This window comes from Sander vitreus, chromosome 8 (assembly GCF_031162955.1).
Source record: "Sander vitreus isolate 19-12246 chromosome 8, sanVit1, whole genome shotgun sequence".
Classification (NCBI taxonomy): domain Eukaryota; kingdom Metazoa; phylum Chordata; class Actinopteri; order Perciformes; family Percidae; genus Sander; species Sander vitreus.
Window position 1 is genome coordinate 23582644 of NC_135862.1, and position 144179 is coordinate 23726822.

Below are 144179 nucleotides of genomic sequence, written 5' to 3' on the forward strand. Positions count from 1 at the left end.
GATCGTCTTCTTAACCTGCCATGCTTTATAATGTAAAATTTCTAATTATAAGACATGACATGAAGAACCCTCTATTAGAGTAATCATTACAATAAGCAAACGTGGCATAACTGATGAATATAAGATATATATACATATATAGAATATAAGGTAGTAGCTTTAACTGGCATTTCTTACCCGTCCCACTGTATACTCTTTCTATGCTACTGATGATGCCAGGCTGATTTTAAGCTCCCGGCTAAATATAGACCAACAATAAAGCTAAATTAAATACATTACTTCTGTACTACAGTGCAACGAAAAAACATTGAAAGTCATAATGATAGCATCACATTTGCATGTGAGGCAGCTCTTGCATAGTTGGCCTGTTTGTACATGATAATAATGTCCTTTATGCTCCCTCAGAGCACTCTGTGGTGGAGTCCTGCAGCCAGGTGCAGAAATCCCTTCACCTACCCAAGGGAGAGTCTGTCCCAAATTTTGAGGAGAAGCTGCGCCCCATCACGGCCCAAGAGGGTGAGGTGAACTGCACCTTGAAATTTCAAGGAATGCCCTTAACGTCCCCTAATATCTCTCTTCACATCGCATTTATAAACAACTGTGGGCCCTCGAGACAATGAGAGAGCTACAAGGCTAATTTTAGATCCTTACCCACAGTTTGCCTAGAAACTCCAGATGACACAAGCTAAACTCCACTGGGAAGTAAAAGTTTGCTGCTATTTGTAAACTTTAGACAACCATTTGCCTTTTTGGATAAAGGTACTGTAAATACACTCTACCTCACAAAGCTAAAAGACAGTGATAGAGTTTGTATGATGCTCATGACCGCCATGGTAAACAAAAACAACCTTTGCTTCTTCTGCTGAATACTAGTGCCTGTTCTGCATAAACTGAAGGTGTCTGAGCCCTACTCACCCAGGCTCTACCTATGAATTATAGATCAAGAGGCCTCAATAGTCACAATATGCAGAACGCTGCGGAGTAGCCATAGCATTAGCATTCATGTGCTGACCTTAAACTCACTGGTCTCAAAGGTGAAACAGGAAAAGGCCACATAGGGGCAGTTGATATCATGTATACTAAACATTCATTCTTATTGCTCCAATTAGAATTGATTTTATGTTTGTTAAAAATAATTAACGGTAGTGAGTCTGCAGCTCAGTATTCCAAATCAGATAACATGCATTAACCTGATCTGTCTGATCTGTCTTTCATAGGTGACAATGCTGTGTTTAAGGCCAAGGTGACGGGGAATCCCCAGCCTAGTGTTAACTGGGAACGAGCCAGCGGGTGCCCACTGTCTGATGCCACTAAATCTTTCTATGACAACATAAATAATCAGCACATACTCAAGGTCCGTCACTATAACTAGCTCACAGCATCTCACTGACAGTTAAAGACAACAATTATTAAAGACAACAATAGTCCTATACAAAATGTAGGGTTTGTGTTGATTCAGATCTATATCCAACTCTGATAGAGTCTCTTTCATTTTATGTGATATATATCAAAAGGTTGAACCGTTTTGTTTTTCTTCCATTGTGTCGTTTAATATAACTGCACAATGACTAGTATCAAACAAATATTTTAGAAATTGAGTGTTTGTATTATTTCAGTCATGTGACACCATAAATAGTATGTAGCTTTGCATGTATCAATACACTCAATTTTTATGACAAATCCATCACATCTACCCAAAGATACCATTCATTTTTCTAAAATGAGTGTGTGATTGGAGTAACAATATGATCAAGCATTTCTCCTCCACATGCATTTAAATCTGAATGCATTCACCAAGATACAGTATAGTCAAAACGCATTGCTTTAAAAGGTGAATGTGAACAAAACAGACTGTGACAGCGGCTCTGTCCAGCCTGTCATTAAGCCAAAGGGCTCTGCCGTTGTGATTCTGTCAACTCAGACGGTACACCATGCATCATCAGGAAAAGTAGATAGAAAGAAAAAAAACTCTCTCTGATCCTTTTATCTATAACTACTCTGGAGTGGATTTAGCACTTTCTCTGTACCAGCCGGGAAGCTTAAGTGAAGCTTAAATAGCTATTATAAAGCAATTAACTTGTGGGTGCTGACATATGCATCTCCCCTTGCCATCTGTTTCTCTGGTGAGGGATGACTGTTAAGTTACGACGCTAAATGTTTACTGGGTATTCCCAGCATGGCACTGCCTCCTCCAGCTCCACATAAGTACTGCAGTGGGATTTAATGTGCCTGGACGATGACAGTATGACAGTTTTAGATTAAGTCATTTTCATTAATGATATGTAACTTGTAAATACCTCCACTTCAGATCAAAAACCTCACCCTGGAGGATGCTGATGTCTACAAGTGCATTGCCTCCAACAAGCACGGAGAAAGCACCTACTCTATATCCCTCACTGTTACAGAGAGTGAGTCGAGCCATTTCATATAATACGTTGGGTGAACCTTTCTTAATCCTGATTATTGTTATTATATTATTTAGGAGCTTTCTGCAAAGTTTACGTGCTGTTTTTGTACTCAGGTAAAGAAAGTCTGTCTTTGTTTGCAGATCCAGCGTTGGACTTCAAAAAGATGCTGAAGAAACGGTAGGAACAGAAGCCTGTTGCCTAATACTTGCCCTGACACTCCTAAAACCTGTCATGGTGTGATGGAGCTTTCTCTGATCCACCCCCAGATCCTTTTTGTTGTTGTTGCATGCATCCAGAAATACATACACGATGAGATCTAAAGAGCTGCAATGCGTATCAGTGTTGCCGCAGGGGCAGAGGAAGATGATTTTGAGCTGTCATCGCACACATGCATACTGTCAGACATATTTTTAGACATACTTACATATACACACACACAAGGCTGGCATAAACTTTTGTGTGTGCATGTAAACACACATGCACAATTGTTTCCTCCTTGTGCAGCAGTGTGGAGAAGAGAGAGGAGAAGAGGCCACCTACAGAGGAGGAGATGCTAAAGATCCTTGCTGGAGCTGACAAGAAGGACTACGAGAGGATCTGCGCCGAGCACGGCTTCACCGACTTCAGAGGCATCCTCAAGAAGCTGAAGGAGATGAAGAAGCAAGTGGAGGTGGAGGTGGGCCTGTCATACAGAGAGCTTGTTCACGTACCACAGAATCACATAAGAAAGAAAAGGTTTGTGATGTGATATGAAAAACAGCTTAAAATAGAGCAGAATGGAAAATGGAGGGGAAAAGTGTAATGTCACACAGCACAGCCATGGCAACAAAGGTATTTCACATAGCAACACTCAAGTCAAATAATGTGAAGATTGGGGATGGGTTATGTATAAATAAGTGTTTGATCATTTGATATTTTTCCAGATGGTGCGTGTGCTGAAGCCCCTGGAGGACATTACTGCCACAGCTGACACCAGCATCGTCTTTGACACCATCCTGGAACTGAAAGATCCAAACATCAGGATGCAGTGGTTTCTGGTAAAAAAAAACAAAAAACGATGTGTCTGCTTGTTGTGTTTCAAAGTCTGGGTGTTTCCGTTACAAAAAAACACTCCCTAGTTCTCCCCTTGTCTAGGCATTTTGTTTATGATTCAGGGCGCAGAGCTGCTGCGTGTCCAGTACTCTCATGGGAAATACGAAGTGAAACAGATGGGAACCAAGCACATGCTGTGCATTTCTAGCGTGAGCCTCAGTGACACGGGCACCTACACTCTGCAGGTTGGAGACAAGAGACTGTCAGCCAGGCTTACCGTCAGAGGCAAGTGCAAAATGAGACTGAAGTCCTTCCCACTGCTCATAATTCAGAGAGACAATGGCATCATTGACTGCATAACCTACTCTTAGTGTCACATTCTCTTTTTATTCACTTGTTTAACAGATAGTGACAAGTTTTATGTGAGCATAACTGCCTTATGTGCATGCTTTCTCCCATCGCTCATTCAATCTACAAGACAGACAGCGATGGTTTTCTCAGTTTGGGGCTTTTTTAGTCGTCTCATATTTCATATTTCGTCTCAACACCCACATTTCAAAGCGCCAGACATGTTTTGTAGCTTAGAGATCCTATTATTTGGCATGGAATCCTTTTCAGTGAGATGTTTATAGGATTTGGTTTATACACTTAAAATCATATATTTAGAACGCCTTTTTCTCTCCTTCAGATGAACCTCTGAAATTCCTGTCTGACTTCAAGCCCAAGAAAGTGACAGAGCGCCAGACCGCCACGTTTGAGATCCGTCTCTCTAAGAAGACAGATGCACCACTCATCTGGAAGGTTTGTCTGTGACTCAACAAGACACACCAAAAGACTTAAATACACTTTTACATAAACATTTAATACCCCATCTAGGATTAGATTTAAGAATTTGCTCTTGAGGAACATTTCTAGGACTTTTTGGCTTCTGGGTAATGAAAAGAACACACAAAACAATGTTCTAGGCAAATGGTGGACACACAAGGAATATGGAAATTGTTTTCCCAGAAGTGTTTGTATTTTGGCAGGTAAAAGGAAAGGAAGTAAAAAGAGATGAAAAGTTCGACGTATCCCTGTCTGAGGATGGTCTGACCTACACCTTGAAGATTAAGGATGTGAAAGTCAGTGACACTGGAGACTACACCATCAACATCGGAGACCTTACTGCCACCGTGCCACTTTTCATTGAACGTACGGATAACAGTATTTTATAGGCTCCTCCCTCATAAAATTGTTATGCTTTGTTATGTTTTGTTTTTTCCCAAAAGGGCTGTATCTTCCTGTTTTTAGTGAAGCTAGCATTTCTAAGGAAACAAACTTCTCCCTTCAGACTCAGTGGATATGAGCAAGTACTGCCTTCTCCCCCCCCCCCTGAGATTAGAGCCTTCGTTCCCTCATAGGCTATGCTAAACAACATCATCTTCCCTCTATCATCCAAATGAAGACGTATGGGCAGCATAATAAATCCTTGCTCCTAGTGCTGAGTTGAAAGTAATCCAACCAAATCCCTCCTCACAACATGCTCATTTATTACGGCTGTGTCTAACAAGATGCTTACTTGCCCAAGGTGCAAGCTGGGGCATGTAAATGTCTTAACAAGGACATGTGGCTGTCCTCTGGGGTTGCAGGAACAGAAGCATAGTAATTTAGGATGTGTTAATTACTCAACATTATTATGCATATACTCTATATTTCTTGTTCTTTAACTATGAGTTTATAAGGAAGGTCTGCTGTATGTGTTGGGACTGAATATAAAGAACAAACCTAACAAGTGGGTACAAAATTCAATTTCCTTCACCTATAATCCTATCTTCATTTTTGAATGTGACTGAAGTCATTCTGCATGTGTTTATAGTACAGACATCGCCAAAAAGGTTAAGGTGAAGCATGCTAGTAAAGGCCAAATAAACCCTCAAAGTGACTCTCTTCCTTTTATGCCTCGTCTATTTCACTTTTCTCAAGGGATTCCCATCAAGTTTACCAGCCACTTCAAGAACGTCCGTGTGCAGGAGAGAGGCAAGGCTCACCTGGAGTGTGAGATGAGCTCCAAGGACGTGCACATTCGCTGGCTGAAAGACGGGTGTGATATCACAGCGAGTCGTCGCTACATCTTCATGCGCGAGGGAAAGAGAGCAGAGGTTATCATCGAGGACTGCGAGCTGACAGACGAGGGAGAGTACTCCGTCATCTGCACCCAGGACAATGACGCTAACGAATATGTCACTTCTGCCAATCTGACTGTGGATGGTAATGATTTCTGTCCATCTGGAGTTTGTTCCAATATTGGAACGTTACTAAGTAACACATAAGACCCTAAATAAGCAGTTTTTCTTTGTGTGTTGTCAGAGCGTTTTGCCTCAGTGAAGAGTAGTATGTCAGATGCTCAGTGTCCTACAGGCTCCCCTGCAGAGCTGTGCGTTGTTCTTGATGATGAGAAGGTCGACGGAGTGTGGCTGAAAGATGGAGTGGAGGTAAGCGATAATACGAGAGGTAAGAGATAATACGAGATAGGGTTGGAGTTGGGGCTAGGCAATATATCAATATTATATATCGATATCGTTATATTGGACTAGATATGTCTTAGATTTTGGATATGGTAATATGACATAACATTTGTCTTCTACTGTTTTTTTTAAAGCTACATTACAGTAAAGTGATTTCATTTTCTGAACTTACCAGACTATTCAAGCTATTCTTTGCCTTTACCCACTTAATCATTATATCCACCTTACTGATGATTAGTTATCATGAATCTCATTGTGTAAATATTTTGTGAAAGCACCAATAGTCAACACTACAATATCGTCACAATATCGATATCGAGGTATTTGGTCAAACATATTGTGATATTTGATTTTCTTCATATCGCCCAGCCCTAGTTGGAGTCCTAATGTTAGTCCTCAAATGCACCCTGTCAATTAATGTGCCAAATCTTTGGTTCTTCCACTCTCATACATTAATGTCATGCAAACACTTGGCAGTAGTGTAGCTCTAGTTATGGCAATGTTGTTCTGTCAGTACACCCCTTAGGTCCAGACTGAAATATCTCAACAGCTATTCGATAGGTTGCCATGAAATTTGGTACAGATGTCCATGGTGCCCAGAGGATGAATCGTAATGACATTGTTAGGGTGCTAACATAACATACAGCCTCACAGAGCTGCCAGCATGAGTGTAGATTCTTGATCGTGTTAAAGTGATACACAACCTTAATACCATAGTCAAACAGCTTTTGAAACCTTTGATATCGTCACCATTTTGATCAAGTCATTTGCGACATTTGAAAGTTTTATCAGTTAAGTTCTATAACCCACACCCGCTTCTGTTTTGGATCATTTATGTTTCATTAAAACATAATATACGTGTTACATTTGACAGGTTTCGGAGCTGAGGGGGGTTCAGGTGGTCAAACAGGGAGCCGTTCACAAGCTGATCTTCTCTGGTGTGACTGATACTCATGAGGGCAAGTACACCTTCAGAGCCAAGGGGGCTGAGAGCGAGGCTGTACTCACTATTGCAGGTGTGCTTATATTTGAGTATGTATTCACAGGTGGGACAGAGACTCACTGGAACAAGTTCCTGCCACTGTCATGGAGACAAACACTGTGTGTTTAAACAGTCCCTCCAGAAAAACGCGATTATGCAATCGCATAATTCAATGCATAATCAGCCAAAGTCTGCATATTTATGCGGGGGCTGCATTTTTTCAAATACGGCGCACTTTCGCCGCATAAATTGCCGATTTCCGCGCAAAATATGCAGGGCTTGCATGATTTCATAATCCCCGCATTTTCGTTGCAAAAAAGTCACATATATCTTAGCAGAAAGTTGAAAAATGTTGCATTTACTTCACACAAGAGCAGCCATTTTCCCCTGTTGCCATGGGAACGTTATGAAGTGATGTAATTACGCGACGTGAACGTCGAAAAGCTGCAAACCCCGCGATGAAGCCATGATGAAACCGCAGTTTTTGCAAGTTCCCGCAATTTCATCGCATAAAATTGCATAAATATCCCGCATATTCCATCGCATTTATTTGGCAGTTGAATTCAAATATCAACAATATTTGGGCAGCATCGCCTACTGCACCTTTAATGCTACCAAATTGAAACTAATTAAAACCATAATGAAATTGAAATAAAAACACCCATCAAAATAACATCCCAATCTAGACTAACCCTTTTTCCCAGACCCTCCAGAAATGGATTCCTCTGTGCTGGACTTGTTGGGGGCCCGACCTGTGACTGTGAAGGCAGGCCAGACAGCTACCATTAAGATCCCCTTCAAAGGCAAACCGCCTCCAAAGATCACCTGGTACAAAGACGGCGTGGAGGTCATGGAGGATGAGAGGAACAAGGTGGAGAGGACAGCTGACGGCACCTCGCTGGTGCTCAGCAGGTGGGTGACCAGAGAGGGGCGTCATCCACTCAGATATTTTATGATGTTTTCAAAAGGTCACACACAAATATACATGCTGTAGATACACATTTCCTCTCAATTTGCCTGTTTCTAGATGTGTGCGAGAAGACAGTGGGGCAATTATGCTGCGTCTGAAGAGTGACTGTGGCACTGCTGTTGCCAACCTGCACCTCAATGTGATTGGTGGGTGGCATATTTGGCAACGAAGGTTTTGTTTTAACGCAGATTTGAAATACTTAACGCATGTTTCGCCACAATCTTCCCCCCAGACCATCCTAAGCCTCCACAAGGGAAAGTAGAATTCCTCGAGCTATCAGGAAAGATTGTCAAAATGAAGTGGAAGGCTCCACGGGACAATGGGGGTAAGCAAGTGACCAGCTTTGTGATTGAACGTCGCGCGGCAGGTAAGAAGTCGTGGACCAGGGTTGGTGAAGTAGACAGCAGTACCATCATCTTCAGCGATGACAAAGTGGAGGAGGGCCAGGCGTACCAGTATCGCATCAGGGCTGTCAACGCGGAGGGAATGAGCGACCCTCTCGAGACAGAGGAGGTGCGCGCTGGAGAGCCCGTGGGTGAGCGCTAGTTTTATATATCAATGCCATCGCCAAAATCATCTCTCAAAACATCGGGGTTAGAGAGAAGTGTCACCGTCATTGTTCTCATCAATATTAACAGCCATTCAAATGATCATGTCATCACTTCTCCTGTTTAAATGCCCCTACCCAGAGCCTCCAGGAACAGCGTCCCAGCCCCAGGTGTCTAACATAACCAAGGACTCCATGACAGTGAGCTGGACACCTCCAGCCCACGACGGGGGAGCTCCAGTTCTGGGCTACGTCCTGGAGAGGAGGAAGAAGGGGAGTAACATGTGGTTACAGGTCAACAAGGAGCTGCTCACAGGTCAGACTATCAAGCTATCTTGTTTCGTTGCCAGATCTAGATGCTATAGATTTGACATAGTCTTTTACTTACACATTTTTAGTACAGACATTCCTGAGTAAGGATACAATGTTTAACATGTATCAAATCAAGTAGTCGTTACTATACATTAAACCTGTATGGTTTTCATGTTTCTGTATTATTGACAGTATTAACATCCTCTGTTTTTGGTTGCATTTCATGTATTAAACTTGCATCTGTATTATTGTTTTTTTTAGATACAAAAGTCATGGTGGAAGGGCTGGTGGATGATGTGGAGTATGAGTTCAGAGTCACCAGTGTAAACAGGGCTGGAGCAGGCAGTGCCAGCACCATTTCTAATGCTGTCCTGGCCAAAGACCCAACAAGTGAGTCCTTCTCTGCCTCCTTCATTTCCCTTTCTGTATCTATATTATCTGGACTATCTAACGTCTATAAAACGCTGCCTTTTTTTCTCTTAAAGGAGCTCCTGGTCTGGTGAGGAACCTGTGTGTGTCTGATTCCACAAACTCCTCCATTTCTCTGAGGTGGACTCCTCCAGAGCAGGGAGACGAGCCCTCGGGTTACATCCTAGAGGTTCGCCCTGAAGATGCTAAAGAGTGGACGAAGGCCACCAAGATCCCCATCGCTGTTACTGCCTTCAATGTTGGAGGACTTCAAGAGCAGAGGAAGTACCACTTCCGTATCCGGGCTGTCAATGAAGGAGGTGTGGGGGAGCCAATTGAGCTATTGGAGGGTGTACCGGCCATGCCTCCACCTGGTATTATGACCGACTGCATTCTCTTGTTGTCTCCTTTTATTTTTCTCTACTCTTTTTTTCTTTCCTTTTGCAAGTTTTGTATTTTTTCCCCATACAGTGGCACCTAGGTTTGATCTCCAGGGGAAGCTGAAGAACCAGATGGTGGTCCGAGCTGGATCGGCACTTTGCATTCACCTCAGCTTCACTGTAAGACTCCCTCTGGAACTCACCAATCTGTCCATGTTAAAATCACAAGTCGGGCACCCGGATAGCACAGTTGGTAGAGCGGGCGCCTATATATAGAGGTTTAGTCCTCGACGCAGCGGGCTGGGGTTCGACTCCGAACTGCAGCTCTTTGCTGCATGTCATCCCCCCTCTCTCTCCCCTTTCATGTCTTCTGCTGTTCTATCAAAATTAAGGCTGAAAATGCCCAAAAAATAATCTTAACAAAAAAGAAGAAGATCACAAGTCAAAACTCACATTTTTTGGAGCTGCTTTTAATGTTTGATTATTGTGTGTATTTTAGTGTGTACATTTTCGTAGTACGTGTATTTCCTTTTAAAACCTGCAAAGTGTCTTTGAGTGTTGCAAAAAAAGCGCTATGTAAATAAATTGCATTAATATTGATGATCTACTCAGAATTTAGCAATGTTCCTTTGAGCCACCGGACTAGCATGTTCCACATAAGTCCTATCAAATTAATTCTTACTCTTCAATCCTTCCCTTCTTCACCCTTACAGGCTTCACCTACCCCAGTGGTAACCTGGTTCAAGGATGACATCATCACTGCAGGACGGGAAGTCATCACCAAGAGCCAGAATCACTCCCAGTTCCTCATTTCCACTTCTCAGCGATCTGACTCTGGCATCTACCGTGTACACCTGAAGAACGACAATGGAGAGGCTCACTATGATGTCACTGTCAGGGTTACGGGTAAGTGACCAAGCCTCCATTATATGTGCATCTAGTCTTTAATTGTAAGGTCTTTTTTTAAACATTTATCAACAATAATTGTCTCAAAATGTAGTCTCTCAAAGTATATATCAGGGGTTACATTTCCAAAGCAGCAGGAAACTCCCAGAGTGATATTTCAAATCATTTAGGTATTGGTTTGGGCTTAAATCAAATATTTCTCCTCCTCATCAACCTCCTTCTGTACTTACCGCCATCCCTCAGACTTTCCTCGACCCCCGAAGAACCTCGGCTTGGAAGAGGAGGTTCCGAGCACGGTGACCCTGCAGTGGGATCACACCCCAGACCTGGCTGACGACGACGAGGGAGCACATTACATCATCCTCAAACGGGACACCAGCACTGCCTCCTGGTTCACTGTGGCCGAGCGTGTCTTCAGCAACAAGTACACCGTCACGGGACTGCTTCCAGGGAGAAAGTACTACTTCCGAGTCATTGCACACAACTCTATCGGAGACAGTGATCCTTTGGACTCGAAAGAACCTCTCATCATGGCCAAGGAGAAAGGTGAGAAGGGAAGACATTTGATTTCAGCAATATACTATTTGTGTTATACAAATACGATCAGCATGTTGAATTAATACTAAGTTGCTTGTGTTTGTTTCTGTATGTGCATATTTATGTGTTTGTGCATCTGTGTCTTAGAGTGCATCAGAAGCCTTCGTTTGAAGGAATATGCCTCAAAGCCTCGTCAGGTGAAACCGACGTTCCTGCTGCCACTGAAGGACCACGCTGTTCGCAGAGGCCATGACTGCACCATGAGCTGTGCCTATCAGGGCATGCCAACACCACAGGTATGAAGTACATGGCTACTGATGTCAGTGTGGTGTATCTACCTGAAACATTTCTGCTTTAATAATTGGAATATTTGTGTGTACCTTCTTTGCTGTTAATATCATTCCCAGGCCCCTTAAAATAATAATAATATTGGCAATTCCCCTGAATAGGCCTGCTGGTATAAGGGGGAATCAAAGATCTCTGACTCCCCTCGGTTTTGGCATAGCACAGCCAACGGAGTGTGCACACTGGTCATCCCCACCTGTGGAGCTAAAGATAGCGGAGAATACACATTGGTGCTGGAGAACCCTCTGGGGACGGCCAAGTGCTCCTGCAACTTGGTGATATTCGGTAGGTTTTCGGAGGGAGAGTGAGAGGGAGAGGGAGAGGGAGAGGAGTGGATGGATGCTTTAATACCCCAACTAATTTGTATTTCCCTTTGCCTGATTAATTATTTATATCTCTGTATGTGATGTCTTGCAGATAAGGATGACAATAGTCTGTTGGAGAGCCTGACCAAGCAGGCAAACAAAGAGAAGCTGATTTTGTAAGAAGTCTGCTTCAACCGTCGCCATGACAGATGCACTTTGATTGGCCACTGCCCTTATGCTGCATGTATTACCACCACTTACAATGCTTTTAGCAGTGGTTAGAGATTTAGGACATTGGAAATCTATAAAGCAGATTTTGGATTGACTTGAATGTTTTGACTTTTATCTATTTGTTTTGGTGCCATCTTCTAACTTGCCTTTAGTCAATTTCCCAGGCTCTGGGAATGCAACACATGGCCACTAGATGTCAGACTTGCTCCCTTCCTTGTGTAGGCATTCTTCTCCAATAGCTGATTAATGTTTGGGGTGTTGGAGGCATTCTTACTCATTAGTCAGCTCGCTCATCCAGAGAGATTTCCTTTCTCACAAATGCTTTTCTCTCTATATAAGAGATTTTACTTTTATCTTTTCTCCAGGGTTTCCAGTTTTTGCCCAAATATACTTGTTTTACAAGGCCTGCGGTAGCAGGATACATGCCATGTCAACCAAGTGGAATGGATGGAATGTGTGTCTGTGCATAAACATAATTTAATATATAACAGTGCGCTGTGCATCATATCCACACAGCCATTTTGCAACCAGAGTTCACACTGCCAATTATACAACTAGCCAAAATCCTACTTCCCTTCGAGGTGTCCTGGTAGCTTAGTTTGTCAATCTGCATAAGATGCAGAGCCCTGGGTTTAAATGCAGTCTACAACTCCACTATGGATGACTGAAATACAAACACACAAAACATTTTTTTTTACCTCCCATTACTTGGACAGTGTCTCATTCTTTTGTATTGTCTCTGTCTAGCACATTATTGGATTTCAAACAATGAGGGTGAGGTGCTGATTCCCATCTTTGCAACTGTTATCATCCACATCAGATGGGCTGTGTAGCAGCTGTAGTCCTTTTTTATAAATACCAGTAGTTTCCCAATTTAATGTGACAGAAAGTAACTGGACAAGATAACATAAACTATATAATATTTAATATTTTCTTGCAAATCCTGAAGTCTATGACAGGAGACATGGCCTGCATTTGCACTTCTAGCTTGTTTTGGGGACTTTTTGCATTCAGTCTGATCCTCAGCAAGTGAAACACGTGCTTAATTTGATTATGATCAACTTGGCATTTCAAGTGTTGGTCATTAAAACTATAGTGCGTAGTTTCTGTCGCCCCCCATGAGGAATTCTAAGTAATGACAACAAGACTGTCTACATGATACAAGCCTTCCGTGATCTCGCACGCTCCCCAACTCCTCCTCCACGCAGTTGCTAGTAGCCAAGGATTTCACGCAGGATTAAAAAAACATGATGGGCTCTTCAGAAGAGGTAATTATCTTCACTTGAGATTCTGCGCGCAAAAGTTCGCCGGACGACACAATCTTTTGAACATAGCCATACTAAGAACTACAGAGAGAGTTGTGTGGAGCTGATAGTCTCAATTAGCTTTGTAGCAACTCATTTGGCAATGGCTTGAATGTAACGGACGTTCATTAATATCAAAAAGTTACACACAAAAGCTTTAAAGAACTCATTGGTTGCCTTGTCTATATGTTGAGGATCACTGTCCTGCTGCATTGTCCTACGACTTGGGCACTACATGTTAAATGGCAAAGTCAAGTGTGACACTGTTCGTCCAATATGGTTTAAATAGAGATTTTATTTGAACCTTTGAAGCTAGAGTGCCCAGTTCCATGTGATTGTTAATTTCAAATTCAATGTGTAGAAACAAAACAAAAAGTGTCTTTATACTTTCCCACTGCAGTGTGTGTTGGCTTCCCTCAGGTTGAAGAGGCCTGCCGTTGCCTCTGAGTGGTCTGCTGCTCCTTGAGACAGTGATTGTGGTCCCGTAAGGAGCTGGTAAATAGACAGAGAGAGGTTAAGACCCCTCTCCATCCTGACGTCACTGTTCTGGCTCACACAAACTTCATTTCTATACAGCCACCAGGGCACTGCCAATGTCAGGTTGCCAGGTTCAAATCAATTAAGCACCAAGAGGCACTAAACAGACGTCAGTGGTACCTTCCGCCTCCCCACTGCTCAGCTGCAGCACAATAAGGGGGAAGTAGTTTGAGGTCAATCTAGGTATTTGACAGACACTAAAAGCTTCTGCACACAAAGGGAACTAAATGCACTTCAGATCGTTTTCCCTGACGTTTTTATCATGCTGCATTTATATGACTAAAACTAATAGATACATAATGAAAAACTATTTTCCAATACATAACTTGAATGAGGCAATATTGTACAGCAGTAAGATAGTTATAGTGTTTTTCACATAGAACACAGAAGACTGGAGTTCTTTCATGGTGTGCGTGTGTGCTTACAAAAGGAAAAAGCAGACAGACCGAGAGAAGGCAAGAGAAAGGATATGGTAGCAGTCTGAATGAGTTTCCACAAAGCACATTTTCCACCTCGGCCAGACAAAAGAGTGCAGCAGTTACTAGAACAGAGCTCTCTGTTGTCCTCCAGTCCTTTCTGCCTTAATGGCACTTTAGCCAACAGCTTCTGTAGAAACACAAAACACTGGGCACTGGGTTATAAATATCAGCTGACATTTTGAATGTGGTACCTAGTATTTTAGGAAACAAACAAAAAAGATCAAAGGATGAAATGTTGAAGTTGCATTGTAATTGCATTTATTTTTCCAATAGATATTCACATTCATAGCAGTTTCACTACAGCAAAGAAACTATTTCATCTCTACCGTCATGAAAGAAAGAAATCACAAAGTGAAAATCGAGAAGGACAAGGTAAAGTGTATCATAGAATAATAAAAATTAAAGAAGAAAATGTGTACATTAAATTAAGTCAAATGATGCATTCTAATGGGCCTTTTAAAAAAAAAAAAAAAAAAACTAACGTTACTTGTGGAAAACAAATCCAGCTCTTTCCACAGTGACAGGCAAACAACATTTGGGGTTGCTTTAAAGATGTATACATAAAAGGTGTGTAACACTTCAAGAGCAAGTAATGCCTTTTAAAGAAAAATGCTGATGCTCTCATGCGTCGATCTTGTGCTCAAACCGTCAACATCAAAACAGTAGCTTCTGTTGTATCTCATAAAAACAGAAACGCAAAGAGTTGAAGGAAAGCATATACATATAGGAGCATATACTTTAAAGAATACAATACACAACAATCCTTTTGTTTTTAACACTATAGCTACTGGTGCTGGAGGACTGTCAGTCGTAGTTCCAAAAATACCTGGGTGTGTAGTGTGCACTTTTCCCATCGCTGTAGATGTGTAGATGACATGGAGGATTCATCTCCACCTACTTGTCATGCGTGAGGAAAGACACACAAACTTTACAGCTATGTTTTGAATGTAACCGTGCTGCGTGACAATGGGCACAGCACATTAACGGCAACAGGTTTCATATCAAACATCACACGATCAATAGCAAAAAAGAAAGCGAGAGAAAACTTGCAATCAAGGAAAAGTGCCAACTTATTCAGATGACCGAGTGAAACCGCGGGCCCTCTCTACTACTACAATAGCTACTGGTTCTGGCTGATTACTCATAGCGCAGGCCGAACCACACTGGCCTCCCACAGCTCTCTCAGGTCCCTTTTGTCTGCACGCACAAAGCTCAGAACAACAGGGCAGTTGACAAGCTGAGGTGAAGCGATACGCCTGCTGGCCTGCCATCTGTGGGGACAGGATGGCAGCTAGCTAATGCACCGGATGGAAAGGGAGTCTTCCCCTGTGTGTCATATTTCACCTCCTCGCCTCATTTACAGCTACAGTATAGCTTAACAATAACCTCCTTCCTAAGTGGAGGGCCAGATGCTCTCCTGCACCAACGACGTGACCCCTGCCTACTGCAAAACAAAAGGTTGGTTGATACATGAGAGGTCCAATGCTAACAAGTTCCACTCGATACAACTATTCTATTATTCTTTCAGCTTTGGTTATCTGCGCCCAAGGCAAGTCAAAATAGAAACGATGGAGGAGATACAGTGTGAGTATTTAAAACTAAATCATCCAGACAAGCATAATAACTGGCAACTTACTGACACAATATGGTATTTGAGTTTTAGCTTTACAGGCTGCCACTCAGTTATCACTCTCAGAAAAGCAACTTCGCTTTCCAAAGTCATGGAGGTTATCCAAAGTGTGGATTGGCCGACAAAAATAATCTCAGAAATACTTCAACGTAAAGCTTCTGGCATGTTTCCAGTAGGAACAAAATGTGTTAAGAGTACAAAGACGGCAGTGCTTATATAAATTGCCCACATAGTAAGGATGAGTAAGACGGCTTGAATCAGTCTCCTCATTTCCCTGGTGGTCTTACTTCAGACTGCATACTAGATAGTCAATCATGTTAACCAGCATCTCTGCTTGTACTCCACTAAACCCTGATTTAAGACAGCATAAAGCAGACAAATGCATGTCTGCTAGCAAGCCTCTGTGGATGTCTTTCCGCACAAAGGCTTATATGAATTGTTGACAGAACAAGTTCTGCTGCTGAGCTGGATGTTGCAGCAATGCTGGGAGGAGTAATTAAAACACCAAACAGAAGACAGGTTGTCACACAGACAGACTGAAACACTTCTGACTGACAAAGCAGAAATATCGTGCTGACGGGCATGCTGACGGGGCAAAAGGGGAAAGAGGAACCATCCGGCAATGCAGCGTCAGGATTAGACGCTTGTGCTGAGTTTCTTTCCTGGTCAAATTAAGACTGTGTGCTGCTGTTGATGTTTAAGAAACGTGAAGAAAAGTGTCAACACCATGGTCTGCCTGCAGATCTGTCATGATGGCTGATGTGATGCATAAACATCTTTTGATATGCGTATGTTTTCCTGTGCGTACTGTATGTGGGTGTGTTACCAACCGCTCCATGGGTCTGTTTCTTTCCTATGCCCGTTTGTTTGATATACAGCACAATATATCACATTAAATAGAATGTGGACTGAACCATCAAGTAGCAAAAGCTGTGCTAAAGCAAAAGCTTTGCTATTTTTTGTTTCCAGGATACAAACTGCTAGGGGTATTACTCATAATGCCAGTGGTGTATAGGGCATAGTCAAGAGGAGGCTTGTCCACCAACAGACTTACTATTAAGGTCAAATTAGTCTATATCCTTCGCGTTCCACTTCCGGGATTGCTCCGGTGCCGCAGTAAAAATTGCGCCGGATGCATGTATTTTCCGTGTCTTTACGCTTTCTTTGTGTTGGAATTTTAAATTCGCCGTATTAATGAGGCCATTAAATCAGAGCACGTTTTCCTCCCATCCCCGAATGCCAAGTGGAGTAGCCAGACCCTCCTTCAGCGTGCTTTGGAGGAGAGTCTGGGGCAAAGCGAGACTACTGTAAGGTCAAATTAAACCTAAAGAATAGATATACTCCAGTTTGATTATACTGTTTCCCATCAAATACTACTTTAAAGTCATTCTTAACTGACAACACATTCGGGGGATGCTATAAAACACATACAGAGGTTGAGTTGGTTCTGACTTGTCACAGGTACACACTCGTTACTCAACGGCCAAGACAAGGACAATACACACACTCTCACACATGAGCACACACTCAAAACATGCATGTATGTAGACCTCTAAAGAAAAGTTTTACAGTACACTTCTTCAATATTCAGTGAGACACTTCATCCTAGCATTAAACCGTTTGCAGTGGGTGAAACAAATGAAAGGTAAGAGGGGGAAATATGTCATAGATGAAAGGCAAAATATCAGCTGACCTGTCTGGGATTTGCAGCGGTGGATTTTGCGGGATTAAAGCTGATAAAAATGTCCTGTGACAAAGAATTATTAGGAATAATGGGGAAACTGTTCCCTCACATGACAAGTCAGTTCCCTCATCTCCCTTTTATTCAGTCAGACTGCTCCGGGGCATTGTGTATGTTTATGTGCATGTTTTTTGTATGTGTGGCGTTATGAGGGAGTGAATGCCTGATAATGCCGCGCACACGCGCACGCACGCACGCGCGCGCACACACACACACACACACACACACACACACACACACACACACACACACACACACACACACACACACACACACACACACACACACACACACACACAAAGATTCCTGCCAGTAACCAATTTTCAGGCCAGTGACAGCATGGGTCGGCTGATCTAGTCCAGCAATAAGACCCCCGTGGACTTTTCCTAATAACTAAATCGGCAGGGGCCGTAGGTGTCAGGTGTGTCTGTGAGCGTGTCACCATTTTCTGAAAAAGTGGCAGGCAAAAACCCTGTAAAACAGCAAGTTCAATGTACAGCATGTTAGAATGTGTACTGTGGTCTGCCGGGACGACAATGTTTACTGTGTTCTCTTTGTGACAGCAGGACAGTGTCAACAACATTTTAGCAGGAAGAACCAAGCTTCCACAAACAACCTCCACCTCTCAATTACTAAAACTATAATACACGGCGGTTGTGGCAGTCACGCAACTTAACCCCTGCTTGCCTTTTCACCCAGTTGCCTCACTTTTTGTCTTTGTCATTCTTTCTCTGTACATCTAGTTATTTAAAGACATCCTAATTCATTCACCTGAAGCGACTGGGCGTGGATTTGTTGAGGATGTTGTTGCAGTACACAAAGGCAGTGTGGTTGTTATAAATGAAATGTAAGGGGATAATAAAGCAGGTTTGGATATGCTCCTGACTTTAAAGAGGAACTTCCCCATGGTCTAAGACAGTCTAACATATTAGTAAACATGAACCATGAGTTGAAATGAGTGATGTCATCAAGCATAAAGTGTGGAACTGCTCCAAAAGCAATGAATTGGGAAAGACGGTATTCAGTAGATGACACTGAGCGCACCCAGGGGAATATTCTGAGAACACTACAATAGAATCAAGTTCATTTGGGTATAAAATTGAAAAACTTCTGTGGATCCACAAAATGCCCTCATTCTCTCAGTCTCCCATTCACTGTCTATGGAGCAGCTCCAGACTCTATACTCTGGTTTCTGGCTTTGAGAGAGAGTGTTCACAAATATGTTCACAAATATTGATTAAACTTTGTTAGGCCATGGAGATAACATACTGGAATTCTTAATTTAGGTGGTGTTCTCCTTTAACAATAGCACCCTTAAAGCTGCAGTAGGCAGAAAGCAAAACAAACGCCAACATTTTAAGCAGGGTGAGACCTCTTTGTGCAGCTCTCCCCTCTCTGTCTGCATGTGTAGAACAGCCAATAGGAAGGCTCTCCCCCTCTGAAATGACTTATGATTGGCTAAAGCCTCCCGTCACGGGCTAGATTTTCTAAAGCTTAAATACAGAGCCAAGCGGAGGCACAGAAGTCTTGTTAATCTCTCAGACCACTTGAATTACAATATGCTAAAAGGTTATTATGGAATTTTTGCCCAAACGATGTCAAAAATATACAGCCTACCACAGCTTTAACTCAGGAAAACACAGAGCAACAGAGAGTGAAAAGCTAATGGGAAAGACAAATCCCTTTTTAACAAGGTCTCAGGCAACAACAAAAAATGACAAAAATAAGATGTTAAAATTGTTATTGGACCACATAACGTAGATGTGTGGTGGGAGTCAGTGTGGTGACTGTGTGTGATGGGACTGTGTTAATCAAACACACATAAATGCACACACACACACACACACACACAATCGCTCTCCCACACATACTCCTCGAAGGTCCCCAGTGACGTTATCCCCTTTAAATTAAAACATAACAGTTAAAAGTAAAGTAATAGTCTTTCTATATATAGCAGGTTAATATTACTATGCTTGTCTCCATGGTAACTAGGTTGAGAGACAGCCGTTCTAGGATCGGAGGAGGCAGGTAGGACTGTTGTAAGAGAGGCTGAAGATAATACTGCCATATCTTCGTGGTAAGAAGACGAGTGTGAGACTACCATACTAGTGGGGTAGTAGGGTGATAGCCATGTGAACCAGTTGTCATGCTAACAACGGTGCGGTAGTGTCACACTGAGATGAGGGTTGAGGGCTGGGGATATGGCAGTGAGATGTGTCCATGATCACTCATGGCCGGAGGGGGGAAGGCCGTTGCCACCTTCCAACCCTCGCGGCCGTTCACTGCGGGCATTGCGGCACCTCACGTTCTCTTCCTGGCCACCTCCGCATCCTGACACTCAACGGCCGACAGCGCTATCAGCATCTGGGCGGCATAGTAGGTGGCCATGATGATGGCACGCGAATGGGGCACGGGGAAGCAGAACTTGTTGACGGCGATGGTCAAGTCAGAGACCATAAAGAGCACGGCACCCAGGCAGGAGCACAGCTTGGTCCAGGTCCACAGGTCGTTGGTCAGCTGCAGGCCTGCGATGGCCCTCCAGCCCATGAAGCCAATCAGAGCGATGTAGACGGCCACCAGGTAGGTGAAAGGGCCAGACAGGTAGGGGTATAGCAGCATGTAGCTCACAGAGGACACCGCAGTGATCACCAGGCCAGCAGACACGTTAACAGGCTTCATCCCAAAAGCAGATGAGTAGAGGATGTGGGTGATGGCAAACATCAGAAGGCCTGAAAGAAAGATCATTTATGTTCATTACAACTTGGTTATTACATGATGGTCAAAACTACAAAAATAAGGCCCAAATTGAAGGAAAAAAACAATGAGACTTGAGAATTGTAACAAAGCGACTCAGTGTGGGAGGTTTTCTCTTTACCGTGGACGAAGTAGCCCTGCTCCTGCCAGATGAGGAAGGCATCACCCAGAGCAGAAAAGATGAGGCCAGCCAAGATCTTGCGGGCATTGGAGTGAGCACCGAGGAAGCTGAACCCATGTGCTAGTAAAAACACCCAGAGGCAGAAGATGGGTAGACATTTGATAAGTGCGCTGAACCAGGATGGGCTTGAGGTGGGCAGCCACAGGACAAAGTATACACAGGTTGCCTTAAAGAATGGCACCAGCTTGGGTCCTTCACTCTTGACCTAAAAGCAGATTAAATATTTCCATTATTAATTTAGTCATAACTGGTTACACTTACATGAGGTGATTCTATTCAATGAGCAATGTGACACTGTTGTCATTCTGCCTCAAACTATATTTATGAAAGGGGCTCTCTGCCTTGAGATACATCACAGGAAGCAAAAACCTCAAAACAGTCAGCACCGAGTGTGTTTGAGGTACAGATAACAGTTAACATCTATGATTAAAAGAGGAAACATAAGTAGCAAACTGTAAGTACTTCTGCTTGTTTGGGAGAGTGGTTTGGACTGGAACAGTCTTCAGTCTTGCTTTGTGTGGTCACTAGTTTACATCACTGTCTCAGACATGCACGTGTTTTGTGGCTGAAGCGAAACAGCAAGTAGAAGAGGAAATGCAAAAGGCTCCACACTGTTCCCTTGACTCCCTGTAACCTTTTCTTCTCTTTTTTTTTGACTCTCTCCCCATCTTGTTTTTGTTTCTCCTCTTCTCCTCGTCTGCTTCACCTTCTTCTTCTTCGTATCTCATGTTCTAGAGAACTGTGCAGCATATTCAAGTCTCAATTTTGTCTTTCAAGCTGCGTTACCAGTCATATTTCTTTCTGTCCAAATACATGAGGCCCAACAGGGTCACAAAAATACAAAAAACAGGGCTAGAAAGAGGTTTCACAACACCTCTAGAATGACCACCCACCTATGGTTCTGAGAATTGCTCTCACTAAACGCACTACCCCCATTGAATCAAAATGAATGGAAAGACCTGCGCCTCTGCCCCAACGTCTAACGGCCGTGTGAATGAATGCAGACTTAGGGTTCACTAGAGCTAAGATCACCGGAGGAGAGATGGGAGGATACGAGTAAAGACAGAGAAAGGAGGACGGAGATGGGGTCAGGGAAAGGGTTGAAAAGACTGGGCTGCCTTTTGATGTCCCAAGTGACTAATTTCCAGTGGCCCTTTTGCAACCCTCTCCACAAACATTCTGTGGTAAAGTAAAATGATTCAAATAAGCAATGCTCCGATTGCAATATTCACAAAACAATAAGTAAGTAGGGCAGACAAGAAGAAGCAGGAGGAAACATGGGGAAGTGAAGCTTTAGGGGAGGGGGACAGTGTGCGGGTTGGCATTCATATGACAGTTGGATTTGGGATTGGACAAGTGAGTTGGGGGGGGGGAGGAGAAAACAGGGGGTCACTCTAGTTCATATGGTTTATGCAACCTGGAGGAGGAGAGGAAGTGGGAGGGCCTGATTGTACAACTGCTCCATAAAATAGCGGGCCAAATTACCGTACAGGATTCAGTTAAAAGGTTTGACCTCAAGCCTGCCCTGGTGTAGGTGATTTGATTAACACAGCTGAAAAACAATAAGGATTTAGGCTAACACACGAGTTCACACATGGTCACAAGCATGTTGAGACAAAAAACACAAGCTTGGTTGTTATCTAATGTGTTTTAAGCTTTATGTCCCGCATCATAGAGTGACCAAAACAGGATTACTTCATCTGTGAAATATTGCCAAGTTAATTCATATGTTCCTCTTCCGTCCTTCAATTCCGTACTCACAATCTCGCTTCCTCCTAAATAGAGTCCAGATCGGGCAGAATTTTTCTGATGTCCGACAGAACCGTGACCGAGCCCGGCCCGAGCCCGACAGGCATCAAGAGATTTATGTCCGAGCCCGACCCGAGCCCGACGCCGTTAAAATCTCATTTTTTTCTCATATTAATGACACATGTAGGCATACGTTTGTTTGTGTGGAAAGCTTTTATTAAGCAACTGTAGGCATTCGGAAATGTCAACAGATGAGCGCATCAGCGCACACGGGGCAACAAGCTCACGTTAATAAGCTGTTAAAATGTTCAATGTGTTAACCTTCACTGCTTGCTTTGTTTCCGACCGTGATCAGAAAACCAGAGGAGACTCGGTACCTCCAGGGCACTCAAGTTTTAGCTGAACTATGCTAGCTCTCTGCATCATTAAGCTCTGATTGAAGAGCATATTAAGCTCCAAAATGACTCAGGATTGGCCAAGAATGCAGACACCCTGTTGTTTTGTGTGCTTTCATGTTAACTCAGATGTTCCACTGTGGGGTTTGTTTTGGTACGTGTTCAGAGACAGAAACATTTCATTTTCAACTATGCTCCCAAAGTGTGGATAACCATTTCCAAATATATCAAGGATTTTAGTGAACAATTTAAAGTGACAGCTTACATCGTTATTAACTAGTGCTTTAACGTCTCAATTGTGTTTTAAGCCCCCAACGTCTCCTTCCAGGCAGCGCTGCCTGGAAGGAGACGTTGGGGGCTTAAAACACCGATAAACGCTTTAACGTGCTATGTTTCACCATCTCTGTACCAGTAATTAGTTTGTCTTTTCATCGAGATTTTTGGTGTGTACTTGTTTATATTTCCATGGCTTCTTTCTGACACTGTGTGTTTCATTTTCTAATTGGTCTTACACAACTTAGGGCAGTTTCAATCTTTTTCTTGTAAAGTTTGAGCTGTCTACCGAAGTGGCACAAAAAAAAAGGAATAACAGGTTTACCACCATCATAAGAGCCCAGAGTGTAATCTGACAAGGCTGAGATAAGTATCAAAATAAGCTGCTATAGTGGCTTTAGTTTTTGTTTTGTTTTTTACAAAAACAATTATATTTTGCTTTTTGCGTACATATACAATTGAGATATCATGTCTCGTCCAGAGGAATCTCCCCACTGAGGCAAAACTAAAGCTAGGTGTATAACGTGAACTAATGCACTCCTATTCTCTCCATTATTTACTTTCAATGGCCAAAAATGTGTGTGTGTGTATGTGTGCGTGCGTGTGTGCGCATGTGTGTGTCTGTCTATCCCATTACGGTCAAATGGGTGCCAAGCAGAGGAGATAAAACTGGCAGGACTCTCAGACTAGCCAATATTATAATGCCGTGTATCAGGCCCCTGGTGACTTCTTAAACAGGACACCCAAAAAAAACACAACATATTGCTGCTCAAAGGATATGTAGATCACTGTCTAATAGGAGATTTGGAGGGTGAATACAGATTTTAGGGAGGAAGGTGGGAGAAAGATACCCATAACCTTTGGTCCTATTCATGCTGCGTTTGAGCCATGCTTTGCCGTTTCCCTTTTCCACTGTTGTTAATGTTAACTTACTGTATCTAAACAAAAAGAAAATGACTGCAAGTAGGACAGAGACTAGATTAAAACAGCACTGAGTGCATGGGGCACACCTACGCCCCAAATCATACAAAAGCGGCTCTTTCAAATCTTCCAAGTAATGTTTATTTCATTGTATCATTAGCTGGAATGAAATCTCCAACAGTGTTGAACAGAATCTAAATTATGAATATTATTGTTTTTGTCAAATAATCACCTACCATCGCTGCTGTAATATCTGATGTAATTGTTCTTCTCTGATACACTGCATCACAGTCTTACATCAAGAAGGCCTCATTGCATGGTGAAATTCATAAACTGGTCTACAGTGGATATAATGGTTTTCATTCTCTCGGGCTCAGCCGAGTTCTCCTGTTCAGTGTCTTGTACCTGAATGAGATTGTCGGGGGTTTTGCGACACGGTATCGCCTCGGCTGTAACTTACTCCACTCACATTGATTGAGGCGTCAGTTTGCCTGCAGGGACACTTTTTTTTTTTTTAGCTTAATTTACCTTAACTGAACAGCTTCGGAGTCATTGGAATGGTTATATGACTTTTTTCGAGTTGAATGGTGGTCGTCTCGCTTCCCCCTAGTGCCTTTGAGCTGAAAAACCACCCTTGCAACTTTGGCCCGGCGAATTGTAACGAATTGCTTCACGGCACTGCACACATACGCCCATTCAGGAACCGGCTAACAAGGTGGCTATGCAGTTTTTCACACTATCGTCATGGCTGAGCCGGCAAAAAAGAAGCAGAAAGCTAGGGAAGCATTGTCGGAGGAACAGAGAAAGAGGAAACGGCAGACTGACCGAGCGAGGACTCAGACACAAGTAAACATAGGAGCTGCCAAATATCTATTCCGAAGCTGTAGGGGGAGCTCTATAGAGAAACCTGCCAGCAAAAAGCGAAAACTGCATAGCGCCCCTTTAAGGGGACATTAGCTACGGCTATGATCCCTGTGTGACAGTCAGCTGTCGCCAGCATATAATAACACAACATACTGCTTCATTTGGGAGGCAAATTAAATGGATCACTGCACTATCATCTTGCCATCTGAATGATCACATTAAAAATAAACGCTGTTTGCAGGAGAGCTGTAGCACATACTGACTGGCTGCTAACACCTGCCTCTGTCCTCTGTAAAGAATAATATAGTAAATGATTGGCTGCATTTGCATGGTCACTAACAAGCAGTAGTTATTTTTTTTGCTGGAATGGACAACACAATGGAATGACTGCCTTTTCCAAGGTACCAAACAAACAAACAATTTTCGAATTATTTCGAACTACAGAGATGCAGTGCTTCTTTCGCTGTGTTAAACTACAAATCAATGTACGTTTCAAGCTAACAAGACTGTAAATACATTTGACTACTCTATTTATCTGTGTCTTGTACGTTTCCACCTGCCCCTTGCTGCTGCAACATTGTGAATGTCCCCATTGTGGGATTAATAAAGGATTTAGAATCTTGAATCTCGAAAACAAATGATGCAGAACTGCTTGAAAAAAGCTGAATACCATATACTGCATTATGTGTGTGAAAAGAAAATCCAAAATTAGCAATGAATATCCTTACATGTTTACAAATGTTCACACTTTTGTACCCGATTGAATGCATTGAAGCATTGAATGCCATCCAGCCAGGGTGAACTTCTATTCAATTTTTTACGGGTCATTCTAGGTGATACGCTAGCCGAGTGTCTATGTAAACATATGAAAGGACCTGTAAAGTCTTGTGTACACAATTTGGCAGAGGGGACCTGTAACATAAGTATGATCCTGGCAGGCACAGCTGGCGTTTGAGTCATATGACAAGTTATTTCTATGTAGCATAACACAACAACACTGCTGTTGGAAGGATCCCTCTTACAGTTGCTTTAACTCCAAGGATAACTTGAGGTCAGTTGCAGATGAGCAGTACAGCACAGTACAAAATATACGCAGGTGTTCTTCCACACAAAGGAAAACTAAAAGTTGAACCATGTATCTTTTTAACATCACCTTTTTGCTGAACTATATTATGTTTTTTTAAAGTGAGTATAATACTTGGTGCAGTAAAAACATGTTACATGGTACAATAGTCACAACAAAATGTTATTTAGAAAAGCCAAAAAGCAAAGTGAAGTGACCTACAGCAGGTGCAAAGTCCACATTAGTTAAAGTGCTGGTCTTTGCTCTGAGTGGCTGACTCTAGATAATTTGTAAAGGACCCAAGTTGATAAATTCCCTTAAGAGCAGTCCACCAAAAGTCTGTTCACCAGTTGTCATGGAGTGTGGCAGTCTTTATAAAAACCTAGTTTTAAAATCAGAAATACAAAAATCCTAAATATAGCTGCTTTTTAGGTAGATGTACTAAGGCCAATTTAAAGCAACATGATGATGATTAATTGGCTTTAATGGTTGTTTCCTGATGATCAAAAAGTCAATGTCATTTGCTTGCCCACTTTTGTTCTTTCAAATTGGAGGGAGAAGATGTGTGTCCTACTATACACTGTCCAACAGTGTTTTCACTCAGCATGCCTCCCTTTCACTATAACACTGGGGCCGAGGCTTTATAAGCTTTATAGTTAAGCAACCCCAGAACTTGCACAGCATCATCATCATCATCATCTCTAAGACAACCAGTTTGTATGGCAAGCATTCCTCCACACGGACTCCTCTCACTGCAATCACACAGGCTACATGTCAGGGTTTACTACAGGCCAAGTTGGCCCCTGCAAATGGGGTAACATTTCATAGCAGCTCTGTCAAAGTAATAGGATGCTATGGCCGGTTAAATTATGCATGTAGCTGTCACTTTTTTTGTCAAAATGGCCAATTTCCTGCAGTGGCATTTGGGTCAATTATGTAGCAAATGGATAGGCAACACAATAGAGTATATGTAGGCTATATGCATAGCTACAGCAAAAGAGATGAGAAGAAAAGTAGCCAAAGCAGAGCAATGCTCGACGCATGCGTTACTAGAGGAAAGGGAAAGATAAAAAAAAAAAAAGACAAAAATAGGTCGTCACATGATAGGTTTTCGTTTTTGTCAGGGGCTGCTTTTGAAAAATGTGTGATACGTGTTTTTTTCTGTTCGTGTAATATCGAGACGGAAACGTGTCAAGGAAACGGCAACGTAAAGTAAGTGTAAAGTTCCTGCTTTACACTTTCAGAGGAACATTGTGAATAACGAGGCAATAAGTCGCTGACTAGCCTAAAACCTGGGTGTCCAAGGGCACCTGGCTGAACATTTTCTATTTAGCGAACATAACGTTACATTCTTATTTACTGCTAATTCTCACCTAATGAGCATGCACTGGCCTTCGAATACAAAGTATGACATGCTATGAATAATAACGCAAATAAAATAGTGAATAAGTAACTCGAGGCAGTCGATAATGAACATATACATTATTGATAGAAACATTAATAAGGATGGATCATTTTATCTTCAAGTGTTGTTACCATGTAGCTAAATTAGCTACCCCTACCGCTACTGTTTAGAGGGAAAAATACCAACGCTGGTTTGAAGCAGATACTCACTACTGTTACCGGAGAAACCATGTCTCCCTCGGTGGTGTCCGTGCCGGTGAGAAAGGTCTTTAATATCAAAATGTGGCTTGGGTCCTCCTGTTAAGTTGTACTGTATGAGGGATGCCGATTGTTTTGTCCTCGTTCTGGTGGGCGGTCCGACGTCCAGTAGGAGGCGAGAGACTAGCCGTTACGTGAGCAGGGCTTTCTCTGTTGACCAATAAGAGCAGATAGTGTTCGTAACGGGGGCGGGTCTAGACGTGAGGAGCGCCCGGATAGGAGGAGTCGACCTGCTGTTTACATATCGGAGCAGATGGCCTTTATTTACATCTTACAGAAATAGAGCTCGTTGGTAACATTTCTTTCGGGCTTATTATTGAGTGTGCACCAACAATCCTTTGTTAATTGGTCAGATTAGCCGTTAGAAATTAGGCAAAAATCTTCGTCACATTTCACATAAACGGAGACCATGAGTTATTAAGACATTCCTTAATTCTATTCCGATGTCTAAAAAATTGGCATGTATGAATATGTATTCTTTTTGATGTTATTTAGGACACCAAAAACGATTGTTTCTGTGCCTCCAAAACTGGGGGAATGGATCCATGTGTGGAAGAAACTGCCTTGAATTGGAAAGTAGCTTCTCAAATTCAGTAATATACATATATGTATATATTTTGATGTAGACTCTACTTTACTGGAGTAATTCATGTTAATCCAACTTTAGACTTCTACACATTTCAGTTATTTGAGTTTTTATTCCACTTCATTTATAAAATAAAGTTAAGGCACAGCTTATGAAATATAATACAATATTAATACCTACACAGGACATCAAGTAGGCTATTTAAAATTAGTATCGACCAGCTGCAATAAATTGCTCTATGGGTGCTTTGGTTATGTAAGCTATATGGTGTAGGTCTACATAACAACTTACTGAAAAAGGACATTCTGCATAATCATTGCTTTTATAGTCAAGTATGATATACTGTATTTGAAAATGTGTCTGCACCTTACTGTAAGTTTAATTTTGAATGCTACTTGTAAGTACTACAGTATGGTAGTGCTACGTACTTTTCCTTCAGTAAAAGGTCTAGGCTACAGGAAATACTTCCACCTCTGGAAACCATGTAGCTGTAACAGTTCTAGCGTATTGTTAGCCTAATTGCCTCAGACTAACATGTAAAATGTTGATTTGATGAAGAAGATCCTGTGGTCTAGGGCTAGGCGAAATGTGGAAATGCCAGTCACACAAAAAACCTGGAATACATTTTCATGTCATGGACCGGACTAGTGAAACTACAGTGAAGACGTGAAGTCACAAAAAGCCCTTAGCTAATTAGTTCCTAATCTGTCAGAGATATATCCTACATTCACCGATGAACACCAATCTTGGTAGGCTATATATTTGGTCTATATTTAAACTAAATATAGCCTACTTTTACACATGGTTTGCTAAACATTAGGCCTGTCATCTTTAATATTTCCGCCCTTCCTAACCCTGAGTAGCTGTCTCTCAAGATAGATCACCCTAACCCCTCTCTAGCCATTTTAGATAAGAGGGCAAATGGAGTGTCACCGTAGTAGGCCTACAATACGAGTATATTAGTCTACTCATCTTGCACATGCCTAAAAATAGGTTAAATGTAATATTAAAACTCCATTGAAGCCAGTTGGTAGCCTACGTAAGTATTATTGTTTAGGTCTATGCAAAAATCCACGTTTTGACACTGACAGACTGACTGAAATTATCGTGATTTCAATATCGACCGAAATAATCGTGATTATATTTTTTTCCATAATCGAGCAGCCCTACATCCCGTGACTTATCACACATTAAACGAGTAGGTTCCACTTATTAAACCAAATATGTATTTTCTAATAACATTGCATTACAGGGTAATATTGTGCTAAGCAAAACATTAAGACCGAAAACTTATCAAAGTTGATGCATTTACTGACTCTTTGTAATCTCGCAAAGACGAAAGCACACACAAGTGAGTCCAAAGGAGAACTCTTTGGACCCTTTAATTCTTCCAGAGACGTTTAGAACCACAGTTTAGAACCAGTTTTTGTCAGGTTCAGAAACTGAACAGCTTTTTAGTTGCAGGAAATATCTATCAGAGAGAAAGGACGTGGTGGAAGAAATGAAAAAATTAGGGCTAACATGAGCAGGAGTAAAGTGTGGTGGATGTATGGGCAGAAGATGATTGGTCAGCTTCTTCTTCTTCTTTGAGGTTTGTTGGCGGTTGGCAAACCACGATTTGTTGCATTACCGCCACCAACTGGTATGGAGTGTGGATTAGAATATTACTGTATATGAACAATATAAAAAAAAAAAAAAAAAACTATAATGATACAAATAAATAAATAACTACACTCATATCTTCTCTATCCTAGGGGTGACAGAGAGGAGGAGTATCGGAGTCTGGTGGGGGATTTTGCTCTCTGGTGTCGCACTAACTGCCTACAGCTCAACACCTCTAAGACGAAGGAGCTGGTCATTGACTTTGGGAGGTCCAGCCCAAGACCGCGACCGGTCCTGCTAGAGGGAGCTGAGGTGGAGGCTGTGCAATCAAACAAATACCTCGGCCTGTGGCTGGATAATAAACTGGACTGGACAAAACACACCAGCCACCTGTACAGAAAGACACAAAGCAGGTTGTACTTCCTGAGGAGACTGCTGTCTTTCAACATCTGCAGCAAACTGCTGTTGATGTTTTACCAGTCTGTGGTTACCAGCGTCCTCTTCTACACTGTGGTGTGCTGGGGGGGGCAGCATATCAAAGAAGGACTGGATAAACTGATCAGGCGTGCCGGCTCTGTGGTCGGCATGAAGCTGGACTCACTGGTGACGGTGGCAGAGAGGAGGACACTGGACAAACTGCTGGACATTACTGACAATGCCAGCCACCCCCTGCACACCGTCATCAGCAACCAGAGGAGCCTGTTCAGTGGAAGGCTGCTCCTTCCCAAGTGTAGGACCAACAGACTCAAGAACTCCTTTGTCCCTCATGCCATCATACTCTACAACTCCTCACTCGGGGGGAGGAGGAAATAGAATAAATAGGGTAAAGAGGACAGAACAGAACAGGAAGGAAGGGAAGGAGTGGTAGCCACTCACTCATCTACTCACATACATACCTGGACACTCTAACTGCTCTTAACTGCTAATTTATGCTAAATGTCATTTATTTATTAACTGTACAATAACACAATACCATACATAGTCCTATATATCTATATATTTATCTTTATTTATCTGTAGTTTATTGCTGTTTACTGTTTGTTTACTTTTTGTAAAAAATATTTAGCTACAAGTTTATTGTCATTGTTATTCTTATACTGTATTTTTTTTATACCTCTTTATTTAAAGAGTGTTTTGTATGCTGCTAAAATCTGCTGCTGGAAATCTAATTTTGAGTCATCCCAAAAGGATCAATAAAGAGAAGTCTAAGTCTAAGTCTATTAATGTGTCTAAGATAGGCTACTGAAATACTTGATAAAACTCAAGTTATTTTTTAGAATAGGCCTATCTATTAGATCACACTGTACTTTTATCTTTGTGAGGTTTTGAATCAAATGCCTAATTTCTTCCTCACATTTCTGACATTATAGCATATGCTCTATTGTTTCGTCTTGTCCACAGTAATCACATCTAGCCTACCTGTATGCTTACGTATTTTGAACAGTGTTCTGTTGAGTCCAATGTGTCCAAATCTAGTATTATTGTCTCTTCACACCTCATTTCTCCCAGTTTCCTTTGAACGACACCGTCCTGTCCCCTCTTCCTCCTAATGCTTATTTTCCAACGTTCCTTCAATCTCTGTTTAATACTGCTCTTAACTTCTGTTTTGCTGAGACAAACTGCAGAAATAATGCTCTCGATGATTTTGTATCCTCTGTCTGCTGTACTGCCAACAATATTAAATTGTGTCAACATCCGGATGATAAAGAATACTGGACACTGTAGGAGTTAACTCACTCCAGAAGATGGCAGAAGTGCACCATTTTGGGATGCAAGCTGCCGTTAAACCCCAAAGAAGAAGAAGATTGAGGAGAAGAAAAATCTTCTATCTTCCTCGCTTTCTCTAACGTTACAAATAGCCGGCTTAACATTATGGCTGAGTTTGTAGTTTTTCTTTCTCTCAATAGGCTTTAATCGTGCGGATATTTGAATGGATTTGGCCTTAGTTTGGTGTGTTATATCAGCACAAAAGTTCGTCTTTCCGGGCTTCTTGGTTGGCTAACGTTAGTAAACGTAAGGTTAGCTAACGCTAACTTCGCTAGCGTGTGTTACCGTAAGCTGATGAAGTGAAGTAGCGTTAATTGTTTGATATACATTTTTTCTTCCAACGGACTGTGTTTGATCAAGTTTATTCATTATAGCTATTTAATTGTCATTTCGTAACGCAAAATCCCGAACCAACTTAACGTTACATGGTTTGTTAGCTGAACGCTTAACGTTAGCTTTAGCACGGTAGCTTTAGCTAGCACTCCTGGTTGAGTCTTGCTTGCTTCATTTCAAACAGCCAGCGTGCATCACCTGCTGCCAAAATGATGGACTTTGACAATATATTGGACATCGCCTCGCAAAACCAAGGCCTCAGCAGTGTACAGGTAAGTTAAATACTGTCACTTACACTCAATTTACTCAGGTTAAGCAGTAAAATTGGATTTGTGGCCAATCTTGTGAGCACACAAGTGCCAGCTCATCCGTCAGAGAGGATGAGATAATGACGTTACCGACACTGCATGCTAGGCAGGCGTCTACATAGACCTGTGGGCCTGTCTTTTATTTTTTATATATATTTTATATTTGATATTTCCAATCAAAAGGCTTCTTTAGACCAACATATCTGATATATTATCTCCCTATTAACTAATACATTTAAGTAGACAACAAATAGTAAAGAGATCTGTGTAACTGCTTCAAATTCACTACATTTTCATGTATTATGTGTCCCTCTTTTTAGCAGAAGAGATACAGTTTACAAACTGGACCCCCCAAAAAGGACCCGCGGTCGAAAGGTGTAAGTTCTTCTGCTGTGCAGGCGCTTTTGAAGAAGCAAAAGACTGATAACAAAAAGAAAGGTAACTTTAAGTAAATAACAATTTGACAGTCATATACATACTGTACAGAATGCATTCTTTATTTATTATTTTGATATGTATCCCCTTTTTTTTTATCAGAAATTCTAATGAAGAAACAGAAGGAGGAACTACTAGCAAAGAGGGTTGAGTTGAAGTCGGACCGTAAAGCACGAGCCATGGCTTCCAGAACTAAGGACAATTTCAGAGGCTACAATGGCATCCCAGTGGTAGAGCTTCCTAAGAAGAGGAGATCGAAACATGAAATGCAGGAAGATAAATCGATGGAGGAAAGATTTAGGAATAACTCAATTGACCCAGAGGATGATGAGGATAACTATGAGTATGAACAGACAGATTCAGAGCCGGAGCAGGAACCAGAACCGCGGAGACCCGGGAAAACCACAGGTTCTTCTGGGAATAGTAGTAGTAGTAGCAACAGCAGCAGCAAGCCCTCATCTAAAAAAACCAGTGGGCCACCTAAGCCTGCTCCACCTCCCATGAACTTTGCAGAATTACTCAAATTAGCAGAAAAGAAGCAGTTTGAGCCAGTTGAGGTGAAAGCCAAGGTAGTGAAAAAAGATGAAAGGCTCAGAACAGCTGAAGAGATAAGGGAACTGGAAATGGAGCGCAAGGCTAGGAGGCTGGACAGAGATTTAAAGGCAGAGAAAGAGAGAGACGGCAAGTCTCAGTCTAGCACTACTTCAACAAAAAAAAACACTTTCGAGAAGGAGCAGAAGAACTGCAAACCACAAAAGAACTCTTTAGAAAAGCAGAGTCTTCCAAGTGGGTCAGGGAAGAAGTTGCATCCAACGCCGACTAGTGATAAAGGCCAGTCTTCTTCCAAACCCTCTTTTAGTGACAGAGAAAGAGAGAGACCCAAGATGTCTCACAGCGATAGAGACAGATCCAGGACAAGTTTGTCTAGCTCATCTGGTGCCATGAACAGTAAAGTTCCTTCGAAAGCCGCGTCTTCTCAGGTTTCAGCCAAACAAGGGGGCCTTAAGCCCTCGTCAAGTCATAAATCCAGCACCGCAAGTGACCTTATCCTCAAAAAAGAAAGCTCATCAAGAGCCTCAGGTGTTCCTGGGACCAGGGCTCCTGGAACAGCTGCAACAGGCCAACGATCTCAACATGGTAGCTCCCAACAGACCAGGCCCAGTCAGGGTAGCTCATTGAAGCAGGGACCTATAGTCGGCGGCCACAAGTCGGGAAAGGGAGAACAACTAAGGCCTGGAAATAACTCTGTTGTAAAACCAAGTGGTATTTCAGTGATGAGACCACCATCGGGCGGCCCTCCTAAGGCCGGAAGCCAACCTCAGTCAAGACCTGGAGGCACGCTCCAAGCTAGAGCAGGTGGTGTAGCACAGGCCAGGCCTGGTGGGAGTGGCCTACAGGGTCAGCCTCGAGGTGGTGGACCCCGACCTCCAGGGATTGGACCTGGTCGGCCTGGTAGTGGAGGACCAGTACTTGGACGACCAACTGGCAGCATGGGATCAGGACCTGGAAAACCCAAGTGCACTGTGGTGTCAGAGACCATTTCATCCAAGAATTTTGGTGGACCCAGACCAGGAGTTCCTCCTCGGCAAGGCGTGCCACCTAGACCAGGGATGCCACCTAGACCAGGGATGCCACCTAGACCAGGGATGCCACCTAGACCAGGGATGCCACAGAGACCTATGATGAACAGACCACCAGGTAAGAACCAGATAGAGTGTAATGTTGTGATATTACCAACCAACTGGCCTTGTTAATTGTTAACTTTGAGTACACATTTCAGTTGTAGAAACCATGTCAATTAACAGACATTAACAGTATTATTGCTGAAACTAAAATACCATTAAGGTTAACATAATAAGGATACAAACTAATAAAGACGAAGACTGACTTAGGCAAATGTGCTTTGCCAAATGGGTTCAAATCAAAGCAGTGCAGTAGGTGGGGTAAAAAAAGCCTTTTTGTAAGCCCCTTTCTACTCGCCTAAATTTAGTGTATGCTCTTAACCAGGGCAACATAAAAGAGAGCATTTAAGTTTGTCTTGCTCAAGCACGTTGTTGGGCACTGCAACTTTCTGTTTTAGGGAAATCACTTGATACCATCAGATAATATCACCTTCACTCTACATGCTTTCATAGCAACATATTTTCTATGGTCACTCGAGCAAAACAAAGAATTCTGAAAGTTTGTTTTATGTGAAATGTAATAACGGCAATAATATTGTGATATTAATTCCATTTTTACACATGACAAAACAAGAACAAGGTATGAAAATGTTTTCCATATGTATTCACAGCTCATACATAGTGCACTGTACCAATTTTTATTGTATACACAATAAAGACACTAAGCATTTCATTTCAGCTCATAACACACATACCCCAATATCAACACTTTACAATGAACTTTGTCCAGCAATGCATGCAATGCATGCAACGCATGTTTTGATGTAATATCGTATAATAGAATGTAACAAACAGCCTGAAACAACACAATCAGTATTACAGGGTAAAGGGTTTGTTTGCCAGACTGAATGAAGTGCGTCAGCAACACTCCGCCGCCTTTGTCGTTATTCCTGGGTCAGAGAGCAGCTATCTTTCCAACACAGATAAACAAAACCTACTTTCAATGTCATTAACCATGTAACATGAAATTGAGTTTTGTAAACTCAGTAATTCTCAAAACGTCCCCAAGCAAGACCAAATATCCGCTTTATGTAGTACGTTTGTATTTGTGTCTAGTCAATACCCATACTGGAAATTAATTTCTGTATTTATTATCCAGGTACAATGTTGGGACCTATCACCTCTGCATACAAGAGGAAATACGAGGATGAGGAAGATGAGTATGACCCAGAAATGGACGATTTTATTGATGATGGAGATGACGGGCAAGATGACATTTCCAGGCACATTAAGGAAATCTTCGGCTACGATCGTAACAAGTAAGCGGTGTCCTCAAATATTTAAGTTACAAGTCATTTTACTGTATTGTGAATTCTATATGAGAAGACCTTTTATTTATTTTAACCTCCTCAGATACAAGGATGAAAGTGACTATGCGCTTAAATTCATGGAGAGCAGCTGGAAAGATTTACAAAAAGAGGAGGCCAGGAGGTAAGTCGAAAATAAACCTCACAGCCCTTAACCAAGGGGTGTCACGATTGGATTTTAAATTGAAAGTTGTTTGAAATTAGCTTTTTGATTTCAACTATCGAAATCAAAAGCAGGAATTGCAGATCCTGCTTTTGAGTTCAAGTATTGAACTCTCCATCCCCGCCTATTTGCCACGTCCACAGAAATAAACAGACACGGCGTAGTTTACTGGCTGGTAGCATGCAGCTAAATACACATGGTAAAGTTAGCTTATCGCGAGCCTGCAGCTTGCGTTTTCATACACCATGGCCGTAGCGCGAGATAACGGAGAAACAGCAGAACAAGGATATCCTCCTGAAGTCACCGGTGTGGCAAGTGAGTTACGGAAACAAACAACGTAGGTAAAGCATGTGGGGTCATACGGACTCCTTTGTGCATTCATGTGCATCTTGGTAAATTTATGGCGCATTCAATTGCACTTAATTTTGAGGAACTCGCAACGAAGGTAAAACATGGACTCCATGGTGCATTCATGTGCATGTTGTTAAACTAATGGTGCATTCATTAGCACTTCGTTAATTTTGAGAAACTCACTGTTGTTGTAAAGTACCCTTATGCCATCTAGTGGCAGTTAATGTGGCATTGCAGTCACCGCTGAAAAGAAAATGTTTAAATTGAAGACAAAAAATCAAATCGTGACCTTAAAATCAAAAGTCAAATTGAATCGTGGATTTGGAGAATCGTGACACCCCTATTAACTATACATATGCACTTTTTGTACAGAGAGCTGTAAAATGTATCCCCTTTTTATACAACGTTATTTGTTTTGTGTCCCTGTGCTTTGCTACTTTAGCCTGCGAATGGCTGTACAGGAAGATCTGGAGGAGGAGAAAAGAGAGCAAGACGAGCTGAAAAGGCAAGATGCCAAGAGGAAAAGAAAGAACTGAAGCCCCTTTGTCGTTAAGATGAAAAAACAAACAAAAACAGTGTCCTGTAATACAGGACGGGGTCTGCCATGAAGCCCAGTGACTGTGTCCACCTCTGTTGCCTCTGTAGCTTTCTCTCTGCATCTCTCCTTATGTTGGGACAAAAACTGAGTGGAGTGACACATGATGGAGGGAAAGGGAAGAATGTTAGTCGAAGACAACCTAAAAAAGACAAAATATGCACAAATCATTCTGGCATTATTTATTTGCAAGCTTTTCTTAAAAAGGAACTGAGTTGAGAAGAGGACTATGTATGGAGGAGTGTGAGAGAGATATATATATATATATATATATATATATCATTGATGGCAAGTGTTGATAAAATGCTTTTTCAGCAGACGTTGCGTATTTCTCTATACAAATTCTGATTGCAAAGTCAATTGAATAAGCAGAAAACAATACCACTTGATTTGTTGTGTTTCTCTTTAAAGGGAGTTGGAGAGAAATTATTGCTTAAAGGCTTTTATTTGTCTAGTTTTATGTCAATGTTTTCTCAGAGTATGACAATCTTAGTAATATATACAAAACTTGGGTGCTACTACAAATGTTGTAGAAAATGGTATGATTTTTGCTTAAAGCAATGGAATATGAAATATTGCCTTGCCATAAATTGTGTGGAGTATTGTTTTCAAAAAAGCTATTTATTTTGTGAAAGGACTGTTGATGTTTGTAGCATTAAGACTGTGAGCAGCAGGGCTAACGTTAGCATCAGGTAGGTTGTAGCAGAGAAGGTTTAGAAAGGAAATTGTGCGTGCCTTTTCTTCCCCCTTGGCTTGCCGTACCTGACTTAGGAAGTGGGCGGGCCCTGTCGCGTCGCACTCTTGAGAGTTTGCGGAAGTTTTTTTTTTTTTTTAAATAGTTAAAGTTGAAGTCAGCCGTCAAGAGGGTTAAATCAAAAAGAAGTGCTTTTGATTGTTGTACTTAATAGATGGACCTCCGTTCAGAGAAAATACAGCGGATCCTCTCCAAGGTTAGTTATTGACCAGATGAACAGCTTTGGAACGTGTTTGAAATGTAAACTGTTTACGTATCAGTGCCGGCGCTAGCACAGCAGGCTAACGTTAATACATGTAAGCTGCGGACAGCCTTCACCAAGTGGCAGAACCAGCTCGGTTACTTACATGTACTGGAGAGAGAACCATGGGAATAACAGGAATATGACACAAGGCGAAGACTAACAGAGAGAGATTGATTTAGGAAATCATCACAGGTCGGTTTCGAACAGTGCTGGAGGAAGTACTGAATCTCAGTACTTAAGTAAAAGTAGAAATAACCAGAGACATATTTACATTATTAAAAGTAGAAGTACCACTGTGACAACCCTACTTTAAGTAAAAGTAAAAAGTACCTGATTTTAAATGTACTTCAAGTATTAAAAGTAAACCTACTTGCATAACGATTTATTCTCTTAATGTCTATATTCTGAGAGACATTAAGAGAACTGTTTAAAAAAAAATGGGTGGGGTGAATCTGTAGGTTTTTCCATCTCCCTTACAGTGTTCCGATTAGCAAAATTGCAAATTTTACCGTCCAGACACGTATACATACATACATACATACATACATGTACTGTATATACAACTTCATCTCAGCAACCACAAACGAGTCTGGTCTTTTTACCCCCGGATATTAGTACAAATTCCATGATGTTGCTGTTGAGGAGCTGCAGAAGATCCACCGAGGCTACCCTGGCATACAACCATTCACAGGCACATACAGTGAGTTTTTCTTGGGAATCAAACTTCATTCATCTTTTGTAGCTCTCTACATACATCACATCTGTTTATCGCGGATAACCGACAGCTCGTGTTGTCTATTTCAGCATTTAGTGACGGAACCCAAAAAGATCTCCTGAAATTAATTGGTAACATCCCTGTCAAGTATGAAGGTAAGGCGGACCTATCACTAGAAATGTACAAAGACTCAGTCTGGGAGAAAGGGACTTATTGTGTCAGTGGGAACTAATGCCAGCCTTCTCTATCTTAAGGCCGCTCCTACAACTTCCCCATCCAGCTGTGGCTGATGGACTCATTCCCCTTCACTCCTCCTATATGTCTCCTGAGACCAACCCCGGACATGGTCATCAGAGAGGGCAAGCATGTTGACGGAGGAGGACGGATCCACCTGCCGGGGTTGCACAACTGGGATTATGTGAGATGTTATACTTTCTGCATGAACTTTTAAAAATTGCATTGAAGAGCCTCTCGAGGTGTTCTCATCAGTCTTGCTGCTGTGTGTTTTTTTGTTGTTGCTCTGTAACAGCCCAAGTCATCCGTGGTTGGTCTTCTGACTGAGATGATTGCCAAGTTTGAGGAGGATCCGCCACTGTCCGCAAAGAGCACAGCAGACAATAAAGACCCCCATGAGCTCCTGGCTTTTGTTTCTAATCTACAGATCAATGACGGTGCTTAATTTCGATATGCAGCTTCACCGTCCAATAATCGGATGATTGTGTGTTGTCGTTAGCATAACTCGTGTCTATTTCAGGTGGAAGCAGACATCATGATCAATCCATTAACAAAGTCTCCGTTATCGGGGGAGGAGATTTAGGAATGGCATCCGTGATGAGCATTCTATCGAAGGTTGACCTTTTACACAATATGTCCACTTGAATTAAAAATGTCAAAGTGTCATATTCTGGCGCTGAAATGTCTGTTCTAATTTCCATACAGTGTAAAGTGGACAAACTCGTGTTCATTGACGTCGCTGAGAGTTCCACCAAGGGCGGCAGTACAGATCTAGAGATTTTCAGTCTGCCCAAGGTTGAGGTATCCAGAGGTATGTCAACTTTCTGCGCCGTCACACAGTAATGTTAGTAGTGCCTCTCGGCTGAGTCATCGCTGATGTCAGATTGTTTCGAGAAAGGGAGCACGCTGGCATTGTGCTCAGAGAGACTCTCCTTGATGACTCGCCTCTATGACGGCAGGCAGTCACTGAATTCCAGCCAGCTGCAGTTCTGTAGCGGACCCTGAACTTTGACCTGTCAGAGGCGATAACAGAAAACAATGCATCCACTGGGGATTAATGGAGACTAAACACGGTGTCTGTGGCTAGAAACAATTCTCTGAGCTTTGGCTGTTTCTCTACAACAGGGATCTTCAACAGGGGGTCCGGGACCCCTAGGAGGTCCTCAGAGTTAGCCTCGAGCTGCTTTCAAGGCACCTAACCCTAACCAGTGCCTAATCCTAGTGCCTACCAGGCAGCGCTGCCTGGAAGGCGCCGTTGGGGGCAAACAAACACCGATAAACCCAAATTATTGTTAATTGTTTGTGATTTTTTTTCAAAAAATGAAAACGTCTTAACGTGACTCCAACATATTATTAGCATATAAATCAGGTTATCAGTGTAAAAAACCAACCATTATTGATATGCTTACTGGTCTGCAGGTAAGGTAGTCACTAAGGGAGCCATCCACAGATGCCACATGTATGTTCAACATTAAAAACATGATTTACAAAATCATGCCAACAATTATTGTTTTAATAGCTTAGTATTCTATTCACTAAAAAGGTACGGATAAAGGCTTTAGGCCGCCCTACGGTACTGTACTGTATATGTTGTCGGGGGTCCCTGCTCCGTCTCCCTTTTAGTTAAGGGGTCCTTGGCTTAAAGAAACGTCGAAGTACAAGGTTTGCTGTTAGACGTGTGTAGGAGTTAACTACTGATAATTCTCCTTTGTTAGATTTGTCAGCCTCTGCAGGCTCCACGGTTGTCGTGGTGACCGCGAACGCATGGAGCAGCGAGCAGTCGTACCTGAGCGTGGTTCAGACTAATGTGGACTTGTACAGAGGAATCATCCCAAATCTGGCACGTCTCAGCCCCAACGCAGTAATGCTCATCGCTTCACAACCAGGTTGGTGTTGGAGAAAAAGACCCCTCTAAAGAAGGGGCTTCATTCACTTGTTGTTGTGTGTGTTTATATCATCAACTCTGTTGATGATCTTTTTTTCCCAAATGCCAGTGGACATCATGAGCCATGTTGCCTGGAGGCAGAGTTGCCTGCCTCCAACGCGGGTGATCGGAGCAGGGTGTAACCTGGACTCTGCGCGACTCGGTCACATCCTGGATATTAACTTGAACACTCACAGACCAGCCTGGGTCATAGGAGAACTTTCAGACAACAAAGGTGAGCCCGAAAGGACCAGTTTAATCAGGGCCGATTCTAGGATCCGACCTTTAAGCCCCTAATGAGAATGTGACACGGATACAGTGCCTTGCAGAAGTGTTAACCCCCCCAGTCATTTCACTGGATAACAATGAATATATGTATTTATTATTACAACAGTGTAAGATAAATGCAAAATATTGAACATATGAAAAAAACAAAACTAAGAAAGTCCCTTTATGGACTACCAGAATCAAATGAAATGAGGTGTAAACAATAAATAAATAAATAGCAAATAAAACTTTCCTCGACTGGGTTACAGGTGCATAGCATAGCAGGATATTAAACCTGTTTCTTTGAACCTGTAATTGTTTGCCCTCTGTTACTAACCGATACGTTTGCAAGCTCACACTGTGCATCTGTCTGAGCTCGAGTGAATGCGTTTATTTACTACACTTATTTTTATTGCTACTAACTGGTTTTTGGACTTTTTATTGTACTCACTGTAAAAGTTTGACTCCTATATTATATTAACTGTTAAAAGCCCTTCTAGGGCCATGGCTATAAAGACTGTGATACAGGCATCGGATTGTTCTTTGTGTAATAATCTATGTTATGCAAATAAACAGAGGAAAAAAAAAAAAAAAAAAAACTAACTTGAAGCACTAAAATTGATTCTATAATAATTCGTTTTTTTATTAATATCATTTTTAGGGGGGCTATGATGAAATTTAGTGGGGCTTAAGCCCCCCTAAAAAGGGTCTAATATCGCCACTGAGTTTAATTGTCATTAGACAAATCCCCGTCATTCATTGTTTGTCATCTAACTTTTTATTTGTTGTTCTGTTTTGTTATAACCAGCAATGCTGCACTACCTGCTGATCTCATATGTTCTTTCCATTCTCGATAAGTCTTTGTGAAGGGCCTCGAACGACGCACATGATTCAGCTCGTCAATGTTTTTGTCTTGCAGTTGCTGTGATGAGTAACACCGGCCTGAGCTCCAGTGCGCAGCACGAGATCGCGGCAGGATCCAGTGCTACGAAACCATTGTTAGACAGGTACTGGCACAAATTAGTGTGTGAAGAATTTACAGTTTGTAGATGAGTCAACTTGATCCAAAATTGTGGACACAGTTTAAGGAAGTGTTAGGGATTTAGAGAATTAGATTAGGGTTAGAAATTGTAACAACACAGGTACCTCTCTCCTTGATCATGCTTGACCAAATTATGTTTTTGTTTTTTTTATATTCAAATTTTCAAAACCTACAAAGTACAATTTCTTTTCTGTGCTTGTAGAGCGTTTGAGATGATGAAGAATAGAGGCCAGCGGTCGTGGTCTGTGGGTCTGTCCATCGCTGACATCACAAACAGCATCCTGACTGATAAGATGAAGACCCACTCTGTCTCCACGCTGGCTCAGGTAGAACCCCCGAGTGTCTCGTATCTGTCTGCCTTGCTGTCATCATGTGTTATGTGTTTCCCTAAAGCCCCTGACACACCAACCCAACGGCCGACCGTTGGCAGAAAAGGCAGCCGGACTGATCAGTCGGCTCCCCAAGGTCAAAAAAGTGCCTCAGAACACACCGAAGCGACGCCGACTTGAGCGTACTTGTACGTTCTGTGCGTGCGCGAGACGTAATAAGTCTCAATAACAGCAGGCGCTAATCTGTATTGTCGCCCAAAAAATGAAAACCGGCAGCTGATTGGACGAACGCGTCACGTGGGTCTGGCTGCTCCCGGATTTTTCAACCGGGCATAATGGCGGCTTGTTCAGAATACGATCTCATATTTTACGAAGATAGTTCACCGAAACGTGTTTCTGAAAACATTTTAAGCAAGAAGTAGGCCGTGTAGTTGCTGAATCTGTCTTCATTTCAGATCGACAAAGGTCAGTTTAAAAGATTTTCGGCAGATTTTGAGAGACTTAGTCACGCTCATCCCGCCCGTCATTTCCGGGTAGGCACTCCACCAATCAGATTGGTGGATTGAGTCCGACTGCCCGCCCTCCGACCCAGCAAGTCAGGTCGGCCAAAATGAAGGCCGACAGCTCCTCCAACGGACGACGGCACGGAACAGACTCGAGTCACTGACCTCGCCAGACTTGTTGGTGTGTCAGGTTCATAAGTGTATGAAGTCAGTTGCCTCAGTGCTTGACACCGAGGTGAAGTTCTCATCCACAGTTGTAAGGGTGTCAGTGAAATCATCAAACTTTAATTGTGACATGTTAAAAGTGCTCATATTATGCTTTTTGGTTTTTTCCCTTTCCTTTATTGTGTTATATATCTTTTTTATGCATGTTATATGTTTACAAAGTGAAAAAGCCCAAAGTCCACCCCAAAGGGACTTACCATCTCCAACAGAAAACACTGTTCACAAACTGCTCCAAACAGCTCTATTGTAGTCCAGCCTTTACTTCCGTAACAAACGCTCATCACGTTGTAACACACGTTATAATGCTCGCCTAGCTGCTAGCGTGGCACACACTCATACTGTGCTTCTGACTGGCTAGTAGTCCTCACCTAGCTACTGCGCATGTGCGACTCCCAACAAAGATGGAACAGAAGTGAGATGTCTCACTCTGTAGCTAAAACAGAGAGCTCAACACACAGGGTGAAAAGAGGAGCTGCAGCAATGTGCAGTACAACAGAAATATGGTGTCGTATAAAAATTAAACCATGCAAACCTATTCTGGTACAATCTCTAAATACAATTATGAACCTGAAAATGAGCATAATAGGAGCACTTTAAGACAATGACACCAGTAAAGCAACTGAAAGATAAGCTTAGGAGATGGAATTAAACTGTATCTTGTGCCTTTTGCGTAGATGACATGTATTCAAGTATTTTTTTTTAAAGGAGGTTTTCATTGCAATTTGATTATAGAAGATGTTCATCTGCATTCTCTGTTTGCTTTAGGGCTGGGGTGGCATAGGTGCAGAGGTGTTCCTCAGCTTGCCGTGCATCATAGGATCAAACGGTTCCACGCGCTTGGCCGGAGTGTCACTGGGACAGGAAGAAGACTCTAAACTAAGGGAAAGTGTCAGCTCCCTTTCTAACCTCGTGAGTCAGCTTACCATATGACGTCTATGATCGCAGTCCCGGTTTTGGTTGAGCTTGACTGCTGCTAACTGGCGGGGGCAGTTCTCCAGTCAACACACCCTCAGCAGGTGGACTGTCCCTGTGCTGCAGTTGAATGCATGTTCAGTTATGGACAGAATTGGTGTCTTAATTCTGTGTAGTTTATTCACAAGATTTGTTTCTATATTCTCGTTGGATACTGTGTATTACATGTGGGTGAAAGGAATCTGAAATGTCAATGTACAGATTGCATTTAGTATTTAAAATTGACCAGGACTGAGCGGTTGCTCATTGTGTCTCATGCAGAATTTGGAACATGAACATTTGGTACACGAATGCATGGTTACGTTTTTGGAAAAGCATCTTAAGAATAGTGATACTTGGAAGTTTTTGAACAACTATATTTCTGTCAGTAAATGAAATTTGGCCTTGACTACTTTTTTACCAAAGATGATGTACAGTAATTATGCATATTTTTGTACTAACATAATGCCTTTGAAAGAAATCAGGCTGTTGGCAGATAACGTGTGTGGCAGCATGGATATTATATTCAGTACAGTTGCTGTTGGTGTTGACTTAATAGATTGGCTCATTGATGAAGTACAGCTCGTATATTTAATGGCCTTATTTGAGATTTCAGATGTCTTTATATTTAAATAACCGTTTCTCTTACTCTTTTACTTTGTGTTAAATACTTTGTCTAAAATATGTACAGTAAGACTACACAATTTTGTGGGTCTGCAATAAATATCTGGAACCAGATGTGGATTGTCTCTGTGGGAAAGAAGACAATGGACGACTAAGGTTTATCTCTTTATAAAACTCAAATAAGTAGTTGCATAAATGTACATAAGCTTTGGTCTCAGCCCCGGCATCACTGCTGTCAACCAGATTCATAAAAGGAGCAGTGACGTACAATTGGTGGTCAGGCCGCACGACTAAAGATACTCCAGCAAGCCAAACATACTTGTGTGCAGGCCGAGATCCAAAATTCTTGGCTAAGAATCGCAGCAGCGAGAACAAAGTTCACGAACAAGCCGTAAAACATCTGTTAACATAACTTCCTAAGATGAAAATTATTTATTATCTGTAACCTGGAACTCCGTTAGAAATCAACTGAAAACGTAAAGAATTGCAAAACCTCTTGGTAATGACAGAGGGCAGCGCAAACAACAAAGCTGATGTTCAAACATAATATATAACTGCAATATAAACATGTTTGACTATTAGGTCCTAGAACAGTATGTTATGGCTCAACTTCCATTTCTGTAGCACTTTTGCTCTGAGCAATTCAAATAAATGTACACCAGTCTCTGCAATGGCTCTAAAATATAGCTGTGCATATGAATAAATTCAGCTTTGATTCATTTGCTTCTTTCCCTGGTCCCTGGCAGTATAGAACAATGCAATATGGAGTATGTCCTTGTATTGTATCTAGCTTACTATGTGAACATTCATAAACAGGCATCATAGGTAGCATGTATGTCATGGTCAGGACTAGTCTTCCCAAAAGATTTGTCACCGGACATAAATGCAAGGACTTTACCGTCAATCTTTAACACTGCTGACCACTAGATGGAGCTACTCTTTATAAACATTGTGACAAGGCTTTTTACTGTAAAGTCTGTCTGTGCTGACAATATGTTGCATTCATTAAATCGTCCTGTTAAGTCTTATATTTCCACCTTATTTAGCCTTGATAAATGCATGTTTATACACATGGAACAGTACATTATTGCTGTGAAATCAAGTGTCAGAAAACAGATATAGCACTGAAAGCATTGCTTTGAGATTGATCATCCTACTGAGTCAATTTAAAACAAAATAAAGCAACAGAGTACCCACTGCCGCCTGCCTGGGGAAAAAGAAACGAGCTGACTGGGCTTTATGGGAATAAAACTAGCTTCCGTGTTTACACCAGTGACATAATGCACCACGTCTTTCCTGTTGTTAGTGGTTACAACTTTAGCAATTCTTTTAAAAGTTTGCATTCAAACTGCTTTGGTGCAACCTGGTTTAGTGGTCCTTTGTTATCAAATATTGATCTTAAGATACAGTAAAATAACGGTCATATATAACAGTTACTCATTAGTTTGACATACTGTTAAGATGTGTGAGCCTGCTCACAGTTGACCATAAATGCAGTAGAAATGTACTGTATATGCTTTGGGTGCTTTAGCAAAGATGACCTTACTCTGCAGCCTCAAAAGCCCTTGGGTTAGAGTTGCTAGCCTCAGTGCACTGCAATCAGGTTAAGACACTTTGGTTGCAACAAAATGAAACCAACTGGAAGTATGTAACAACAATGGAACACTCAGCTGGTATAAGTTCACCTTATTTCTGTGTACATTTCTATTTACCGACCCTCGAAATTGAGGACCAAATCTGGTCTCACACGCTAACAGGAGCAGGCAGGTTGATGCACTCATTTTTTGTGCAGCAAACAGTAACATTGGCAGCAGTTTTAAATACAAGTTCAACGCTTAGAAAAGTTAACTGAAACCCCTTCCCCCCCCCCCCCAAAAAAAGGTGCAAATATCACATAAATCTGTACATATCAATGAAAAAAAAAGTCCTTTCACACCCACACACACATACACAAACATTTGACACACTTAATAGCTACTGGCCTTTCGCCTCTTAAATGACTTTGAAGACTAATCGAGCATTACCGGGAGTCCCAATCATCTTGGCATAATCAGTAACACTTGAATGATACTTAGAAACTTCAAAAGGTCACCGATTTGGGCAGTTGCTGTCCAACTGGAGGCATCCTGCAAAAGTCTGGGCTGGATCGGACCAGGGGCACCCCTACTGCCGACTGTCCTGAGGGCCTGGAGTGTCCTGGGGGAGACCCCGTGTACAGCAGTGGTGCTGGGAAAGCAGAATGGTTCCTTGGGCCCCTAGAAAAATGCTTAGAGTAACCGGGCGAGGTGGCTCTGTGTGTGTCTGAACAGCTGGCAGCACTACCCATGTAGGGAGTGAGTCTGTCAGCAAAACTAGCTGGAGGAGGGGGGATGATGGAGTCCTCCACCCAGCTGTCCTCTCCTTCATATTCTGGCTCCTGAGGCAAACTGGGGAGAACGCACAGCGAGGGAGGGATAGGGGAAGGCGAAGGAGGGATAAACACGGGAGGTGGAGGCAGAGGGAAGAGAGCAGGGTCATAGTCTCCGTCAGTGCTATGTGGGGGATTGCCATGCATGCTGGGAATTTCCTCAGGCGTGGAGCCCAGCAGCCTCTCCAGGTAGCGGTCGTCATCGTCGGCCTCGGAAAGGTTGTCATACTGGGAGGTGTTGGAAGGCCGTCTGTCTCCTGTGTGCATCGGGACGTAGAGGGAGACTGGGAACTTGGTTGGCTTTGGGGGAGGAAGTCTGGGAGAGGAGGAGGAGGATGTGGTCCAGGCACTGGGAGTAGAAGGCTTTCTGGGAGGGGAAGGCTTTCTGGGAAGGGAAGGCTTTGAGGGAGGAGGTTTTGTCTGTGTGAGGTCAAGAGACGTGGGTGGTTTTGGGCATGGTTTTGGAGATAGCTTCATTTGAGTGACCAGTGGTGAGGCTGAGCGAGGGGAAGGAGCGCCCCGCTGAGTCTCTGGGCCAGTCCCAGTACCCAGGTGGGGGGATCCATTGTCCAGAGGCCCTTGGTCATTCTGCTCAGTGTAAAAGAAAGGTGGCGGTGGCAGATCCGGAAGGTCCATGAATTCCTCCTCAGTCTGCACAGCAAGAGCTTCCAAATCAAGGGGCTCATAGGGTGGAGGCCAAGCCAAGGGCTTGTCCCGGGTCTCTGGGTCTCCAGTCTGGCTCTCCTGTTTTCCCACATCTTCGGTCTGGCTCTCCTGTTTTCCCACATCTTCGGTCTGGCTAACCTCTGGAAGCGACTCCTTCACATCTCTGTCCAACTCGACCTCAGCACAGCGTTTGTCTGCTTTTGGAGGTAATGGAGGTGCTCTGCAAGGCCTTAAAGGAGAAGGCGTACCTTGTGTGTGGACTACAACTGGGTCAGGTGAAGGCAGAAGAGGTGTACCCGAGTCCTGGGGCTCTGCAGGAGAAGGAGTTTGGTGTAGGGTGATGCTGTCTGTTTGCTGGGCCTCTGTATTGGGTTGGCTGTGGGGCTGCAGATTTATTTTGACCTCCAGTGGAGAGTCAGGCTGCAGAGGCAGAAGGAGAACTGGTCTCTCTTGACCCAGAGGTTTCTTTGGCAGCTCCTCTGACTTGGCTAAAAAAAAGGGAAGGGAAGATACTTTTAGGATGTATCAGACAAAGAGGTGAATGTGGCTTTAAACTGAAAAATAAAGGGAATAAAAGAACACAACTGCACCTGGAGGAGGTTGGTCCAGCTTTTTACTGCGAAGCTCAGACATAGCAGCATGTAATTGTTCAACCACCACGTCATCAGACAGGAAGAAAGAAACACCCATCTGCTCCTGGAGAAACTCCCTCAGCTCCTCTAATGGAAGCTTCTGCAGGCGCTCTGATCGGACACACACAACCCAGATACAAAAAGTGAAGTCATAGAATGAGAGACGCTAATCTATGAGGTATAACGTCCTGAGGTAACCTCTGTGATATGAACAATGAATGGAAATTAAACTGTTAAAGACAGTGCTTCAACACAGGCCTAACTTTAAGACACCAAGAAAAGAAGTGGCCCGTCAAAGAGCTGTTTTGCAAGAATGTGACCGTGCTGAGGCAATGCAGGTGCAGGTGTCCAATGAAAAGTCAGCTTTCGATTTTTCTCCACAGCAACCGCCCACTTGCATTATGTAAGCCATCCAGTTAGGAGGCAGCCAAGCAGGAGGCAGCCAAGCAGAAGGCAGCGTCACTGGTATAGCAACAGCAGCCACGGCTGTATCGGTGCGTGAAACTGGTTGGACTTGTTCGGCACGGGAGATAATGTCATCATCCTCATACTCACTCTTGTGTAACTTGAGGGTTGTATAAGCCATGGCAGTTAGCATCTTCTCTCCCTCCATTATGTAGATGTCCCATAAACGCAGGGTGAGGGTAAAAGGGGTCTGTTATGTAAGACACACAGCAGCAGATTTGAAAAAAAACAAGAACCCCAGATGTGGTTCCATGTTCAAAAGTATTAGCGATGGAATGCACTATGATCTACTGATGAATGAGTTAAAATGCAGAATACGTCTGGCACTAGATAGAAACAGGGAAGAACATTCGTGCAGTTTGTGTTCCAAATACCCACTCTGTCAATGAAGCACTGCAGAAACCATTTGGTGGTGTAAATCCCTGTTGTCATCTGCTCCTTATCCTGTGGAGCAAGAATTAATGAGGAATAAAGTCTCTATGGGAAGTCACTTCACATAATCTGTCCTCAGTTATAAATCTAACGTTCCAAATGACGCTTGGACTAGCAGTAACGTTCTGAGCATGTGGCCTTTTGCAACATAAATTAATCATATAATGAGAAATGACCCGAATAAATCGACTGCAGCCCGTGCACTTCTAAGCAACCGATTAGCTTCCATGTATCTTGCGTGGACAGAAAGCATCAGTCGTACAGATGTGCTTTCACTTACCAGGTGTTTCTTCAGCTTTGGCAGCATTTTGGAAAGGACCAAATCATGATGGGTCTGGAAACGGTGCAGCTTGGGAAATCCTGGGATGAAGAACCCTAGCACGGTAGAAAAATATATAAATGGTGTGTGGTAATAGTAGAGGCATAATATTTATTATTTATAAAATGTGGTGCATTTTTTTGCTTTCAATTAGCATTAGCTGTGGTTTTCTGCAATAGGAAATTCTGCACACCATTCCTATTGTAGCAATATTATATGAAAACGTGTGTAAAGTTGACAGGCATACATGAAGTGGAATTGAACATTTTTGTTTTTCCAGCTCTTGAAACTAAATAATTAGACGTTTCACTCAATTATAAACTAAGACAAGATGTCCGATACATTTTTGAGTACATATTCTCAGATGGGCTTAGGATTGGTTACAGTTTCACAACTCACACACATTTCTGTCCCTTTCAATAAGAACTGTTGTATTATTTGATAGGTCTAAACTTCAAATCAGCTCGTTTCTGTCAGCCTTCATTTCTTCCTCTGTCTCACCGTGCATGGCATGCTTGCTGTTGGTGAGGAGCTGGGACAGAGCCCAGAAAGCGTCTTCCTCATTCAGGTACATGAGCAAGATGGCAGCGATCTGACTCATTCCCTGGCAGTAGCTCACCTCCTGGGGGAACACAGACAGGTTCAATTAAACAGAATGGGGAAATAAGAGGAATTATTCATAATTTAATAGTAGAACGCACACACACCAACACGCGCCCAAAGGCCGAGACGAGAGAGCATCTGAATGTCTGATGTGGTCTGAAGCCAGACTGTGGATGTGTGGGTGGTTATACGGCACAAAGAGGACCTACTGTACATGCAGCTACGATATTATAAACACTTTTACCGGAGGGTGTTCAAATATTTACAGCAGCCCAACATACCTTCTTAGTAATGTCATGTCTTCAACTTGAATTACCCCCAATTTGACTCCACAATGATTCAATGATTTACACTAAACACATCACCCTTGACAAGCACAGATACACAAAACCAGACACACACACACACATTTGCTATTTGTCCATATTAAGGCTGATTATTGCGCAGCCAGAAATGGACACTCCAAAGTATCCTTTCAAGGAAATACAGTAAATATAATCAGGGTTGAAGTGGGGTTAAACTACACATTCTCCACATTCTTCTCTATCGTCACATAGGCAAAAGGACAAACACACACACACACCCCCCCCCACCTCTTTCTCGCTCGCTCTCTCCTACTGACCCAGTTTCTTCTGAGCAGTGTGTGAAAAGAGGAAAAAGGGAACAGCACATGCCCATTTCCTCTACCTCTACAAAGCATGGACCGACTACAGAGCCTAATCCGAAAAAAAAACTGGACTTGGACTGTGTTTGCGTGGGTGGGGAGATGTAATGTGCTGTACACAATGTCTTTGAACGGTAATATTTCTATCCCTACCAGACAGCAACAATCTGTGCTTATACGGGAATTAATGTATACAGATTAATCCACATGTACTGTGTGTGTTGAGATACAGGCTAGATTAACACGCATTTACTGTATTTTACTAAATATTTGTTGATACAGAGAATTCCTACTTGGTTGCAAAAGCCAGATTTCACCCCACAGAGACAAACTCTGGCGTGTGGTAGAGAAAGTGCAGAGGGACTTTAAAGTAGATGCAAGGAATCGTCATCGTTTCTAACCTCAGCATCCACAACTGGTAAATAAATGGTAAAACAAAGACTGTTAAGATTACAAATGAATGTTGTTTATTAAAACAAAAAGGGATGAAACTGCCTGGCTTGGGCGGTCATGACAAATCTTATGTTTGCAATTTTTCTGACGTATCTTAAATCAAGAAAACCAGGCTCATTTGCATAGTTTCCTTGCACGTTAAAAGATACTGTACGTAATGTCAAAGGGGAACTTAGTTGAAAGATGTGAGTGCTGACTATGGATGTGGTTTCACTGGTGGTCCGACTGTTATAAATAAAAGACCTCAACCAAGGCTCTAAATAAGAATGAGAACGGAAGGGTTTAGAGTGCTTGGCCGGTTTTTCTTTTGCTGTATGGAAACTAACACACTCGATGGACTGTTGCGCCCCTTACGTGCTGCACAGCCAGTGTACACAAGACTCCCCCATATTATGTAACACAAACTTAGGTATACACACACACACACACACACACACACACACACACACACACACACACACACACACACACTTACCGTGTTGTAGACAGAGTAAGCTGCTAGTACGTTAAACAGTGCCTGCTGCCTAGAGAGGGAACAGAGAAACCACAGGTTAAAATGAGGATGTGGTTCTTTAGCAACAATCGAGCAAGCTGAAACAGTGTGTCGGAGTATAGTGGAGTTTATTCCATGACAAATTAATTCCCCGATAATGAATTCCCAGAGGCCACGACTACTGATTTCTCAACCACGTCCTTAACTACATTAACTCCATCAATCAACACAGACAGACTTAAAACAGCTCCAAATAGTTTAGAGGAGGCTCACAGATCCTGGCTGCATCGTATCATCCTGATAGTGTTTGTATAAATCGGTGTGTTTTTGTGGATGATCTGTCCCTCTGCCTAGTGGTCCGAGGCCTGAGCTCTCCAGCTTTGCTTTTAAGTATTAAGGGCTTGTGTGGAAATACTTATGTGATCTATCAGTGCTAGAGTGACAAAAAAAAAAAAAGTTTGTGTTTTAAGGGATCAATAAAGAAAAAAAAAATGATCACATAGTTTCTTCCAAAGCATGCAGCGTCTATCCAGTTTCCAAAGGGTTGTGTGATGTGTGGCTAATTACATCTGGAGTCTCAAACGGTTTCAGACAGTGAACACAAGGCAGCTATTGTGTGTGTGTGTGTGTGTGTGTGTGTGTGTGTGTGTGTGTGTGTGTGTGTGTGTGTGTGTGTGTGTGAATGTGTAATTAAGCACAGAAGTGGCATTAACAAATATAATGTGGACATAAGAGGATGTGTCCCCTCCAGGCCTCTATAGTAAATACATCTCTTATAGACAGAGACAGGAAAAGCAGCTTGAAATAGTGGTCAGTATCTCGGTGTTAGCGAGACAGCTGTTGACCTGCAGGGAAGGAGTGGGCAGCCAAGCAGGATGGAGTGGTGTTTTGGTCTGTTTGGGCTGGTGGCTTTGAATCGAAGGGGAAGTACGTTCCAAAGAGCCAGAGGAGACCACTCAGCCGCACTCTGTCAGAGTTAAACTGACAAAGGACAAACCAGTAGCTCTCTACGAGTTCAAACTCACAGCTGTCCCACAACTGTGTTCTGAAGCTAATTTAATGTTTGTGTAATATATCTTTTTTACATGTATGTTGACATTCTATCGATGGGGACAGTGTTATTCTGTACATGCACACTTGACAGGTTGGTGCACAATTCTGTATGAATGCCACTTCCTGTGGGGCTTTGTGCACTGACAGGAAGACTAATAAAACACAAGGAAACCACCACTTTGGTTTTGTGTGTGTGTCTGTTGGTTTGTGTGTGTGTGTGTGTGTGTGTGTGTGTGTGTGTGTGTGTGTGTGTGTGTGTGTGTGTGTGTGTGTGCGCTTAAGTGTGACCTCTTAAGCCAGAGGTCACACTTTGCAGAGCCTTTGCAAGGGCAAACTTGAACATGTGAGGTGACAGAGAAAATAAAAACAAGAACTTTGGAGACACTAAAAGGGGTTGAAGACATTTGGTATGAAAAGCTACCTAAACGGTTTCACTTATTTTACAGGCTAAAAAGGTCAGAGGAGTAGTCATATAATCCAGAGGAACATTAGCAACGCTTTTGCTCTCACTCTCACACTTAGGATAGGTACAACCTACTCAGGGTCTCTGATGTGACAAGGCAAACTGAAATACAAGCCGTTCCACACAGCTTTTTGCTGAGCAAAGCTAAGAACTCACTTGACTCCAAAGCGGTCCATGAACATGATGTGGTTCCGGAAGGTTCTGTTGACGTCTAAGTCTATCTGTTTGATCTCTGTGGAGAAGTTACGAGCCTGCTGCTTCATTCTCTGGAGGATAGAAAAAGGACAACTATGTTCTAAAAGCTAGGAGACTTTAAGAATTTACCCTGTCACAGATGCATTTTAGAGTAATTGTCACCATTTTTTTTTTTTTTTTGAAATCCATACCTCATATTTTCCGTCGTTATCTTGTTTGACTTTCTCTATGTCCAAAAGCAAGGCCCAGGCCTGGCCTCTCAGCTGCAGAGGGATGCCTTTATACACACGCTTCACCAACTGAAACACATGTGACAGATGAGCAGACGTGTATGGGGACTCAACTAAACGTGAAGAGACTTTATGTTCACCACCACAACTAGAAGAGGCAGAAGGGTCACATATAGGTGTTAGCTCATTTTGAATGACAAGAACTCATCGCAGGCACTTATGTGCTTGCTTTTCCTGTCTAGACCGGAGAGGAAGGAGGATAAGGGAATAAGCTGTGGTTAAATGGGGAATGGAAAATAATACATTAAATAGTTGAGTAGGACAACAAAGGGAAGAGAGGGCTAAATTGAGACAGCATGTTGAGTTACATACCTTTTCACTGTTCCTGTACTTGTCCCACTTCTTCACCATCTTCAGCCATTTCTCCACTCGCTCTATGTCCTGCTGCTTATGCTGGGGAGAGGAAGGACAAACATTCATGTGGCCCACTGCATATATATATATATATATATATATATGCGAAAGGGCGTGAATTAAGAACGCAAGTTAAAAGTTGCTACCTTTTCTTCAAGCGCACTGGGTGTTGGTAGCTCTTCCTCACTGGAGCAGAAAAGCAGAAATACACAACGTGTATTAGAAATAGGGACACAGAGGATCAGCTAAGTTTAGCACTGATATAAGACATCAGCATAATGTGAGGGAGAGGAACAGAAGTAGTCTAGATACAAATGAAGGTGTTCTCCTAGAATTGAAAACACCGCAAGGAACCTGTCAGAGCTTTAAGTCGGGTAACGTACTGCAGGAAGCCGAAGCGGTCGGTGACCTTATAGATGCTGTATTCAGCATCCTCCCATGGGTCAATGTTGACGCCCTCCTGCCTGCCCTGAAACAAACACATACCATAACCCCTATTAGAAAATACCGTGTGAAAGAAAGAAAAAAACTGTTTAAAAGCAACTTACAATGGTGCTTGTGTGTGCTGCAAACAAACTGCTATACAGATAGAACAAGTAGAATAAATTGAACATGTTAAGTAAACAGGGACAACAATGATAATGTACTGTATTTTCCAAAATTTCCAATTGTCTTTCCTATTCTAATGGGTCACTTGAACGTGTTTTAACCCTCATTTGTGAACTACACATGCAACAGTCACTGTGCCATTAATTGATGATTCCTAGTCATCCCATCTTCACTGCCTGTTGGTAATGAATATTCTGAGTTCACGCATTGCAGACATCACTCAGGGCCTCTCTATTCAAAGACCATCACCTCCCCCGTTTTGATGTGTTAGATACACCTTTACTGCCATTTCTTTGTGCAAATATTGAGTACCAAAGGATTTTACTTTTTTTTTTGTTTGGATCATCTTCACAAAGATGTTCACGAACTGTGGTACACTTTCTGAGCCTGAGCTTTGGCAGTGGTGGAAATGTGTCCCAAAGAATGCAGCAGAAAAATGCTCTGCTGCGTTTCCTCCAAATGAACCATGGCTTTTGTCGATTTTTAAGCTACGAAACCTCAGGTGCATTACGTGTGTTTATCATGAATGTCATTAGAGTACTGTCAGAGTTAGGTGATGGCATTCCTGTGCACACACTTACCTTGTCATATTTAGCGATGATTTCAGCACGTTCCTCTGCTAGCAATGTATCTATATCCTTCTTCATGTCAAAATCTGGAGGGGAAGCAGACAAAAAATGTCATTCATCATAATTACCAAAATTGGCATGAACCGTATTAACGTGCCTGAATATTTACTTTAATATGTATTTATTTAATATTTTATTGTTGCTTGGTGATTCACTGCTTGTTGTTGCTGTGGAATATGAAGAGTGTATGGAGATATGATCACATACTCTAACCTATTCCTAGGAATAACATGGATACATTTTGCTTTAATGTAATACTTGACTAATAACAGTAGCCAAACCTTTTTTGCTTGCCTAAAGCAGAACAGAACAGGCATCATTTGAGCTAGTGTCATCTTATCCCTTGAGATGAAAAAGACCACACAGTATGCTATATCTCCTTTCCATATCTTTGTCTATGTCTCATCAGCTTAATAGTAACTGTCCTACTTACTTATCTACCATCACCCAAACCCAAAAAGGAACAGTAGCTCATCTGGCAAATTATAGAAATTGTTGTTCTTTAAAAGAAGACGTTGCATGTCTATAAGGAGTGTGAAGACACAGGTCACGAGGCCATTAGCAACTTCCTGTTGGTGAGCTCAGAGCTTCAGCTGACAAGACGGTCAGTGTCATCAGACTTCAACTCGAGGTCATAGATTCTCAGTGTGAACTTATGGTTAGTGGTATACTGAACATTACTCTGCTACTGTTTAAAAATAGAAATAATAATAGTGACAACACTCAAAAGTTTATATTTTATGTAGGCCTGTAACAATTATTCTAGAATTTATAATATTGCGGTATCTTTGTTTAACCGCAATTAATTAGCTAAGGTCTTAAGGCGTATGACTGGCAATTGTTGATTGTGTTTAGATATGCCAAATTGTAACTTAACGTAGTGGTTATGGTCGGACTATATATTATTATTATTATTTCAATTGTTTGCACTTGACCCTATACACGTTCATAGCAACAAAAAGGATGGGGGGGGGAATACAGTTAGAAAAAATGTAGAAGAATAAATCCATTTCAGACCCAAGTAGTTTCAAAAAGCATACAGAAAAAAAAAACACTTGAAAACGTGAACGCTTCTATGCTCATGTCAGGTCTGATTTTGTAGCGGATATGTTACATGTGGCTGTCACAGACTGATTAGGGCTTTTAAAAACAATGGTTCCTCACCTACCTCATTTGTCTAAATATCAGCTTGTAAATCCAAATAGTTTACTTATAAGGCCAGCTCAGGTCAGACTGCGAGTGGATCAGAAGGGTTTAGACTGAACCTCTTAACCTCTCACAATATCAAATAATCCATGCTGTGAAACGGTTCCAAGGAAGCTTCCCAACCTTTTTCCCCTTCTTGATTTTGGAACGCACAAATACTGTGTATAACATCCCAATACTCCTCTGGTGTGTTTCCAGACTCGCATGCATGACATACGTGACATGTATGTAGTCATTTGCGCCTCTGCCTGTGTGCAAGGGACAGAAGGTGACAACTGAGGCCCGAGCTGTTGCTCCTGGAGCCTCAACCCCTCTCTTTTTCCTTACAGTATAACCCCCTCCCTGACCCCGGTCTGCCCCTCTAAGCGGTGTGGATGAGCTCTCGGCTGTTTAGCAGTTGTCAGGGCTGAATAATCGCCCAAGAAAGAACAGCCTCACCTCTCGTTTGCCAGACCAGCATCTCAGAGTGATGTTTGGATATGAAGAATATGCCAGTTATGCCTAGCAGGCACAGTGGATAATAGGAGATAAAAGAACCAGATACAAAACCCAGGCCCGTCGCACCCTTTGAATGTGGGCCTACTGCAAGCATCAGAGTTAAGGACCACCTGCTACTTTCTGGTCTTTATTTTAAGTAACAAGGTAGACAACAACGCCTTTGTCACACTGCAACCTTAAATGCTGTCATGGAACAGATGCCTAAGCTAAGACAGTTTAAATGAAAGTCTTTGAACAGACAGATTTTTAGGATGAGCTACAGCATTATGGCTAAAAAAAAAAGTAAACACATTTTGCCACAATTTTGCCAGTTGTGACAGTCCGAAACCAACCATTCAGTGACTTTTGTTTAATAAGGTCACACGCTATGAGGAAAACTCTACAGGAGGGCCCATTGCAACAGATGCTAAAGCGAAGGAATACTTTCACTGACGTTTGACAACATGAGTAGCCAGCTGAAGCCTCAGGCGGTATGCATGTCTGACATACCTTGCAGCAACAGGTGTGAAGGCACCTGACATCTTCCAGAAACACCATGTCACGTTTCCCTACAGACCTATGCCTTGTGCTGACCACGACACATTTTGTCTGAAACGATGTGACATTTACCCAACATGGAGACATTCCCTACGGAAAATGCACAGGACAGAAAGTGAGAAAGCGAACTGAAGCTTTATTTTATTAAGTACCATATAAACCTGATCCCCCAAAACCCCAGCATCCAGTCTTCTCCATCAAAACAACAGCTGAGTCTCTTGTCTAACAGGTGGGCAGTGAAACCAGACCACTGAACAAATGGCCTCTGCTGTTCTATGCTTTCCTTTTTACAATTTCCCTTTTCCCGTCTATCTCAGGTCAAACTATTTCAGGTTTTTTCGGGGCGTAGGCATATTTTTCTGAACAGCTGAGTAAGCGGTCTGCGAGGTGGTGCCATTGACATGCCTATATCATATGATCAGGGAAAAAAGCCTGCCTTGTACTTTACATTCACAAGTCTGCTGTGACAAGACTCGAAGAAGAAATTAGGTCAAGATAAAGCTGAGTAACTTTGTGTATGTTGCTTCCCTCTCAAGAGGTAGAACATATTAAAATAATGTCTGAACTACAGGAACGGTTTACATCAAGTGATGTGAAAAGCTGTGTTGAAAGCCTGTTTGTAACCTCTGTTTATTTGGATATATATGGCTTATAAATGCTAAATAGGGAGACATAAAGTAAACCTAAAAATAGTTTAGTTGGCAAATGGATACCAGGCCGAACCAATAATTAGGGCTGTGTTTCCTGGCTACAATTCTCATCTCACAGACGAATAATGTTATCAAGTCCAATGCAAGGCCACACATAACTGGCAAGAGTTGTGATACATAGCCTGTGGCTGTGGAGAGGCCTTGAAGTTAGTCATGTTAGTCTGAAGGAATACAACAGAGATGTTTTTTATTCAGGCTGCACGTGGGGAACTGTGAGCTGTTTTCAATCACTGTCTACTAGGTAAATTGGTGTAAAAGGGCTGTTATGCTTCATCTTTAGGTTCCAGCTGCTTACTTCCTGTGTTGAGACTCCAGACTGCTGATAGTATTGTGTTGGGGCCAGGAAGAAAAGGAAACCAGTGACTGCCACTCCTTCAACAACAGGTTAAATGAGAACTGCAACAAGAGTGTGACAACAAAACAAAATGGGACTTACTCCAACCAAGGAAAACCCTTTTATGGACAAAGCTTTAAGATCTCCAGACTTGGTGTTTGGAGTCTGCCAGAAAGACATGAGTAATACCACGATGTGGTCAGTTCACATTAACACTACTGGTATTTTGCCTGTGAGTCACCACCACAGCTGAGGTCCTCCTCAATGGGGGATCCGTCAAAGGCATTACTTCTTGCGGAACAGCTCTTTTCAAGTGGTGGCTAGAAAGGTGGCTAGTTGTGGTAGGGATCAGAGTGTCAAACAGATGAAAGCTGGAGGGAAAAAAGTAAGTAAGCAGCAGAGAAGGTCACTGAGTGGGAGAGAGACCACGCAAAAACAATTAAACATCATACCTGGGGGTGTATACCGGTAGTTAGTACGGGTGTGTGTGTCTTTATGGTAGGAGTGAGACCAAATATAGAGAGAAAGAGGTTCATTCAGATGTACATTATTTACAGCTTTTAAGTAGATTATATGCTGAAAATATAAGATGGGAGTCAAGTTCAACAGTTGGTATTCACATATTTACATAAAAAAGTATGTCACGTCTCTCAAAATATAGGCGGAGTGAGCCCGAGGTGGTGAGAAAAGTGGTACGTAGGCCAGTTTAGACAGTACGCAGATAGCTAAAAAACCCATTTCCCTGTTTGGCTAAATTTGATAACCTGCTTACTTACAGGATACAAGACTTTGAGCCTGGGGGCGAGGTGACATCATTTCCTGTTATGACATAGAGCTCTAAATCTAGCTTGCGTATATAAGTTCTCAGTGCACTGCTGTAACCACAAACGGCTTTCACAGCACTGTGAATCACATCGAGCTAAGAACATGGTTTTAAGCAGCGATGCGGCAGTCAAAAACCTCCTTTACTGATTTATCACCAAAATGTCCTCTCTCCAAATATTTCGCGCCGCGTTTAGCCCTGGTATGACCCACATGCCCTAAAGTGTCACGGATGAAGACAGTCTTTAATGAGACAGAATTGTTAGGACGAATCATTTTATTACAGAGACTTACAGGGAGTAAAAGCTGTAAGCCGGTCTCTGCATGGAAACCCAAAAGGCCATTTGTTCCTTTTTCAGAGCCTAGTAAGCTAGTTTATGGTGCAAAACAAAATACAACGTAAGAGAAAGTGAGACTCAGATCTGCATTGCACTATCAATGCTCTACTCATTAGCAGAACGTCTGCACACAAAAAAAAAGGAACCCGATGTCATTCAATTCAATTTAGATTGTTACACTGAAATATAACATATCCATTCTGCTGCATTTGTTTACGCTTTACCCCATTTCACTGGGATGATACAGCACGTGTCCTCTTTTAAATATACTTCTACACTTCCTTGATCCATAATCATCTCTCTTTTGGCGTATAATCAATCTTAATCTGAGCAGCAGTCAGAGTCAAGGCAGAGGATTAAACAAGAGCAAAATCAGGATGACAGCCTGAGATTAGAAGGAGTCTGGCAGTAGTCAACCAACTGTAGGAGCCTGGAAACTGAGTGCAGCGAGCTACACTGGACTGATAGTAAGGGGTGTGTATTTACTGTGTGTGTATGTAAAGTATATGTCTCAGTGTGGGCAGACATCTTGAGCTGAAACCCTTAAGTGAAACTATGTCAGGGTGGGGAAAGTTTAAACCAACCGAACCAAGGATGGAAATACGTTGTGTTTCATCCTACTTACGGATATTGCATTGAAACCCAAAGGCACAGATTTATCTAATTCTAAGATCCAATCACATTTTTCATAGAGCATCTTTTTTTGTGGCTGGCACTCAAACCCGCTTCCCAAACTGCTGATGGTGTGACGAAGGAGAAGACGACAGATGTTTGGTTCTTTTTACCACTGAATGAATGACTAATCAGTCAATGCTGCGTGGTCAGCCAAAGGAGCAGACATGCTCGGGCCATGCACTCATTCAACCTGGTTACCCTAACAAAGCATACTCCCATAACGGGCTCTCCTATCATATATCTGTGTCATTTATTATCAGTAGCCTCAGTCAGGACACATGGACACATCAAGGCATTTCGCCTCATTTGTGTGTCTGTCTCCAGTATACATACCGTACCTCCTATGACAATTAGTTTCTTAATATGATTGTGATATCATAACAGATAACACGCATTAAATGTATTACTTTTGCAACTGTGCTAGTAGTAGGTAATCATTTCAGTAATTACTGCAGTACAATTCACTGCAATAAACTTCAAACAATGACCATTAGCTGTAGGCTCGTGGTGATTGTGGAGAACAAGCACATCATTCCAGTTCAGAAAAGGAAGGAGGCTAACAAACGACCACATGGCACTAATTTCCACATAAAGAGGTCTGAAGTCCCAGATGGCTTCAGAGCTCCAGTTTTTAATGGGTGTCAGACACACAGTGTGTGCATGTAAGCATGCGTGTGTCCAGAAAACAGACGAGAAACAGAGAGAGATGGGGATCGCTCTAGGAGGTGGTTTCTCTAGTTTAAGCAGGGGCAAGGTAGCTTTGGAAATTCATTTGGAAATGTTACGGATTTCTTTGTGCGTCTGCGCATCTTTTGTTAATTTCCCCTCGACACAATGCTGATTTGGCAGTTGAAAACAAATGTTATAAAAAAAGGGAGCCCCTCAGAGACGAAGAATATCACTGAGTCGCCCCAAAGGAAATCTAAGTAGGCTGGTACAAGATGTTTAACAGCCGTCTCTTTCTTTAAAAGGAAGGTATGGAGTCCACAGGGAACTCACGGAGATACAGAGCTGCTCAAACTGGATAACTGAGGGCTTGAGGCTCTAGTGTAAGCCAGAGAGGGATTCAGTATCAGTGCATGATACGCAATTACGATTAACTGGTATAGAAACATCTCGTACTTCTAGGTCTTATCTTGTTTGCCATCTTCAAGCATGCTGTCCGTAATGATCGATCATTACATATACAACGATGTGTGTATGTGAAAAAACAACCAGAAACTTTAAGACCTTCAGCCTCCAGACACATAGCCTACAGAAGGATGCAAATGTAAAATCCCATGCTACCAAACATGTGTTTTGCAGGTGTGATGGTGGACAATGGCCAATTGTTTACCCTTACCCCAGTGGTTCCTCTCATAGTGGCTATTGACTAACAGCAAAGCATGACAGTGTGCTAACTTATCTCTTGACTGGGTTGAAGCGACCACTGAAACCATATATACTAGAAAATGAACTTAAGCAGGGAAAAGAATGATACCAAATTAGGCCAATGAGAGAAGACTGCTGGGCAGCCTTGATAGGCAGCCACAAAGTCTTTCCACAAATTCCTTGTCTTTCTTGCTGTCTGAGGTCCCCTCTCCTCCTCAGTCTCCCTCCAATTATTTTGTACCGTGTAGGGTTTGTGTTTATGCAGGCTAGAAAATAACGGCGACACAAACACTGTGTGACCCAGGCGCGAACCATCCAGAGCGCAGGGACTGGGGAAAAAGCACATGGCTCAGAATAGCTTGTCCTCCCCAAGGGGCTTTTCTGTCCTGCTCCACTCTGTTACCACTGTCACTCTGCCTTATCCTATTTGCAAAGCTGAGCACATAGAACACAGATTCACCAACAACACTCACCAAACCTGTTCCCCACATTAACAACAAAACAAAAACTAGCTCTCAAGTAAGTATTTCACCCTGCATCTGACCTGGCCTGAGAACAGTCTCTGGTCCTTGCTGCTGCCTCCCCAATTACCTGGGGGGCGGTTGTAGATGCTGGAGTTGCAGCAGGCCAGCCAGAGAGGCCTTGATTCCCAGAGTGGCAGCACTTTTTCAAAGGGTGGTATGGGGGGGGGTCTAAATATAACAATGACCACACAAAGTTTTAGATGCTGGAGTTGCAGCAGGCCAGCCAGAGAGGCCTTGTTTCCCAGAGTGGCAGCACTTTTTCAAGGGGTGGTATGAGGAGGACAGGAATATCAAGGGAACAGTATTCATAAACACAAAACCACAGGATCCTGCTGAGAAAGCCACATTCTCATAAATGGATCCTCTTCCTATAGCAAAGGATGGAGTCATAATACTAGCAGCCAAGCCAGAGCTCTCACTTTGAGTTTAAATAACTAGGGTTATTACATTAAAAACTAGCACTGTTACGTTATAAAAGCTTTGTAAACACTGAATATAAAGTCAAACAACCAATGATGAATGGTTAAGAAATGCACGAGGGAAATAGACAATATTTAGGCAAGTTATACAACCTCCTGCTGACTGTCACGTTATTTTTAAATTCCAGCTTGTATCTAACCATTTTCAAAATTATCCTTACAAACTCCACGCGTTTTTCTGCAATACAAACCTCCTTCACTGCACCTAGATGCAAATGCCACGGTCGACAAGCTCACGCCAACTTGAGATATGATACTCACCGTTTGTGTGGGTTACTATTACAAACTCTGCAGCACAGCACTTGTTCTTACAATGCCAAACTGATTAAATAATTCAAAAAGGTAAAAACATTCAGAGTGTGTTACCCAATGAGAAAGGTCCAACCAGGCTCATCTCGAGTCAGAAGCTAAGCAGAAATGATGCTAGGTTGACTGATGCACACTCCACTGGGGATTTGGTTATCATAGTTTTTATGTTCAAATGATGTTTACAAGCACAGAAACAGAGGATTGTGGTACATGGAAGGGGAGCAGCCTTACAGTGGGGGGGGCTCACACTGGAGGGGAATTTCACTGCAAGGAGGTTAAAAATTTGGAGCAAACAAATCTGAAGTGGCATCTAAAAAAGACACAAACTAGAGACAATAATAGAGGGGAAATTCCAAGTCAGCCCAATTTAGTCTTTATACAAATGCCAAAAGACAAACAAATATCTGGGCTATTATCCCATAGAGCCACAAACCCATTTCCTCAGTGGTGTATCTGTTTTCAGCCCGAGTAACAATCTACGATCCCAACAGTAGTGTGAACTCCATTTTACTAACGATAGTGTGGGGAATAGATATGGCTAATTTATAGACAAACTCGCCTCATGCAAATTCCGCACTAGTTCCTGGCAGTGAAGTACAGCCTGAATCAAATGAACCAACACATGGTGGTGCAGTGTGATTATCACTGTGTGGCGCAACTAACTATTGTTTCCATTTATCAGCTAATGTGTCCTCGTATCAATCCATTGATTCGCCATTAGTCAGTGACATGTGGGATATAAGTGAAAAATGCTCATCACAATTTCCCAGATCCCAAGGTGACATCTTCAAATTGCTTGTTCTGCCTGACCAACAGTCCAAACTGAAAGATATTTGATCAATTTAGATTGAAATAAAAAAAACAACCAGCGGCAGTTTGGTATTTTTCTTGTTAAATTACTTAAATGATTAACTGCTTATCAAAAGAAATGTTCTGTTGATTGACAAATCAATTAGCCTATTCTTCTAATCACTGTAGCACTCATGGCAACTCTAAACAGTTAGAAGAAAAAAAGGCTTCTATACATATCAATGTCACATCATATAGGCTAATACTGTATGATGAAATAAGATAAGACTTGGTCTGATTAGGTCTGGGAATTGGCTGTTGTAATATTGTGATGTGTCTAAAATGATGTCTTTACGCCATTAGGAGATTGCATTACAGTAATGGGATACAGTTTTCTGAACTTATTAGATTGCTCCATCTTAGTAATGAATATCCTATACACGACTATCGTTGCACACAGTGCAAATATCTAAGTATTAGGTCAGAAATATCATGAGAAATGCCCTGGGTTCTCATCCACCGGCCAGCTGAAGCCTTTGCATGTTGTCTCTGCGATGGGTTTCCTCCCACAGTCCACACACATGCACGTTTGTTGAACTGGAACTGGAAATAGCACGTAGGTGTGAATGGTAGTGGGACAACCTGTCCGCGGTGTACCCTTCACAATCGCCCAGTGTGTGCGGAGATAGGCTCCAGGACCTTGTGACCCTGACCAAAATAAGCAGGGATATGGACATAGGCAATATTTTAAAGACATCTGGAAAAATAACACTGAATCTCTGAGAAGACATTTCATGAGTCACACAGCAGGGCTAACAGCCTCTCTGTCTTCTTTATAGTTGGCAAAAGGCTTCGCTATCTGGTACGTTTTGTGACACCCAGTGTTGGGCCTTTGACGTCTATCATAAAGCCGCCATTCAGGCAGACAAAAAGGCTATTGATGCCTCTCTACGGAAATAATATTATCACAACAGAATACAATAAAGGCTGCTGATTGAAGAGAGTTACAGAACCATAGATGGTAGATAGTAATAAAACTATTACATTATATTGAGTTGATGTGTTTCATCAGTAGTGTTTCGTTACCTTTATGTATCATTTGCAATGCTGCTGCAATGCTTTAATCCAGAAAAGAAACATTTACATCAATGGTTTTTGATACCTCATGCAGTGAGATATGTGGCGATTTACAGCAGAAAAAAACTGAATCATCAACTCTGACAGTACTTAAAAAAAAGAAGGGCTAATGCTGCTGACTGAGGCCCACTGGCATAAAAACCAAATGAGGGCTCACATGCTTTGCGTCACGCATGGCTCATATCCTGCTGGCATCAGAGAGGGCAGTCAGATTATTGTTGAAAAGAACATTCAAGTCCCTGGAAGCTTTCTACAAATAAAAGTTCAGTTCGCACCCATTTCTCTTAGTCAAACTGTACAGCTGGATTTAGCAGTTCAAAGATCAAACTTCTCCAGCAATGCAAAAAGTTAAGAATTTCCCTTGATTTGGCGATGAAGAACATATACACCAAAGAGGAGGTTATTATAAATAACACTGATCGAATCAGAGTTTTAGGGGAGCAAGTCGTGTGTATCAAACCGCCATTTTTTTTTAATTTTTTTTTAAATACCCTGGTTGTAAATGGGCATCGCGGTAACACTGACGATTGGTCGACTCACTGGGACTTGATCTCTCAGATTAGAAATCAAACCATTTGAACACAAGAACACAGAGCAGAGAGAGTGTCACAATGAACAAGAAAAGAAATGATGAAGGATGGGTGGAGGTGGGTGCTGTCACCTTTCCGGTGCTTGCTCCTCAAACCACAGGCAGTGGCTCACACATTAGGACACACTAAAGGCTGTACATAGCAACAATAAAAAATACAAAACACTCTGTGCTATAGGCTTGCATGCCATGTACGGCTAAGAGAAAAAAACAACTCACCATTATACAGATCTTGACAATCTGTGGACTGATTTGTACTGAGATAATTAGATCCTGTGAACCCATAAGCATATGACCACAAACACGCAAGCACACAAACACAAAACATATTAATCTGTCTCCTTCAACTTCCTCCACATGCATACAAGCAATGATGCACACCAATTAATGACATATTTAAATGTGAGGCAATGGCTAGAGATAATGTGCACTTGCCATTATCAACCTGCACATCTGCTGCATTACATTGAAAACAAAAACACAATTGGGGGGGGCAAATGACAGTACAACAATGACCACCAGACATCTGGTAGAGGATGAGAGCGAAAGCTGGAGATCTTTCACTCAGACTGTCTGTAACCTCCCCCACTTCATGTATGAACTAGTGAGACGCCCAGTTAACCATCCAAAGGGGACCACGCATGGCATGACATGACATGACATATACAGACCAGTAACTGGCCTACTTCTGGACGCTGGAGCATCTGTTGGCTGTGTAGTGGGCTGTGTAGGGTAAAAGCCAGCTTTCTCCAATGACGAGAACTAGCTAGGTCTCCCTTAAATAGTAAATACATACCCTGGCCTGTTATCGCGATCACAATTATAGTTCCTGATTCTGACACTTGTCTCGTACCTGTTATGTAACGATATGCGATAATTAAAAATGCGGAACTTAAGGATGTCAAGACTAAAACATCGCAACCAAACAGTAAACATGTACTGTTTGTTGTAGTGTGTAACCAAAAAAAATGAGAACAGAGAGACGGTTCACATTTCTCGCCATCCTAGCCAGGGTTTACATGCCATTTAACAGCTGGAAACTAAACCCGTGAAGAGTGATGCAAAATCAGAAATTCCCCTAGAGAAGCGCTCGGTCACTGTTCTTACCACAGAGGGTTTGTTAAGATAGCCATCTACTCTCACAGTCAAATGTATCTGTTCCCAGAACAAGAACCAGCATAAATCTTCATTTCTATAAGTCACGTGCACATGGGAGCCCAATCTAACGTTATCCACAGCTCTATACGAGCGAGTACCAGTTACAATTATTGCTTCCTTTACTGGTTTGTTGTGGATTAGGCAAGTTGTAAAAACACAAAAGAATCGGATAAGGAGATTCGGGCGACAAGTCTTTTGTGGCCACCTACGTACTAGCGTTCCCAGCGCTAATTGTAAAGTGAGTGAAGACTGAAGAGTAAACGGTCAGTAACGTAGGTAGCTGCTTACCTTTTGGGGTGACTTCCCTTCTTCTAGGTGCTGTACCTACAAGAAACAAAATCCACTATTCTCATTATCTCTTTATCTTATTGTCCAGGTAAGCCGTCGCCAAAATACCGTCACTGTGGTGAAAGTTTGTCCCCGACTGTCGACTAGTTTTGCTGAAATCGATGCTGGTCAAACAGACGCACACCCTAACCCAGGTCCACATGCCGCGAGCTGGCTGCAGCTGTCTGTGGCACTGGCAGACCGTTGTGACAGTACGACGCACGCGCACAAGCGGCTGGCGGGAGGTTAGCATGGAGGCGAGTCTCCACCGTTCTCTATGGTCTCCACTGAAGGAAAGTTTGAGCATGGGTTTCCGTGTAATGTGCAGGAACTGACCCAAACGACGGTAAGCCATTATATAAACAGCTTTTTTTAAATTACTAATATGATACTTAAATATAAACAATCAGGGAGTTCCACTACTTCCTCCATATTTTGCATTGATGTTATTAAGCTGCAGTTTTGCTAGCGAATACATTCCCCAAACTAACGAGATGATGAGTCAACCTTAACATTAGTTGAATGATGGTTAGCTAACGCTAGCTCGTGTTAGCTTATTACATTCATGTTATTTAGACATTTACCTAACGAGTTATTAACTTAAAAATAAATAGTTGCAAGGAAAAATAATCGGATGAATAAACTATGTGACACAAATGGCCACATTGCGCCCTCTTTTGGATAAACACTAAATATACAGGCAGTGGTAGTCTACTTTTAGTCTTCTTATATACTGTCTATGAGTCTACTAGCCTAGAAATCTAGACGCACCCTAGCGGTAGCAAATGTAATTTGCAGCCAACATCTTGATGTGGGTCTGGCTTGTCAGGTTAATAGTCTGCTGCAATAGAGTGGAATATTTTGACCAATGCAGGTCAGTGCAACAGTGGATGTCTTCTACTGAATATGTAGCCTAGCATTCAAGTCATGCCGTTGTTTCAGGGTGTAACACAGAGAAAGAACATAACTTCATATTTGGTGCAATTGCTGTAAATAACAAACAGCAGAACACAGTGCAATTAAATACAAAATCAAAATCTGTCAGCTGAAAGTTGCCGGTGCCTCAGGATTGGCCCATTATCTGCAACAGTGCCCCCCTGTGTCTGGATGTGTTTGACAAGTGACAGGTGTAAAATGTATACTTTAATAGGAGGACGTAGCTATTGCTAATTGTGTTAATAACACCTGTGCATTTTATACTATGACCAATCAAAATGTCTGCTGTGGGAAAAAACAAACTATTTCCACACTCAACAGACCTTTTTCACAGTAGACAGTTTCACTTGTCATGGCAGAAAGCCCAAGTGTAACTAATAACATTAACAATGAGTACATATCATTTGGGTGTCCTCATAGCCATACTACTGAGTTAGCATGACCAATGCCAAAGCCCTGAGACTGAAACCTAATTGGAATGCATCCTTCAATAATGTTATTAATTAAACCTGTGTTTTTAGTACTGGCACTAGTAGTCTCGCATTGCCAGTCCTATCTTGACAGCACTGAGTCAGCGCTGGTGTATGACACTACTCACTACTGTGAGTAACTCACTAGTGGCCTGCACTAAGAGAAGAGGGATCTTAGGGGTAGCAAGAATCATAAGGTCATGTTGGCAGGAGAAAAAAAAGCAGTCAGAGAAACCATATGACTGTCTTCACCCTCCTCAGGCTAACAGTGGACTTTGCAACAAAGAAGAAGGGGGAAGTAATTAATAATATTAAAGCTGGCTGCATTTTATTTAGGTATGTCAATTCTAGAGCGCTGGTATTGTACATGCTGGCTCACAGAGTCTCGCAACAAAGTCATCATTAATGCGATTAGTAACACCTGAGCTTTTGTCTGCTGTGTTTAAGGCCCATGGACATTGGAGGGAAAAGAGAGGTGTTTTCACTTGTGGCTGAGTAGACCATTGACATGTTAGTTCTTACAATTAGGCTAAAGTTATGAAAATTGCCTAAATGTGTACCCCTGCATTGTTATATTGTTTCAGGTAATCAAATGATTTATAAAGTTACAATTCTAAGTGGAGCTAAATCTTAATCAGGCTACATTTAGAATTTAGCAATAATCTATCTAACATTACCAGACATAGAGAAGGCCTACTCTATTGATGGTGTCAATATCATGATATGAGGGGGTGGACACAATATGAAATATGAACATCTGTACAATATAATTAAATTATTACAATTTCAGTTACCTGGACAAATATTACCTTTTATATGTTGTAATTAATATATGTTGTTTTTCTTGATACATAAACCATATTGAATTATACTTGGTGTATTTGGTGTATACCTTAACATATTAAAAAGGGAATAAACAACAAGGCAAATTACTGCTACAGTCAAGAACATAAATGGATGGACTCGCTGATGGCAGTGTAGATGTGCACCGTCATTGTCTTTGGCAGGTCGAACTTATTCAGCTGCAGTAGGGAGCCCAGGAAACGGAAGGACTCTGGGGAGGCTGGGGTTGGTGGATGGGGTCACAGGGGATGGTGTCAGGACTTTACTATTATCTGTCAAAGCGTAAAGACTCGTTCAGTCAGTTTGCTAGGTGCAGGTCGGTCTTTCAGGTTTGTAGATATACAGGGGTGTTACTGAGCATTGTAGTGTATCAAATGTTTTACTTTCTTTATTGTCTCTAAATAGGGGGATGCAGAATGTTTGTCAACTAAACTTAACATGTGAGCAGAGCATTTGTTGCAAGGCTATTGTGCAAGTGTTGCTTTTATAATGTCGACTCTGTGTATTGCAGGAACTGCACAACCTAGGATTATTGGATTTCTTGCAAACTGTAGGGTTGGCCTACAATAGATATACTTTAAGACACTGTTAATTGGCAAACCATCAGAGATTTTGCCATGCAGTTTATACCGTGGTAGCACTCCCTATAATATCACTGGCTGACTTTATTATACCATTGTAAGAAATATTGCAAATCAATGGGCAAGACTGCTTTATTGACAGTGGTGGATGTTTGTATGATTTTTCCAGTATAACATTGCTGAATTAACCAAAAACAGACATTCCCATTTGGTTATATTAGCCATAAACAGTTTTTTTTTTATTATTATTTTTTCACAAAAGTTACTATTTTAGGGTATATCAAATTGAGATAGAAAATTATTTTGCAGATGTTCTTAATATTGTGTCCATCGGGTCCATGGAGTACTGGGTACAGTGGCATGCTCATGGTGTCTGTGATGTAATTTCCATGTGTTAGCTACTGTCCTGTTCTATAGCACTATTCCACAAGAGACCTCAGGGGGGCGCTGTTTCTACCAGGACGTGTTCTGTACAATATGGTCTGTAGGCCACTTGACTAAAAAAGGGGCAGGCTGTGTATACAAGTCTGTGCTCCCATTCATGCAGCGTATAGCAGTCCCCGCCGAGTCGACAGCCAGGCCGTGTCACATCCTCGTCAAAACAGATAGCTCTGCTCTATAACACTGTTAGAAAGGGTTGGTGAGTAATAATTCTCCTTTTTAGTACGTATATCAGCGTCGTCTTGATTCTCTCTTTCGGCAGTTTTGGAAAGAGCTAGCTGTGGATATAAGACTGCAGGGGTTTTGGAGAAGGAAAAAAAAAAAAATCCGAGTAGCTAAACAAAACCCATTTTGAAAGCTGTCGTTTTCTCAGTGCAGTTAAGGTTAATGTTAGTATGTTGCATTTCCTTTTCGGCGCAGTGTCCAAAAGCTGTGCGATGTTTACATGACGTACAGTAGATTCTACCTTCGCATTGAAATAACCGGCCGGCTGGGTGCTTCTTTGGCCTGTAGCAGTCAGAAATTAAGTTTACAGGCAAATCTTGACTTCTGAAAGTCGAAACTAAACCTCGAGGGAAACTGTCTACTGTCTTTAAATTCGCAGCCATACACTTGGTTTTTAACAGCAGGTTGTGTTGAAGAGGACTCTACTAAATATCTGCATTCAACATTTGACCTGCTACGACTTTACTTTTTTGTATTGCGCTCTTTTATTGAACGATCAATGTAGGGAGCACTCCTGCGTTGTTCATAACATGAATGTAGGCAAAAGTCCAAGTAAAGGTCATCCATTGACAACTACCTGGCAACTGAACAATACATATATAGTTATTTTATTCAATAATAATATAGTATATGCTAGTAGCTTTGTGGCTATGATGTGGGATATTAACAAAAAAGAAATTTAGACAAGGTGTGTAAATGTCACCTGCCAGTGAAGGTCAGTGAAAGCTGCTATGCCCCGGTGTCCTTTTTGTAACAGCATCATACAACTGGAGATAACACACTTCGTTTATTGACATGTGACTGAAAACGCAGGGTTATGTTGTAAAAGAAATAGAACTAGTTTGTTGACACCGGGCGGTGCACACTAGTGACCCAATTCCTCCTAGAGCACGTGGGCAGTATAATTGATGTAATACCAAAATAAATGTATGCCTAGCGTACATATGCGTACATATGCGTATATATATATATATATATATATATATATATATATATATATATATATATATATATATATATAAAATGGACTAACGCCAATTAGGCCTATGCAATAATCCCAAACAAATTATGTTTTAAGCGGCTTCATTGTGACCACAGTGGGATATGCTTGTTTGCATAGGAGCAGTTTTGAGTACTATGTTGCCGGTTTTACCTTAGTATCTAAGCGGCGCAGCGCTGCGACCTTTCCCCTAGTTTCTGCAGCACAGGGTGGATCATGTGATGTTGGAAAGTAGCTGGGGGAGGGGACTAGCTGCTAAAACACTGCTCTGTGGATGGGCTCCTTCCGAGGACTAAACCACATAAGTCAATGGGACTGAACACGTAGAAACAGAAACGAAGCGACGTGTCCTGCTTTCAAAGTGCTTTTGGTGAATGAAATAAAAATGGACTCTGCAAGGGAAAAAAGCAAGAAGAGCTTTGCAGAAAAACGCTGCTGTAGTCTCAGCGAAAAGGAAAGTGAACGACTAATGCAGCAAGGCGTTACCATGGGATGCCAAACATGAATGTTACTGTGAAACCATTAGTTTTACCATCAATGTAATCAACGGCCAATTGTATACTTTCCCAGTCTTTTAATGCATTTACTTAATATGTAAAAAAACAAAACAATTCTGGGCATTCTAAAACCATGAAAAATCCTGGTCGTTTTGTAGGTTTAAAGTCCCTGTCATATACATTACTAGGAAAAGCATCACTTATGTTAGGGTTACCATTTCATATCACATCCCACAAGAGGGATTTCTGGTGAGAAAAAAATCCTAAAGCATTAAGAATGATATCTTAACAAATGATAAATGCATAGAGATCTTATTTTAATGTATACGACAAGTCATAGGCTCATTCACATTTGCATCCAGATTTGCATAAGACATAGGTAAATCGGAAATGTATTACATATATTAGGCTAACCGCCTTGCCTCATCAATTCAAAATACCAAGTCAATATTTATATTAGAAGCCTTATTGGTTCCCTAATTAAAAAAGACAAGAAGTCTGCAGTATTAGATACCAGGTAAGACAAGCATTTACGAGACCCACTTGCCAAAATATGAGCCCGCTTTGATCAAGTTTATTTCCCAGAGCTCCCTTTATTGAGAAGATTGTGTGTCCAGAAGTCTTCTCTATTATGTGGTGGATTGTAGCAGTGCAAAGAATAGACATTGGTATGTCACTTCTGCAGGCTTAAAATCATTTCCCACTAACCTTTAACGTCATCATCATCAGAATACTTCCCCTTAGGGAACTTGTTTAGTCTCTCCACTCACTTTTCCTCTATTCGCCCTAACTACTGTATATCAAATACAAACTAATAACATTCTAAAATTGCATCATAACATTATTTCAACATGTCATAGCTCCCTTAAGGTTTGCAAATTTAAACTAAAAGGAACTTCTTGTTTAGAATAAAATAGTTTGCCTTGTGTCAGCTCTCTTGTAGAAAAGTATAAGAGCCAACCAATTCAGTGATAAGTAACAGTGGCCCAACAGTCGCCTCCCAGCGCATTCCTTTGGTGTCAGCTTGCAGGATCCAGTTTAGTTTATAAAGTATATTGTATGTAAATAGTAACTAAATAAAAAAAGCATGCACATGAACCTGATTTATGAAGGACATCCCCCCTTTTTATTTCCGTATAAAGGATATGCAGCTTTTTTGTAAACATTAAAATGCTAATAGTTAAAAAAATTAGGACTGGGACGATATGCTTTTGTCCCAATTCGGTTCTTTCATGATACATGGGTGCCAATTTGTATAACCCTATTTCTAAATACCCTTAAGTTTCTGTGCTGGCTCACACGTGACAGCTTTTAATAAAGGATCAAAATCAATACCAAGTTTAAGGTGCAAGCAAGACCAAGATGATACAGAGACTACGGCCGCATTTCCACCTTGTTTTAAAATCCAATCTAGAGTGATCTGATCACAAGAGGACACGTCATGGACACTTGACACCTTTCGTTAACTTGATTTGGAAATGAGGCAACCTGGAGTGCTGTAGAGGAATAAAGATTACTGAGTTCGTAGAACTGTCACAGGAGCTGATCATTAAAGCTACATTGTGTAAGAATTACTCCCATCTAGCGGTGAAATTGACAACCAACTGAATATTACTTTCTAGCCCCTCCCATTCCGATCGCGTTTTAACTCCTACGGTGGCCGTATTATTCCAAGAAGTACGACTCCGTCCGTGAGTTTTCCTTCCAGTGTAATAATAGTTTTATGTTTTCGTTATTTTGGTACCATTTCATTGCAAACATCAGCTATCAGATTCCCAAAACGAATGCAAGCTAATGTTAGTAAAGTATCAGCGTGATCCTCCATCTTCAACATGCTTTCAAATCTGCCGGCAGATTAGAGTAATCTCCCCCTGGCATTCGTCACGGTGCCACTGAAAGCGCGAAAGGCGGAGGTGTGTCCGTCTTTGGCTAATGTATTTTAAAGATGGAGGTGCAACATGGCAGAATACATACGAGCGACTCGCTCGTATGTATTGTGAATGATTCTGAATACTTTGATTAGTTGGTGGAAGTAATTACACATGAATAAGCACATATTTGTGAAAGAACAAAGTTTTTTTTTTTTTGCTAAGAATCAAGTCAAAACATTACACAATGGAGAAAACATTACACAATGGAGCTTTAAGAATTTTTTTTTTTTTTACAGCCTCATTCAGATTTAAGGGTGTGGTGACTGTACATTGTTGTTTGTTGTGATCTGATGATTCTTTAGTTTCCTTGTTTACCTAACTGTTTAGCTAACTTTGTAATGAATTACCTATGCCACCACATTAACATAAAGTGAGAAAAGATTGTAGGAAGAAGAGTTAAGATGTGGGTGACTCAATGTCTTTGACCTACTTCTACTTTGTTGAACCCTCAGTGACCCTGTAAGGTAGTAGCCACCATGGCAGAAGCTCACCAGGCGGTGGCCTTCCAGTTCACCGTTACCCCTGATGGTATCGACCTACAGCTGTGCCACGAGGCTCTACGCCAGATCTACCTCTCTGGTCTCCACTCATGGAAAAAAAGGTTCATTCGCTTCAAGGTGAGAGGTGCTAGACATATGGGAGAGCAAAGTCCAAAGGGTTTCTATACAGTACAGTATGTGGGGGTGGTTTTGATGATCTTTGACCGAGTTACTGTTGTTTGTTGTCTACTATTAGTATCTCACAACAGTTTCTGTTAATTTCAGTTCTCAGTAAATATTCAGTTACTAAACAGCATCATAAGGGCCCCAGTTATTTCATGTATTAATTGCTGTCCGACTGCTGGTTGATTGCTGTCTGTTTGTTGGGTTACGTTGACTCGCTTACTGGAAGGTCACTCACTCTCACACAAACAGCCAGCAGTGACTGTAACCTTCCTGTCCATTCTTTGTGTCCTAGCCTTTGGCCTAGTTGACTGTTTACACACAATCGTACTGAGTTACTCAAACCCAAACACCTGCTAGCAATTTCACACATTCCTCTTTGTTTACTTTCATTATTGATATCTCGCATAGGTCAGCAGGATCCAAGACCTTGTGTTATGAAATCAATGGTTGTGTATAAACTCGTTGCTCTCTGTGACTCCAATGATCTTTGTAACCTCCCATTTGGTTAACCTTTCCACAGAATGGGGTAATGACTGGTGTGTACCCGGGCAGCCCTGGTGGCTTCATGGTAGTGGTTGTGTCCTACATGTCCTACAATAAATATAACCAGCTGGATCCCTCTCTGGGGTTGATTGCCAAGCTGGGTCAACACATACCCATCAGGTAAGACCACTGATATGTGCTTATATATATATTTTTTCTATAAGCAGACAGAAAGCCGAAAACCCTCCATTATTGGCCCAATACGGAACACCGTAGAACTGTATTTATGTATAGACATAACCCCCATGCTAATTTGTTTACAAGTTGGCACAGTGGTCGAGAGGAAGCCTCTTGACAAATATAGTGGTGATTGGCTACATTCTGTAGTAGGACTTTGGCTAGAAAAGATAATAGGAATGATGGGAAATGATTCGCTATGATAAGAACTCATAACATGTGAAAAGGCCCCACCTTGACCAATCCAGAGTGATGGCGGTGGAATGCGTATGGCTCAGTGTTACATTTATGCAGTTCTCCAGTATCTCCTGCAGTGGCAGCTCTAGGTGTGGTAACATATTATAAACTGGTTGTATTTTAATTTTTACACATTTTGTTCCAACTGTCCACCACACCTCATCTTCTCGTTTGCCAATAATGTGGAACATGTTTAGTGATTATATGCCAACATTTCCTTTCCATCTAAAGCTTTTAATGGCTCTCTTATCAACTGCTGGGGTTTTCCCCTCAAGTCAAGGACGTTGTTTATGAGGTGTCAGAAAAGTTTCACAGAACAATCACATATTTTGTGTAAGGTTAGAACACCTTTAGGTGTTGCACTGTTTCAAACACTGTCGCTTTCTGGCTGCATAATATTCGCTTTCTGTGTAAAAGAATTACTGATGTGCAAACGCGCACGAAACAAAAGTCACTATTATGTAAAGGCCTTTAGATTTCTAGTCCCATTAAATATAATTTCCCATACTTTCAATAACAAAGTGTTAATTTGCTAATCTTATATTGACCCCCTTTGTCTCCCCTTCTCTCTCTGTGTCTCTGTCCAAAGTCGATACATGTCCACAGACAGCCAGAGGATTGTTGGAGGAGTTCTGGTGGGCACGGGCCTGTGGGTCACCATAATCATGGTTATGAGGAATGTCCTAAAGTGCCTGTTGTCGTGGCATGGCTGGATGCATGCTCCCCATGGCTCTGTGTCCTGGTCTATTCGTCTGTGGATGGTGAGACAATGAATGTGCTCCTCTGTTCAGTTCGCTTTAGAGAAGATTCAGACAGGAATGTCTAGTGCCATTCTTCTCTCTATGAGAAATGAAGAAAGAAGTTTTTGCCATATGGAAGACAGTCACAACTTTTGAGAGTCAGACGTATGAAAGGCAACAGTTGGAACAAACATTTAATTAACTAATAGCTACACAAATCTGGCTAACAAGGGCTTAAATATTCTAAATGAAACTGTTAACTGTACAGTGCTGAACTGCCTTTTTAAGTTATGATACTGTATTATGCACGGATGCGCTTGTTTCACTTGCTAATTTATTTTGATGTAAATTAATTAAAGCCTACTATGCATTGCAGTAGGACATAGATTTTCTTTTGACGTAGGCCTTAAAAATACCCAGTATGAATATTTTACATCAAGGCTAAATACTTTAAGTCAAACTTTAAGTGACTATACTGCATCAAAGATACAACTTTTTTTTTTTATTATTATTATTTTTTAACCTCCAAGACACAGTACTTGTGGGAAGTGTATCCCATACCATAAGTACTACTTTAGTCCTTAGGTCAACCCGCTGGTTACGTGTTTGCACTTTCCAAGTGAAACATTAAATTGTAACTTAGAATTCCCTTTGTCATCTCCCCTCACTTTTATCTGTTCTTCTTCTCCAGTTATTGGTGAAGGTGTTCTCTGGCAGGAAGCCAATGCTCTACAGTTTCCAGAACTCTTTGCCACGGCTACCTGTTCCCACTATCAAGGACACCTGCAGAAGGGTAATTTCCACCTGTAATGTCACGTCCTGTCTGAACCGGGGCTTTGTGCACATTGCTTATTGTCCCTAATGGTACAATCTAAAAGTTTTTTTTAAACGCATTAACCAATAGAGATAAAAGCTAGTTAATACTACTGAATTGCGTCTGTCATGATACATAGTCGAGGGCTTCCTTCAAAGGAACACACCAGCTTATTGGGACTTTAACTTATTCACCGTAAACCCCAGTGTTAGATAAGTCCATACATACCCTTCTCATCTCCGTGCGCGTTGTAGCTCTTTCCGACAGCTCCACCGGTAGCTTAGCACTGATCCTGAAGATCCTTGGTTCGCTTTTCTGAGACTATACTTGCCAGTTTATATACGTTTCGAAGATGGCTGTGTCTCATGTGACCTTGTTATTTCTACACCCTGTGACTATACAAATCACAACTTGTAAATAGGAACATGTTGGCGTCATTTTGTCACTTATTTGGAGCAGTAGGCTAGCTGGAACCGATTACCTTCAGGATCAGTGCTAGGCTAAGCTACCGGTGGAGCTGTCGGAAAGAGCTACATCGCGCACCGAGATGAGAAGGGTATGTATGGACTTATCTAACTCTGGGGTTAAGTCGGCGTGTTCCTTTTTAAGCAAAAAATGCTACTCAACTTCACAATGCCCTTAGTCCCATCTATGCAGATTTCAGTAAGATTTCAAAAACAAAGTAAAATCTGGCATTTTAAATAAGATATACTTTCACATGTCATTTAGCTGATGCTTTTATCCAAAGTGACTTACAATTGCTATATACAGTATCAGAGGTTGCACGCCTTTGGAGCAACTAGGGGTTAAATGTCTTGCTCAGGGACACATTGGTTTGGTCTTTGGCTCCAATAAGCAGTGCAAACAAGCAGTGTAGGTTTTCATTTGTGTCAATTCACACATTTCCTCAGGACCTCTCAGGCTCTCAAAGCCGATGACCCTTTGCTTCACTCTTTGTGACTATGTATTTCTTTGTGTTGACAGTACCTGGAGTCAGTGCGCCCACTGATGGATGATGAGAAGTACGAACGGATGGAGGGCTTGACTAAAGACTTTGAGAAGAACCTGGGACCCAGATTGCAGTGGTACCTCAAACTCAAGTCCTGGTGGGCCTCCAACTATGTGAGTTAGAAAGAATTCCTCTCCCTTTCTCTCTTCTCTGCTCTTTTGTCAAAGTTTTGGACACTGTCCCAGAACTTAAATCAGCTTCAGACTTTCTAGAAAAGTAGCGTGCCTAATAATGTCAACCTCCTTCCCTTTCTCCTCTTCCTCTCTTTGTGTTGCACAGGTCAGTGACTGGTGGGAAGAGTATATTTACCTCAGAGGCCGTGGGCCCATCATGGTAAACAGCAACTATTATGCCATGGTAAGACATCTCTACTTACTGCATTAAGCATCTCCATGTAGGTTGTGATTTATTCTCTGAAAGTGTGTGTTGAATGGCTTCTTTTTGACAACACCAGACTTGATTCCAAAACCTTTCAATACTTTTGTGTGAGACTATTGTTTGAGTTTGAGAGACACATTTGCAGCTCTGTATCTGTACTAGTATTTTCATGGCGTACGACTAGTCATCTTCCACGTGACATGTTTTTCTGTGTAAGGTAGGGACACACAGTTGGCGGCATAAACCCCATGCATCTGTGTCTACGGGGAACAAAGTTGCTGCTCCTAGAGACAAACACTTAACTGTGTGACCACTAACACCAATTGTGGTTTAGTGCACATCATTTTTGAAAATAAATAAAAAGAACATTGATTTACACATCACACAACTATTTAGCAACAGTTGAAAATAGGGGTTGAAAATTGGCTACAATGAACGCATGCGGACCGTTAGCAGAACGTATGTGCGGGCCGCCCCCTCAAAACAATGGTAGGAGGTAGACTTGGTATGGGGGCAGTGGAACAACAGTCAGCATGCTTGAAATGGCAGATCGTGATAGCTACTGTATGTGTGCATACAGACCAAAATAACAACAAAGAATCTATAGATGATATAGATCACACAGTGACATTGTGTTCAGGGTGTTCTTCTGTTTGCATTTACAAGTCACGTCTTAGCCCTTGGGTTTTTCAGGACTGTGTAACATCTTGGATAAAATGTGAGTTATTATTAATGTATTACTATTAATCTCCCCCCCCAAGGATTTCCTGTATGTGTTCCCCACCTCCATCCAGGCTGCCAGGGCAGGCAATGCAATCCATGCTATCATGCTCTACAGGAGAAAGCTGGACAGAGCCCAGATCAAACCAGTGAGTCTAGAGCTCCTCTGTTCCCTCCACACTGTGATAAAAACTACATGATTACATTATTGACCATATCAATCATATGTTAATGTTTAACTTTCTCATTTATGGTTTATCAATCACTAGCAAATTGTAAATACTTGATATTATCCACAGCTCACTGTGTCTAACTTTGACTTTGGAATAAGCCATTTACTGTGCTTTTTGCTTGTTTTGATGTAGAGCGAAATCACAAGCAATTTCTTAAGGCTTACTAGTGAATAAGGCTTAATGAATGCTGGTGATTTGACGACATGTGTGACATCTTTTCCTGCTCGTCTCTCAGTCCTTTTTCCTTTACCAACCTGCATGATGCTAAAGTGCAAATCACTTTTGCACCATCCTAACACATTCTACAACATGTTGCAAAAATAGACACTGTCCTAATGCAAAGACCGATTGTATGCATTTATACACACACCGATGCATTAGCTCGCTCTATAACACACTCACATTCGATTGTCTCTGTTTTACTGTTTTGTCCCTTCGCTGTGTCGGATGTGCGTTAGATATACTTGCTGGCAAACAAGATTCCTCTGTGTTCGGCTCAATGGGAGCAGATGTTTAACACCAGCCGCGTCCCTGGTTTGGAGACAGGTAAGAGGAGGGCACATCTCCGCCATGCCCTCTGAACCCCTACCCTGTTATCCTAGCTACGGCAATAGCCATTGGAAATCCTAACTACTAGACTCATTCTCAACAGCACAGCCCTGAAACAATCTTACTTCTCATTGGCTTTTGTCAGTTTAATTTTAGGCATTTGGGAGAAATAAATATTCAAATTTGTCAAATGTACGTATGTAAAACATCTACATTTTAGTACAAATTCTGCTGCAAATATCAGGGCTTTGCTGGTGGCATTGAGACGGCAGTTTTTGGACCCTGCTCTTTCCCTGGCAGCCTTCTCAGGTCCCTTCTCCTCCTTCAAACCGATCCTCATCGCTCCCTTTTCCACGTCATCCATGCTCTTGTCCGTGTAGGTGTGCATCTGCTGCCGCTCTCTGGGATTTTAGTGAATTAGTTTATCATCTCTGTGTGTTTGACTCTCCCCTTTTGCTTTTCAGCTCATGCTCCAAAACACTATTCCCATGTGCTCAGCCCAATGCGAGCATATGTTCAACAGCAGTCGTGTCCCAGGTGTAGACACAGGTAGAGTCTTTAGCAGTGCCGCCTCCTCTACACTACTCTTACTGTACTTCTCATTGGGACACTTGTCCATGTGTTTGAAATAATATGACCTCCATGAATAATTAATGCATGTGTGAAGGTCTATGCACATCGAAAGGACTACTTTGCATGTAACTAAAGTCTAGTGTTTGAGAAGGCAAAACAGCGATAGTGTTAAGGTAAGACCTGGAAATGGCAAAAAAAGTGTTATGCTGACATGAAAACATAAAAAAGAAATCTATATATTTATAAAGGGTATGTATTGGTAATATTTTATATACATGGAGTTTGAAAGATGATAAAATACTAATACTATATCACTTTAACTCTTGGGTGGTGCCGATTTGTTGTTGTCTAAAATAAATAAATGACCTCTGAGGGGGCATGAAGCATGAAATGCTTTTTCAAAGCAACTTCAACAGGAATTGTGTTGAAATGTGGGATCAAGTGCTCTTGTCCACTCATAGAAGAACTAAAATGATTTGTAACATGCACGGTCCGTGTGGAAAGGACCTCTAATGCATGATTTAAAGGGGCGCTATGGAGTTTTGGCCATTTCTTCGCTTTTTGCTCACAGGTTTCTCTATAGAGCTCCCCCCTACAGCTTCGGAATAGATATTTGGCAACACTGTGTAAATACTTGCTCAGTCAGTCTGCCGTTTCCTCTTTCTCTGTTCCTCCGACAATGCTTTCCTAGCTTTCTGCTTCTTTTTTTGCCGGCTCAGCCATGACGATAGTGTGAAAAACTCTATCGCTACCTTGTTAGCCGGTTCCTGAATGGGCGTACGTGTGCAGTGCCGTGAAGCAAGATGTTACATCGCGAGACCTGATATCACGCGATACTTCCTGACGCTGAGGCCGGCCGAAAGTTGCAAGGGTGGTTTTTCCGCTCACAGGCGCTAGGGGGATCGGAGACGACCACCATTCAACTTGAAAAAAGTCATATAACCATTCCAATGACTCCGAAGCTGTTCAGTTGAGGTAAATTAAGCTAAAAAAAAAAAAAACTGCATAGTTTCCCTTTAACACTCAATCCTATAATCAAGACGAGGACCCCTTCCGTAAGAGAGCTTGAAGCCTCAGGACCAAAGATGAGCTGTGATGCAGACTAATTTATCTCTCTGGTTGTAGAGGACAGAAATGAAATAAATACGTAAAAACGTAGGTAAATTAGGAGTTTTTGGAGACAGAAAGATGGGTAATTACTGATCCTTGTAATATGGAAGATGTTTCTTAAAAAAACAAAGTGTTCAATAGAACTATTTTCTTATTGTCGTTTCTAAACCCAGTTCATTTAAATAAAGGGCTCTCAGTGGTCATTCCCCATATTCATATTGGCATTGCTGGAGGTGGACGCCAAGTATTACCTGGATGTGAGGCGGTGGTGGTTCTTGGGGTTGGTCCTAGCGTAAGTGTCCCCCTCCTTTGTCTTGTCCGTAACGGGGACAATGCTTGTTCGAACACCATGTGCATCACCAAAACAATATCATAACTTTGCATCAGATGCTTTTGAATTGGGTTCTCCTGGTTGTGCAAAGTGCTGTTCAAAGAAACATTGCCTCAATTCATTGCATTCCAAACCACCACCACCCTGTTCCTAAATGACTTTCCCTTTTCATCTCACTTCCCGCACTTCCCATTTCAAGCTGCTTTAGGTTTTGAACTGGATAGTAGTTCCTCTCATTATGTCATCATCATTTTGAATTCAGTTGGTTTACTTTGCCCTTCAAATTAATATAAGAAGGATGTTCACCGAAATAAAAGAACTAGCCATCCAAAAAGTATTTTTTGCTCTTAACAGAAATCTGCAGATGTTGTTGATATTACATCATTTCACCACTGGGACCAAGATCTGGTTACTAACACTTACAGTATATTGTTCCCAGAATGAAATGCTGTGACATCCATACTCCATTCAAACTGCTGCCTTATTTTTGAGATTTTAATCCTAGACAATTTTAAATTTAAGATGCAACAAGATACATGTACAAACGCATACATCTGCTCTCCCTGACCACCACCCCCAACACTCCAATTGTCTTTCTTTCTGTGTTCCTCTTATTCTCTCTCCTTACCGTTGGTCCCTCTCTCCCAGACACCCTTCAGCACGTGAACGACAGCAAACACATAGCTGTGTACCACAAGGGCCGTTTCTTCAAAGTGTGGATGTTTTATGACGGACGGCTACTGTTGCCACGGGAGATAGAGCAGCAGATGCAGAGGATCTTGGACGACCAGTCTGAGCCATTGCCAGGAGAGGAGAAGCTGGCCGCGCTTACCGCAGGGGAAAGGTGGGTGGCATTACAGAGCCAGCTGCAGCTAGTATTGATTAGGCCACACGTTTTACACTATGTATTGTAGCACAACAGGAAGTAAAGAAACACCATACGTAGATGGACATTTATGGCAATAATTTGTTCCAAGGTTGATTCAGTGGGGGTAATTTGCATTCTGCAGTTATACAGTGGTAGCATACTGAAAACATACAGTCATAGATAAAGGTTAATAGTCAGTTCTAAGGAGTTAGAACTGACTATTAACAACCAATATTGCAATTTTGAGGCAGATTTCAATATTCTAGATTTTTAAAAATTGGATAACAATATATTGTCTGATATTCAGCTTTTAAAATTAAAGGTCCCATGACATGGTGCTCTTTGGATGCTTTTATATATGCCTCAGTGGTCCCCTAATACTGTATCTGAAGTCTCTTTTATATATGCCTCAGTGGTCCCCTAATACTGTATCTGAAGTCTCTTTTATATAGGCCTCAGTGGTCTCCTAATACTGTATCTGAAGTCTCTTTTATATAGGCCTCAGTGGTCCCCTAATACTGTATCTGAAGTCTCTTTTATATAGGCCTTAGTGGTCCCCTAATACTGTATCTGAAGTCTCTTTTATATAGGCCTTAGTGGTCTCCTAATACTGTATCTGAAGTCTCTTTTATATAGGCCTTAGTGGTCTCCTAATACTGTATCTGAAGTCTCTTTTATATAGGCCTTAGTGGTCCCCTAATACTGTATCTGAAGTCTCTTTTATAGGCCTTAGTGGTCCCCTAATACTGTATCTGAAGTCTCTTTTATATAGGCCTTAGTGGTCCCCTAATACTGTATCTGAAGTCTCTTTTATATAGGCCTTAGTGGTCTCCTAATACTGTATCTGAAGTCTCTTTTATATAGGCCTTAGTGGTCCCCTAATACTGTATCTGAAGTCTCTTTTATATAGGCCTTAGTGGTCCCCTAATACTGTATCTGAAGTCTCTTTTATATAGGCCTTAGTGGTCCCCTAATACTGTATCTGAAGTCTCTTTCCCGAAATTCAGCCTTGGTGCAGAATTACAGCCACTAGAGCCAGTCCCACAATGAGCTTTCCTTAGTATGTGCCATTTCTGTGTCTGTAGCTATTGAGGAGGGGGGGGTTTGGCCTTGACCAACTGCCACTTTGCTCGTTTGAAAGCCATGATGTCTCTCTCTCATGGGCGGGCCAAATTATCTGGTCGGTCAAAGCAGAGAAAGGGGAGGTAACCTTCCCCCTTATGACGTCATAAGGAGGAGATTCCAGATCGGCCCATCTGAGCTTTCATTTTCTCAAAGGCAGAGCAGGATACCCAGGGCTCGGTTTACACCTATCACCATTTCTAGCCACATGGGGGAACATAGGCAGGCTGGGGGAACTCACATTAATGTTAAAAAACCTCATAAAGTGAAATTTTCATGCCATGGGACCTTTAAGATATACCATAATTTTTTTTTAATAAGGATCACTTAAATTTGATACTAAAGAAATGTACCAAAGATATATACTGAGCAGGACATTTTGCTGTTGAAAAATAAACAGTGCAGTTGACAAACTATGTGGTGGCAACCCTTTCTAAATGTCTTCAAACATGTATCTATACTATAATGCTATACAATAAGGCTAGGAAAGGCTGTGTCAATGACCTAAAAAATGCAAAACAAAAGTACTGTACGTACCTCCCACACATCACACTTTTCTCACTGAGGAGAAACTTGTATGCACTAGTTACAAGTAGGCTTGATGGGGGTCTTATGTGACATTCTGCAGGACACCATGGGCCAAGGCTCGTGAAACCTACTTCGCCCGTGGTAAGAACAAGCAATCGCTGGACGCCATTGAGAAGGCAGCCTTCTGTGTTACCCTTGATGACACCGAGCAGCGGTACGAAGCAGACAACCCAGTCAAGTCTCTGGACAGCTATGCCAAGTCCCTCCTCCATGGAAAGTGCTACGACAGGTGGGACAGATGAACTTGATGTGTTTCATTTCTGATTAGTAAAGAGTTTTTGGGGTGAGTTGATATATAAATAAACTGAAGGTGTTTATTTTTTTCTCATTCAGGTGGTTTGATAAAACCTTTAACCTGATAGTTTTCAAGAATGGCACCATGGGACTGAACGCAGAGCATTCCTGGGCAGATGCTCCAATCATTGGCCATCTGTGGGAGGTACGTCAGTGTCGCTTTTTATCCAATTCATTTCTCTCTTCTTTTTTGCATTAAGCTATTAATTAAATCATGAGAAATACATTCAGAAATGAATTTCTCAGTTTAACTTTGGGTTTTATGGGGAAAAAGAATAGATTTTTTTTTTTGTTTAAAGGAAAACAAGGAATGTATTTAACTACAGATGCTCAACAATCTGAACTAATACAATAGAATGGTGGGGGGGAAAAAAATGCGTTTTCTGATTGACATGATGGTTGTCCATCAAAGCTTTTAAGACAGAAATGTAAAAATTGTGTGTTCCATTTAACCGAGTTAGTCATGTTAAAACTTGACTTTTCGTTGCAGCAAGTTCTTTCCTTGGACCCTATAAAGTTGGGATATACTGAGGAGGGTCACTGCTGTGGGGAGCCTCACCCCAACCTGCCAGGTCCTCTAAAGCTGTCATGGGACATCCCTGCCGAGGTAAGGGTTGGGTTATGCTAAAAAAAAGTTCCTACAACATGTTGTCCGGCCCCGGTCAAAGGTGAAGAGAAAAGCGGGCCATCTTAAAGGACAAGATAATTGGGGCGGCCTCTAGCTCACCCAGTAAGAGCGGTCGCCCCGTGTTGGCTGAGTCCTGCAGCGGCGCAGATTCCCAAAAAATAATCTAAAAAAAAAATTAAAGAAATATGGGGATTACTGCGCAAACTTTCATACAGTCTCTCCTGGAAGACATTCATAGTATTGTGTTGCACTTGTTTGGACACATCAAAAGTGAAGTAGATAATGAAAAGAGAGAGAGAGAAGTTCCAACCCTGCTTACTTCCTCACCTCTGCACAGCTGGTCAGTCAGTGTGTGAAGAGGGTGTGAATGTCAAATTGTTGGATCCGGAAAGCTGACGGATGCTGGGTAAGGGGGGGTTCACAATGTTGTTCGACCATCTGAAGAGTACTTCTGATGAAGCATACTAATAGTTTAGGACTGCTAGCACTTCTCATACACTGGGCTAATACCGGAGATTTGATTTTCTTAGGCCTTGGCTTCCCTCTGCTGGTAGCTTAAACTATGTGCACCAGTGTTTGATTATATTATTATTATTATTATTATTATTATTAATAATGTGGTTTCATTGAAATTCAAAATGTGACATGGCAACAACTGGTTTTGAGCCTAACAAGTAATGCTTGTACTACCAGTACCACTGATATACATTTTATTAATCTGAGATTTCTTAATTGTTGTGTTTTATAAGTATGTTGTCAGCCATGCCATGCTGCATCTGTTCAGTCTAACATATGTCTCTGTCACGTCCTCTAGTGCCAGGAGGTCATCGAGAGCTCTCTGACAGTAGCCAGAGCTCTGGCTGATGACGTGGACTCTCACATTTTCCCCTTCAAAGACTTTGGCAAGGGTCTGATTAAGAAGTGCCGCACCAGTCCTGATGCCTTCATCCAGATCGCCCTACAGCTGGCCCAATACAGGGTATGTACACACATCTCACTGGTTTCTAAGCAAAGTGGTATGACTTAATAGCAGTTGTAAGCATTCATTTACTTGTTATTTAATGGCCTTTGCATGTTAAGCTTATAATTATAATAATGTATACGGTCCTGTGACATTCCTCTGAAATTCCAGCAGAGGGCAGTCTCAACTGCCCTCTGCTGGACATGAGGTCTTCAATCTTCAATCAGTCTTCAATGACAACATGTCATTGAAGACTGCGAAACATTGTCAATGAATGATTTAATTTGTTCAGCTTCAGTTTATTTGACAATACACAGCACAAGCACATAAGAAGGGGGCAATAATCTAACGTCTTTGTTCAAGTTTACACTTGTTGCTAATTGGCATTTAGCTTCAGATGATTGCCTTAGGTAGGGACCTTGGTAATGGGAGTTCAGGTATGCTATTGATATGGTCTTCTTGATGTTTTTAATAGTTATTTAATCCCTTTTTGTATTTATTTGTAACATCTGCTTTGAACTCCTTTGTAAAACAACCTGTGGTTTATCTTTTTAATGCTAAATCCATACTGTCTCTTAACAGGACAAAGGCAAGTTCTGCCTGACATACGAAGCCTCCATGACACGTTTGTTCCGCGAGGGCCGAACAGAAACTGTGCGCTCCTGCACTATGGAGACTTGTGCCTTTGTTCGTGCCATGATCAGAGACGAGACGGTAAGGCTGAACAGCAGCAGCACACCACCCATCTGATTACAGTGCTACCCCTACTGTAGCTCCCCGATTGTTAATCCAGAATGCAGATCGTGCTCTTTATTAGTTTGTCATGGTTTTCTTTCATCTCTTTCCTGTCCATTTCAGAGAGAAGAGCGTCTCAGGTTGCTCAAGGTGGCTGCAGAGAAGCACCAAAACATGTACCGCATGGCAATGACGGGAGACGGCATCGATCGCCACCTTTTCTGTCTCTATGTAGTTTCCAAATACCTGGGAGAAGACTCACCCTTCCTCAAGGAGGTACGCGATGCCGTTACAAATCATTGTGAGATTTCTGCTCTTGTAAATTGCCACCAATGTGATATTGGCTATGTGAGTCAGCACAGACCAGGGAGTATATTCTTATTTATTTACAACAACAAACAAAGTGGCAAGGATGACCTCTTTTAGTTTAAAGTGGCTATATGTAACTTTCAGTTTGTGTTGATTCTGGACAAAAGTGGTAGTGTTTTTACCACACCTGCTGTCGTAAAGCTCTTTTCTTTACGGTGCTGTATTACCCACTGTATATCTGAGTTAGCGTTACGGGGAGGTCGTCTAGTCGCAATGGATGTTTTGCTCAACCAGAAAGTCATTCATTTACAATAAAAGAATAAGTTATAGATGCATTTCAAGTGTTGTACACGGTAACTTAGCCTGGATGTATCGTGAGCTAAACCGGGTAATGCTATCACTGTCACTGTGTCACGAGCCAAAGCATTAAGAGTTTGTTGTAGCAACCAACGTAATAATAACTTTGATTGATGTAGCGCATTTCATGAAACCCAAGGGCGGTTTACACCAGTAACGTTACAGGGGGACAAGGAAAAGGAAAATAGTAGGCCAACACTAACACAGACTAAAAGGAAAACGTCCGCGCTAAATGGAAGAGGGATGTCATTTAATGTCGGCTACTGACATACAACCTCATCACACACTGTTAAGTTATTTTATGAATGAAATAGACATATTACATACCTGAGGGCCAATTCGGGGCTGTTTTTGAATCATTTACAATCCCGTAATTGTCTCCATCTTTTGAAAGCCCGACCAAGGGTGACTCACGTGATCGCCCGGTGTCTTTCACTTTCCCTTTTAGCTTGTAGTTGTTCTTCATTTAATTTCCTCCTTTCCTGTGATGGCCCTGCCCCAGTATCAGCCATAACTACAACAGATAACTTCTAAAATAACATTAAAATACGTACATAAAGAAATCTCATACTTGCTTTTACGTGGCTCCGCTGGCATATACGCTAAAGCAGTCTTTTCCTGTGTTACAAAGAAATCTGTGACCCATCAGAATGTGTTACTGTAGCGCCGCCCACCTGCCGCAAATCATTCTGTGACTTTGCGGGAGAAATCGGACCAGGGCATATTCCTAACTTAAAACTATATATAAAAAAAGGCGTTCTTTTCGCTGTTAGTCTCGTTTGCTGTTAGAGGTCATTAAAGACCATTGTATGAAAAATGACAGAGCTTTAGAAACATTAAAAGTTAAATATAGTCACTTTAAGCTTCCCTTCTGATTAAACTGGCTCATGAATCTAACCGGCACATGCAATTATCTCAAAGTAGGCTTCTACTTACTTTTCTCTGGTAAAAGTAAGTTGGGCTCTGTGTGCATCCTGTACTATACAGTACCATATTAACAAATGTGCATGTTAAGCAGCCATATCATTTAACTCAGGCAAAAGAATGAAAAAGCACATTTCTCCACCTTCAGCTTACACGAGTGATACGTGAGATGGTAAATTTATATCCAAGCTCATCACTGTTTCATATGAAACGTGCTACTTCTGCCCTCCCCTCAATAACTTTCTGCTGAGTATCTAATAAAGACAAAATGCTAGAAAAACATTGTTGCCTGGCTTGAGAACACAGCGTGAGTTTGGTTTGACCGGTGAAGTAAATGTATGTTACCTTTTATGTTTAGGTCCTGTCTGAGCCATGGAGGCTGTCCACCAGTCAGACGCCTATGCAGCAGGTTGAACTGTTTGATCTGGTCAGACACCCTGAGTTTGTGTCCTCCGGAGGTGGATTCGGTCCAGTAAGTTATCAATCCGTCATTGTTTTATAGAAGGTTGTGCAGTCGTTCCTGCAGCCGGAGAACATTAAGTCGTGTAATTTGTGTCCTTTATGCATGGATTAGAGCTGAAGATCGGGTTCGGTCTTAATTTCTATCTTTTTACACGGGCTTGGGCCAGGCTCGAGCTTGCGCTCCGGGTTGCGCGTTTAAATGAGCGGTCCGGTGATGCGTTTCGATCAGCGAGAAAATGCATGCTGAGGAGGCGAAACGGAGGCTGCCCCTCTGGCGATTATGTTTTGGTTGCACTGGCAAAGAAAGCAAAGTCCGAGGTGTGGAAAACCTTTGACTCTTCCAAGTGGCCTATAGCCTACATTAGTCATTAATAAATGATGGTAAAAAATGTCAATCAAAATGTACTTGCCAGCTCGGGCCTTGTCGGGCCGAACTTTTAACGCCCGATTACAGCTCTAGCATGGATACATATTTGTTTCATCCTCACTAAGGGATAGCATGTCACACACAGAATGTTTCCGTCCACCAGTTTTTATGTACATGTGTAACTAGGATCTGTGTGCACATGTCAGAACTTCCCACTTTCTGGAAATATAGTTTGAAAACATTGAGACGGTTCTTGAGATAACGTGTCTTTTTCTTTTTCTCTCGTGTCCTAAAGGTGGCTGATGATGGTTATGGTGTCTCCTACATTATTGTTGGTGAGAACCTCATCAACTTCCACATCTCCAGCAAACACTCAAGCCCAGAAACCGTAAGTTCAGTTCCATAGACAATTTGGATTCTTCTATGTCTATTATTTGATTACTTGAAGAGACTTGTTAAAAGCGTCTTTCCCTTCTTTTGCTTTATTTTAGGACTCCCATCGTTTTGGCAGCAACATCAGACAGGCCATGCTTGACATCCTGGATCTCTTCCAGCTCGACAAGAAAACCAAGTGATTGGCCTCTCCATGGGCATATTTAACATAAAAAGTTGTTTTCAGCGAGAAATGTATTCTTCCTGAAGCTTGTACAGAATCAAATATTGGACGTTGGGGTATTTTAGGTTAATTGTTACAGAAATTACAGAAATAAGGATGATTGATAGGAATTTGTCAATGTATTTGTGAGGCGTTCAGGTGTACTGTATATTGTAAGCAAGGTGAGATTCTGGTGTTATTGGGTACAGGTAGTGCACAGATCAAAGTTTTTGTTCACAGGATGTTCGCACGGGTGGCTCAGTGACCCACTTACACAAAAAGGACAGAAAGGGAAGAGGGAAATGAAAGCTCTAGTCTGATATCAAGTCTGTATCGCCACACTAAGAGACTTTTCAGCTAAAGGATCGTTCAGTAGCATCATCCAATATTTGAATCACATTTTAAGTTGAGAGGTGGAGCAATATTTTACCTAGTTTTTGTCCCAATTTTGAAAATCCTATGACTTCTTTTAGTTGTTTTTTTTAGGTTTCTTCTGGTCTCTCCAATTGCAGTGTGTAACTGTGTGTAACTAGCCGAAGCTGCAAATGGCTCGGTCTAAACACTAGGTCTGATTACCTAGGCTAAACAATTGTCTCCAGTAATCTTTTACCTACGGATGCCAGAAGTAGTAAAACAGTTGATCCATGATTATAAGAATTACAAATATTCAGCTTTGATGTGGAAAGTGACCCTGTATCAGTGTGGTCCTGGATTCCGACACAGAAGACTGGGAGCTGCTTTCTAATCAATAGATCAACATTGCCTATCTGACTCAACTGCACAGGCAGTATGTTTTCCTCCAGCTGCTGTGATTTTATGATGTAGGGACAAAGACCGATCATTTTGTGTGTGTTTGTTGTTTTCATACTCAGGTTTTTCTAACTTGGCCTAGTATTGTAGGGTATCTGAAGATTAGCGCTTATGTCGCCGTGTACGTGTGCAAAAGTAGAAGAGATTGAAATGCAGAACAATGCCATGTGATCCCGATGAGCTGGTTGGGGGTATAACATTAAAAGTTTGCAGTGAAAGTATGGCAGTGCGTGGCCGACAGTGACCTTTCTTATGTTAGTTGTGTTAAAAAAAGAATGGGTCAACTGTACTTTAACTCTGTTATGCACTCCACGACTGGTCCTTTAAGTTCAAACTAACCAATTCCTAGCTACACTGGTTTGAATGGTCAACTTTTTATGAGCAAAAAAGTTGTCAGTTACAGGCATAGAGGTGTTTTAACTGTCAGTATGAGGTGCTGAATTGGTTGTGATGTCTCTCCAGTACAGTAGTAAATAGTTTTTCTCAGAGTAATGCTTAGGAAGTGCAGATATACAGGGGCTGTCTCATAGGAATCCATTTCCGAAATGTGTATGTTGTCAGTTTATTATATTATTTTTTTTTTCTCTCTATGTTTTAACCTCTATTCACAAAACAAACATGCATATTTACCAGCTGAATGCGGCGAATGATGAGCAAAAAGCCTCCTTTTTTTGAAATGACGTTGTCATCACTTGTTATCACAGACTTTGCCAGTACATTGTAGTTGAATGACCTCTTATCTCGATAGACCTCATGTTTACACTGCTGCATGGTTTTTGAAGATGAAGCTGTATATGTTTGCCTTTTTAATTTAAAGACGGTGTAAAAAGGCAGGCAGCTGATATACCAAAATGAGTTCTAACAATAAAGTGAATGTCCGACAGCTGTCTCACCTCTGAGTATGTTTATATCTTAATTACAATCTGTCATCAAAATCTGTTTCATAACTTGAAACTTGAAAACCACTCAATTTCCCTCCAATGATATCACGGCTGATGTAAACACCAAAACAATCACATTTCACCATTAGTCGATTTAACAGAACTGTTTTGATAATTAATTGTTTCTTAAGCAAAAGTGTCCTAACCTGATGATGGCGCAAAAATGTTGGGGATCAACAAGGTTATTACAGTTCAGGGGGACATGAATGTGTATCAAATTGCATGGCAATCCATCCTATAGTTGTCGAGACCTTTCACTGAACCAAAAATGTCAACCTCATGGTGGCACCAGAGAAATCGTCGGGATCACCAAAGTCATTCGGAATCTCCTTCTACGGTCCATGGATGTCTGCAAAATTTCACAGCAACTCATCTACCATGCTACTAGTATGGCTAATAATTTGTTGCCGCCCTATTTTAAACATTTAGCAGGTGGTTTAGCTTACAGTGAATGATAAGTTAACATATTGTAATTTTATTTGTACAGAGTTTTTCTTTGTGATTTTATATGTCCAATTTCCAGTTGCCTTATCGTTTTCCTCCTTACGCCTTTGAATTTCCTCCATTACGTAACCCGCTCGCTAGCTTGCTAAATTGTTCGCCTCGGTGGCTTCTATGTTGCTGTTGGCTTAGCAGCAGTGTTTTTTATGACTTAATCACTTGAACGCCAAGCATATTGTGTACACAACTTCCCATGTCATAACCATTTGAAGGCACCATATGACCCATGTCATTTAACTGTTATCTCAGTGAATCGATGCATCTCAGTCCCTGAGAACCAGTGAGGCTGAGTTGAAATGGCCTCTAAAGCAAAAGGGCATGCACTTTGCCCCGTGACGATGGTTAGGCCCTTGTTTATTTTGCACATTGACATCTGCATCAAGAGGGTAGGCTTGTGGTCATGCCTATGTTGATCAGTTTTTCTTTGACAATTTGTAAACCTGAAAACGGTGTGAAAATGAGATCTTTCCTTCCCACCCTTGTTCTAGATTGCTTCGAATGGGGAGGTGGGAGTAAGAGATGTTGGTTGGGCATCAACGACTAGTGTTAATTCACATTTTTTCCTGGCTGAGAATGTGCCTGTGGGGGGGGACTGATTAAGTAGGGGCTCTGGGGGTCCTCCCCCAGGGAATTTTAAGCTCATTTCATTTCCTGCATTCTGATACGATTTTATGCAGCAATGTATGGTGGAAACGTATTGATTTATATTAAGTAAAATACAGGTGACAATTCAAAATAGGGCCTATAAAAATATAATGGAATATAAGGCAGTAAGGGGGCTTTTACATCAGGGACCTGGGCCCTGATCCGAGTACACTTGACCCCAAGCAGTTTGTTTGTGTGAACATGATCCGTGCCCAAGTCCACTTGAAAAGGTGGTCTCAGTACAGTTCACGTGTACACCCATACTGGTCGCATCAGGTGTGAAAACCAACTACAAGACATTTTGAACCGGTCATGAAACTATCTCAAAGTAATACTGATCCCACGATATCAGACGGCACTGCAGCCCGCCGAGGACAGACCCAGATCTGCTTCGCTGCCACCTTCGACCTGCAGTCGGAGCTTCAGCGGGACAGCAGTAGCTCCTACTCCCGCCAGGAGCAGAGCTTCACCTCACTGAATCCCTTTTCTTTCTCCAATTATGAAATCCTTTGCTTGGTGAACACTATCTCTGTCATTAGTCCGTTTCCTTCCTTAGCTAAGTGTTGACCTGAGGAGCCAGTTCTGTCTCTCAGGGTATTAATAAGTCCCTCTACTGGGGCTGCTCGGGGCATATTCAGCTATTAACTTCAATTAAATGCAAGACGTTTAAAGGCATTGCGAGGTGACAGATTTGCAAGAAGGGCGTAGGCAGGAAGTGATTAGATGTGACAGTTTCCCTCTAGCTACTGTCCACCACTTGGGCACAGTCTCTCTCTCTCTCTCTCTCTCTCTCTCTCTCCCTCCCTCGCTCCCTGTCACACACACACACACCTCCACAATGGTACACCTGTTTGGATATCACCCTGCCTTGGGCTTCCGATAGCTGGCTAACATTTCAAGACTGCATTCCTGAGATTTGCCACATCTTCTCTGGGAACCTGCAGTTTTGGCAAAATACAGGACATGCAGGCAAACTATGACAAATCCATACAGCATTATCAACAGACTTCAACTGGCTGGCTTCTGGACAACAAGCCTTTAAATTGTACACCTAATTGGCAAGCTGGAAAACCCATTCACTGAACAGCAGACACTGAAACCTAAAACCTTGACTTGCACTTTCTAAAAGTAGACTTTGGGAGAGATCTGCAGCCACTGCTTGTCACCAGTTTAATGCATGTGCCACTTGCCCCACAACACCCTCAAAGAAAAGAGGGTAGCCAATGTTGCCTCTCCTGTTTTATAAGCTAATCATTCACACAGGAGCAGGGATGTTCCCATTTTGTCTGGTGGTTATCACTGGTAGCTGTTAATAGTGGAGAATAGCATTGTTCTCATTGCAGCTACTGTATGTTGATAAATCTTGTCATTCTTGATTCAGGTTTTGGCAGGACAATTTGTTTTTCCTGCACTGCTGGACAACTTGCGTAAGGCTCCGTTATGTTCCAAACTAATTGGTTCAAATGTTAAATGTTGTTTCAGTGAATGAGGAAAAAAATGATGGGACCGCTGTGTCCTGTTGCTAAATGTTAGTTTAAGGGTGGATATCTTTGACCGCAAGATTTTTGGAAGGAATTGTGTTATTGTGCCATGCTTTCACATTGAAGTGAACCTCAGAAACCGAGACTAAACGATCATAACCACCATATAACCATATAACAAACACATGTATTGTACATAGATTAAAGGGAAATAGAATTCCGAAAATAAATTAAATAAAAACATCATAGAATAATGAAGGTCACATAAGGTTTTCGCTCACAAAGTTACCCGACTCGAGCTCTCGGCTTTCCTCTGAAGCATAGTCCCCCCCGACACTGTAACTTCATCACCTCACAAACCATGGAGCCACACTAGTATGTCTTGTGAATTTTATCTGGCTGAGAACTGTGCCCAGATTAAAAAAAAAAAAAAAGAAAAAAAAGTGCCATATGAATCGAAGTGATTAAGGCAAGGGTGTAAACGGAGAGGCTGAGCTCAGCGGTTGGCGTGGAGGGACCGTTCATGTCTGTGGATAGCTGCACCTGTCCAACTGCCCTAACGGAGCAGGGGCCCCACGGTGGTGCTCAGCCAAGGGGCAGCAGGAGAGGAAGGCAAGGAAGAGAAGCTTAGCGGAGGTTGAGCTGAATGTGATTCCCCTGAGAATCTCTCCCACCACATGCTCACCAAATCTATAAATAACCTTTATTAGGTTTAAGTGGAATTAGTGGAGATGTTAGTCGTCAGCATGTTCACGGATATATAGACATAGACTTTCTGACACGAGGAGACGAAAGAGCGAGGGGGTGTTAATAATAAGAGCCACACACACACACACACACACACACACACACACACACACACACACACACACACACACACGTACACTAGCACTGGAGCATGCACATGTGAAAGCTGACACGAACATGGATGCAACAAATACCACAAGTGAAAACAATTAATTTACAAGAATATCATCATTTATTCATTTGCCATATTCACATATTTTTGGACTCCAGATGTTTTCTGATAAAAAAAAAAAAGAGCTTGCCTTCTCCCCTGATAATACATGAAATGGAGATGTCTTAAAATAAGCGTGAACTAAATTACTCAAAGTGAAGTAAGAAAATGTAAACTTTATTGCAACTTTGTCATTCTAAGTTCTCTGATTTACAGAAGAGAAAAACACTTGTAATGGCACAGTCATCGTAAATATGTACATTGCTGATACTGCAATAATCCAGACACTCGTGTTGTCCAGATTTAAGAGTGGCATATTAAAGCACATGATTTGCTTAGTCTGTAGAGGGAAGGAATAACACATCAAAGCTTTTCCTGCAACTTATACATGAACATACCACAGCATTCCACAAAAGCATTAGAAAAGGAACTAGAAAAGCTCCTCGCACGAAAGGCTCGGTTGGAAAATCACAGTTTGTCCATTGTACATTCAGCTCTGGGAGAGATTAAGACGTCAATGTGTTTACAACATACTACGTTGCACTAAGACATTTGGTGATTTGATAAGCTTGAGTAGACTGGAGTCTTTGAGTTGATACAGTAAACACAATCAACTTAGTGGTAAAGCATTCACTAAAAGTGATAAGGTTTCAGAGTCTGTATCATCACTGCTGGCCAGTTAAGATTGTCTTGTGAAGAAGAAATCAATAAAGAAAAGCCAGCTAAATAGCTACATAGAGCAATGCATCATGGTGCATAGGGGGTTACATTTCTCCATGGGCCAGTTTTGCAATATAATCCTAAAAATAAATCACATATCTAATTTACATTATCGTAAAGCTAGAAAGCATCTAGTCAGGGTTGAAACCAAATAAAAAAAATATCTTACATAAGTTATACTGCTCAACTAAAGCAAGCAATGGATGTGGAGGTGATTACAATGACAAAAGAGTTAGATAATTGCTCATTAGTGTTCATGTCAAGTGTCGACTGCACCTCTGTGAAAAAAAATCAATTTCTAAAAAAATCCAAGATGACTACAATAGAAAGATGTGTTACAAATGAGAGCATCATATTTATGTATTTTGGGTTCTTTTTTGACATTTTGGGAAATGCGCTTAGTTGCCTTCTTGCCGAGACTGAAGTCCCTTTCACACATGCACTGCAGAACGCAAAGGTCCGAATCAGTTGGATCGGAACTTCAAACGGTCTTTACCCTGCCAACTCCCCAGTACAAAGTCCATGTAATGTTCCATGTGTAACAAGTCCATGTGTAAATAGAGCAGCTCATTGTGTGGAGAATTTACAGCGAGCGAGTGGACATTGTCCTAGAACTAATTCTCTGGACACCAAAATGTTCCTATGAGAAAACAGCTTCAGATGAGAAGATTAATACCACTCTTTAATACTGGACCAATGTCAAAGATTGCTGTTCCCATCAGTCACTTAGACACAAAAACATAGGAAAATAGGGTCCACGTTGAAAAAAACCGCTAGTTACCCTTTAAGAGGGGTTTTGTGCTGGACCGTCTCCTGGTTGTAGACTTTCTATTTACCAGTCGGCAGTGGCTAAACAAGCTACAATGCAAGGGCAATTAATAGGGCAATTGTCCAGCTTGTTTTCACCTTAACAAAAGTGCTCGTTTTTGCCACACACTCAGATTAATATTCTAAGTGTCTGACAACATTTTGGAAAGGATCCCTTCAAAGATAGACCTTTAAAACAGCTCTGAAGTGGCTAGTGCTAAACCCATCAAACTCCATTTAAAGTGCTCCTATTATGCTCATTTTCAGGTTCATAATTGTACTTAGAGGTTGTACCAGAATAGGTTTATGTGGTTTAATTTTCAGAAAACACCATATATTTGTTTTACTGCACATTGCTGTAGCTCCTCTTCTCACCCTGTGTGTTGAGCTCTCTGTTTTAGCTACAGAGTGAGACATCTCACTTCTGTTCCATCTTTGTTGGGAGTCGCACATGCGCAGTAAGTACTGCTAGCTAGTCAGTTGCAGAGCATGAGGAAGTGCTGTGCTAGCAGCTAGGCGAGCATTACAAAGTGACGCACGTTTGTCACGGAAGTAAAGGCTGGACTACAATTGACCCTTCGCTAAGCCACGCCCAAAAACCGCCACAGGCCAATCGTGGCTTAGCAACCGTAACTAGGAGCGGGATGTCTGTCAAGCTTTTGAGAAGGGGAAACATGCCGAAGCGTTGTGCGTATGGATTGTGAAAATCTGATACCCGGTAACCTAAAAGTTTGGACGGGGTGGTGGAATATTTTCCCTTCCCGAATCCTAAAACCCAAGGGGAGAAATGCCGGGTGTGGATCAAGCAGTGTGGGAGGCCCCATTCACAACTAAATGTCAACAGGATTAACAAAAACACCTACATTTGCTCCAAGGCAAGAACACGCTAATGTTAGCTAGCTAGCTAACTCAGCACAGCATTGCTTGGAAATAATGACGGTTCTTTGTTCATAATGCATATATTTGAACGTAAAATAAGATGATTAAAGGCAAGACGGAGGCTCACTGACATACTTTAAAATATATTTCAGTATTTTGTTAATTGCTAAAAATAAAAGCAGGAGAATGTTATCATTGCAAAGTGGTCAGGCTAATGTCTTGTATTTATTCCACAAGATTTATGAATAAGCTGTTTGATTTATAATTATTAGATTATTTTCAAATTTCACTTACCCTGCTGTGCATGAACATAGCTGTTCCTCAATTTGTGTGTTTTCCATTTGAATGAGCAGCGTATAAGGCGGCTGCTGCTTGCGCTGGGACCTATAGGGTTTAGCTTCAATTTTGATTAAATTATTCTCTAATCGGTTGCATATTACATCGTGGATATATCCCTCGAATGCATACTGCAGTCCCTTTTGTCTTGCTCTCGCTGATATTTCACCTGTTCGCCAAAAATTACTAATTATCTCCTTGGGAATGTCTGACACCGGTGCATACATACTATAATATACGTGCCAGGCACAAAAGCTTGTCAGGCGTAGCAACAGTAACTAAGGAGGGCGGGGCTTAGCGAAGGGTCAATTGAGCTGTTTGGAGCAGTTTGTGAACAGTGTTTTCTGTTGGAGATGGTAAGTCCCTTTGGGGTGGACTTTGGGCTTTTTCACTTTGTAAACCTATAATGTGCACAAAAAGATATATGACACAATAAAGGAAAGGGGAAAAGCCAAAAAGCACAATATGAGCATTTAAAAAAAAGCAATAATATTTGCGTGTATAGAGCCAACATATTTTCACGTTAATCGTTAAACTATGTGTTTTGGTTGAAATAAAGCTACAATGTAAGTTAACATGGCAATTGTCCAGCTTGTATTTACCTTCACAAAAGTGCTTATTTTGCCACTGACAGGTTCAGATTAATAGTCTAAGTGTCTGACAACATTATGGAAAGGTTTTCTTAGGAGGTCGCCCTTCCTGTTAAAGGGTAAGATCCTTTTTTTAAACATAAAAACATCAGCGAAATTGCGAAAAAAACCACCAGACTCCATGTAAATAAACAGTAATTTTAGCATCCTAAAATACACTTCATTCAAAGTCAACAGAAACAAAATAAAACGATGAAAAGCCGTTTTGGGTCTTCTTTCCACTTTTCCAACCATTACAACTCTAGTTTTGGTTGAAATAAACACAACAAAAAAGTATTGCTTTCTTAAATGGAGTCTGTTGGGTTTAGCGCTAGCGACTTCAGAGCTGTTTCTGTTTGAACAGAAAGAGGTTTTAAAGGTCTATCTCTGAAGGGATCCTTTCCATAATGTTGTCAGACACTTAGAATATGAATCTGAGCCTGTCAGTGGCAAAACAAGCACTTTTGTTAAGGTAAAAACAAGCTGGACAATTGCCCTATTAACTTAGCTACATTGTAGCTTGTTTAGCCGCTGCCGACTCCAGGTTGAAAAAAAACGGTAGTTACCCTTTAAAATCACAATTCATCATTTACACTTTGGTTTTAGTATGAATTAAACAAACAAGATATAGATTGTTAATTAGTGAGGTGCTGGTAGTCAGATTTTGTTAGCTTTGAGCAAGGCTAGCTGTGTTTCCAGTCTTTACACTATGCTAAGCTAAGGTAAGTTAAGCGGAAAAAAAGCAAATTAGTGTATTTCCCAACATGTCGAACTATCTGTTAAATTCTCATTTCAACCTCTGTGGTGTCGTCAACAAGGCTTTCTTCAGAACATAAATTGGCACTCACACATGAAAGAGCATATCAACACAACATCAGAAAGACTTAGGAAAAAATGAGCAGCCCATTTTAAAGCTCCTACGACAGCTAGTAAAAAGTTAACATCTAATCTAAATTCAAAAATGGCCAGAGTTACAATGACAGTGGCTTGGCCTCAAATTCATCTGGCCTACAGTACTAAGGGACATTAAGACATGTCCAACAGAGTGGTATGTTGATAAATTACAACTCTTTTAAGAATAAGTGCTAAGGGGTGATCGGTTGTTGTCTGATGAATCTGTAAAGCAGTGAAAAACCATAACTTGAGGTAAATTCATAAAACATTGAACCGTTGGCTTGCTAAGTTCAAGTAAAAGCCTCTCAAAGGAGTGAGCAACACATAGGGTACCTTGGTGCACCAGTCTCAGTACAAAGCTTTCTGTCAGCTAATTTCCTCCCAATAAGCCTTTTTCCTTTGTCCTTTCTCCTCCTATATCTTCATTTGGTCTTCTTGAGAGATTCAGATTGCTTTGTTCCTCCTTATCAAGAAAGCCGACAGCGATTAAAAATGTAAAGACTGTAGAAATGCAGTATGTAAACGCACAGATTTCTCCGGAACTTACAAAAAACAGGCAGAATAGATCAAAAAGTCCAGAAACAAATCAGCCAAGAGGTAAAAACCGATTAACATTTTAAAAAAAGAAGAGAAAAAAATGACACAAAAGAAAAAAAACTCATTTTGAACTGTAAAGTGCAGGTATAAAAACTCTTTCTACATATCATCTCAAGCCTTGAGACAGGGTCAATGGTCTTTAGTGGAAAAGTGCAAGTTGAGAACAGCACGAGTAATTAAAAAAAGAAAGAAAATAATTTGATTCAGAACATTAACAGGGTAAGTCGGATGACTCAGCTTCTTCGTAAAAAAACAGCCACCCCTTCCAAGGGCACTGGGTAGTCCTGTAGGAACGTCCCCCCATCGAACACCTGAGCGTTCTGGCTGTCCTGCCACTGAAAGCCCCCATCAGGTAAATAAATATCCCTCTGCACTGCCCCTTTCTCCACCACCGGTGCCACCAGGACCTGGAAACACACATCACTTTGGTAAATTCAGATGACAGGGAGATTGTACACTTAATTAGTGAGACATCACGTTACATTCATGCACATAGCACTATCAGATGCCAAGTAGATGGGAACTCGATCCCTTCCCATCGGAACATCATTAAGTCACCTCGTCTCCAATTAGGAACTGATCATCAATGGTGAAAGTCATGGGGTCACTGGGACTGAGCCACCACATGGGCCGGTAGATGGGGTTTCCCGTCATCTGCCACTCCTCTGCATACTTCTCTATCAGTGGCACCACATCCCTCTGGTGCTTTGCTATGTAGGCCCGTGTTAGGTTCAGCACCTATGGATCACCAATGGAGAGAGGAGCATGGACATAATGAGGATAACAGTAACACCAATTGGGAATTTAATAATCTATTTGTAAAAATATTTTTATTTTTTTCATTGCTCCCTATATGTTAGGTGTGAGTGTGCATACATGTGCATATATTTTGTTTCTTATTTGAATGCTGCACATTGGATTGCTCCAACAGTGTTTCGTTGTATAAATACATGCAATAACAATAAAGATCTATCTCTCTTAGGTGCCTGGGTAGCTCACCTGGTAGAGTGTGCGCCCATATATAGAGGCTAACTCCTCTAACCCTGTCATTCCCCCTCTCTCTCCCCTTGCATGTCTTCAGCTGTCCTATTAAAAAATAAAGGCCTAAAATGCCCAAAAATGAATCTTAAAAAAAAAAATCTAGTTTCCATGTACCAGCTGATAAAAGTAAACTCATGAAGTAGTCTATATAGAGTCATTGTCTGAGCTGTATTTTCAAAAGAACCACTTTTGTATTTTATTACCGTATTATCCATATATATTTCAAGAAATCTAGTGCAACTGAGAAACTAAAACCAAAAAATTTTCCTTAACTAAATCATCTCAAATCAAATACTATTATATATACAGACAGAACTTAAGCTCAGCTCATGTGTTGACTTAGCGGTCCAACACTGTCCAAGTCTGTCTCCTGTCTCCCTCTGTCCAAACTACTTTAGCATTCCTGGAAGGGTCACATCCTCTACAGTGGCCAATGAAAAAAAAAAAAAAACTTGACCGCATCTAGAAAAAAAAAATCTTTTTATGAGTTGGAATTGAGAACATTCGTAGGAATGAGCTCAAAGTCACAGCCCGGGTTTGAATGGATCTTTCTCTAATTGAAAAGTCAGGCATTTGTGTGGGTTGAGGTTTTATTGCTATTTGATTCCAATGCGGTCACTGTTGTGACCTGTCTACGACACATTCTGGAAAATAAAGGTGTGCCACATTCAAACTATAGTAACACACCCATTAAAAAGACAATTCATCATGTTTAATGAAGCAGTTCAGTCCCCTCTAAAATTTCTTCCCTGTCTCACTTCATCTGAGTGTATAAGTTGAAGGACTGGCGAAAGACCAAAATGGAAACCATTGCTGCTGTCATATGTCTAGCTGTCCAAAAGGCCTATTTTTATCTTTGTCACGCAACACAAGTCACAACCAATATATTTTGCTGCAGTTGATCACTCCCACTCTGTCATACTTGTCAATTACTCATGGAAATCTTAATTGCACAATAAAGTATTTTTCCAAGACTTGTCCTCAAATTCATTATCATTCCTGCTGAAGTGGCTCTTGAGAGTGAGGGTGAGCCATAAATCTAGAGGAGTGATTGTAATTCAGAACAGATGGACTCGTAACCACAGGTGATGTCGGGAGGGGGCTAGGCAGTTGCTCCTACTGAGAGAAGAAGGGGCAGGGGAGGGGGGGAAATAGCTCTAACCCTCTTGCGAGGCATCACATGCTTTTCTGTTCTCAAACCTGAGTCTTTAAAAGTATCAATATCTGTCACCGGACTCTCTGAGATCGCAGGCTTTGTTTTCCTGCCGTGCACGGTGAACAGTGCATTCCTGATTTCCAGCGGAGAGGGACAGGGTTTTAGGTCTTAGTTTTGATAGACCAGGTCTCAGCAGCACTCATGCTCCCCTGCCAAACACATCGGTGGGAACTTTTCAGTGCTGACCCTCAAAACTGAGTCGAGGCTGCTGGGTCAATAAACTCTCCCTCTTTTGCCTCTTTGCATAAGCAAACTTAACCACTCTGCAAGAAAGAAGGATAATCTCCCACTTCCCTAATTGGCAGCATTCACACATCACTTCACTTAATCTCTCCACTCTATATCTTCACAAGTGAAAATCTTGTTACCAAGTCTGGACAAGAATGTGAACCTACTTTGTTGTTCCTATTATAATCATTTCTAATGTGGATGAGGCAGATGTAATGACAGCTTTTTAGCCTTGGGGCTGCAGGGTGGGCCAAAGTGTGTTCAAGAGGAAATAGATGCTGGGTTAGAGTGTGTTAGGGTGGCCACAAAAGAGGATCTGACTGCTTTGTAATGTGTTTTTGGTTGTAGTTTTTTTAAATCAAATTGTAGTTGTTTACCCGGTCCTCTCCGTAGACCCAGGGTGGTGTGTGGAAGCTGATAACAGGGAGAAAGGCTGTGATTTCCAGCCAACGGATGAACAACTCCTCATCTGTGACTAGGTCTCCAGACAGAGAGCCACCTGTAAAGAGAGGGAGAGAGAGAGAGAGATGGGTAGAGAAAATTAAGAACAATTAAATTGGCAGATTGTAAATATCCAGGAGGATATGGACATGTGAGTGGGGTGATTTGGGAAGTCCCATTCTGAAGCTTGGGACAAACCTAGCCACAAACCTGCAAAAGACTTGACAAACCACATGTAAAGATTGATTCTTACAACTTGTACAAATCTTTTAGTCTTCGCCCTCAGCAAAAAGCATAACCTTGAGACTAGTGAATACACAAGACAACAGACTTAACAACTGGTCAATAATGACTGGAGTTTTGGCAGTTGGACAACCCTAAAAAATCGTACTGAAAACGGCAACCAGCAGCTTGCACTGCTTATATGCAGATTTGCGCTGCATAAAAGGAGGAAAAGTGATGTTTGGATCAGAGATCCCGGATGGAGAAGCGTGGACAATGGGAACTGTATAGCCTAAAGAGAGAAGTGGTGAGTGAACTTTGCAAAACTTAGCTAAGTTCAGTTAAACTGTTTAGTTACAGAGTTGTCTCCCTCAGCCCAATGTCCTATTAGAGGAGAGAAAAATGACCCATAGGCTGTGGTATTACCTACTGCATCAGGAATGAGGAAGTTGTATCCCAGCAGAGTGTGGTGCAGCAGGGAGGGAATGATGCCCTTCAGGCCCATTGGGCTCCAGTCGGACTGCAATGGGGTCATCCTCACAAACAGAGGCTTATGGCTCGACCTGAGACACACATAGCATCACAATGAGCAGAAGGAATAATCTCAAAAAGTAAAAGATCCCTCTCTATAACCAGTGGCAGTTGTTATTGGGTAAAATGACTGTTGATGGAGCATACAAACAAGAGAAGATGCATGGTGTTACCGTGTCCCTGCTGTTATGATGGTGGAGTCTCCTATCCTTGTCGCCAGGTCGGCCATCAGGCTGATGTACTTGTCTCCAGCGAGATCCTGAGGTGGTCGCAGGGCTTGCTCCTCAAACAGATTCCCTTCGCCCCCCTCCAGCATGACATACTCCATCCCCAAATGGGCCTCCAGGGATCCCACCCTGTCCAGGAACCAGCTCACTGCTCCTGGGTTGGTGATGTTCAGCTTTACGCAGAACTTTCCTCGCCACTGACTCATCACAGGGATCTAAAGAACAGGAGTAGAGTTTATCTTGATAATTAATTATTAACTACAGTGGCCTTGCTGTTGCAATGACATGTTTTCTGCATTAGGCCATGTTCACACTGCTCTGCTTTTTTATCAAACTGCAACTACACTGTAAACCCAGATTTAGTTGTAATTCAACTTTTTAGTGGTCACTACTTGTTCTTTCATATTTTGTTAAAAACATATTTATTACTAAATTACATTAGTTGTTTGTAATAATCAGCTTAAGTATGCAGTGCACAGATCATATTAAGCAGAGATAACGAAGGATGTTAGGATGTTCCTGTATGGGAGGGGCGGGGTCATTTGAAGTGTTCTATGCTGAAGTGACGCAAAGGCTCATGGGAAAACAGTATATGTTCTGAACGGTTTCTGTCCTGGTTAAAGTGTGTTTTAATAATGTTCTGTTACTGTTTTGGGTGTGCATTTATGTTATCTGGGTTTTAGTTGTGTATGGTTGATTTAGTGCTCATGTTTATCTACATTTATTGTTGTACCATGACCGAGACCCAGCCGGCCAACTGCCCCAGACTGTTGGGGTCTGGGTAGTGACAAAGTGTTCAGAGATACGTACACAGGTTGGAAACTAGTGACTCTGTCTTCAGAATGAAACTTTCCATGCAGGACAACGCATTGGAGAACTACAATGTTAAATGTGTATTGTTTGTCTTTCTGTTATTTGGAACAAATGTATTGAATACATTGTTCTTAAAATTATACTGTCATAAAGGAAAATAAATATTTATTTTGTATTGATTAATAGCCTAATGTTTGTTTGTTTGGTTTTAAAGCTACAGTGCTTAGTTTCTGTCTTCCCCATGAGGCATTCTAAGTAATGACAATTAAACTGTCGTTGCGTCCACATGATACAAGCCTTCGGTGATCACCCCCCCTTCTCCACACAGTTGCTAGTAGCCAAGGAGGACACGGAGGATTAAAAAAACATGATGGAAAGGTAATTATCTTAACTCGATTTTCTGCACGCGAAAGTCGCCGGATGACACCAGTTTCTGAACATAACTGAGAAACACAGAGGGCCCTATTTTAACGATCTAAGCACACGGCGTGAAGCGCATGGCGCAGGTGCGTTTAGGGCATGTCCAAATCCCCTTTTGCTAGTTTGACGGTGGAAAAATCGGTCCGTGCGCCGGGCGCATGGTTCAAAAGGGTTGTACTTAGTGTAATTAATTAATCATTAATTCATAGGTGTGTTTTGGGCGTAACATGCAATAAACCAATCAGAAGGTCATCTCCCATTCCTTTTAAAAGCCAGGCGCGTTTGTACCTTGACGCATTGCTATTATGATTGCAGATTTTCACCATAATATTTTTTATTTGTAATCTTTTGCATGTTTGTGTGCTGCTGTGCTTCCCTGTGTGTGTGTAACAAGCATAGTGTGTGCGTGCTGTTTATAAGCTTAGGCACATTTTACTCATTTGCTGTTAAAATAACAATGAAATGCTGCGTTATTGATTTAGACCAGGTTTTTGATGGTCAATGGTGCGATCACTTCCCGCTGCCTCAAGATAACAATAGGCTAAGAATTCACCTGAACACACCTCCCTGTAAGACCAGCACGCCCATGTGCGCTAGTTAAACAACGTGGGCGCTGGATGGTCTTAAAATAGCAAAGACACTTGCGTCGGGCTTTGCGTCAGGCTTTGTGCCGCGCTGTGCCGGGTGCAAGATAGGGCCCAGAGAGAGTTCTGTGGAGCTGATAGTCTTAAATAGCTTTGTATCAACTCATTTGGCAATGGCTTTCATTACGGACGTTCATTAAAATAAAAAAATTATGCACTAAAGCTTTAACTTAACATGCTTATTTTAGACAACATGACTCCAGAAAGAAATCATTTATGTCTACTAATGATTTTTAGTAATGACTACTAATGCAAACTTGATTCGTCTACTGCATCAACTTCCAGCTCTGTGTTAATACAACTTGACCTGTTAAATTTCACCTTGTATAAAAAGTTAGACAGGTTTCTACGCAAATTTCTAGTAAAGTCAACTAATTTGGGTTAACAGTGTAGCGAACGGAGACAGGCTGCAAGGCAGATGGAAAGTGTTCACTTTGGAAAACATTCTGTTTTTTTTATAAAGAGTAGCGTGTTCTCATAATTTGAGGAAAGTTCAATGTTTTAGTGATGGAGTATGTTTTTTTTTGTGAATGGACCAATCACAATGTAAAGGAAGTGGAGTTCTTTACTTTGTAGGGGGGAAATTCTCTGAACAACCAGAATGAAATCAGAGAACCCTTGGGTAAAAGTAAACATGCAGAGGACTGTGAACACAGCTAAAAGCTTTCCAGGATGATGATGAGCTCCACTCAGGTCTCACCAGCTTTCCCTGAGGGGCTGAGGGGAGACTGAGCCAGTAGGCCTCAGTGCCGTCCATGAGGGAGGTGTGGAACTGCATCGTGTCCACGCCCAGGAAAGGTGACAGGGTGATGGAAATGTTAAGAAGCTTGACAAGTGGCAGGTCCCTGGTCAGTCTCTTGGACATCCCCCTTTTCCTGCTGTTGAGGTAGTCATGGTCCTGCAGAGGGACAGAGAGATACACTGTGATAACTATATTAACAGGGTTGGATGGGGGGGGGGGGTGTTTGGGGTAAGAGGAAAAAAAGAAAAAAGAAAAATGACGTGCGACATTATGATTATTTATAACATTTTTGTTGTTGTTGCTAGTGTTTTTGTTTTGCTTATTTTGTTCATTTTTGTTTTGTTTCCTTTTTAGGCTATATGCTATGCATATAGTATATTTATATAGCATATGCTGTGTATATAATTAGAATTAGAATTATTTCACAGGAAGGAGCTCATGCCTTTGAGAGGGAAATATTCTTCAGTAACTAATGATTAACTGTGCTGTATGTAATGTATTTTGTTTTTGGACTTGGTTTGCAAATGAATAAATGAAACGTCAAAAAACAAAAACAAAACAACTGTCCTGAAATGTCAACACTTTGCATTGGGAAGGAAGCCTAATACCAGCATCATTTAACAGTAATTGAATCAATAGCTGCCTATATTGCATCTAAATAATTCTAATACAATTTGATTTACTAATGTTAACGTTAACGTTAACGTAATCAAACGTTGATAAACTGGTATGTTAAACAGCTTTATATTAGGAACAGTGGCTTTATATTTGACACATTGATCTCTCCATGTGGACTTTGTAAACTAGCTGTGACAATATGACCTCTGCCAAAACCCTTTAATCTATTTTATAATCCTTTGGAATTTACATGGTAAAGACAAAGAGAGATTTCAGGTTACATAACTGTGAAACAAAACCTTCTAGGAATACAAAGACTGACCCCAGGAGGTGAACCAGCTGTGGGAAGAAAGGGTATATTAGCACTTATTATGTAAGCAATTTGTTTTGTTTTTTATAATTCATTTTATTCTGCTTATTCCCTGAATTTGATTTCCACAAAATCAACAAAATACAAAAAATGTACACAAAGAAGACCAAAACATAGGCAAGCATTTTGTCATTTTTATTATTAACACTAGTTTTGCGCACACTGCATTATTTAGCTTTTCGGGAATAACTTTTGAAACAAGGCAAACTTAATAATAACCCACATTTTCCAATGCCTGCAATTCCAAACTACTACCAATACTGGAAAAGAAAGGGTGTGGTGTGACTGATAATGTATGAATACTTGTAAAAACTGGAGTAAAAGAGAAGCCTAGTTTTTACAGAGGATCATTGTTGTCGGTCACACTTCTGTAGAGCCCTACACTTCATGGACAACTACAAGTTCCATAAGTTTCCATGCAGCACTGTACACTTAGCTGATTTTTTATGGCATTTATAGAGGGGAACTGGGCAAAATTGGTGTTTAATATCTTTGAAAACTTGTGGGTAAGGGAAACTCTTCACAAAATGGCATCCATTTCCATCCATTTCCAACTGACGTGTTATTCCTCCCATTTTCTCTTCTTAATCCTTTCATACCTTGTGAATTAGTAATGGGAGCATACTGTAAGCGTTGTGTATGTATATAATAAACCCGACCACTCTGATGGACAGATTGTGTAAAACTCCTCGGCCTCCTCTTCTGTTGCATGGTCCAGGTCAGATCGCAGCATCAAGCTGGTGTCAGGATCACCTGGTCAAGTTAATCTTGGCTCACATCCCTTCTAATCCCAACACACCCAATTCTTCGCTGTCCTACGGTTACCACACTCAGAGCAACCTGAGATCAGTAAGGGTCTCTGTTTGTACTCTCTCGGCTATATTTGTTTTGTAATGGAATATCACTGGGTATTGACTTAGATCCACTTGACAGTGGTCCTTGTGGTCTTGTTTCCAGGCAGTTCCCAACAACTTTCAAGGACTTTTCAAGTAACTGTATAAATGTGAACCAATGATAAACATCACCTCCCTTTTCTTTTTTTTCTTTTCTTTTTTTTTTTTACCAGTTTAGAATACCTGAAATGTATTAGTGAGCATGATATATCACATTTTCAAGTTTTAAGACATCATTTAAAAAGTGGCCTGCAGGGAAGTGTGGCCAGCACTGCATGAAGGCATGAAGCCCTAAACCATCTCTTTTTCTCGTTATGACATTTCTGTGAACCTGTCCTCCCTCCTTCGCTCCCCGCCTGTCTCCTGCGCTCTGGAGATCCACTTAAGAAAACTCTTTCATGTCTATCCTTGACCAGTTTTGAGCCTCTGACCGATGAACCCTCGCCTGCCTCACAGCCCAGATGGTTGAAGAGGAGGATTAGAAAAAGAAAAATATTTGATCTCAAAATATAGTGTGAAAGGATCAGTGAAAAGGAACCTTACTTTCTGAATGTATGCATTTCATACTGGAATTGGGCATAATCTAAAGAGGGAACATTGAACCAAGAGGATATCTTTTATCTACAATTGTTCCCACTTTGATTCTGTAAAGCGCATTAAAGACGCACAGTTTAACAGGAAGTAAAAGATGGGATGCTACGTTGGAGCTAAATCAATTTTTTTTCACGTGGTAGGATGGACATTACGCTTCGTGTTATTACCTACATGACTGCCATCTTCACTCAGCTTCAATCTAACATAACACTATGAATATTTGGCTCTGCCTCTGTGAGGTTTAACTCAACCAAGTGAGGTATTTTTCTGTGCCTCCAGAGCAGGTCTGCCTTTGAAAGATTCCCCAGTCTGCTAAAGATTTTGAAGCTGGTGTAGAGACCGAACTGTAGAGCACGTACCATATCGGAGAGGAGGGTGGTGGAATGTTCATTGAGGCTGATGACTCCCTCCCCCAGCTGGTGTCTTCTCAGACGATTAGTGAAGGTCCTCAGCTCCCTCTCCACCTTCGGCCCTGAATCCACATTGGCGAGCAGCTTCCAGAACGGCAGCCTATCGCACGCACGCACACACACGCATGCACGCACACACACACACACACACACACACACACACACACACACACACACACACACACACACACACACACACACACACATAGAGGCATCATACAGACCCTGCTGCTCTGAAGAACCTGGATGGACTTTAGTTTATGACTCCCTAAATACCCACAAAATTTCAGTTTGCCACAGATGCACCACTTTTCTACTTATTGGTATTTCACAGAATTCCCCTTCTGACAACCAAATCGCCACTAATCTTGATCTAAACTGAACTAACCACAGCGCGTTCATGTTGGGCAGCTCCCTGCTGTGCCGGAAGAGTTGTTGCACCGCTTCCTGGTGAGCAGCTTTCACGTTGTGGGCCACGCACACGGTGTACTGCAGAGGAAGACGCTCCATACTGGGCAGCGACTGCAGGCAGAACTGCTGTCTGCTGTCCACCCCCAGCTGCAGGGGAGTATCAGGAGATACAAGCACCGCGACACCTGCATGGTGGGAATCAGACGGGAGAGGGCATTACATTACAATTGTTGCTTCACAGACTCAGAGATACAGATTATATAATATCTCACTTGAAATAGATATAAGGTGGGCCATGATGTAAAGCAATAAAAAGCACTGTATGAGACGGTCCTTTGCAGATTCCTCTTATATGACATAGTGATACTGAAACCAGGATGACGGATGGAGTGTTGTGGGAGGTAGAGTGTGGACTGTGTTAGTTGATATTGCTTCCCCTCAGATGTGAGAAAAACACTCCCTAGAATGAGATATAGCAGTATGCGGTTAGGTGAGTTTACCCTGGGACTGCTGGCAACTTCTAAGTAGGTTACACTGCACGTCAATGAGAGAAGTCTGGGATATATATCCAAAGTCACATTGAAGATGAAAACATTTTTTTCTTCAGGGTTCTACTCCAGAGCACGTCTCTTATCAATCTCAGTGACAAAACCAGCATGGAAGAAGAGCTCAGGAGAACACCTGCGATTAAATTAGTCAACTTAAGCCTTCTGAAAATCTCGTTTTTCTCTCCCACTGTACGTATATGCAGCCTTTCAGATGCCGTGTTAAATGATAAGATTAGGTGAAGCAGATAATTGTGTCCGCAGATGTAGCTGCCCTGTAAGGAATGCCTTGTCCCTCTCAGGTTACCCATACCCCCCATCCTCAACACTTCTCACCCGTCCTGCTTCCTACCTTCTCCCTCCCAGCTCTACCTTCCTCTCCGCACTACGGACTACTATGGGTCTGTCTCATCTCAGGTCCGCAGAACCCAGCCAGTATCAATCAGAGCTTTCAACCCAGGTTCTGACAACCCCCCCCCCCTCGCTCCAGTTTTTACACAATCTCCTCAAAGTAGCCAAACTGGGATTTGGGAGTTGATCAATGACCAGATTAGGGTGCAAGACCTGTTTCCAAAGCAGGCAGTCTGAGAACTGGGGCTGAGAGCTTGGCTCACTTCAGTCACCCTCTCTAGTTTCAATGGTCTTACTGTTCTCTGGCAGGCAGGGACCAGGATATTCACGTACCGGTCCATAATCAGATTAATAGTTTCAGAGTTTCAGTATTCAAGTACTGCATAAAGCCCAGCGAAGAGCCTTCAACCACAGGGTAATTTTCACGTGTTTGCAACGGATAATGTCAAAGAGATACTAGTAACTCCTCAGCTGCCCCTCACAAGGTATTAGGTCACCTCCCAACTGCTTGTTATAGATTCATAATGGCAGATAAATGTAGATTTTTGCTACAAAGACCATTATATATTCAAACCACAACTGATAAATCGCTGAAATTAATTTTTAATAAAGAATAGAAGAAAAGAAAAATAAAGTGACATGAAGCCACGCATGTCAATAATGTACATATATAGTGGCGTAGAAAGTGGGGCAGCGGTGAAAATGTTATAGCTTTATGGAAGGATGGAAGTGGAATGCAGGCAGTGGAAATAGAGGCGACCAGAGTACACCAGACACCGAGCAGCCTTGTAGAATGATGTGCAGATACAGCAGGCTGCAAACAGTGTGTTATACCAAAGTGCACACAGGGTGGAAAGTGAAGTTTAAGTTTGCAAGCATGACTTCTTAAGTCATATTTAAGTTGTATGGAAAATGACATTGCGGGGACTCAAGGAAATGGGGAAATCTGGTCCAAAATAGCTGTACCTTTTATTCCATCTTTGACTAAACATGCAGATTTGAATGTTAAATTAACCTAAATCCAGTTTGATGTATTTATACAGTTCTACTTAAAGCACTTTGCATGTACGCATGTATGCATTTTCAGAACGGGAGAGGAACTCCTGATTAAAAAAAAAAAAAAAATGTACTTCTATTATCTTGTTATATAAGCTGTACAGAATACATACATGTTATTTAAAGAAAGTGAAGCAGGTTTGAGGCCTTGAGTTACAGCCAAGGTAGGGTGCACAGGAGTTAAAGGGGAAGCAAAGTTGGGGACGCCCTATTTTTAGAACAATTCCTTAAACACTCCAAGCTTCCCCCGAAATATTTTCCACTAGCTCTTAAAAGCAAAATTATATGCCTGAGCGACCATATCCGCTCACCTTCAAAGCAGCAGATAGGCAAAGGTAAAAATGAATGAAGTTTATTGGGCAGATTTGAATCATTTGACACACACATTTGTCAAATGATTTTTTACAGCTGTTGAGCGAACACACAAATCAAGCAACCTTGGATCGCCTCTTCACACACATTTGTGCATTCTCACACACACATTCACACTCACTTTCTTTAATGGGAAACTGTAGACTTCCAAGAAAAGCAGAGCAGGACTTATAGGACCATAAAGGTTCTGCACTTCCTCTCGCTCAGTCTGAGCTGAATGTTTGGAGGTGGCAGTGGAGGTGACCCCATGCACCTTCTGATGGGTCAGGAAGGTTTTAATGTGGCGTTGAGGCCCTCGGAGAGTGGCTGGTCTGGGTGGAAAATGCTGCCGCCTGACTCCCTGCTGCTGTGGACCAGATGGGCTACACTCTTTTACCTGTCATATTTATACTGTTATTTATGACACCTGCACACACGTACAGACCTGACTGGGGTTATAAAAGGTGCATTCAAACCCTAGCTATGTGTGTGCGTGCAAGTGTGTGTGTGTGTGTGTGTGTGTGTGTGTGTGTGTGTGTGTGTGTGTGTGTGTGTGCGTGTGTGTGTTTATGTGTAAGTGTGTGTGTGTGTGTGTGTGTGTGTGTGTGTGTGTGTGTTCAGGCATGCATTTCCTTAACAATGGAAACTTAGTTTCTGTGCCCAACCTCAAGAAATTGATGGCTACAAAACTGGGATCTTGCCATGGTAGTACATTTCCAATTCCACTTATTAAAAAAATGATGAAACACTAAAGAGACTTTCTCTGCTCCATTCCTATAATCAATCAGCGTCATTGTTTCAAGTGTGAGACGCTGTGTTCTGTACAAATATCACAAATGTAAAAATAGATCAGACAAGAAGACCCCACACTCAAATGCTTTGATGTAATATAAAAGTTTTTTTGTCATGATTGTGATTTTGTTCTGTTTCCTGTTTTATTTTGAAGTCCGTCTTGTCTCCCTTGTCTTGTCTAGGTTACTTCCTGTCTTTAGTTTTCCCTCCCTTGTGATTGCCCTAATGTGTTTCACCTGTTTGCCCAGCCTAGTGTCACCTGTCCCTTGTTAGTCCTCGTTACCTGGTTTATTTAGTCTCTGTGTTGCCGTTGTCTGGTGTTGGCTCATGTTATTCTGTTGCTGTGGTTTCTGTTGGATGTCGCTGTGCTGTTGTGGAGTCTGGTTTTGTGTACTGTGCTGATCTTTCCTGTTGTGGGTTCTGTTTTTTTTTCTGTTTGTTCCTGCCTGGCTACCTTCCTGAGGACTTTGTGTAAGACTCTTTTTGTTAATAAATTACCTCTTAACTGCATTTGGGTCAAAGCCTTTCCTGACACTTGTTCTCTTCCCTAATAGTCTCAGTTAAAGTTTCATTTAATAATTTAGTTTTTTCAATGTTTTCAGACAACTTTATTATTAGATTTTGGTTGATTTTTTATATAAAGAAATTTTGTCAGATCATTTGTGAAATGTAGATCAGTATTAAAGATAAGAAACGGAGCTGTGAACGAGCTGATGCGTAGTGACATTACATCGGTGGACAGGCGCTGTCGTATCAACGCTCCGTTTAAGAGTCTCTCTCTCTGTCTCTTGCTTGTTGTCCTTGATGGAATGTATTAGTTAGGAGTTTTACTGTGGAAAATCTCATGAGATGTTTTTCATATATACAGTAGCCCTCTCATACAGGAGATGACAGCTTGCTTTTAACAAAGCTTCAGTTGGCTAAGTGAGTGATTGTTAAAGTGTTTCCTATTTTACTTGTCTGGGAGAGTCATGGTTTCAGGGCAGCTGCCCATGGACCTCCTGGTGACCTATTGAGTAACACAGGGGCAGCTTTGTTTCAACATGCAAGTGGAATTGTTTGGGCACTTATTTCTGTATATGTGACTCAGTGATTTTGGGGTGGCATAAAGACAAACAAAAGGTTAAGGAAATACTCAACCAGGAGCTATTCAGAGAAACCTGTTGATTGAGAGCTCTTCAACAGGGGGTCTGGGAACCTTTAGGGGGTCCTCAGAGTTACTGCAGGGGGGGTCCGAAGTTATTGAGTTTTTTTTTTTCTAAAGATAATATGCATGGAAATACTCACAAACATGAGTCCAACATATTAGAGATACATCTGCCTATTTGTGATTTGTTTTTAAATGCACTCATTGATGACACGCTTACTGGCCTGTAGGTAAGGTAGCCATCCACAGATGCATTAAGCCTAAGGATTCACTGTGCTACATGTATATTTAACAAAAATTATGTATAAATGTCTTATTTTAATAACTTACTATTGTATGCACCATTAAAAAGGTATGTATGAAGGCTTTAAGCCACCCTACACATTAGTCTAGGCCCAGTTTAATACGCAACTAAATTTTATACAATATGTAGTGTGTTCCCTGCTCAGTCTCTCTCAGCTGAGGGGGTCCTTGGCCTAAAAAACCTTGAAGACATCAAGCTTCCACTCCAACTGTTATTTGGTAATAAACCTTTAAGTTTTCGTAAGTGTTGGTATTCAGGCTACCATGCCTTTACTTTGTGCATTTAAAAGGTCTAGAAGTGAAAATGTAGGGTCTTTTGACGAAATGTCCACTTACTAACTTACCTTTTTTAAATCTTTCCAGTGACAAATCCTTTTGTCTGTGGTTATTTTCTTCACTATTGCTCACCATTAAGCACCATAATGGAAATGCAGTTTTACTTATTGCTTTCATCCTTGTCATTTTAAGGTTCTGTATGAAATAAAGCTGAGTATCATTATCTGAAAGGGGGGGGGACAATCTGTGACTGTTACATAACTTTTATCCCTATCAGTGTGTTGTGCTTGGCCGGTTCCCTACAAGAGACCTAACAACAATTTAATGCAGGAGCATTAAAGTTTAATTTCTTTGAATCCCACATGGAAAGATTGAGTCAGAGATAGAAATGCAGCAAAAGGGGTGGGAGATGGTGAGGCGAAGGGGAGAGAAAAAAAGATGCTTAAGCGAACAATGGAGAGATCGGAGACAAAGAGAGCGAGGTGATGCGTATCCACATATACGTGGGTGTGGTCTCGCTTTGCCAGACCATCCACATGCTGTGGAGCAGAGGAGGGTCTGGCTAGTCTGCATAGCATTCTGGGATGCGATATACGAATCCCACTCCAAGACCCGCCCTTCAATAGCACTTATTGGCTATGCTTACGCAAGGTAACGTAACCCCATTTGTACAGGTCCTATCCCCTGACCAATTGGCTATCTTAACCTTAACCCCTCAAGGTCAAATGCTTAACCCCAACCAATCAAGCTGCTTCGTAGGGTGGGTCTTGCTGTGGCCATAGTGGGCTTTGTTAATTTTTTTTCCAGGCTGGGAGAGAAACGTGCTCTGGTTTAATGGCATTTCTTTAAACCAATCACAATTGTTATGGGCGGCACTAAGCTCAGCACGGAGCCGCTGCAAAAATACTTGTGCGAGAGAGAACTCAGATTGGACGGATAGTCTAGCCAGCTGTCTCAATTTACGCTGCAGAGATCTGAGGAACAGTTAACATCGTCCTTATTAATCCACCAAATTTAAAATTCCAACACAAAGAAAGCGGTATTCCCTTCCGCACCGGAGCAATCCCCAGAAGTGGAACGTCAAGAATATAGACGCGTGTGTGGTCTGATATCTTAAGGAGATGCTGTCAAGTCTTATAAGTCGGCTGGAAAAAAAACATAAGAGATATTAAATAAATTATTTTTTATTAGATCCAGAGCTAGGTGATGTCAAAGTTAGTTATTACACTCACTTATTACAACAGCCGCCTGTGAAAACAAAGGATCTCTCCAGAAACGTTGACTAGAGCCAAGTTAGCTGTCTGATGTAAACATACTGTATCTGCATGTGAATGAGGCCCTCTGAGCATGGAAATGCTCATTAAAAGAACAAGACATTTTTGACTCATGTTTTGACTATATACTTTTTTTTTAACCTTCAAATATGAAACGTATGAGGGTTAAAAAAAAACAAATGCTGCTCATTGTGTGCTAATGTCTCAAACAGGATGATACCTAATCTAAAATCAGCATTCAAATTAATGCAATTATTTGTGTGTGGAAAAATTACTTGGACACACAAATTACCAATTATTTGGTAACGAATGTTATATCGCTCATTTCAAAAACACAACTATTTACTTATTTCTAATCCCTGAATTGAGAAAAAGATCATGTGTCTTCAGATATATACAGTTATAAAATAGCCAGAACTAAAGCTTACATTGACACTGTGTATGTCTATGTATTTTTTATTTATTTTTTTTATTCTTTTTACCAACAACGTAGTGAATTTAAATGAACAAATAGCTGCAATTTAATGAAGTGGATCAGAACTAAAATATTGAGAAAATGTTGATCCCTATGTAAATTAAATTATTTGAATATCTACAATTCATATAGGACAATTTCATTTCAAATACTGACCCTCAATGAACACCGCAGAGCCACAACAGAGTCCCTGTCAACTACTGTAATGGTTAATCAGTGTTGTATCAAGCCAACAGTCAGCCCCTGATTACTGTCATGTGATTTGACCACATGCACACATTATTTTCCAGCAAAAAGCCCGTAAAGCGTTGGGACAACTTCTCCATGAGAGTCCCCTGTTGTGTTTTTCATGCAGGATGTAGCTTCAGTGATATCTAATCTGTCCTTACTAGCCCAGTTGTTTTTTTGTATGGATAAAGACAGGTGGGGCTATGACAAGTTCCTCCAGTTGGCAACACTCTCAAATGTCACTCTATGGCACAGCTGCATATATTTTCTCTCCTGTCTCTCTGCTTTACTTTTCTAACTCTTCTTTACTTTGCTACCCTTTGCTCTCTCTTCTTGGTTCTATTTAATATCAACTATTACAGTACACAGTTATTCTGTTGCTCTGTTGTTCTGTTTCAGTCCGTCTGTCTTGCTCTTTAACCGTCCCCAGGAGTCCTCTTAGCTTAGTAACGTCAGTCACAGCTCCATATTGCCTACCACGTTGATAATGTGCTCCTATGACTAACTAGAGTCAGCTCCCATACATACACAACAGTCAGTGGGCTTACAGAGCTGTGAAGCCTAATATCGCACCAAAACTGCAGTATGTTTGTTTTCCAGAGAGCAATTCAGCAACAAAGGCGGCATCATAGCTCCGATGGAGGCTTTATGCAGAAGCGCAAATTTGTTAGTCCGTTAATTATCAATAGAATTCACCCAAATGATCAAACATGGGGTGACTCTTTTACTTTTCTATTATCAATGGAGTGGTGCCTTTCATGAATCTTTTTTGAGCAAAACAAATATACCACAGTTCTATTTTAACCCGACTGACACTGACGAAGCACACCTGCGACTAATTTAGAAATGGGGGGGGAGAATCATAATAATGAATGACAATTGGGTTAGTATCAAACATGGTCAATCCAGCTCCTCTCATCTGGTTAAAAGCAGTGCAGAGAGTTGGTGTTCAAAGCAACTTTTCCTGAGAGGAGATATTACTGACTGAGAGATGAAGGTCTCGCATACAAATATAGAGTGACAATTTTAAGGGGCTTGTTCACTTTGGTAGACATATTGAAAGCCCAGTCATGGCGTTTTCTCTACAATTTTACTTGGAAACGCAATTAACCAAAAATATGGTTAGAAATTACATTCAGTCTATATAAAAAAATAAATAAAATAAAAATTAGTTTTGCACCTGTTTACTGGTTCCACTTAATATTTATTCATCATTCTCTTTCAGAGCTGTTCATATTGTAATATAATACTTATATAATAACATAATACTTATTTATTCCAGCATTCTTTGCACTATGCTCCATAATTAAAATAAGTTATCAAAATAATTTTACTCCTGCACACTTTGCACTCTTCATTGCACTACTGCCTCACCCTGTCTATTTTGTTTCTGTTAATAGTGTGTATATATTTGTTTTTGTTTGTTTTGTATGAGTAAGCACATTATGAGCAATGTATAATCCAAAGCAAAATTCCTTGTATGTGTCCTCATACCTGGCAAATAAAGCTGAGTCTGATGTTGTCTTTATTTTACGTGCTGTAAGTGATTTTTGTTTAGTTCTGCATTCAATTAGATTTGGTTGGTTTACATGCAAAAATAATAACATTTCGCTGCCAAAACTAGGAACAAAGCAATAATCTGATTAAGCCTTCACACGGTTGCATAAACCCACAGTTTGCCATAATGATCCTGTTTACTATCCACACATAACAGTGGATTGTTTTTCTCCATAAAAGCTGCTGTAATTTTTTCCTGTCCCACAACAATAACACAGTTATGACTTTACCACATCATGCTGTTGGTCACAGCCACAGTCATCTATTGCATTTTAAAATGAGATGCTTCACGTGCTAGTTTTGTCAGAGCTGTTGGAAAAAGGAGACTGGCAAATGCAGCTCTTGCTGTCTGATATTCTGATGTTTTTGGATTAAGGTAAGGAGAAATAATGGTGGTCCAACCAGTCTGATGTGGACAAGAGCACAGATGCGTGTGGTTATTTTGCAGGAGCCTGGAGCTGCTTAAAAATACAGGATTTCATCAATGATTTATTCAAGGTAACACATATATCAAAACTTGTTGCCTGAGTATAAAGGGTGGTTACACCTTTTTGCAGTATGCAGTGGTCTAAGGAGGTGCACAGAAGCAACGAGTGCAGTGAAAACCCCTCACTGCAGTCCAAGAAAATAGCACTTTTCTACCTGCAACATTGGCCCCTACAAGTCTGATGGTTAAACCCTTTGTTAGTGGTGATGAAATATATTTGCCAAATCTGAAGCATGACAGCCTACATTGTTAGGTCTCTTTAATTTTTAACTCATGAACTGCATGCATGAGGGAAGAAAGACAGTCCAACAAAGTCATTAAAACCATTCCCACTGTTCCTAGGAATAGGAAAGCATCCAAGTACCAATTGCAATACGTCCAGTTGTGAAAAACGACTCTCTCTGAGGCACATTATGTAAATCGAAGAGCCAAACAAAAACATCCTTGAACTTTAAAGTAAGATATCATGTTAAATATACCTTTAATGCTCCAATAAGCATCACTGTCATTGCTGAGCATCAGTTTGCTATGTTTGGGGCTATGTTAAGTGTGTGTCTGTGAGTGGTTACTTGGCAACATCAAACATTTGTTCTCATTGGGATCTCATCTCATCTGTGTGTGTTTTTTTTCTCTCTGTGCAAAGCTAAACGGACAAACAAAAGGTTACAGGGTCCTGACAATAACTGCTGTCCTCTCACAAAGTGGAAAAGGTTTGAAGTCATATCACTCTTTATGCCTGCCGCTGGTTTACATAACATCCCAAAGTGTGTATGGGTGTATGTGCATGTGTGCATTTGTTTCAGTCAGTATCTAAATGAATTTGTGTGAGGCTGCTGCTAACAATCAGTGAAGTCATAATAGATGACTGTTTGTGTCACCTCATTGACTGATGTCACACCTTTCGCCCTGATCTAGACGCTGGTTGGTAAATTTGTAGTTACTCAATGCACACATGCACGCACAAACACATGAATGCATGCACGCACGAACGCACGCATGCACGCACACATGCATGCATGCACGCATGCGTACACTCACGCACGTATACACCCACGCACATGCATACATACATACATACATACATACAGCACATACATACAAGCACACATGCACAGGATTCCCTAACACTGACAGTCAATAAAACAGTATTAGGAATAGTGGGGGGGAGTACATGTTGCAGTGTGCATGTGATGAAAATGGGATTTTGAAATGTCTGGTTGTAAAAATATATTTATGTGAAATCTTTCAAAAATAAAGATTGGTTCGCAGCTCAGTAAGCAAACTCCACACAACTTACATAATACAATACACACTACCACATAAAAACACACACACACACACACACACACACACACACACACACACACACACACACACACACACACGTTCCTCATCAGTCACATTAACCATTCACATCTGCCAGTGGTCCATGCCTCCCCCCTATGCCCCAGGATAAAATCTAACACCCCCAAAATAACCTGGTGAGTTATAAGAGTCAGCAAGGCCCTCATCCAACCTTCCCTTTTAATAGAAACAAAAGGCAATTACCCTGGTATCCCTAAGAGTTAATTTAAGATGCTAAAGGTGGTTTACTTCCCTTTGTAGTCTAATCTCTAAATTAATAAACTGAGATGCCACAGACAGTATTGTGTTACATGCTATTAGTGGGATGGACCTCCTATCCAGTCAGTTGTGTGTGTTCTTTTGGGGATGCTGGGTTTGGAGGCGGTCAAAGCATTTTTCTCAGCTCAAGCACAAACAAACACGTGCATGAGGGGGGTGGTAAGAAAACACAACATCCACAGGGCTTCCCTCACGCCCTGGGATTCACGCCACACATCGTATACACGCTGATGTGGGGTCAGATTTCCCAATCCCTTGTGCTAACCCTGCACCAATGTCAAGTGTGAAAAAAAAAAAAACAGCTGACAATGTTTCACATGAAAGAATGGAAAATGTCTCTCTTATTGTAACAGACCAAGGTGTGAAGAAGAACTATGACTCCAGTTTTGCTAATGAGAGCTCAAGTCCCCACGCACAGTAAATCTCAGTTGATGCAACAGATTCATTGCAACAATGACCTCTCACCTGATGAGCCCAGGAAGTAGTGTTCCAGGGCAGAGCCAAAGCCAGAGGGATTGTCCTTAAGATCACTCACAATGTAGGGCTGCATGGTGGCGTTCTGATCATTTATCGGCCATGTCTGACCCCGGACACTGGCGCCGCCGTACCAGGACACGTTGGTCATGGAAAAGCAGTCCTGAAAGGATGCACATGTGCACAAAAACAGTGTGAGACCGAAAGACACATAAGAAAAGGAAAGAGGTAGGGAAAGGTTTACATTACAATGAAGACAAAGCGAAGACAGCAGTAAAACATATGAAACTGATATTGACTTTAAAAAAAAGGAAATACATACAAAATTGAGAGGGAGAGTTGAGAGTTAAAAGATACGAGATGGTAGAAGAATTGTTTATAAGATAACTTAAATGTTTTAAGCAGACTTAAAAGTAAATAATGAATGTACATTTAATTTATGAGTGGACATAAGGTGAATTTGACTGTAATTTAAATGTTTCCAATGCTATCACATTATGTATCTGATGTGTTAGAGTGTGGATGGATCTAATATTTGACAGTCAGTGCAAGTTATTGTTACTTCACTGCAGAAATGCAGGGCACAGGGCGGTATGAGATGGCTGGCACATGACACTGTCTTGAAGAAAGAAAGCTTGTCCTTCCTCAAAGCGTCTTTACGCGCGGGGGGCAAATGCGCAAACTGGCTGCCCATTTAGGCCTATTTCATATCAGCCAATCCGGGCTCTGCTAAGGAGTCTGAAAACAGGTGCCAAGTAATCACCTGAGAGGCGCTGGGAAGGATTTTGGAAATTTCCAAAAATAAAGGCGAGTTAATAATTTTCTGTGAGCTGTCGCGCCACATGACAGGGAGTTATGGCAAGGAATGTTCCAGTGGGGACAGTTTAACCTCCCCAAACATCCCAATGGTTAAAAGCCTTTGATAATTAAGCTGGGGGGAAAGTACAGTAAGTACTGTGCATGTCAAAAAAAACGTAACAACTGTGACAAGGCAGATTGAACATGAATGCAGTCTAATCAGTGCAGTCATATTGAGGGCTGCAGAGAGGGAAAGGTTGAGGGAATCATGCAAACTGATGTTTTGGTCTACAACATCACGTCAGCTCAGAGTCACTCAAGTGCCATGATTGTTTCAGATTATTTAATAATATATCATAGTTTTAGAAATTTAATTCAACAAATCCAACAAAATGAAATTAAAACTACAATAAAAATAAACATAAATTGCAGTATTTTTGAATCATGTTGAATCATTTGAGCCAAGTAATTTATGGGATTGGATTATATACACCAAAGTTCACTGCAAATATGCCTGTTTTTGAGCCATTTATTTAACTTTTAATGCAGTCTCTTGTGATTTCACAATTTTACATAAACAGGTGGTGGTTAAAAATCAAATGTAGGTAGACCACTAATATAAAACACTTGAAAGTGTATTTGTATGAGAAAAAAACGCTTTAGGCCTATATTGTGTTTTTAGATTTTAAAAGTGAACAGGGGATTCTTCAAATATATGTTTTACATTGTGCACCAATATCACAACAGCCATGCACGATCACATGCCAATTAACACAGAGTAAACTAATTGAGGCATGAAAGTTCCAAGTACAACACTGCTTTTTGCGCATCACATTGTGCGTAAAATGCCATTTTGATAAGACTGACTGTGTTTAGTGCGACTGGCTCTTGAATGCACATTGAGAGAAACCCTACCTTCAGCTCAACATGACAGTGCACCGGCGCCCAAGTCATACTGTAGCACTCCGTCTCCGTCTCCTCATTCACCTCCAGCGAGATCTTCACTTCGGCCACCGAGTCCCATGTATAGCAGAACTCAGTTTTATTCAGCCAGCACAGGTTCCTCACGAATGGAACCTCGATGTCGGGGTTTCCTACGTTCCCCACATCTATCTCCACATATGTATTGTCCTCCGCCAGGGTCTGTATGACCAGCGAGTGGGTTCTTCTCTCCCAGATCAGTCCGCTAAAAGTCCCCCTGAGGATCCAGTTTTTGTTGGGCTGGTCTACCACTTGCCAATATATGATCCCGATGGTCATAACAAAGAAGACGGCCACCCCGAGACAGGCTATAGCTCCTTTCCAGGTCTCGTTCATCTCCTTCAGTCCCGTGTCCCATGTTACCTCTGGGATGGGGCTAGGGTTCCTATTTCGAGCGTGGGGCATGTTGTCTATGAGATCAGCAAAGAATCAAACACAAAAAATCCTGCAGAAATCTCTGTGCGTCAAAAATCTCTGTTGCTTCATCATGTCATGGTGTTTTCAGTGAGGCTACAGGGCAAACCAGCCTACTCTTTATCTGTACACCGTTTACACTCTTGTTGTTTTTTTTTGCGCAATTGTGCCAGCAACAAAGACCTGTCATGTGAAGAAAGCTGTGAGCAAAAAAAAAAATCCCAACGAGGAAATAAAACAGCATGAATGAATAAGTGACTTACCACATACTGCTGCTGTTTTAAAAGAGTTTCATTTGTAAATTGCATTGGCTGCAGTGAGCTCGTGAGCAGCCCCAAGCCGGGTTTGGCAGCAATGCCTACGAATAGCTCCTAAGACGTTGTCTTGCTTGCCCTGCACTTTCTGACGTAACGCCGGGTTGTTTCTTCAGAGGAAAGGTATAGAGAGGGAAATGTGGGATCAGGGGGGTTTGGTTGAGTCTTGGAACTGCCCGCCGGGCGAGGAGGCCACGGACAGCCTCGAAGGGAGGGATCCCCATGCGTGCTTGCAAAACCCTCCGTGCGCTCTCCGTGCGCAAAGACTGTGGAGACTTGTCATCCGGTGGTTTGGTAGACGGTCAGGGGCGTCAAATGCAATGCCTTATCCAAATTTGATCGTGTAGTGATATCTTAGCAGGGACTATTTAAGACCAGTGCTGTTTTCATGCAATGTGTGCTTGGTTGAATTGGTTAAATCTAATTGGCTTATTAATCAAACTCACCAAGAGGTTAATCATACATTTTCAGCGATTAATAATTCTTCCACTTGTCCCAGGAATTTCAGAAATTATTTGGTTTTGAAGATGTGTTATGCATCCAGGGACTTGGTTGCATGCAGAGGTTAAAACGGTGTTGAGACAGTTTGCATTTACAGTTTAGCTCAGTTTACAAATTGAAATTGAACCACCTGTCAACCAGCAAATCCCTGCTGAAGCTAGTTCTGTCTACTGTCGCTCACCATGACCAGGTATCATATTTGTCATTTAAGATTACTTTTCCCCCTATATATTTTCAATTATACAAAATTTCCTTTTTTTTTTAAATCCAGATGCACTTTTCTTTGACCTTTCTATTAGTTTAAATTTCTTGCATTTCCCTTACCAACATAGTGACACTGCTTTCCATAACATTCTGATACACGTGAAACATTGATTGATTATGTCACAACACTGGAGACTGAGTTGTTAATAATAAATATGTATTGCAGTGAGACATACTCGCCATGATTTGAAGCTCTAGTATAGCCAAAGCTCTAACCTAAAGTATCCTAAATATGTTGCATGCTCATGCTTTAGGGGAATTACAACAGAAATAAAAAGTGAAGCATTTAAAGAATCTGCGATGGATTCAGGGTGTGTTGTGATATATCAAAATATATTATAGATTGTGTGAAGTGTATTGTACTGTGTAGCTCATGTGGAGTGCAGAAGACATTTGAGGGCAAGAATGTTGTTTATGAGTGCCTCAAGGGTAGCCGGGGGTGATGTGATTGGTCGTAAGGTGGCATTTGAACTGTCAACGTCCATTGTGTCTGGAGTTATAATGTTAACATAGTGTAGATGGACTACTGTTTGACAATATATTTACAGTATGTACTGATTCAATGTCCATGTATATGAATGTACAAGTAAAGCAATGATTGACTCTCTTTGTCATAACTTTCTGAAACCTAAACTTTATACAAATCATGTTATCACATTTGAATCCAGTGTAACTATCCATTTATTTCAACACAGTACTTACTGTAACATGGTCATGGCTCTATTAGTATCCAACAACAACTTTATCCGACCAAAAAATAAGACAAAAGGAATCATGGCTTGAACATTGTTGTTATGTTTTTAGGTTAAGGTATCTTCCGTGGTGCTGTGCACAAGTTATCCCAAGAGTGTCGGTTGACATACCTTGAAGATCAGTTACCCCTGTCCCCGTTTATGCGTGTCAGCCCCCACCTCCGATCCATCATATAACTCTGGCAGGGGCAGAGACAGCGGATAAGGCTGTGGGAACCTGTGTGAGCACAATTGCTTCACTCCAAATACAGTTGATTTCAAAATCTCTGGAAATCAGCGCAAGATCGTGTGTGACTTTGTGGTGACATAGTGACAAACTTTTGGGATAGAACGAGACAGACGATTCTGTTGTTACTTCGCTTCTCGCAGTAAACAGATGGTGCTTCTATCTACGCACCAACTAGTTTGAGAATGAAAGACAAAGAAGCTTCACAGTCGATTAGTGTGTCAGTTGCTGTCATGTGATCATTGGTGACATATTTATACAGCTCATTGCCTCAAGCTGTTTCCTATGTTGCATCTTATAAGTGCATTTGTGTGCATGTACATGTACTGTAGATGGATAACTGTTTGCAAGTGTTTGCGTGTGCAGGCTTGCATTCAGACCCCTAAAATTCAAGTTCAACATGGGCCTTGTGGCAGCCATGCTCCTGGGTCAGAGGTCGGGCTTATGACATCAACGGAACATCCAGGAGGGAGGGTCTAAATTTACACGCCATCCAGATTTCCCCCCGACTCCATCCCTCGCGGCTATTAATAGGCAGAGGACTGCTGCGTGGCATGCACCCGCTCCCTCGGAGAGTGTGAACATGGGACATGAAAAAACAGAGGAATCTGACCTGAACCGGCCACTGCCTCTGACCACTCATTTAGTGTTGATGGCAAAGGGACATGGGTTTAATTAGGTGCAGGGCAGAGCGGCTAATGGGTTTGTGTGTCGAGTAGACGGCTTCATCCGGGCTAAAGAAAGTTCTAAGTTGCAATTATTAAAAAAACGTCATAATTAATTAGTTTAGTGTGTTAGCATGCTAATATTTGGTAATGAGCACTTAATATAAAAGTACAGAGTCAGCTGATAGGAATGCTTTTAATTTTGCAGGTATTTTATCATACCCAAAGAATTGGACATATTCAAATTCTTTGACCAGATGATGGTGCTAAATGAAAAGTCAGGAGACCACCATAGTCAGTAGTATTCATTGGCTGGGAACAATGTATAAAATAGTTTGCCAATCCATCTAATATTTCAATGGATAAATAAAAAACTTTGATCAACTGGTGGCACTAGACGAAAAAATCATAGGATCACCAGAGTCACTCGGATTCATGCGCTAGGCAGCAGCAAGGGCTGTACCAAAATTCATGCTAATCCATGCAATAGTTGTTGAGATATATCAGTCTGGATTAAAGCGTTAAGCCAACCTGTTCATAGAGCCATGCCATAAGGGTAGCGTTGTTGTCTAAGTATGTTAGTATAGATCGGCTGACTTATTCAGCGACCCATGGTTGATAACAAGCCACTTAGGCCTTCCTAGGACATCTATAGAACATCTGCTACAGATTGTCAACGAGTAATGAGAATGGTTTTATAAACAACTCCTACCAAAAATAATAATTGGCTCCCCCGACACAGTTCTGTCTCATCTCTGACTGTGGTACATAACACACATAACATACTGTAGCCCAAGCCTACTGTATGAGCCTCGCCTGTGACCGCAGACGTTAACAGGCCACTGTTGAATCAGATGTGGACTCTCACTAATTGCTCTCTCTGTCTTTAATCATGTTCCTGTACCTACTCTTCATCCACTTCTCTGTAGCTTTATGGTGCTACTGCTGCTGCTGCTGATACCATCTTTGGATTAGGTGTTTTGCACATAAAGTATTATATAAAAACTCAAGTTATCACTATCACATGAGCAACTATTTAGGGGAATGATTCAAGGCATCAATATTTCTCATGGAACTATGAAGTGGCTTCAGACGGAAACACTTAAACAGTCCTGTTACATGAAAAACTATTCACTTCATCTGACAAACTTTTCCATCTTCATGTCTGGATCTTCAATTTACTGTTTCCATTTTTTCTTCTCTAGGATATTCAATACCGACAACTTTTCCTCCGGCTGCCTGAGAGTCGGAGGGGAAAAGTTTCCATACGGCCCCAGCGCCCGCTCTAGGCGGGACAATCTCGCTCTAGACCGAACAGTTTCCGTCCATCCACCTCTGCTGCTAGAGCTCTCCCTCCTCCTCTTACTTTCTCCCCTTTTGTACTGTGACACAAACAGCAACTTTCCACTGCCCCAGACCTGAACTTTCCTTCCAATTCTCTCTCTAACTCTCTCTCTTTCACACACACAACCACATGCACGCAGGCACGCAGACACGCAGACACGCACACACACACACACACACACACACACACACACACACACACACACACACACACACACAAAAGTGGTGTGAGGTAAGTCTCACTTAGTTGGAAATGTACTGAGGGCATTGAGTGTCTGAATTAAAATAAATATTAATTGATTGGTGGTGGAACTCAACATTACCTTACATGTCCAACTAAGTATCGGTCTAAGTTATGTGTGTGCATACATATACATTTGTGTGGGATACGCTTTGTGTATGTGTGCTTGTTTGAATGTTGCGTCACTGGGAACTGTAACCATAAATGTCAGGCAGTTAAGTGGCCAAGCCATTAACCAGAATATGACTTCTGCAAAACTGAACCATAAGAAGAAAAAAACATAATTTTCACAAAGCGCAAATTTAAAAGTAATGAGAGCAGCAGAACACTCGTAAGCTTTTGTCCCGGTCATTTGAAAAGCAATAAAAGTTAAATTTTTAATCGGGTTTTTATTCTTACGGAAATCAGTGAAATTAGATAATGTGGTTAACTTTTATTTTCCATCAAAGAGCCCAACTGTGTGCATTAACAAACAGGCTTGAATCACATCTATAAATGGCAGAGTTGGATAACAGTGTGAGACCGGACTTTTGGCTGAAGGTTGTAGCGGTTCACATTGCTGGCCCCCTCCGCTCCCCTTAGAGCTGGCCTGGTCTGCACTGGCTGCAGCCTTGCTAAACATTGGCTAATGAGTACAGCTACTGCAACTGCACCCACAGCGAGCTCCAGGTCTGGGGCCAAGGTAAGGGTCATAAGAACGTGGAAATCAACCTTACTCACATTTTACACACACACACACACACACACACACACACACACACACACACACACACACACACACACACACACACACACACACACACACACACACAACATAGGTAGGCTATAGGTGATGAATAATTCATTGTACGGTGAAAGAATAACGTTTTTTTTCCTCTAGATCATTCTTACAAACATAAAATCATATTTGGCTTTTTGCTAATGTATCTATTAATGTATTGATGCTTTAAAAAGGCACATTTTCACAAATCATGTCATCACAAGGACATAGACACATTTACAAAGTCAGAACTGGATTACCACCCACCTGTTGGTCCCCAGGGAAGATATAACCCGAGGTGGCCCTAACAAGCATGTGTTCCCCAACTTAGTTCTCCTTGATGTATGCACCATATCAACTTGAATATTAAATCTCTTAAAAATACATTTACACAAAGGTCAGCTCTATGAGACAGGGTCTCAAGATTAGGTAAAAATGCAGGTGCGCATCATCCCAGCTTCAAATCCAATTAGGCTTGTTGCATGTCGTTCCCTATATCACTCTCATCATTTCTTGTCATGTCTTTACTGTCAACTATGTAATAATGCCAAAAAATGCCTATAACATGCTGTTGCATTAAGGCCCTTTTCATTTCATAATATTTATATTGATTATTAGTATTAGTATAGTATAGTTATTACAATTACCATATATATATATTGTCACAGTGATTGTGGGGCATTTGGGGCCCCTAAGAGACTGGCGTGTTAGGGCAGTTGATAATCCAGTCTTGTAAAAAATTCATCATGTACCAAGTGCATTTTTTTATTTTTACATAGTTAAGTTAATTTATGAATACTGTATTTGTGTAGGGTGACTGAGCATGCACTACTTTTTATGTTACTATGTTTCACATCGTCTCAGGTACAAGTATTCACATGCTGCAGGGACAATAATTTTAAAAGAAAGGAAAAGAATATTTCTGGCTCATCTGGGGATTTGAACATCAACCATCAAGTCACAAATAACACAACATAAAAACACAATATTACTGGAACAGCTTGACCATTATGGCCTGTACTCTAATAAACACTCTCTGTATGTTGAATCATGTTGACGTTATGGAATTCAATTTAACTTAATAATTTATTAAACATTTATTGTTCATTTATTGAACAATCTAATGTTTCACTGTGTAATATGCAGTGGTAAGTACACATTACAGTAGTTTTGAAAGAAACCTTCCCTGCCTTTCGCCTCACCACCTTTGTGAATCTCCAGTACACTCTCATATCAGCTGTCAGATGAGCCACTTTCAAAGCAACAAACAAGTAAATATGAAATATGTGAATATTTGAATATTTATTTTTCTTCAGGCAAAACACTCAATAAATACCTGTGCCAACTGGTAAACATTACAACTGCATAATAATCAAATGCCTAACTGCCCTTGAGCACCGTCCACACACACACACACACACACACACACACACACACACACACACACACACACACACACACACACACACACACACACAGTGTGGCACTATCTTTGTGGGGGACCCATCATTGACATAATGCATTCCCTAGCCCCTTACCCTAACCTTAACCATCACAACTAAATTCCTAACCTTAACCCTTACCCTAACCCTAACCATAACCTAATTCTAACGCTAATCCTAAAACCAAGTCTTAAACCTCAAACAGCCCTTTAAAGTTGTGGGGTCCAGCATTTTGGCCCCATAAAGCTGTCTGGACCCCACAAGTATACTGTATTCCTGGTTTTTGGACCCCACGAATAGAGTTAAACAAGAATACACATACACAAACAAACACACAAACACACACACACACACACACACACACACACACACACACACACACACACACACACACACACACACACACACACACACTCCATGGCATCTTAACTGATGGAAACTTCCCACTCTGGCATAGAGTGGGCTGTCAGTATGGTCCATTTCCTGCCAGGTCACAGGCTGAGCCAGGGACTCATGTTCCACTAAGGGGCCTTCAATCACTCCTACCGCCGCTGCAGGCACATTGTAGTGCCTGTGAGGTCAGACGCCAGGGCAAAGGGTTTGAATGAGACAAGGTCTCCCTCTGCTGCATTCTCATCATATGTGTCCTAAGAAAATACTCACAGTAGTGACATTCCCAAAATGGGAACACATTTAAAAAATAAATAAATAACATGAACTCTGTAGGTATTTAAGGAAGAGATCAGAGTTGGTGATCTCTGTGATGTGTAAAACATGTATTTACAGGAAAATTATAGCACTCAGGGTATTTTACAAATTTTCTAAGTGTCAATTAAATGTTTTGCATACCAAGGCTCTAATACAGTTTCACCATCACTATCTAAATGTCTATTTATGGATATCTACCTCTCCATCTATCAAACTGTACTGAATATTCTGTGCGCAACCTGAACTCTTGGTGCTCTTGTCCCATATTTTCATCCATTTTCTTTTGATTTAGTGCTAAATATTAGACTTTCTCACTACCTATGTAATTGGCAGGCTATATACCTTTGTAGTTCAGTGTTTTCAGATTTTAAAGACTCATTTGATATCTTTTAATTAAGATTTTATAGACTACGAAATATCATCCCAAAATCCTTTTTTGAAGTCCAGTGACAAAACTTGAATCTGAACAGGTCTAATTTAGGCTACTTCCTTGACTCAGTGTAGCTGCAGCAATATCAGATTTTAAGAAAGGCATTAAACTCTAGTATGAATACCCACAGTGCCCCTTGAATTCATATTTAAAAGCTGCAGGCTATTAATACATCCCAACACATCCATGATACATTCACGCAGCAGACCTATGACGTTTTCATCAAGGGCATGGACCATAATTCAATGCGCATGCGCCGTGCGAGTGTCCCCGGAAGTACATCCATGCATGTGTAGCATTTGACAACCTTGAAAAGACTACAAAACAACTACCTAATACTTATGTCTCAAAAACCGTTCCAGTGATGCCAGTAACAAGACTATTGTAAGTGTCGAGTTTTTATTATCCTAGTTTCGATGCGTGAATACGCGAAAAGACGCCTCAAATAGAGATTCAATCTTTGTTGTTCCGCCTTTCTGGCAGTTTGGTAAACTAGCAAATCCAGCTAACGTTAGCATTTCCCAGCCTTCTAGCTAGCTGCCCTGTAGTTATGGCTGAATGCAGCTTGTCGCACACGGTGTTTTATTTTTGTTTTACACATTGTCGGTGCGCTTTCTTCGGTTATGTATGCGATCACTGTGAATCTTAAGTGGTGTTAACGTAACGCAACAAGAACGTGATCCAACATTAGCTAGCTATGCTAAAAACAAACTGCCGTAAACATGCAGCTAAAGTCGTAACGTTACAGTAACTATACGGGTTACCATGACACCCATGTCGTTGTAATCATAGATATATATTAGTCCAGTCATTTGAAGCCAAAATGGGGGTCTACCTAGGACATATTGCAACAGAAGCAAACTCAACTGATGTTATATCCTCAATATGTCCTGAGTATGGAAAAAAGCCCCGAAGAATCCCATTAGGGGAAAGTTTCGAAAAAGACCCAAATATAGCCTATTCATACACCTATTCATCTTTTTCTCATGTGAATAGGCTAACATTTTTACCTTTAGATATCACCATGAAAATGACTGAGTTGATTACTTACATCAAGACAAACAAAAAATGTATTACAAGTTTTTTATTTTTTTTTAATTATTTTGTTAATATACAAACGGTGCATAATAATGCATGCACAGATTTGCATAAATACCACAACATATCTAAACATTGGATATAGCCAGGTGAAAATGTCTTGTAGAATCTTGTTGACATCTTACAGTAAAAGATTATAGAGGCAAACAAATGTCACTATAAGGGGCAGAGATGCAGTCATTCATTCAAGGTCAACTGTCACTAAGCTGTTACTCAGGTAAGAAAGATTTCCTTTTGTTTCTCCTACATGGATTATTCAACCTACGTTAATAAAACATACCTGGTGATCAACTACAATTTATTGGGAACATCTGGATGTGTGTTGAGCTGTGGTACGACTATTATTGGTGAGCTGCACAAACTCAATGCAGATGGCCTGTGACGAGAATGAAGATGATATTCTGGGTAGATGGGTAGCCTAAATGGGTTCCATTCAGACCTTAACATTAAGTCTTTTACTGTTATATGTCAACAAGATTCAACAAGACATTTTCACCTGGCTATACCCAATGTTTAGATCTGTTGTGGTATTTATGCAAATTAGCACATACAAAATTAGAATATGTTTGCCCATATTAACAAACAATTTAAAAAAAACTAGTAATATATTTTTGTTTGTCTTGATGCAAGTAATCAACTCAGTAATGTTCATGGTGATATCTAAAGGTTAAAATGTTAGCCTATTCACATGAGAAAAAGAATGAATAGGCTATATTTGGGTCTTTTTCGAAACTTTCCCCTAGTGAGATTCTTCGGGGCTTTTTTTTCCATACTCAGGACTTGAGGATACAACATCAGTTGAGTTTGCTTCTGTTGCAATTTGTCCTACCTTTTTTCATAAAATGACTGGACTCTGTGGTTGTAATGGTCTTTAGATAATAGTGTAACTCACCTGTGTCTATACCATAGACTGTAAAATACTTACATGCTGCATCGGGGCAATAATGCCATTGTAAGTCATTCAGTCATGTTTGACTTCAACATTATTTGATTTTCCACAGATTGAAAAAAACCTGTCTGTTTTGATAATATTTTATTCGTCTATATGTAAGATATGCCTTATATGCCTGCTTAGCAGGCTTGATTCAATGTTAAAGGATAACTCCAGTTTGTTATTATATGTTTTTGTAGTTATGACTATCATTGCACTCACCAAATGAATTGCCTACATCTGGGAAGATAGGGGCAGCTAGACGATCTGACAAACAGCAAGTGAAACCACATAATCTAAACCACTTCATTTGGAGGTAAATCTGAAAGTTGGCGTATCTGGAATATCATAGTTAAAGGAAAACGACAGGTATATGTATTCCTCCTCTGCCCAGTAATGGCCCAGCACCTTTGTATTTTCTTAAAAGAAACTCTTAGCACTATTGTTTTTCTTTCAGATTTTTCTTTGCTAACAAAATGTAAGGAAAGACACGGCATCTCTTTTGTGTGACTACAAAAACAAATCTCAAACTTGCCATTTTCATGTGAGCTGGGCACTTGCGAGAGCTGTGAAAAGGTTCCAGCTGATTTTAGCTCTGTACACTTCCTGCCCAGCACAGAATAGCACACAGTCAAAATGTCTTACCAACATAGTGGAGCATTTAGCAGCTAAAGACCCAAATACTTCCATACGTCAATACATACATAACATCAAGGCACAGCATGTGGTTGGTGTGATTTGGATGGCAAACCACCAACAGTGATCACATCCTGTGTGTTTTCATTACACAGCCCTCTTTTGATCTTTTATTTTATTTATTTTTTAAATCTCTGCTTTTATCAACTTTTGACAACAATCGGCTATAGCAAATGAACCTAAACTTGCGCCACACAATGCTAAATACATTACTACAGCTCTAATATCTTCCCAGTTGTTAGTGTGATGATTGTAGGAAATACTACTGGATGTCTGGCAATGATACTAGATGATAAGAGTCTGCCTCTGCCCTCAGATACCCTCTGTTCCAGCTGGGAAACCCTCAGCTGAGGATCTTCAGACCCAACTGGTTCCTGACTTTGGTGAGGCCGGGAAAAGAGCAGCCTCCTGACACTGTCCAGTTTCGCATCCCAATGGAGTAAGTTTTTGATCTTTCCTGTCACTGGGTAGAGGTGCATTAAAGGAAATACAAAGGCTGAGTACTCTACTGTAATCCCATACTTTGATATCTCAATCAGAAGGATTACTATTAGGAATGGCAATTGAGAGCTGGTGATTGGTGATAGTGATTTAAGGTTCATTGTTGGCAGTGCTTTCCATTAAATGCGTTGTTTTAAGAAGCTTAAAGGTGAGTGCTTAATCTCTTCACTTTTTCATTAACTGATTGAATAATTTTGTTTATGAAATAAAAAAAGTGAACAATGCCCACCACATTTCCCCATGGCCTAAATTAATAATTATTTACATTGTTGTCCAATTCAATTTTAGCATTTTCATTTTAAAGTAAAAAATGACACCTTCTTAGTGATCAGCATATTCTTGCACAAAGGTTAATATATGTATATTTTTCTTTGAATAGGGAAACATAAATGAAAAGCAGATGATTTGCAGATCATATTAGTCTGCAATCAGTAGTGTTTCTTACTATCAAAAATGGGATTGTGACACAAGTGAGGTTAAATATTTAGATGAGTTTACTGTGACTGAAAATTTGCTTTAACATACATTTTGGTATTCTGATGCCACTATTTTGTCCTCATGTCCCTCAACTAGATGCATAAAGCGTGTTTTACACTAGACGCATTCAAGGTGGCGCGCGCCATCGTGACGTCAAAATGACGTAATATCCTGCCGGATCCTGCCCAGCTGTCGCGCACGGCTCTTTTTTTTTTTCAGCGGTGCGCGACAAAGCGGAAACGGAAGACCTGAACGGGTTCGCCGACAACCGGATGCCAGGACTCTCACAGTGACTGCAAGTCTCTCTTGTAAACTTACTGGGTTAAGATGAGTTTTTCAATGGTGAATGAAAGGCTTGATCCCACCAAGTAGGTCATCGAATCAAATCGAAGCATTGACGGCAATGCTGCTGCCAGTTCTGCCGTTGTTTACCTTTTTCTTCTTCTTCTAGTCCGTAGAAAGAGCAACGTCGGTAGCCTTTGCTCATTAGCGCCACCTCTGTTCAGGAGAAGACTGCAACTAGTGTCGCGAGCACCAGTGCGGGTATAAATAGTCACGCCGATCCCATGACGTCACATTTGCACACGCAAAATGGGCTGTGCTGCGTCTAGTATATAAGACGCTTAACTAGTCTATTGGTTTGTTATACTACTACTACCACCACTACTACTGTGATATGGAAATAAGTAACAGTTTATGTGTTGATGTACATGTATAGTAGACACAGTAAATAATCTCATCATGTGGCTGTCCTGTTAATGCCTAATCCTACTTTATTTATACGTGTTCTTACTAAGGGAAATTCACTTGCAAGGCCACTATCAGCTTCTGTCATTAATTTTCAATTCACAGCGTTCAGACCAAACTTAGAACACATTTCTTACTATCTTGATAATGTCCAATCTTATGAATTATTGCAAATGTCAAACTTGATCTGATGCATTTGATCTAATGCAATTTTATGTTCATCTTTCTCCAGTCTCCATAAAGCCAAACAATACATACTACAGTACATTTATTCCTCTGAAGCTGCAACTGCTCACAATCACAGCTCCTTATAGTTTGAAAGGTGAATTTGTGGACTTGCATCAATTAAAATGCTAAACGGCTTACTTGCTCATATTATGAGACTACAAAATCTGTTATTTTATTTGGAATCAAATGTATTTGAGGCTATTACTTTTGTTAAACTATAGTAGTAGTTTAGTGTCACTCAGAACTATTATATAATGAACATATGTTTCACGTTTTGTGCTGCCATAAATTGGGTTTGCTGGCACTGTAGCAGTCTTGCTGGACTAGTATAATGCAGCTGGAGTTGTGTATCACGGCCACCAGGTGGCGTGACAGCCTCAAGAACAAAAATCGGTGGCTCAGTCCTCAACAGTATAGACACCTCTTACCACGTTATGGCTGTCTTTAATGAGCTCCGTTGCAATGATGACTTATGAAAGGCTGACATGGGCAGTTGGGTGGGAGGTCAGTTCGAAAGTGCTTTTGCAGTGGAGATTCAGGCCATGTTGTAGACAGTGAGACGTCAAACATTAGTGATCTCGAGGAGCCAATATTAATATCCAAAGTGAAATGTTCTTGACCTCCAAAACTCGTGTTCAATTGGGTATTTACTATCTGTCATACCACTTTACTGCCTCTTAATTTTGCACATAAACGCTCCTTTGCTACGTGTATACTGAATATGTGTTGTTTCTTGTCTTATGACTAGTCAATTTGGTGGGTTTGGACAACACGTATTCCGTCATAAAACACAACAGGAGGTTCTTACCAGTCAGCACTTAGTAGTGTTGAGCTGATTCTGACTACCTCTGCGAGCCAAGGTCACTGAGGTTAGCAGTGTTCCTCAGGCGATGAGAGGGCCAGAGTCCACACTGGGGAGAAAAATTGAAGTTTAAGGCAGATCATCTATGTGTCTCTGGTGGGGTTTAGACCATAATCTGTTCATCCAGGTGCCTGGCCCCCCACTCCGATTCTTGCCTCTTCTCTGCCAAACTCCTAGGGTGCTTATGTAATTGTGTGAGTGTGTCTGTGTGATTGCTTGTCAGTGTGGGTTAGTCATTCTGTGTGTCTTTGTGTATATATGCACAAAAGTGGGTAAGTGCAGGGTGCATGTGTGTTTTATAAGGGTGTGTAAGAGTTTTTTTTCTTGCAGTCTTTGATGCCTGGGAGAGGTGCATGGCTGATTGATATGCTGCTGGGGCCTCAGTGTGTGCTTGAAACACCGTTATTTTTTACTTTTTATACACCCAATGTAATAAATGGACACACATGGAGAGACAGTGACACAAACCAAATATCACTCCCACTCCCGGGTTATTGATGAGTCTGAGTCATTACGGCAGTGAAAGCTGTTGTAGTTATGACTCTCAAGGGTAGGCGGTGTTGGCGTGGATAAGTTGTAGTGCCAAACAGCTGTTAATGAGAAATGGTTATTGTGGCGTTCTCAGGACAATAACACAAGGTGACCTTTTTCTCATTGACACCTGGGAGCCAAATATTTACGGTTGTCTGTCTTGTTCTCTCTTGCTTGTTTCTAGTTTTTTTTTGCTTTTTGCAGTATCACTCACTTGCTATCATCTGCGCATGTCTTTCTCTGTCCCACCCTGGGCTCTGCTGTTTATTGTGCTTTTCTTAAACGCTTTGCAAGGCGTCCAAAACCAATCCCTCTTTGGCACTTGTTGTTTGAGACACCTGGGCTGTGTTCTCTCGTAATTCTCTTTCTACCTGCTGGAGGGACATATTTGTTTGTCTTTTTGATTGTTCTCCAACCTTTTGTGCTTTGTTTTTATTTCCTCTCCACTCACGAAGGAAGATCATCAAATTTCTGGGTTTACACCCACCCACACACCTCTTGTGCCTCACCTGGCATGGCCAGAGGCCAGTGCTGACACACACACACACACACAAAGAAAAGAACGCTGAACGTTGTGTTCAGTCTACCACTCAGTCACATTTCATGCTACTATGCAGTCTTATAACTATGAAACCAGACCATGCTGCGGGTTCTCACTGTAATCAGACAACTGACCCTGCTACACAGCAGCACACATTGTCGTTCCACTCTGACAAGTGTTCCGTACCTGTTGGATCCAACAATATTATGATCGCCATGGCAATCACTCTGTTTCTGTTCACTCGTTCCACTTCATAAACACATGGCTCAAGTTGGAAACTGGGTTATTTTTCACACTAATTAACCTCTGTTTAGGTCATAGGAAGTCATGTAGCAAGCCAGTAAAGGGGTGTAACTAACTGTCGAGTCTTTACTGACCCGTCTCTCTGTAGGGAGTTTAGTGACTCCTGGAGACCTGTTCTTTTAACTATTTTTGTTCTATTGTCAGACCAAAACCCGAACAATAAATATATTCCTTCACATGCTGCTCTTATTCTCGCAACTTCTCAACTGTCTTCTCTCCCCAAGTCTCAGGTTCCTCAATGGCTTTCCCTCTAAACAAAGTCTGCTATTATGATCTTGATACTTAGTGTTGAGCAACTTTTGTGCTTGTATTGTCTCTGTAGATGGGAGTGTTAAAGTAGTGAGTTGCATATCTTGACCCAAACTTGACAATGGGGCAGGCTAACAATGAGGAGCGACTTTCTTTTGCCTTTCATCTGCGTAGAAAACCACTCTCCTGTTTCATTCTCACCACTAAGCTGCTCTGACAATGTACTTTGATGTTATGTGTGTGTATGGACTGTTTGGTGTACCTTGGATGTTTACTGTATGGTGTGTTAATAAAGGTTACACATAAAATGAAGTTTGAGAGGCTTATATACAACGTTAACATGTCAGAGGGACAATTCAGTTGTTTGTTTTTGAGGAATGGTCCTGGTCTTTTGAGACTACAGTTTGAAGTTTTCCTGTCTTTCAGCCAGTAGTGGTAAAGATTTACCTATGTACTCTGTTACTCTTGCTATTTGGCATGTATGTCATCATGCTAGTTTCCACTTATACCATTTCATAATTTAGCTGTATTAGCTGATACAAGAGCAGTTCAAAGAGAAAATAACATCTGTGTCAGCCTTAAATGAGGTTCGGCCATCACCATTTTTATAAAAGATTTTTTCGAAAGCAAAATAAAAAAAGAGGGCCATATAGTTGATGACGTGTTGAAGGATTGAGGTTCCTCCAAACTGCACCAAGTGCCTGTCTCCTGCAACTCTCCATCACCTCTATGTGTGGCTGCATCCTCTTCTTTTCCATTCCCTTGTAATACTTAAAGTTGATCTGCCAACCAAAAAGGCCCTATAAAAAGCCAAAATGTAGATACAGCCCAGTTTCTATCAAACAAGGAACCACTTTAAATGCTTTCCAGTGTTTCCAAAAGTTACTAAAACAAGCAACCTTTCCAAGGAGGATTCATGGTAGCCACAAGAAGCACGATGGTCACTGAATCACCCTATACAAAGTAATATTCATCCTAAAACAAGATGACAACAGCAACGCCCCCATTCTTTGGATCAAATGTTGTTATAGCGATTACTCATTTACAAGGAGTGTGTCAAGACATTCAGTTTACACAGTGGAGTACACACACCATTTTTGAAACATGACTCACCATGATGACCACTAATCCTACCCAAAGATGAAACTGAACTACCAGATTTAAATTTTTCACATAACATTAATTCAGTTAGTCACGCTCCCACCGCTAAACAAACTGTTTGTTGTTAACCTGATAAATAGCTAAGTCACATAGCTAAGTTATGGGTCATTTTGGATCAAAGCGGCAGATGGCAGCAATACACTGAGTAGAGCAGTAGCGCCAAAGTGTTTGTACATACATACATACATACATACGTACATTTTATTACATTGTCAAACACAAGATATCTGATGCCTCATGAGTTGTTTGAGTGAAACATTGAACCAGGCTTTGCTGTTTTTGTTGATAATTTGTTTTTGTTATTTATAAACTGAAGCACCTTTCAAAACACAGTAACAGTGCTTTATAATAAAAACTGCACACATTAACACAAAGAGAATAAGATTAACCAAAATCCAAAAACTAAACGCATAAGAAAACGGAGTAAAACCAACAAAAATGTCATAAAACATAAAATGAAATCACCAAAAAGCAATTTAAAAAAAGTGGGTTTTTAAAAGAGACAGGGTTTACAGCCCTGCACTGGGTTGCACCAACTAAGCGTAAGTTCAAACGAAGACTAGTTTGAACGTAAGTTGTAACTTAGGTCGGAGTTTACACGCTACTAACATTTTGAGGGTTGCAACAGGGTTGAAATAGTTCTAACTTAGGCATAAGTTACAACTTACATTTTACACCAAGCACTTAGTAGGTGTAAAGTCCTCCGTAAGATCGGTTGGCATGGCACATTGTTTTGAAAGGTGGAATAATTTGGAGGATGATGTTGGTAGACAGACATCGGTAACGCGTTCTCCGGGACAGATTCCACCCCTTGGATATCTATGTATTGATTAACGCTCACGCTTTTGTTTGCCAAGAGTGGCGCTACAGAGGATGACCGACCTGCTGGCAGCAGACTTGGGTTAGATAACCTTAATTAACAGCTACTAATGTTAATCATAACAGTTTAGGCTATCATTATGTTTGTTATTATAACGTCACAATTTAATCTGCCCATAACGTTATGGGCTACCCCATGTTGTAGTTGACGTTTCACCACTCAATGTTGTTATTTAGCACTAATGTTAGCTGTAGGTTAAGGTTGTATAGTTATCACCTAGGGTCACTGTGTCCACGTTCGGACACCACTCACAGCTATTGGCCATATTCGGACACTTCCTACCTGACGCACTTTCCAGTCTTTTCGTAGTCCTTTACGTTTCTGATCATCACCAAAAATGTTAGCAGAATTGATCTATACCCATCTAACAATCTACGTATGAATTTTCATATATGTACATGGACATTTACATGTCTTATTAGTATATGAAAGTGACTTTGATGAGGGAAAGTAGTAAGAACGCTTGGGCGACGCTCGGGTGTTGCTCGGGAGATGCTAGGGCGACGATCTTTCCCTCTAAAAAGTTTATATTTTTACTGTACTGGAAATTAAGGAGCTTTTATTGCATAATTCAGAGTGGTTGAAGCATGTCATTTTATTGTGAACAATCCCGGTAGTTTTGACAGCATTGATGGGACTTAATACCCCAGAAAAACCAGCAGCGCCTAGTGTTTACTGCGAGGAGATAGTAGGGTCCAGTTATGGCCAAGGGCAGCGCACGGCTAATTCACCGGTGTTAGCTTCCTTTAGCCGGCTCTTGTAAAGTAAAAGCTAAAGTACATAGTTAAAACGATATACCGTTAGAAGGGTTAGAAGTTACACTTTAGTTTTTCACCATTACATTAACTAAAAACACTACAAGATCATTTATATTCATATTTAAACAGATGTTTTGATAGAATATTAGCCAAAAAGTGACGCTAGCTAATCATAACGCCTCTACCTTCCTGTGACTTTGGTTGGTGATTAACGTTACCAACGTTAGCTATTTTTAGCCGGTAGCTTCTTCTCTATTGCGGAGCTAACGTTAAGTGTTCAAAGACAATTGGCAAGAGAAATACAATGGTAATAATAATAATCGTATAATAATATTAATAAAACACTGCATCAAGAATAGTGCTTTTCACTGATTGAAAAAATGTCATTTTTTGCGACAAAATTATGGTTAGTGTGGACTTTACACCTTGCTAGCATAGTGTTAGCTTTCTGGCTCGTAGCTGAGCTGAAGGGTTCTACGAGCTGAGCGGACTATAAATATCTCCTGTTGCTAAGGGTGACAAGTCGTATCTAAGGTCCTTTCTATTCCCTGAAGGAGTGAACAACGTTCGAAGAACCTTATGGTGGTCAAACCCTCAGCCGTAACCAGGGAAACCAAGTTAATTTGTAAAACGAATAAAAATATAAACTAATGTTTTAAAAACATGTTATTTGGCAAGTGACCATGGTATAAGCGGGTTAATGCCTTTCGAGGTGTACATTGTCAGGTATTAATGAACTTCGGCGGAGTCGGACGGTTCACACCTCGCCGTCGTCCATTAATACCTGACAATGGACACCTCGTCGGGCATTAACCCTTACTTACTGAAACATTTAGAATTATTTAGTTATTTACAATCCATTTCAACACGAACTGCAATTCTCTTTGTAAAGCACTACAAAATGAATCTGTTGGATGCGGCCATATATATTGCTGAGTTGTCAGCGTACATAGATATTTAGTTGATGTCTTGACTTTTGCATTAAAAATTTCTAGGGCTGTACCAAATACCATTATTTGAGCTATGAAGCTTTTCAACAGCGAGTGATTGAAGCTTTGATGGTAGCGGCGGCAGCAGCGGCAGGGGAAACCAACATTTCTGACCGCACTTGAAGCAAAGCGAGAGATGAAGCGACTGCTTTGTTATTGCACGACATAGTCACCTGTTGTTACACACACTCCTGGGAAGTTCAGTGCTTGTTTTTCGTTTTTTACCTTTTGTAGTGTTCAAAACGTTTTTTACAGTAAGGTTGCGGGAGCCAGTGCCTCACTGTATTGGCATTATGCAGGGCCGTAACTAACTTGTTACTATGTTTACCTTTATCAAAGATAAGACAACACCAAGCTGCTACAGTATGACCATACAGACCTCTACACACATCAGACTGCTCGCTTGTAACTACACATATAGTGCTGCATTAATTAGCCAGCGGCTAGCGGACATTTAGCAAGCATCTTATTCCGAGAAAACACCACAGTGAGTTTCAGCCTAAATGCACGTCATATTCAACGAAAATTCGAATCCCAAAATTGAATACTTACCCATCGAACGAATATTCAAATATTATATATATCAGATCCAGCCCTACTAATTTCTAATTTATACTCTCCCTGAATCATTCTTTTGAGTCAAAGCTGTACATGTACAGTTGAGTGACATACTTTATAAGCATGCTGATAGTCAGTACAAGTATTAATCTGTAATTATATTCCTCACTGCAGTATAACTCTGTATTCTTTCCTAAAAAGATATTGGTTGGGAGATAAATTAATTGAAACAAAAAATGAAAAGTATGTAAGAAGTAATGATTCCAGCGTTTTTTGTTCAGCAATTTCCAGTACCAAAGTCCTGGTTGCTGAAGGACTTCAAGAAGAGGGGAATGACAATGCAACAAAGGTACTTGTCTGGTATCCAACCAGGTTTTATGGTACGTTTTAGACGTTCGCAATTTCTTTTTTTCTTTAACATTGGTTTTGAAGAGAGTTCTCAGCCTCTACAAATATTATTCAACCAAAACAATCCAGATCTGCTAGTGTTTTAGTCAGTATTGTGTATTATTTGTGTTAAAGGTCATTGTAAGTGGGTGGCTGTATAGGACATCCTTTATGTACAAGAGAAGCACCCCCCATTCACCTGGCAGATGTTCTTTTAGCACCAGCGTATCAATGGACAAGTAGCATGCAGTAATCTCTGAGCTTTCAGAATACATTCACTATCCTTATTGTCAAAGACTGTCAAAGCTGCCTCTGTCCAGTCTTGCACTTTTCCAACTGTGCCCTTTCATCTATTTCTCATATATGTTTTCAGGGCACAGGTGTAAATGGACCGCCTCAGACTACTGGAAGTTATACTTACAATCTCCTTGGCTCAGTGTGTTTGCCCATATTTGAGAATAGGAAATATACAGGAGCATTGAGATTCATTCCAGAGGAAGAATTACATTTTAGAGCAACTGATAGAGGTGTGGGGGTTAATCTGCAGATTGATGAATCTGTTATATTCTCACACACAAACAATGATGTCGCAGCGGGGCAAAACAAAGGCATCAAGTTGACCCTGTTTCTTCATCCGTGCTTCCATCCCTTCAGAGACCTGTTTCTTTTAGCACTACTTGATATCAGATATAGGTCTTATATCTCCCCTTTGAGCCTGTCCGTGAACAATGCAGAACAATATAACCTTTTGAATTGTTTTCTGACAATGATGCCAGTGTGCCTGCTTTAAACCTGCTCTGCAACAACGGACCATAATTGAACCTAATCCATCGTCTGCGTCATCTGATGCCCTTCTGGGTTGTGTGTTTGGAGTTCTTTCATCATCTTGGGCGAGGAATCTTCAAGCATGTGTGTTTGCGTATAAATATATACCAGTTGCTGAGGAACGATGCCTTTAGCCCTGGCAGTTGCTGGAGGCAGTTTTTCATTCTTTCTGTGAGGCAGAGGTGTGAAAGGTTAGCTTGTGGAGTCAGATGGGTGTTTATACTGGGATGATGATCAGATGCTGCCTGCATCGCTGTTGGAGACGCCACACCCTTTGTCTAAGTTTAGCCTAGTTTATGTACACACTTAACTTGATATCGTCTCCTCAGCTTTCAGCCCAAGGCTTTATCTCAGACTGGATTCCAGTTTTAACTGAAATGGGAGTCATGTATTGACTAAAACCGCTATCTCACATAACCCATGTAAATCTAGTGTTCAGTGTTGGTGTGTGTGTGTGTGTGTGTGTGTGTGTGTGTGTGTGTGTCTTAATATATAAATTAATAGGTATCTATGTACACATTCTTTTGTGTATCTATACACATTTTTCATTTGGAT

General features: G+C 41.4%; 8 protein-coding genes across 12 annotated transcripts in view; 5 read left to right on the top strand and 3 right to left on the bottom strand.

Annotated features, from left to right (window-relative positions):
* Positions 1–11921, top strand: part of LOC144522449 (immunoglobulin superfamily member 22-like) — a 12123-nt gene extending 202 nt beyond the window's left edge. The window contains exons 2-25 of the mRNA XM_078257535.1: positions 406–516; positions 1218–1354; positions 2309–2408; positions 2549–2585; positions 2913–3084; positions 3332–3445; positions 3563–3725; positions 4129–4241; positions 4469–4631; positions 5403–5687; positions 5787–5911; positions 6819–6960; positions 7631–7838; positions 7954–8042; positions 8129–8431; positions 8535–8759; positions 9017–9145; positions 9241–9537; positions 9635–9723; positions 10257–10449; positions 10693–10995; positions 11134–11282; positions 11436–11616; positions 11749–11921. Coding sequence (XP_078113661.1) covers positions 406–516; positions 1218–1354; positions 2309–2408; positions 2549–2585; positions 2913–3084; positions 3332–3445; positions 3563–3725; positions 4129–4241; positions 4469–4631; positions 5403–5687; positions 5787–5911; positions 6819–6960; positions 7631–7838; positions 7954–8042; positions 8129–8431; positions 8535–8759; positions 9017–9145; positions 9241–9537; positions 9635–9723; positions 10257–10449; positions 10693–10995; positions 11134–11282; positions 11436–11616; positions 11749–11816 — 3896 coding nt within the window. The 3' untranslated portion in view covers positions 11817–11921. The remainder of the gene's footprint in view (positions 1–405; positions 517–1217; positions 1355–2308; positions 2409–2548; positions 2586–2912; positions 3085–3331; positions 3446–3562; positions 3726–4128; positions 4242–4468; positions 4632–5402; positions 5688–5786; positions 5912–6818; positions 6961–7630; positions 7839–7953; positions 8043–8128; positions 8432–8534; positions 8760–9016; positions 9146–9240; positions 9538–9634; positions 9724–10256; positions 10450–10692; positions 10996–11133; positions 11283–11435; positions 11617–11748) is intronic.
* Positions 11922–18785: 6864 nt separating this feature from the next.
* tmem86a (transmembrane protein 86A) lies at positions 18786–27515 on the bottom strand. The gene is made up of 3 exons (XM_078257536.1): positions 27373–27515; positions 20434–20698; positions 18786–20287 (listed from the first exon to the last, which is right to left on the bottom strand). Exons 1-3 carry the CDS (start codon positions 27391–27393, stop codon positions 19860–19862), a joined length of 714 nt encoding a protein of 237 aa, XP_078113662.1. The 5' UTR covers positions 27394–27515; the 3' UTR covers positions 18786–19859.
* A 3867-nt stretch (positions 27516–31382) lies between these two features.
* On the top strand, positions 31383–36823 carry spty2d1 (SPT2 chromatin protein domain containing 1). Of its 2 annotated transcripts, none has more exons than XM_078257544.1 (6): positions 31383–31980; positions 32340–32454; positions 32554–34149; positions 35233–35392; positions 35487–35564; positions 36397–36823. In XM_078257544.1, the coding sequence occupies exons 1-6, from the start codon at positions 31918–31920 to the stop codon at positions 36488–36490; spliced, it is 2106 nt and encodes a 701-aa protein (XP_078113670.1). In that variant the 5' UTR covers positions 31383–31917; the 3' UTR covers positions 36491–36823. The 2 variants fall into 2 exon arrangements, with proteins under 2 accessions (XP_078113670.1, XP_078113669.1); XM_078257543.1 differs by having other exon boundaries at positions 31384–31980; positions 32337–32454.
* Positions 36824–37357: 534 nt separating this feature from the next.
* Positions 37358–44475, top strand: uevld (UEV and lactate/malate dehyrogenase domains). The gene is made up of 12 exons (XM_078257545.1): positions 37358–37499; positions 38163–38247; positions 38352–38417; positions 38517–38680; positions 38792–38933; positions 39017–39111; positions 39202–39307; positions 40212–40382; positions 40491–40655; positions 41607–41694; positions 41932–42055; positions 43552–44475. Exons 1-12 carry the CDS (start codon positions 37458–37460, stop codon positions 43714–43716), a joined length of 1413 nt encoding a protein of 470 aa, XP_078113671.1. The 5' UTR covers positions 37358–37457; the 3' UTR covers positions 43717–44475.
* A 285-nt stretch (positions 44476–44760) lies between these two features.
* On the bottom strand, positions 44761–67074 carry LOC144522452 (uncharacterized). Of its 3 annotated transcripts, XM_078257539.1 has the most exons (15): positions 66853–67074; positions 65626–65679; positions 55041–55114; positions 54234–54319; positions 53997–54036; positions 53809–53889; positions 53398–53505; positions 53168–53277; positions 51478–51526; positions 49784–49904; positions 49244–49338; positions 48910–48975; positions 48622–48721; positions 48025–48177; positions 44761–47922 (listed from the first exon to the last, which is right to left on the bottom strand). In XM_078257539.1, exons 3-15 carry the CDS (start codon positions 55104–55106, stop codon positions 46442–46444), a joined length of 2556 nt encoding a protein of 851 aa, XP_078113665.1. In that variant the 5' UTR covers positions 55107–55114; positions 65626–65679; positions 66853–67074; the 3' UTR covers positions 44761–46441. The 3 variants fall into 3 exon arrangements, with proteins under 3 accessions (XP_078113665.1, XP_078113664.1, XP_078113666.1); XM_078257538.1 differs by lacking the exon at positions 65626–65679; XM_078257540.1 differs by lacking the exons at positions 65626–65679; positions 66853–67074 and adding an exon at positions 57282–57697.
* Positions 67075–74291: 7217 nt separating this feature from the next.
* Positions 74292–91797, top strand: cpt1ab (carnitine palmitoyltransferase 1Ab (liver)). Of its 2 annotated transcripts, none has more exons than XM_078257541.1 (18): positions 74292–74432; positions 75001–75143; positions 76027–76198; positions 76869–76970; positions 77976–78113; positions 78280–78357; positions 79140–79247; positions 79790–79877; positions 82543–82738; positions 84513–84701; positions 84806–84911; positions 85257–85373; positions 86209–86373; positions 86938–87069; positions 87214–87366; positions 89039–89152; positions 89805–89897; positions 90001–91797. In XM_078257541.1, exons 1-18 carry the CDS (start codon positions 74292–74294, stop codon positions 90082–90084), a joined length of 2319 nt encoding a protein of 772 aa, XP_078113667.1. In that variant the 3' UTR covers positions 90085–91797. The 2 variants fall into 2 exon arrangements, with proteins under 2 accessions (XP_078113667.1, XP_078113668.1); XM_078257542.1 differs by lacking the exon at positions 79790–79877 and adding an exon at positions 80345–80429.
* Positions 91798–100535: 8738 nt separating this feature from the next.
* LOC144521571 (SITS-binding protein) lies at positions 100536–123246 on the bottom strand. Its single transcript, XM_078256128.1, has 10 exons — positions 122776–123246; positions 121054–121225; positions 110101–110308; positions 109662–109812; positions 106786–106983; positions 104155–104423; positions 103877–104013; positions 103165–103286; positions 100861–101040; positions 100536–100709 (listed from the first exon to the last, which is right to left on the bottom strand). Exons 1-10 carry the CDS (start codon positions 123244–123246, stop codon positions 100536–100538), a joined length of 2082 nt encoding a protein of 693 aa, XP_078112254.1.
* Positions 123247–131166: 7920 nt separating this feature from the next.
* Positions 131167–144179, top strand: part of mrpl23 (mitochondrial ribosomal protein L23) — a 55656-nt gene continuing 42643 nt past the window's right edge. Inside the window, exons 1-2 of the mRNA XM_078257547.1 lie at positions 131167–131286; positions 133944–134066. Of these exons, the coding sequence (XP_078113673.1) occupies positions 131267–131286; positions 133944–134066 (143 nt within the window). The 5' untranslated portion in view covers positions 131167–131266. The remainder of the gene's footprint in view (positions 131287–133943; positions 134067–144179) is intronic.

Bases quoted from the DNA above. Each gene is read 5' to 3' on its own strand.
- tmem86a (XM_078257536.1), bottom strand. From the start codon at position 27,393: ATGGTTTCTCCGGTAACAGTA. The intron at 20,699-27,372 runs GTGAGTATCTGC...ATCTGCTTTTAG, and splicing joins TGGTTTCTCCGGTAACAGTA to GTCAAGAGTGAAGGACCCAA. The intron at 20,288-20,433 runs GTAAAGAGAAAA...TCTTTCTTTCAG, and splicing joins GCAGGGCTACTTCGTCCACG to GCCTTCTGATGTTTGCCATC.
- spty2d1 (XM_078257543.1), top strand. From the start codon at position 31,918: ATGATGGACTTTGACAATATATTGGACATCGCCTCGCAAAACCAAGGC. The intron at 31,981-32,336 runs GTAAGTTAAATA...CCCTCTTTTTAG, and splicing joins AAGGCCTCAGCAGTGTACAG to CAGAAGAGATACAGTTTACA. The intron at 35,393-35,486 runs GTAAGCGGTGTC...TAACCTCCTCAG, and splicing joins TTCGGCTACGATCGTAACAA to ATACAAGGATGAAAGTGACT.
- uevld (XM_078257545.1), top strand. From the start codon at position 37,458: ATGGACCTCCGTTCAGAGAAAATACAGCGGATCCTCTCCAAG. The intron at 39,112-39,201 runs GTTGACCTTTTA...ATTTCCATACAG, and splicing joins TGATGAGCATTCTATCGAAG to TGTAAAGTGGACAAACTCGT. The intron at 42,056-43,551 runs GTAGAACCCCCG...TGTTTGCTTTAG, and splicing joins CTGTCTCCACGCTGGCTCAG to GGCTGGGGTGGCATAGGTGC.
- LOC144522452 (XM_078257538.1), bottom strand. From the start codon at position 55,106: ATGAAGAAGGATATAGATACATTGCTAGCAGAGGAACGTGCTGAAATC. The intron at 54,320-55,040 runs GTAAGTGTGTGC...TGTTTGTTTCAG, and splicing joins TCATCGCTAAATATGACAAG to GGCAGGCAGGAGGGCGTCAA. The intron at 54,037-54,233 runs GTACGTTACCCG...TTTCTGCTCCAG, and splicing joins GACCGCTTCGGCTTCCTGCA to TGAGGAAGAGCTACCAACAC.
- cpt1ab (XM_078257541.1), top strand. From the start codon at position 74,292: ATGGCAGAAGCTCACCAGGCGGTGGCCTTCCAGTTCACCGTTACCCCT. The intron at 79,248-79,789 runs GTGAGTCTAGAG...GATGTGCGTTAG, and splicing joins ACAGAGCCCAGATCAAACCA to ATATACTTGCTGGCAAACAA. The intron at 85,374-86,208 runs GTAAGGGTTGGG...CACGTCCTCTAG, and splicing joins CATGGGACATCCCTGCCGAG to TGCCAGGAGGTCATCGAGAG.
- LOC144521571 (XM_078256128.1), bottom strand. From the start codon at position 123,246: ATGCCCCACGCTCGAAATAGGAACCCTAGCCCCATCCCAGAGGTAACA. The intron at 110,309-121,053 runs GTGAGAGGTCAT...CCCACCATGCAG, and splicing joins CTACTTCCTGGGCTCATCAG to GTGTCGCGGTGCTTGTATCT. The intron at 101,041-103,164 runs GTAAACAACTAC...GGTGATCCATAG, and splicing joins GGGTCTACGGAGAGGACCGG to GTGCTGAACCTAACACGGGC.